General features: G+C 37.1%; 1 protein-coding gene across 1 annotated transcript; it reads right to left on the bottom strand.

Moving 5' to 3' along the window:
• Positions 1–83,297: 83,297 nt before the first annotated feature.
• Positions 83,298–142,425, bottom strand: MTNR1A (melatonin receptor 1A). Its single transcript, XM_051790766.1, has 2 exons — positions 142,044–142,425; positions 83,298–84,174 (listed from the first exon to the last, which is right to left on the bottom strand). Exons 1-2 carry the CDS (start codon positions 142,234–142,236, stop codon positions 83,306–83,308), a joined length of 1,062 nt encoding a protein of 353 aa, XP_051646726.1. The 5' UTR covers positions 142,237–142,425; the 3' UTR covers positions 83,298–83,305.
• Positions 142,426–144,179: the final 1,754 nt, after the last annotated feature.

The following is a 144,179-nucleotide window of genomic DNA, read 5'->3' as shown; positions in this document are numbered from 1 at the left end:
AAAAAGAGGTGCAACTGGTTCCATCTTCCCCATAGGCAACTGCTTTTTTTGAGAAATATTTGCCATTTCAAATGTCTTAGCCATTAGTCTTGAAGTCCAACATGATGAGTTGCAGCACAGCATCATCCCGCAGACTAAGTTGTGTTTCATCTTTGACAGTCCTTTTTCTTGCAGTTCTGGTTCTTTCATTTAACTTGTTTGGTTTTTTGGGGTTTGGGTGGGTTTTTTGGGGGATTTTTTTTTGGTGCTTCTTTTTATTCTTGGAAGTAGCTAAAAAATTTTGGTTGACTCATCGGAATGGGGAAAAAAGTTATCCAGAGGCAGAAGACACATGGCACAAAGAAGGTGGGGCAAATTATTGAAAATTTGGTGAAGTTATTTACAAATTAAAACAGACTCTCACAGGGTGAAATACCAAGAAAATTTGAAACTATTTTTACTTCTTTTAAACAAAATTATCCAAAGACTGTATGTCATTTTTGTCTGCATGGTTATTAGGATGCCTCTAACATTGGGTGTTTTTAAGAATCCAGGAGAAGTAAAATGCATGGACTTTTTCTAAATAAGTACAAACCTCAGCTCCATAAAGACCTTTTATATGTTTTCACACAAAAACCAGAAAATGAAAAGACACAAACAAGAAGAGGGACAACACATAAACAAACAAAAAAAATACAATATTATCTTCACATAATATATGTGTCCTATAGGACACTACTTTATTAAAGACTGTATAAATTCACATGCAGACACATTCCTTTCAGTTCCTCAGTTTTTCTTTGAATACACAGCCATAGTGGAAAACCTTTACAGATCCACTCTACTGTTGTTAAAAGGGAATCTTCCTTCCCTTTTCATCCATTTGCCCGTTACCAGGTCAAGCATTTAAAACATATAAATCAAAGACATGGAGGGATGAACAACCTAGCATTAAAAACAGTCTTTTAAAAGTTCCTATGCAGATCTGAAACTGGTCTTAGAAGAAGACAGATACAACTTTGATTTTTTTAAAAAAATTCAGAATGGCAGATTTTCAGTCTTCCTAAAGTACATTAAAAATCTAAGTTTCAAAGGTTTTCTTTGTGAATGTAGGCAGAGTAGTTCTTCAGGGTTTATTGCTCCCTGCATTCTATTTTAATTGAGCAGTTATTGAATGAGAGAAAATAATTTTTTGAAAGAAAATAGCCTCTTCATTTTGCCTCTTCCTCTCTTTATATGAAAGAAAGTGACAAGAAATTTTTATTTTTAGAGAGGATTTTTTTTTTAAATATAAGGAAGCCAATAGCTATCCCATGTGTTTGGAAATTGAAACTGTTACCTTAGAGAACAGATAGCTTCATTAAACATATGGGGAAAAGATAAAGAACAAGATAACCAAGAAGTGAACACATTTATCGTAATAAGCAGGAGCTACAGCAGCACCTCAATTAGTGAGGCCTTTCCAAACATTTTGTAGTAGACATTAACTTTTGGTAAGGGATTCAAAGAAGAGTAATGCATGGTTATCATAGATTGCCATGCAAAAATGAAGGTATGAGATAAAACCAAAAATTTAAATAGTAGGACATAAAGACTGGCATCACTGGTGCCATAATAATAAGGTGGTGGCTTTATAGCTTCTTAGGTCTAATAGTTCAGAAAAGAGAATTATGCTGGATTTCAGTTATACTCTTTTTAAAGATGACAGAAAGGTAATTATTGCCTGAAGCAATTTTGTTATAAGTCTGTACTATAGCACTTTTAAGTATGACCATACTAAATATAAACATATACATATGACTACAAAATAAAAAATTCTCTTCCTGTGACAATACATTTAATGTAATTCCTTCCATAGATATATAAAACACCATTTTAAAAGGAGTCAGGTAATTCTGGCCCTTCTAGTATTGTAAAACTTTTCAAAACTTCATTGTTCTAGTGCTTATGAATCATTCTCCAAATTCCCAGATGCATTCACAGTCCTGTTTCTTCTTGCATTAATATTCTATCATAATTTAGATAACTCTTTTTCTTCCATGGCATTTTTAGAAACCAGAGTCAAAATCCACGCTACTTTAATTTTGCTGAACCAAATCAACAGATTCTAGATGACTCTACCTATGCTTATAGTTACTCTTCTTTACGACTGTGTCTATTTGGAGTCACATTTCTCTGGGCAAGGTGGCCAACACTGTAGGAAACCAAAACTGTCTCAGTGGTGCCTGCTAATGCTATTTGTTTCCATTGGAATTGAACTGAGATATTTCTCTGCAATTCATTTAGCCCCTCTGACACTGTAGGCTGCTGTAGAGGTGACCTTCCAACTGGTATTTATAACCTACTTGGGACTCCTTGGCTTCCTAACCTTGAAGTTAGTTGAGGTTACTGATAGTGACAACTGCTCCTTCACTTTCTGCTTCTGAGTATATATTTTTTTCATGTAGTGTGTAGGTTTAAAGGACATGATTTAGTAAATGATGACATTCAACTAAAGCTTCTGCTTATAAAGAAGATATTTAAAGTATTTTACAGGCTACACATCTAAAACAACCACTTCTTGACATATCTGTCCTTGAGCAATGGTCCAACCTGGTGAACGTGTCCTGTCATCCTAACAGATGGCTGTTGTTCTAGACATCTGAGGGACATGAATTCATATCTGAGTGATGTGAATTCATTCATCTGGCTGTTAAGTGAATGATACTCAGCCAAAAAAACCCAAACAGTTGTATTATTTGAGGCTTTGTGCTCTTACTTAAGGAACTGAGAAGTTTTAATCTGTTTGTATCATTAGCAAATCATCCGTATTTATGCATTTGTTGATCTAGTCTTCTAGATGTGCTCATGAGCTGGAATATGTAATGAAGAGTAGATTCATTAATGATTATTCTTTAACATCATAGCACATTAATTAAATCTCTTGGAATTAGGTGTTCTATGACTGTGGTAAAATTGACAAAATGGAATATAATATGAAATGTTTCTGTTGAACTCAATCCAACACCAAACAAATAAGTAGTTGCGTAGGATTTAGGATTTCAGTGTACATTAAGTCTATCTATGCTCTGCACTGACTGTGGCAGAAAAACGCATGGGATTTGCAACCTCAGTTACATACTAACCGTCTCCAGCCATAATTATGGCCTTAGGTTCAAGAACATCTGTTCTACGTGCTATATAATGTGCATGAAGTGAAAAATATCAGAGCATTTTCCCTATTTAGGGGTCTGTTGTAATATTTCTCTTAAGAAAGTCAGAGTTTTTCTTTTGTAGAAGTGTATGACTGCATATTTGTTTACTCCACTGAAAGGAAATCCACTGATTTCAAAACCATAGCATGGTTTGGGTCCAGAAAGTTGAGGCATGACAAGTTCTTTGTGTTTCAATCCACAAAAGGATCTCTGTGTCATCCCTTTTGGTAGCTACACAACACTACACAAGTGAAGTATTTATGTCAGTATGCCTACATGAAGTTAAATAAATAAAAATTATAGAACTTTATGGAAAGTTATACAAACATCTGGTTTTCCTCTGTTCTCCATAAAAAAGATCTAAGCAAGGTCTCAAAAGGTGAGGAATCATTTCATAACTGTTCCATACATTCATCTCTACTTTTCATTGTTAAACAAAGAAACACTTCCTACTTCACTGGGATAAATCATTACCGATGTTTTCAGTATATATACTGTCTACTTTTGAACACCACAGCTTTTCTAAATGTCTAGTTTTTTTGTTTTGTTTTGTTTAGAGATTTGTATTTCAGTGTATCTTAGCTAGTATTTTATGTTTCAGTGTTTTTTCTTGTCTCTAATGTTTGACTTGAAGTTTCTCTGAAGTTTCTCTGTATATGCCAAATTATTTTTGTGATGGATCAAATAATAACAGCCTTGTGAAAGATAAGGGTCTGTTTGCTACATCCAACTGATTACCTCAAAACTAAGAATAACTATAAGCTATCAGGGTCAGAAAACAAAGTTTCTAAAATATTTATAATGTGACATGTTCATTCTGGCCTAGACAAAAGAAATGCATAGGCTAAAGAGGAGTCTGGTCTTCACTATTGGCCAAGTCAAGGATGAACTGCTGAAAATGAACTTCAGAGTGCCAGTGTAGTGTGGGCACTTGACTTCAGACAGGTCTTTTAAGAAAAGAATCAAAGAACTTAAAGCTTTAGAGACAAGTTTAGGATGAGAGGTTTTACTGATCCTAAAATTTGAAAAACTTTAGACCTTTATGGAAATAATTTTGTAAACCAATAGCAAAATCAGCTTTTTTATATCTCTCTCTGTATACTCCTCAGCACATCTTTAGATTTTTTTCTGCAGTATGAATTCTAGCTTTAAAGGTAGGTTAATTACATGGGGAAAAAAAGGAAGCAGGTTAGAATTTCACTTCCAAGCATCATATGTTAATAAGTTCACCACCATAACCAAAAGAGTCAGAAGAGTCCAAAGACTGAAGAGTCAGAAAACTCAAGACCAGAATATCTGGAAAAAAATTACTCTGCCACACTTGAGATGTCTGCAACAATTTCCTGTTCTTTAATAAAACAAGATAATATTATTGAAGTCCTTCACTGCTGTCAGTTTTAATTCCTTTATTGCCTCTAGGAATAGACTCCATAACATGTATGTGATCCCCAAGGATTAAAGAATAAAAGAAAATGGTCCTGAACTGAGAGTTCACAGCTGGAAGAGCAAGCCATTATCCCAGATTTAATTATTCAGAAAGTATAGTTCGAGGGCATAGTCAAAAGAGTTCACAGAAAGACAGTGACCTAAGAATTCTTTTGCCTACCTGGAGGTAAACGTACCTGAATGACAGTACGCAAAATATCTTTTTTCTAGTTACTGTATAGTTGACCAGTGACAACTGCATCTGCATGACATACTTCTCTGTGATTCCCCAGAAGACTGTAAATCACAGCAATAATAAGGATAAAGTACATTCAATCCATCTACAAAATAAATGCAAAAAGAAAATAAATAGAAAAGATAGAACCTATAGGGTAGGTTTTCAAAGATCTGCAGATTGCAAGAGATTCATTTAAAGTCCCATGAATCATTTATTCTTGCGTTAGAAAAGTTGGTTGGCAGATGGCACACCCATGGTAAACACAGAGCAATAATTGCTTGCAGAATAAGTAGTGGCACTTGGTAAATAAGTTTCTGATCCATAGATCTGATTATTTCTCAATGGCTGATCTTGGGCTATGGAACAAGTCTGCTACTCTTCTCCTATGTATTTTAAGATGTCTTCCAATCTCTGTGGAGAGTCACTACTTCAATCCTTATAAGCAAAAGAACAAAGATGTTGAGTGTCTTCTGAAATAAGAAATGAAACAACTAACAAAAGCACAGAATCATAGAATTATGAAATATCCTGAGTTGCAAGGAACCTACAAGGATCATCAAAGTCCAACTCCTGGCCCTGCAAGGGACAGCCCCAAGAATCACACCATGGGCCTGAGAGTACTGTCCAAATGCTTGTTGAACTCTGGTAGGCTTGGTGCCATGACTGCTTCCCTTGGAAACTGCCTATGCACTAGATAAATAATTTTAAACAGAGGAAGTATTTGTGAATGTAGAGTAGATGGTACTAGGTTCACTGAGCTTGACCTCAAGGCACACGAGTAGACACATGCAATTGCATGTGTGGGATGAAAGCACATTAAATTAAGAAGTGAAAGGGAGAATTAACATATAGAAAGATGAACATTCATGTAAGATGTTGAAATCCCTACCTATTTGAGAAAATCTTGCCAAACACAACAGTGACTTCCTCCAACCCAAATAAAATAAAAATATTTGTTCAAAATTTTCATCAACATTCTAGAGATATAGCCAATGCTAAAATAAACCATCAGTTTTGAGGTGGTTGGTAGAGGTACAAATTGCAACACCAGAGTACTCTCTGAACAGCAAGGTCAGAAACCAGAAAAATCTGTGTCTGTGTGAGGGAGTAAGTTCTTAGAAAGTAGAAGATTTCCTAGCAAAGAACTCAAAGCAACTAAAAGTGTTCACAGGGCTGTGAGTTGTTCATCAGTCATTTTAGAGAGAAAATAAGATGAACCAGGACTCTAAAATGGCAGTTTATCCATATTTCCTACACCCAGGAAGAAGGGAGAAGAAGTTGGAGTAGGCATTCTATCTTTTCCTCTAAAAGTTATCTGCTCTTTTTTTTTTTTTTTTACCACATAACCTAAAAATGACTATATTAAAAAGTTCCAATCAGCAGTTCAATAGTTCTCAGAAAGTTTCTTCATTCATCATGGCTTTTGGAGAGGAGGGAAACCCTTTAATTAGCATTATATTCAAATAGCATTTACTAACTACAAAATGCTCTCTTCTCACATGACTCAACTATTTGATGTTGTTGGTTAAGTGCTTGGGAAGAATACTCAGCCACACGCCCTGGAAAGCAGACTGTGGTCACATGGTAATTAAATGACATATAAATTGCATTACATGACATTTTGTGTCATTACTTTTTTTTTAATCAGCTCTCAGGCAATCCGAATAGGCTGTGTGACAGGTTCTCATGTGCTTCTACAAAAATCTGATGGGGTGGACACAAACATTTAAGCTGTAAGAATTACACCTCAGAGTTCAAGTTGATGGGGTTAATTTTGCAGTGGAGTGACCCCTCATGCAATTTTTTGCTGACTTTGTTGAAAAAAATAATAATAAAAATTTGGGGTAGACCTCGTATCAATTCTTGTCTTACTGGTGAAAATGCTGTTACTCTATGCTACATGCAACAGTCATCACAGCTGTCTAGGCCCTAAGGTGAGCACCCTTGATGAGAAGATGAATCAAATTCTTCTGTTTCAGTGCTGTCAGAGAACACAGTGAAATCTGTGACTAAAAAAGATCTCTGGAGTAAATATTTCATTTCTTTTACCAAATTTACATATGTTAAATAAATTATTTGATAAAATATTGACAGCTTTGGATATCTACATTGACATCTAACAATATTACATTAGATTAACTGTAGTTTAATATAATATGATTTCAATTAATGTAACCAAAATGAGCCAATTTTCTAAGTCTCTTCTATTAAGCCAACATTTACTGAAATGTTAAGGTATAATGTTTTTGCATCAGTAAGTGAAGATGAATAATTTATTATGTCCAAGACAAACAAGATCAAATACAAGTTCTCCATTGAAACGTTGCATCTAGAACCATACCTGATAAGGCAACTCTTGAACTAACAAATTATGGTAATTTTCTGCAAATTAAAAGTTCAGCTAATTAAAGTGTGAGCTGACCCTCTTGATTGTGCTCTGGAAAAGTCAGTACTGGGCACTGTAGACTAGATTTGGACAACATGCCTTTGTAACTCAATATACCTTTAATTTCCTATTGACTGTCTCTGTTGCTCTCAATCTCCTGTGTCAGTCAAAAAGTAATTGCAAAAACACAGACTTCAGTGGTAGTTAAATTGATTAAATTTGTGTTTGAAAGCTTAGCAAGAACTGAAATTCCTTTGTCATGGATCTACAATTTATATTAGTTACTTGACAATTCTGCCAGGGATTGAATCCACAGAGATTGAATTCATTTGTCTCAAGACTGCACAGATTATTTAAATTTTGATCTTAAGCAATTTATCTTTCTGCTTAAATTTGTGTTCATGAAGCAAGTATTCTATATCTGACATGAATGATTCTGATCTTGAAAATCTTTACCGATCACACAAGATCTCCAGCTATTTGGTTTGTGGAGGTGTACCAGTTGTTCACGTAGAAGACAACACCACTCCTCCCCGACTTTACTTCTCTCTTGATTCCTTTATATTTTTAATCCATGACTATAACATGATATGCTAGGACTCTGGGAAAAAAAAGTAATCCCACTAAAAAGAATGAAAGGTTTAGTGGAATAAGAGACCTCCTCTATGAAGATATTAAATAAATATAACAACTAGGACATTTTTATAACCCAGCTAGGACTGTTTTTGAGCTCCTGAACCATTATATTCACTTTTATTTCACATGATTTAAGCTTCCTCAGTTATCTCAGTAGATGTCCCTTTGGCCTGAAATTCAGATCTACAAAATTCTTTCACTTGTTGTGTAATCATTTTTTTCTTTCAATCATTTCTAATTTACTTCTATTGAATTTCCTTTCCAAGCTAGACTGAAATTTCCAAAGTGGTATTACACTTTGTTTTGTGATTTCATATTAATAATAAATTTCCTTGCATAATCACTATGCTGTTTGAGTATTTTCTCCATGTCCTTTTCTGTTAAAAAAAAATAGAATAGTATCTTATAATTTATTAAATGCATGTTGGAATTTTATAATACCTATTTTTTCATTTTACAAAAACTGGCAACAGTTCTTGTGAACCCACATTAGTCAGTATAGATGCTAATAGATCATTTTAATTTGTAAAGGCTTCTCAGGCTGTAATAATATCAACGAGTAGTGTTTTGGGCCGAAAGTTATGAAACAGGTTTCTTGAAGAAACAAGAAAGCTTTTTTAAAAATAAAACTACTAAACAACTTGAAAAGTACTGTGCAAGTGATAAAGGGCAAAAATGCAGTCCTTATGTTATTTTTCTTTGTTATGTTTCAATATTTTTGATACATAGAATGACTTTGATATTTTTGAACAAATGGTGTTGCTCACGTCTTTTGCTGCTGAGTGGTCTTACAGGGGCTATGTTTAGGGGAAAAACATTTGCAGTTCTAAAATTGTCATAGGATTTTTTGGTTCTTGGGTGAAGCCAATAGGATAAACAGAAATAAAGAACAGGCATGAATAAACTCTACTTGCTACATACAGTTTATAATATTTCACAGCAGTAGTATCATATGACAGTGACTCTACCAAAGTGTGAAATAGATGTACATGTAAAGAGAGTATTCCAAATCTACAGTGGAACTTCATGAGTAATTTATGTAAGAGCTAAATTGGTTGATGTAATTTAGGCAAGTGAGTCTCATCCATTCATAGACAATAATCACTGTTGACAAAAATGTCATGTGGCTTTTTAGTGCAGAGAAGTTTAGAACATTTAAGTTTGTAGATTAAATGTTCCATAAGTTTTGGTATCATAACAGCTTGTTTTGAAGGAAAAAAATTGGTATCTGTGGTAGCCCCCTCGGCGCTGGGACCCAGCAGTGGGCTCCGTGGGGGCTGCAGCCAGGTGATATCTGAAGCTGGGCAGACAGTTTCCAAGGCCCCTGTGGACTCCTGTCCTACTGCAGGTTGCCTTCCCATTGGGTTTTATGCCCAACAGTATGTCAGTCATCATTAGCTTAAGCCTCACACCATGTTGCCAAACTGCAAACTGTTTGTTCAGTAACCCTGAGATAGCTCAGTTGGTTACAGCATGGTGCTAATAACACCAAGGTTGTGGGTTTAGATTCCTGTCTGGGCTATTCACTTAAGAGCTGGAATTGATGATCATTGTGAGTTCCTTCCAACTCAGAATATCCTGATAAAATGCATGATGTCTTGATGGGGAAGGGAAGTTTTTTTTTGTGGCATGATGTTGAACAACCGAAAATCATAACTTCAGACAAGTCTGCTGATATATTCCAGCTAAGATAGTTATTGCATTTTCTAGACAAAATGAAGAAGCTCTTCATTTTCAAAGACTGAAGAAGTTCAATCTTTTTCTTGTTTATTTGTTAATGCAGTCTTGAATGTCTTGCTAATTGCCCTTAATACCTGAGAAATAAATAAAACACCACAATTGTTATTAAAGCATGAGGTTTATTTTAAAATTATATTTGGTTTCATGTCTGGTTTCAGTCAACCTAAGCTTCTCCTACTGCCAGAAGCACAGTCCAGTCTTACTACCTCTGTGGATATTCTTGCCACCTGCTTGTCCTGGCATTCCTGCTCTTGTGGTTGCACTGCCAGCTGCAGTTTTGCACAGAAAAACCATCAGTAAAACAAAATTGTTTTTAGGCAGCTGTGCTTCTAATCCTGACGACTAAGTTCCCACAAAGTACTAACAAAGAAAGCATCAAGAATCTTTGATGAAAAGGGTGACAAGTGAGAATCTACCTCTTTGGCAATCACTTCAATTAAAATTGGTTTCTTTAATTTTAAAATCATATTTGTGGATTACTTTTTGGGGTTTTCTCCTCCCCAAGGGCTATCTTGAAAGGCAAAGGTGCAGTGCAGACAAGGCTTAAATTAATAAACTAATACAATTTACAATGAAGATTACATGTCAGGCCCTAAATTTTGTAATGCATTTGCATAGGTCTTTAAGTCCACCTATACTCTATAGAATAGACATGTGGTTTGCATTTGGTGTTTACATCTCCTTATCAGAGTAGGTATCAAAAGAGCTTATGGGGGTTTCTGAACTGGGACACCTTCTGGAACGATATTTAGATGACTCTTCTGTGTGTGCTCTTGCTCCTGCTTGTAATATGATTACTTTTAGAATAGCAAGTTGCAATTGTCCCCTGTAGAGGGCTCCCAGAGAACCATTGGTATAATACTAACTCCTCAGTTGGCTTTAGACAGGTCTGTTTCAGTCAACGTTTTCCAAACCATTACTAAAATCTTAAACGGACATAAATTTTTTTTCCTCCTAGGCTTTTCCTTGTTCTTGTATTAGTTTTTCAAGCTATTCCCTGGTGGAATATCTAATTTCATGTCTCTAGTAGTCAACTGTCACTTATGAAAACACTGCCTTGAGTCAAATCCTGCAATTTCATTCAGAAAATGCTTCCCGAACAACAAAATGGGCATAGTTTTGATGGAAGAGATAGTACAAGACGCGGCATCTTGGTTTATAATCTTCAATCTAATTATGTTTTTTCCCTAGACATCAGCCTAGATTTTTATCATTATTTGTGATTAACAGTATTTGGTTGAAAATGGGTTATATTTACAACTCAGAAGCACTAAATCCTTAGTAGTACAGTCCTATTTTTAACAATTGAGATCATTACAAAAGACTGACTGTAGCAGTACTTCCATTTGGGTATGTTTACTTTTCTTTCTTTCTTTCTTTCTTTCTTTCTTTGAAGTGTTGAAATTAAGTTTTTCTACCTCATTAATAAAAAAACAACACTTCCTTAATTTGCTCTAGGCAAACTGAGCTATATGAAATAGTAATAACATGACTTAAGAATGGTAGTCTAATAGGATGTCTTCAGTTAAGTCTCAAGTATGCCTCAAGTAAAGCAAGAATGTAAAGTCAGTAATCAGCACACCTCAATAGGAACTTGATTTCTATTAAAGCTTCTCTATGTTCAACCTTTATTCACCGCTGAAGCAGATTTAATTATTTTTTACCATTTTTGCACAGTTTACAGCTGCTGCTCTAGCTATTACACAAAGCAATTAACTGCTTTCTTTGCTATTTAGGAACTTTAAAAATGATGGGTAAAATGGGTATCAAGCATCCTGTTACTTGGTTTCATAGGAAAAAACTTGCTGCCATATGGGTCAATCTGACTTTGCAACTGCAACACACCATCATGCAGAGGATTTAAATTAAGATCTTAATTTTCAACTGGTAGGTACAGAAGAAAACACAGATTAAAAAAAAGAGAAGCAAATTCAAGGAAGGAATGTCTAATGTTCAGTGATATTTGAAACCAAACAAAAAAACCCACTAAATCACTAATCTGAGTTTGACTGACAAGTTATGGAGTAAAAGATGAAGGTAAGTAGAAATCCAAATATTATAAAAATTGGAGAACTATTTTCTATACTCCTTCACTTTAAACTGAGAAGAAACAACATACTGGGCAATAGGTTCCTGACATACTTTTGGAGCAGACACAACATTGTGTCATTGTTTATATTGTCTTTAGAAAGGCTGTATGCACAAACTCATTGTAATAAAATATTAATTGGTGTTTCCCAATGCTATTTTTAAGGCAACTTTCATCTCTTATTAGAGGCAGAAGTAGACTGCATAAGGGCAGAAACAAAAATTTTTCACAGCAGAGCAGATGTTTACACATTGTTTGCTGCTGAGGCAAGTTAATACATGTGAGATCACCAAAGCTGTACTCCTAAAATTTAAATCTGTTCTGATTGCTAACCTGAGACACAGTTTTTCAGTTCTGCTTGAAGAAATATAATAAATACAGATTGAAGTAGATAGTAATTAGCATCAATAGACTGAGTTTGTTCTCTGAGCGAAGTACTAAGTGCTCTGCTGATACTTCATTGTAAGTACTAAAGAAGTTATTTCCATCTGAAGTTATTTCCAAAGGAAACTACAAAATACTTATTTAAAGAGTTGGTTGCTATGAAAACTTCAGTGTTTGGAACCTTAACTCTTTCTCTTTTTATTTTTCTGCAACTATTCTAATATTCAACAAGCTCACAGCTACAGAGCTTCTCTAGGAATAGGAATGGGATTCCCCTAGGAATGTAGGAAGATGGGGTAGTTTTTACACGAGTCAGGTTGATAAGGGGTGATCAAAATATAAAGTGGTGATAAAAGATTGTAGCCTTAGCTGTTTGCTAGAGTTAACTTTTAGATGGAATACTGTTAAATTAGAATAGGGCCTTGCTCACCTATGCTAACTTACAGACAAGATATGGTTAACTTTATAATGAGGATTCTAGCAGAAATGGAGGCCTTGGAGTTGTGATAAAGAGCTCTGAGAGAGACCTTGAAGATTGATAAAGGGGAGCTCTGAGAGAAGGAGACAAGAGCTAGTTTTGAGCTCAGCATTCCTTGCAAAGTTGAAAAGGTCAGAGCCGAGGAAGATGTCTTACTTCATCCAAAAGACCCTCAGTGAAGACCCCGAAAGGATGTTCCGAGGCAGAGTTATAGGTGTGGTGTATGTTAATGATTTCCCCTCCCAGTTTTCAGGGAGCTAATGCATATGTAACACAACTAATGTATATGTAACACAACTAATGTATATGTAACACAACTAATGAAGATGTAACATTGTATCACATAAAAAAGGCTGAACAAAGGCAATAGGTGTACATGTTTGGTGAGATTACTCCCATGCACCTGGTGCTGTAAATAAACATATCTGCTTCATTACTCTTTGTGAGTTTTGGGGTTTGTTCCCACAAGTCAGGCACTACACTTGCTTCCCATCATATAGAAGATTCTATTTCCTAAGTGGAACCATATTATTAGACTTTGTAAATTCATACAGCAAGACCACAAAATATAGGGATAGAGTAAGGAATAGGATGCACTACACAGAAATACATGAACACACTTTCACACACTATGAAGTAGCTTTGAAGAAGTCAAAGGCCATAGTGCTACGCAGACACTGAGATCGTCTGATTTTCCATTGGTGGTGGGTATGCAGGAAAGAGGTTTAATAAAGGGAAGAGGGAAAGACAAGAAAAATTAAAGTCCCCTTCCATCTTTCCATAAAGCTGCAGTTGAGGTTATCTCTCCTAGAAGAATAAATGGGAAAAGAGGTGGGCTTATGTATTGTCCTATTTTATGTAGAACAGGCTTTAGAAAGTTACATATGTCCTATGACACAAAGTATCCTTTATAGAAGATAGTATTCTCACTCAAATAACATACAATTTCAAAACTTTATGAAAGGTTAACCTTTGTATGTACACAGTTCAGCTAGTTGAGACTAAAGGTCAGAAGACAGCAGAACCTCTTCTAACTATTGAAACAATATGCTCAGAGATAATGATTTCTGGATTTCTGCTTGCATGCCATGCCCTTCAGAAATGCACTCTAAGAAGCTGCTCATGGAGTCACCAGCTCAATAAACACCTAAAGAACCTCCTTTAGCTGAATTGAATACTAATAAGTATTCTAAGGAAATGGCAGATCACAGAGACACTCAGTTATGATTGATACCATAGAACAACCCAGGTTCTCAGGGACCTCAAAAGGTCATCTGGTCAAATCTTAATGGAAAAGGGAGCCTAGACAAGTTTGTTTAACACCTTGTCCAGTCATGTCTTCATCTGAGGTGATGGGGACTCCAGAACATCGCTGGGGAGCCTGTTCCACTGATCAGTTCTTCTCACTGTGAAAAATTCCTTTTTTATATTTAGATGAAAACTCTCACAATGCAAGCTTCACCTGTTGTCCCTTGTTCTCTCCATGTAGCTCCTTTTAAAGAAAGAGCCTCTCTTTGTAGTCGCCCTTTAAGTACTGAAAAACTGTGATGAGGTGGCTCTCGCTGAGCCTTCTCATCTCCAGGGTGAAAAGACCTAATTCCTTCAGTCTTTCCTCTCAGCGCAGGTTCTCCAGTCCTTTGATCATCTTCATGGTTCTCCTTCGGATCCTCTAAAGTCTGTCCAATCTTTAAAACATCTCTTTGTTGTGACAACTTGTTACATAAAAAGTGTATTGCAAGTAGGCAAATGCAAGCTTATTTTTGACTTCCTCAAAGAAAGTGTTCTTTATCTCTATGGGTTAAATTTCATTTACAATAGGAACAAGATTATTTTACAAACTTTGTCTTTTAACTCTTACATCCAAAGTGAAAGTGTCCCATCTGTTAGGAGTCAAGGTAAGTCTAGCTGGAGACTAGTGTTGATAGCCATTACAAAGCTTTAAGTCAACTAAGAAAGTCTCTCTGCACAAGAAGGGGATAACAGTGCCAGGAGAATGGTACAACAGGTGTTGTGCTGCCAAAAGAGAAGAAGGGAGGGAAATTTAGTAAGTACATTATATCTAATGGAAGAACTTATTGTGGAAATGAAATTTGAACACCCTGATGAGGACACCTGGAAATTAATACACATTAACTTTAAATACTGTAGAGAAAAAGAGTCTGAAACCATATAGCTTTTGTGCTGTCCTAGGGAATATGGTGCCATGTCATAACAGCAAAATGACTTAATGATCCATCAAAGGGAGTTTGTTAGAGTTTTTCAGGCTACAAACCTGAGTGAGACTGTCACTGAGCTTGTGCTCATTTTTCATGAGACAAAATTAGCACTGGTGTTTCCAGATTGCAGCTGCTCTGACACAGATATATTCAGGGTTACAACTCTAAAAAACATTTCACTATCAGACAGTGGATATAACTGCAGGAAATAGACAACAGGCAATTTTTTAAAGAGCACTTGTCTTGTAGTAAAATTTCTAAATTCAGGAAAAAAATGTAAAAGATCTGGTTGAATGCCTCTTACCTACTTTGACTTTTCAAAATGTTATCTGCAGTAACTCCTATACAAATGGAAAGGTTCAGTATGTAAAAAATGTTTCTGTCATTGAAGCATTTTTTTTAAGTCAACATACACTTTTTACTGGAGAAGAGGAAGATTAGCTGTTGAAAATCTTGAAACTTTGACTTTTTATCCCAATTGAGAATAATGTTCTTCTAAATATCAATAGTTTTTCAATGGTGAAAAATTATTTGTACATAGTTTAAATATGAAAAAGAATAATGAGGTTGACAGATTTTTCTAAACAAGTCTTTCAGTAGCAGTAACCACTAAAGTTGGTCATCTCTGAATTAGATTCATTGAGACTCATTCCACCATTATCAAATAAAGAATTAGATTATCTTTATGCCCAAAAAGTTGCAGACAATGAGGTTATGAATTTTTTATGGAAACTCATCAAAGGTTAATAGTAAAATGAAAATATCAATGTGCTTACATTCTTAATTCTTTCAGTGATCAAAGTAATAAACTCTTTACAGTACCAAGAAAAGAGATGAAAACAGTCCAGTAGAATGTTTGAGTCATTTTGATTAGTCAAGTGCAAAAAAGCTTCTGAGAAACTTTGAAGGGACCCCTTGAGGAAGGAGAATAGGCATGAAGACAGAATATATTGATAAACACATACTGAAGAAATAGTGAATGGATGTATTCTTTCACTTTATAGTGTTATAATCTTATGGTATTAATTTAGTAAAGGACTTGGGTATGACTGCAGGCAGCTCAGTGAAAACTACAGCCCAGTGAGCAGTTTGAGTGAAAGTAATAATCAAGTTACATGACTGCAGGATGTAGAATGTTATTATGTCTTTAGAACATTGGAGACGACGGGGGTCTGCTCTCCTTCCCTCACAGGAGAACTTGAATTTGGATTAGAGATTCAGAGAGGGCCAGTGAGAAAGAACAAGGGCACAGAGTAATTTCCCATTAAGAGAGGCTAGTTTTTATAACAGAAATTGTTTATATTCTCAGTAGCAGAATTATTCTCTATGATAAGTTTCCTTCGAGAACATTATTGTATTATATTATATTATATCAATTACACTATTATATATTATTATATTGTGTCATATCATTAATATTTTTAAAGTATTTACTTTGAAAGTGTACAAGAGTTGCATGCGAAGAGAGAATTAATGACTTTTCTAATTATATTACAGCTATAATCTCTTATCTAATAATTGTAGACATTGTTATATTAAATTAATTAATATATTAATTAATAAATTAATTAATATATAATACATTAACAGTATATTAATTAATAAGTTAATTAATATATATTAATTAATATTAATTTGATGTATTCATATCAAATAGATATAGTTTATATAATTAATTATCTAAATATTATATTATCTTTCTTATAATATATAATTTGTGTGTATTTATACATATATTAATTTTATATTTTTATATATACATATATATGTATAATATATCATATTTTTTCTATATTACATATGCATATTTCTATTTACATCAAAGTCTACCAATATGGTCACTATATGAATATTAAAATCCTAAATTTAAACTTATCTTACACCCTACCACTGTGGTAGATACAATTTGGTTTTGAATGAGACCAACAAATGATGTCATGTTTTACAAATAGTTTATAAAAATGCTACTTGCTAAAATAAATGAAAAGGTGAAAGTCTTTTTGTCACAATATGTCATTTGATTTTTACAGCAGTAATACAAAGGGGAATCATCTTTAATGTCTTGCAGAAGAGTTAACTTTTAAAAACTGGTAGCTTCTTACTGCATTAGCATATGAAATATGTTTTCCTTACAGTTATACTATTTCCACCCCCACAATATCTCAATTATGGATGAGAAATTATTCACAGACTAGATAATGGCTTGTATGTCTCACTCCACACTGAGTCTATTTGCTGATTGTACTCTGAATAAACAATGATGATAGTGTCAAGCCACATTCCATAATTTCTACTGTTGCATCTGACTACTTATTAAGGACTGAGTTTAGATTAATTCTATTTTAGGCACAGTCTGTCATTAGAATAAAGCTGGAAAGGGAAATGCCAGTGGTACATGCAAGGTGCAATTTTCTCCTATATATGGTCATCTTTTTTAGACATAAATTTGCCAACAATCAAATTACATTTCTGCCTCTAACTCCACAGATCTTTTCAACAGACTGAATCTGTATGTTTCAATTTAAAAAGGTATGAGAACTTATTTCTTACCCTGATCAAAGATGATCTTAACTTGCTTCCTCTCACAAGCATTATTCCAGAAAGGCACTATATTTTTTTCATGTAGCATAAAAGTGATAGTAGATAAGACACTAACTCTAAGACTGTATGTAGTAAAACAAAAAATTGAATAGAGCAACTTGATATCAGCTATGGAATCCGAGAGTTCTCCTCAAAATAAATATCACAGTCTGTAATACATGAGAATACTTACCAACAAAAATATGAACTGTTTGGTTTTTATCCACAAGTAAGTCACAACATCAGTTCGGTTGTTTTGTCATAACCTTCCCTTGAAAAACCCTGAGGAAAGACTACGGACTAGTGTGTGTGTTTCCAATTTCCACTTAGACTCCTAAATAAGGAAAGCAGTATCTGAAGAATCCTTCCTTAGTCAGTGAGGGAGTTTCAGAGCTATAACTTATCTAAATGTGTAACTGAGCTGGGATCTGTATCCGAAGGAACTTAATCACTTATTACATGTGAGGTGGCTGCCTACAGTCTATGTAGTATGTAAGAAACAGTGATAAGGGAAAGGGATAGATGTCATCACCTTGACTATATGACAAATAGATCATGTTTCCAGAGGCAAAACTGTATCCATTTTAATAGCACAACAATTAGTGACTACCACTTCTGAGTCTATTTGTTGGTACCAACTTACTTTTGAGAATGAGAGTCTTCTTTCTCCTATATTTCTGTCTTATGTTTCTTTCATTGAATGATACTAAGCTTCCTAGAGCTGTCTCATCCTATCACATTTTGCTGAGAATGTATTAAGACCCCACTCTTTCGTCTTTTACCCTTTCACCATTATTATTTCTTCATTCCCTCCTGTAGTAAAAAAATTCCCCATTGCCATTTCCAGTTAAACTCAGGACCCTTACGTGCTCATTCTTTGTTCTTAGTGACATGTCTCCTTCTACTACCAAATGGTCTTACCATTTCTTGGACTTAGCCTGTCACAGGATTACTCCTGTGTCTTCCACTCAAATTAGGTCTTCTCCAGATTAAAGCAAAGTAAAAGTTTATATTGAAGAAAATCTTCTCAAAATATAGTTAGAAATGTAGGGAATGATAGTTGACAGTCTTCTGTACATTGCCCAAAATCTGTTGCTAGCATATGACCTATAAATATTCAGATACCTAAGTTTTATGTCGGTGGAACCTACATATCATTGAAAGTAGACTGCCATGATCTGTGAAAAAGCACACATAAATAAAAATAGCAGAGGAAGGAATAATACATCTCTAGTTCAGCAACACAGGGTGGAGCTCTGTGGTGGTGGGTTAACAGCATGTCATTTGAATACGTAGTGTCTGTACCACAGACTAGATTTTCCAAGGAAAAACCACAGAATTCATGCACAGTATGTCATGAAGCTGGTATTTTGAAACAAGCACAGAATATTGAAAGAGTGACATGGACTTCAGCATTTTAAATAATTGAAAATTAACACAAAGAATATGTACCAAACTAGTATTTCTGTGACTTTCTGAGAAACTTGAAAGACATATTCTGCCTGAAAGGAACAGAAAAAAGGCAAAAGTTAATACAACAGAAGCTTTTTAGGTGTTTCCTGTTGCTAGTCACACCAGTGAAGCAGTACTTTCAGCATTAATGTATATAACTGCCCAGGGAATAAAGAACAGAAAAAGCTATTTCCATAATTTTTATGCAAATATATATAATGTTAAGCATAAATGAGATCTGTAAAATATTCCCCTATTACTAAATCAGCAGTATGCCTGTTTCTATTATCTCTGTTATGGTCATGTACAAATGCTTTAATCAAGGATAAATGTCTAATTCCCTCAAGCACTATAAATCCACCAGAAGTAAAAAATGAGCTGTTTAACTGATTAAATACCTGTAGGCATATCTACTGTCAAAGTTAAAGCAAATTAATATGTGATATTTTAATCACAATTAAAATCAATTTTGTGAAAGCACGCACAAATCATGTATATTTTTTACATAAAGAAACTCAAATTTCAGGCACTACTTGATGCGAGATACACAAGTTAATGAGTCTGTACTGATATATCCAATATCTTTAGATGAATCTATATATCTGTCTGTGTATGCCTGTAGAAAATAATAATATAATTGAGGAGACATGGCTGATGCCCTGTCAAACAGGCAAATCTGCAAAGACACTAATAGATCAATGAATGAACACTTGCATAACAAAGAAAGAGTAGACAGAGGAAATTGTTAGGTAGGGTGTAAAAAATGTACAACAGACAGAATAGTGATTATGTTTAGCCTGGAGGGTCAAAATACAATGGAGGGGGGGAAGACTGGAAAACAAGTCTGGTAAAGAAAAGATATTGAATATAGATAGGGTAGAGGAAGTAAAACTGTTTCCAGAGAAATGACCATAGATCGATAAAACTTCTGAAAAAATTATAAAACCTAATAACAGCTTTGAAAGCAACTGAAAAATGTTAAAATAGATATTAAATCATAGTATTGTTAAGGTTGGAAAAGATCTTTAAGATCATCAAGTCCAACTGTTAACCCAGCACCATCATGTTTACCACTAAACCATCTCTCCAAGTGTGACATCCACATGCCTTTTGAACACTTCCAGGGATGGTGATTCCACCACTTCCCTGGACAGCCTATTCTGATGTCTGATCATGCTTTCAGTGAAGATTTTTTCCTTAATATCTAATCTAAACCTCTGATATAACCTGAGGCTGTTTTCTGTAATACTGTCACTTTTTACCTGAGAGAAGAGACTGGCAACTGGAAGGTATTGGAGGTTCCATTCCTTTGGTGTTCTCACCATCTTCCTGATGAATTAATAAAATTCAGCTCATTTAGGAGTTTTGCGTGTGGTTTAGATAGAGATCATATTACATAATTTTAAACTACTTATTTGCCATCTCTTCATTTATTTAGGGAGTGGAAACAATGCAATGTTAGATGACATATTTGATTCAGTAAATAGAAAATAGATAATGAGAAAAGTCTTCAAGAAAAACAGATATATTATGATCTATTAATTACCTTATATTTACACTTATTGTACTATTAATTAGATTTTGGAGACAACAATTGAAAAAGATGGGATTTGTCCACTAACAGAGAGTTAAATACTAAATATCAGACCCTATGCATAACTTAATTTCATTGACCTGTTTGATGACTGAAAAACCAAACAAATAAATTGAGTGATGAAATACTACATCACTACAATGAAATGTGTCCCTAGACTTGTAGACACAGTACCTATGCTAACATAAACATAGATAAACATTAACCTTGTTTAATTGATCTGAAAGTAGAAAGTAAAAACAAAGTTTAGCAAAGTGCTAAAATTGGCACTGAACATTGTACATTGCAGTATGAGGTAGGTCGGGGAAGTCTAAGGAGAAACAGAAAAGCTGCATCGTCAATTCAGAAATGCTTTTAAAGCTTCTTTGGTGGTAGAAAAAGAGCCAGATCTACAGCTTTAATAAAATTTGACTTTGTGCCATATTAATTTTGTGTATGACAAATACTCAAACTCTTCCGAAAGCAGTGTGATATTGTAGAAGGACAAGACAATGACACAAGTCATGTAGAAAAACACGAACCATAATTTTTAGGAGACTTGTGCATGAAAGTAAAGGACCTCAGTAATTATGTGCAAATGATACTATGGTTTCCTGACTTCAAAGATTCAAGGAAGAAATTCATCCAGGTTACTTTGCAATTATGTCACAAAATACAATATAATTCTTAATCAGATTTAATTTTAATTTTTTATCTGAACCTGTTTTGCAAAATTCCTGATGTTCATAATTTTCAGTGAAATTAACCTTTGAAAATATTTTTTAAAAACTGAAATGTGGGATTTGCAATTTTTATTTTCCTTCAAATAGCAGTATATATTCTACAATGAGACAGAACTTTTTAATTGCTAATATGTTTCCTAACCTTTGAAAAATTTAAATAATAAACCTCTGAATTAACTTAAATAAAAGCCCTGTGAAAGCTACTAAAACCATTCTGATGTTTTGAATTGGAAAAAGAAAAATAAATTTTCAAATTTTCCCAATAAAGATATAAACACATTTTGATTCAGAGGTCTTGAAATGTTTAATTCTGTATAATTTCATGTTATTTTCAAATAATTAAGATATGGCCTATTACATATCATCAACTTGTCAAAATGATAGTTATAACAAAATGAAAATTATTTAACTAATCCAACCAGAAATCATAATGATTATTAATTGAAATTATATGTTTTAACTGTATTTAGAATATTTAATTTTAAGTGTGCTAGGTTATGTCACTAAAAGCTAGTCAGAGGAAACACAGCTGCCCAGCAAGGATCATGGGAATAGCACAAGTAGAGGAGCACAAATGACCTGATAGGTAAAATGACATTGTAGAACCAGCTTCTTCAAAGGTCATCAGAGAAAACTAACTAGACAATTGACCCAAATGGAAACCCCACCAGGATTAGCCAGTCAGTCTCCCTCTCTTCATAATGCTGTCTAGCCTATTGGAGTGATTGCCTGAGTGGGTATGAGACTTGCTATTGATGCAGGAGGAAGAGTATTTTGGGATTGTGTAAAGCTTCTGATACGGCTTAAAGGGGCTATGGAAATAAGCAAGATTCATCATGGGATGCTGAACTGCGGCTGGCTGGTCTGTGGTTAGTTTCCTCCATAGCAACCCATATGATGCTATGTTTTGGATTTGTGTCTAAAAGTGCATCGCTAACACGCTGAAGTTTTGGCTGCTGCTGAGCAGTGCTTGCACAGCTTTAAGGTTTTCTCTTTTTCTTATCTACCAGCAGCCTTCAATACTGAGCAGCCAGAGGAACTGGGTCAAATTGTCCTTGATGCTCAAGTTTGTGTGAGTGTGGTGTCTGGCAGTGTGGGTGCCCTCAAAGGCACTGTTTTCTCTCTGTGTTGATCCATGCAGCAAGCTGTGTCGTGGTTTGAATCTTGTTTTCCCCCAGAGGCTAAATTAAGTGGTAGACCCCAAGGGGTGGAAACCCCTGGAAGTTTTGAAGTTCTGCCCAATGGGCGCTCCTGCAGAAATGTAAACATATCACAAGCTCACCGGAAGAGAAGAGTTGTAGGTTTGGTTGTTGTAGGAGAGGTGGCCATGTTGTAGAGCCACGAGGAAGGGGCTCTGAGCCCCTTGGGCCCTCTGGGCCCTCCCAGCCCCTGGCTGGGGGGCTGCAGGGACCTGGAACAGCATAAAGCTGGGCTAGGTGCCTGTAGTTATGCCGGGAGATGTTTTCTCCATGGGCACAGAGCAGCAGCCGGCGCTGACCAGAGAAACCGTGGCAGAGAGCCAGAGCAGATAACACCTGAACTGAAGGAGCAGCAGAAGCAACATGCAGCACCAGAGAAAGGACTCCTGGAAGGAGAGCCGAGGAAAAGAGAGCCAGCAGCTGAGAGACAGAGTTCTGGGGGTAAGACTGTACCAGCCCCCCAAAACTCCTCTGAGATCCCTCTGAGAAAAGAGGGAGATGGACTCCTATTAAGGAGAAGAGTTTTAGACATGCAGCACCGGAGAGAGAGAGAGAAGCTGAGAAGCTCAAAGGACGTCCCGGAGCTAGACCGGGACGGTCAGAGGAATGCGGGGGGAGTTGACCTTGGCTCCCCCCCCTTGCACTGCTGCCACGGTGGCAGCCTGAGAGACAGGGCACAGAGGCCCTGCAAGGAGCTGAGTCTCCTGGAGATACCAGACCGTCACGAAGACCCCCCTGTGTCTTCGTGATATGACGTGGTGATACGACCTTGTCTGGGGTTACGAAGCCCACGGAAGACCCCTCGGTTGGAGGCGATGGGGCCGAGAGAGGCTTGGATACCTCCCTCGTGGATGCTGGCAGAAAGCCAGCTATCAGCTGCTGCATGTGGAGAAGACAGACAGACTGCTGCCTCAGAAGATGCTGCTGCTTAAGGACTAGAAGGGATCTGTCCTTCTTTCCCTCCTGGACTTTTATTTGGAGGGGAGAAGAGATCTGATCCACTGTAAATACATATGTCATGGTAGAGATAGTTTGTGATCATGTGTATAAGGTGATATGGTATTTATTTGTACAGTCATTGTAATATATTCCCTTTCCCCCACTTTGAGTCTGTGTGTGTTTTGTCTGGAAAAACCCATCTCACATTAGGTTGAGATGTGGGAGGGGGAATAGAGCTAGGGAATTGGATTTTGGGGCTATCTCAAACCATGACAGTGCACTATCAGGAACACATGTTCAGCCTTGACACTGGCTGCACCTGGGGACATGGAGCCACAGCAGTGTCACGTCCATGGGGTTGGGACCCAAGAGGGCCACCTGAAGTCCATCAGATGTGGCATCCTTTAACTACATAAGGTCCATTCTCTTGAGACACCCATAACAGGGGACACTACTGAATTTCTGAAAACCTACCTGTACAACTGCTTACCTTGATGCCCTCAGTGCTCTCGTGTATTCTAGAAGTGGAACACCATCCTTTCACAGTCCTCTCTCCTGAAGTTTATTTTATTTCCTTATTTAGGTAACTCTTGTAGATAAGTCTCCTCTCTGACCTATATAGCAAGTTCCTTTCAGTATCAGCTTATGTGGCAACTAAAGACTTCCTCTCAGCTAGGAAAAAAAATGCTTTATTCCTTCCTTGAATTAACTTCTGCTTTTAAAGGTTTTCAGCAGTCTGTTTCTCCTTTGTCTCAAATATTTTCCCTTTCTAGTCTCCGAAGCCTCTGAAGAGAAGTACTTTATTTCAGGTGGAAGGTTTTGTCATTTGTTCATGGATGTTTATCATCCTACCTGACAATTGTTAGAGATGGCAGTCCCACTAGTGTTAACATCCTTACTGTCACTGCTAGAAGTCCAGTGTAGGGATCCAAGACATTACCGTGATGGAAATTTGAATAGAACTCTTAATCTCAACATTTAAAATAAATGGGGAATTTTTCAGCCTATAGAATAGGATCCTGAATTTTATCCTGATCTGCATCTACTCATATTGTACCGATAACTGGAAAGATTTGCAAGCAAAAAATACAATCCAAAAAGTACATGTATAATATAAGTGATATGGGACCTTTTAGATGAATTAAATTCTTATGCCAGGAATGATATCAACTATATAAACAAGATTGTAACTTCACAGTAAAATTTTGTATTTGCTCAGTTAAGTTAATGATTTGCTATCCATTTATTCTTTAAGAAAGGAAAACAGAAAGGAATATATTTAGAAGGCAGAAATAAATACCAGTGGAAGCTGAAAGTGTAATTTATGGTAAATTATGGGAAAATTTTCTCTTTTAAAAGGAAAACTACTGAAATATATTCAAACATTTTTAATTTTTCTAAATTCTGTCCAGATTATATACAGGTATTCCATGTTTAGAAGGTTTACTTTTTGTCCTTGAAGATGTCAGTTATATATATATTTTCCTGAACACCAAATTAGGATGAAAACATTGACTTTTTCCTTATTTTGTTCCAATTTATTCTAATTTATTGAAGCCCAGAGGTTCAATAACTGCTTTTACACTGAGTTTAGTGGTTGACTACCCGTAAAATAAATTCAGAGGAATTATACAGGACATCAATAAAGAGTAGCTGATCCCTCTGGGGTCCTTTTTAAAAGATCTGCTGCAATCTGTGGGTGCATTACTTTTCTAAAGGTGAAAATTGACTGTGCTGTACAGTAAGTGAACTTCATGAGGTCATGCTATTCCTATGCTGAGTCTGATTCTCATCTGAGGCTATTTTTGATGGATTTTTTATGTCAGGAACAAACAAAGCCAGCTAGTTCAGTAGTGGAGCTGAAAGATACGCACATTTTTATTCATACTTTGGGACAGCTGACTGGTAAAGGTTGCTTTTCTATGCTACACCAAAGTCCTATTGAAAAGTATAAGGAAGGTTATATGCTGTGTTCAAAAGGATTGTTGAAGTACTTTTGCTATATCTTTTATTCCATATATCAAGAAAAAATTTTGAACTATTTTTAAAAGACACCATTTGGGATATTTATTAAGGTCACCAAGTTGCATTTAGGCTGTATGACCATTGGTCATACCTTTTACAGATTTTTCTTTTTCTCACGTTCAGAAAAAGCGTGCAAAACAATTCTCTGAAAGAAAACAAGCCCAAAGTATCTATTGACTTCAACAAGTTGAATCAGAATGAATATAGAAGAGAAAAAAGGAAATTGCAGAGAGGGAGACATTCACTAACGTATTAATAATCTTTCAGGCAACAAAAAACACGATATGATAAACAATAAAATAAAAGAAAGATGTTGCAAAACTTTCTAAAAGAGAAACTAATATGAATGTTCATGTATTTGCTCCTCTGCAGCCAAATAGGCTTGAAGTCATTCAGGTATCTACCAGAAGGCATTTACCTGCCTTTGCTATTCCAGAGCACCACTGCAGCCACAGTGTGGCAAAAAAAAATCCCCACTAAATGGTAGTGGAACCACTAATTGGTGGTCATTCATCTTAAACCTGGGTGTTTTTTTCAAATATGTCGATGCTTGTACCTTCAAGACTATAATTAAAACATATTATTTTTAACCCAGTTATAAGCCTACAAAAGTTACTTATAAATTTAACACATACTCAAATGTCCATCCTGTTGGCAACCATTTTACTATCACTTGTTCTAAATGGTCCAAAATTAAATACGGAAATATTTGCATGACTGAAATGAACTGAGAAATTCAGAAATGAACAACAATAAATGAATATATGCCAAAAAAAAAGGTCAAAATCTTTCACTTTGGATCAATTCAGGATTAAACTACAGTTTTCTATACTGCCCTAAGAATCATCATTTATGGAATGGATCTTCTGTTCTCTGATATCTTCAGTCCTTGGTTGAATTATACTTTTCAAGACTCACTATGCTTCTTTATAAGAAAAAAAACCAACACATGCACAGTAATTTAGAAGAAAATGACATCCCAAAAAGCTCATGAGAAAATTGGTTCAAGTTACAATTTTCAAGAGACTTTTTGCCATAAAAGAGAGTACTATTTATTACTAAATGGTTTAAAACTGAACATTTATAATCAGTTTAATAAATGGAAATACTTCGTACTCATCTATTTTAGACACAAGGAAGTGGTTTAGAGAAAAATTATTGAAATTTTTTTGTCCAGAAAAAATATTTCCTATTAGGAAATCATTAAGGCAACATTCCCAGATTGCTCTGGGGAATATCAGTTGTATGTTATGTACTTTGGTTTATCTTAACGTTTCCCTGCCATTACCAGGGAATGTGGTGCATTATTATTATGTGTGTGCATTAGCTATCTTGCTTTGCCATGTTTTTAGAAGGGTCTCTGAGACTCTCTGGCCTCCAGCACAATTTTTCAAATTGCCTTTTTTTTTTCTATTTCTTAAGTACTCTTATTCATAACCTGTTTTTTTAAAAAAAATTCATATTAATCTGTAAATTCATGAAATCATATTAGTCTGCTTAATTTAGAGAAGCTTTCAGAAACTCGGGGTTACTGTTTCTAGATTATTTGGTGCTTGAGAAACTAAAGACAGAGGAGGCCAAGAGTAGTAACAACAAACTAGGAGATAATAACACGGAGGAAACAAAATCAAATTAAATATGTTGGATCCATGCCTTGGGCACAATCTGAAGATCCTAAGTCAAGTAAAACTCCAGTCACATGTAAATCTACTTCCCAGATGCATCTACAAATTAAGAATGGCTTGTTCTATAAATTACACTAATTGTTTCCTCAGGGAGGATATTGTTGCATATGCAAGATGATGTGTCTGTGGGCAGACATTTTCTTTAATGGGAGAGACTTCAAGGAAACCACTCTCCTTTCCTGGCTACAGCTATTTAAAATCACCAAAGTATAGTTCTAGTAATCTATCCTACCAAGTTTTGTTTTAAGTAATACAGGTTTCAGCTTGATTTATGCATTTTTCCAGGGTACAACACAGGTAGTAAAACCATGCACGTACTGAATTCTCCACTAAACATCTAAGACAATTTCACAGGGCTTTTGCTCTAGGAAAGAATCCAAAGCATGGCCAGGACAAGATGAAGTGCCTTTAGATTTCAGCTGAAACATCTATAGTCTGTAATCTGCAAAACAAGTTGGTTTCCCTGAAACACTGAGAAATGTGGATAGTTCCCTGCAACCATGAACGCACTCTGTTTTCTCTTTCTTAGAAAATGCTATACTAGCATTAACAGTGTATGAATGTATGTTTTCATGTAAAAATGAAAACATTTTTATTTTTTCTGATTTCTTCTGTTTTTCTGTGACTGATGTGGTCAGAGGATAACATCTGGTGGACTTCAGGACGCTTCCAGTTCCAGCCTCATGCGAGGCTGTGATGGCTCCGGGTCCAGCCAGTGGCAAGGCTGAACATGTATTCCTGATAGCACACACAAACTGCTAACACAACTTGCCACACAGACCAGAGGAGAGAAAACTGGATATTTGCTCAATGGTGTATGTTCTGTCTCAATGCCTCACAGATTTTAGGACAGTTAGTGAAAATACAAGGCCTGCTATATCATCAAAGACAGCCTTGGACTTAGGCTGATATTTAAATTCTGCATTGTGGTTCTTAATTCTCTGCTTACCTCCTGACAAATCCTTGAGGTCCATAAACTCAAATAATGCCTCAGTTTCCCTTGGCACCTGTGTTTCATTGGTGTAAATGATCCTAATATTTCAGGTCTGATTCTATGGGGGCAGCTCATCACCTACATGGTGCCTAAATCTAATGCACAACTACAAACTGAATGGGCTAATGCTTATCTACCAAAGGAGAGTAGAACTAGTAGCTGTAGTAGGTGTAGGATGGAAAGTTCCCATGAAATTTAAAGAATTTATTTTAAGCTACTGGCATCTCAATGACTACAGCTCTCACTCAGGACCACAAAACCAAGGCTGAGTTTTCCTCTTTCCCTGGCGATGTGAATTCAAATCACCTGTCTCCACAATTTGGAAGTAAGCTCCTCCTGTTGAGGCCATGTAATTGTGAAAAAAAGTCAGTTGGACCAGAGGGAGAACTGTTATGCTTTTTTTGGTACCTATGGCAGTCTCTTGGACTGTGATAAACCAAACTAGGGAGCTCAAACCACACCAGCTCTAGCATGAGTTACAAGTTTTTCTATGGCTCTTTTCCTTCTCTCACTCATGTCCTGAAAGCAAATAACAGCACATTGTATTTTTCAAAGAAAACTTATAGACCTTTGTCTTACAGAGAAGTTTTTGCAGACATTCCTGCAAGGAAGTATTCACAAAGGTGAATGCACCCAAGTTCTAAAGACAAGAGGTATATGAGTTTATTTCAGCTTTTCTGTCTCTAGGCACTCAATACCTGGCTTGTCCAGTATTTAACTGTCTTCAGACATCATGCTAAGGGTCTCTGTCCTCAACATGCTAGTCTGGATTCTACCTGAAGAAGCAGGAACTTCAAAATTACATGTTTGAAGTCTCAGCATGGTGGTACACATATTTTTTTTTAGACTAGAGCCCTTCGATCTTTTATTATGTAGAGAATGTTCTAGCCTGAGACATTAGTCAATTCATTTTTTTATAAAGAGGACTGTACAAAGAAAAGTGTAAATTATATGTCATAGTTTGGAATTTCTCAAATTCCAGCTGCAGGTTTTAGAAGCTGTAATTGCAGTATTAGCTAAAACATCTAGCACTATAGCAAGACAGTGGGAAAAAAGCTCCCAACACTTTTTCCAAGGGTTATTAAAGCCATATATATAGTGAAGGTTCTTAATTAACTATGACAAGACAATTTAGTGTATAAGTTATATGTTAGTCTAAGTTTCTACAAATAACTGAAAATCCTGATGCCATGCATAAAGACATACATATTAGGAACTTATTCTAAATATCTTGTAACCCAGGAAAATTAACAGGGGAATATGAAAGCTTCATGTAGCAATTTATGCATTGCAGCATATCATATGCTGAAGAGGCACAGAGAGTCAATTTTGTGTTAGTTTGGTTGAGGGCGAGTTGGGGGCGGTTTGGTTTCATTTTGAGTTGGCTTTTTTTTTTTAAAGGAGCTCTTCTTTCATGCACGAGCAGGTTTAGGGGTGATGTGCTCTGGAAGAGAAGATTTTGACAGTGAATATTGTCTATTTTTTATATTTTGATATTTCCAATGAAAACATAATTACAAATTTGAAATCTTTAGGATTTAATATTATCCTGGTTTAAGATTAGATAAAATACTTCATACATAAACCCCTCAGGATAGGAAAGTGAATCCCTCACACCCTTCTCACACATATTTTAATGTTTATACTAATCACTGACGTTAGGGCAGGTGCCCACACTTTTTCAGATGGCTGTCATTTCAAGGTAAAACAAAAATATAGATCTTAGAAGCTACCGACACCTTCCATAATAATTCTTTTGAAAATCCTCTGTAAGGACATTGTAATCACTTAAAAAATAGCAACAAGGATTCTGAGTGACCTCGAGGACACAATATACTTCTGAGTTGTGATGACTTACACAAATAATTCTTACTGACTCTTTTTTTGTCATAGAACAATCTATGCTCTTCTCCTGTCATATCATAGAGTATTGGAGTTCTGGAAAAATAATGTGTAATGAAGATCTGACTGTACTTTGTGGGTTTGTACTCCTTTTTGCTTTGTTTCTAGAATTGTATATGGAAAAATATTTTCATGTTAAAAGTACTTCTAGCCTCATGAATGAGGGAAAAAATGGAAAATTAATCCATTACTGGGAAAAGTAGGTGGGAAACGTTATCCAAAATAAAAAAAAATAAAAGAAAACCACTGGCAATTTATTATTTCACAATAGTTCATTACATTGCAGCAAATTTCCTTCATTTTGAAAAGTTGCTTCATGATTTCTGAGCACTTTGAAGTGGAAATGCTAAAGACCTATGAGATACAGTGTATCAACTGAAAGAATTTAAAATACTTGGTTGTTTTCAAATGAAAAATGCAAAATAAAAGTAAGATCTCTGAAAATCTAAGAGAATCTAATTAATTTTTCATTTCAGCTTATGCTTATTCAACTGCGAGGATTTTCCATTAACTCTTTACACTGTGAGTAATTAAAAACAGCTGTGAAAGAAAGATGATCCACATTTTTTCCCTCCTTTACTGTTATCAAGCCTTGACAAAAGACTATCATCATCAAATATGATCGAATACCTCAATACAGAATCACATGTGTGGTTAAGAGAGCGTCAAGTTCTGTCATTGGTAATTATGTGGATATAAAGTCAAGAAGGGATGTTTTGCATCTCAGATTTGCAGATGCAATCTGAAAATTATTGCACCATGGGAAACCTCTGTGTTTTATAGAGGGCTGTTGGTGACTGATTCTTTTAAAACTTGAAGTCTCACAAAATACTGAGGAAGGTCTTTCAAATACGGGGGTTTTTTTAATCTAATATAGGAAGCATAACTTGAAGAAGGGAAACAGAGAAAGACATAGATAAAACACTTTGTTTTCATTTCTGTTCTGTGAAATGCACATGCATTAACATGAAAATGACCATGAGATTATATAAACAGATTTGAACAGAACAGAACTCAGACTTCCTTTTTTCAGGAAAAAAAATCTCTAAAAAAAGAACAAGACAGGCTAAGAATTAGCAAGAAAGTTTACTCATAGTCTTTTTTCCCCTGGTAATACCTAGGGGTCTTTAAATCTATTTTTGGAAACATTTGGTACTAATTAATTTTTAGAAACAGTATACTAGGGTGGGTATTAACAGTTGATGGGGTTGATGACTTTAGCATTTAGGAACCATCATAATGGACTGAAAATTCAGGTCCTGTTTGTTTGGCCAATTATTATTTTCTCCTAAAAATATTCTTTGCAGTTATCTGATGTTTGTTTCCTGTTTGAGATCTGAAACTAACTTATGAGAATGTATAAATAAGATTATTTAGATTTTTACAGTCAGAGAAACTCGGGCACTGTGTGGGTAAATGTCCTGCTTAGCTTATAGCAGAGTTGAGAAACAAACCAGCATTTTTCAACTGCTAGTTTCAGAGGAAAATGTTATCTTCAATATTTGTTATATCTTTGGGAATTTTGGAAGTTGTGATTTTTTGACTCTTTTAATGTTAATTCAGTTTTTGTTATAGTAATTAAGTAGGTATGATAGCTAGGGTCCGGTTTGCAGTCAGATGTAAATTATTAGCCCAGTCGCCATTTATCCATTTTTTAATGTGTAAATAGTTAGTCCATGGATATCTCATCTACAGAAGAAATAAGCAGACCTGAGAGCAGAACTGATTAGCAGTTACATACTGTATTATTTGAGTGCTCACACATTCTTGAGCATAAGATGCTTTTGGAAAAGCCTTTGATTTTCATCTTTCTTGGTTAAGGAGTTACCTTGTTTTAAATCATGGCATATGTAATCCTGTCCATAAGACAAATAAAACCACATAAATCTGCAAATACTTTTGGAAATTCAGATTGTGATAAAGTTTAGAGGTTTTCCAGTTTATATGCTTAAAGCCTACTTGCTAAAGAAAGAGAATAATACATAATTCTTTCAAATACTTTTAAAAACCCTAAGTTAAAGGATGCAATTGATACTAAACCCAAAAATGTTTAAGTCCTATAATGTTTCACAGTTCTAGAAGACTATAAAGCTTTTCTCTAACCAAGATGTTAAAATACATATTATCAAAGCAGTTAGATAATTGTGAAACCTTAGAACAGAAGAACCATGCACCCAAGTGTGGAATTCAGGAGAAATGCAGAGGGTAAACAGAAAAAGAGGGAGTGTGGAGACTTGATATGTCAGTGCACCTGAGCAATCAAGTAGATGAAACAAAAAAAATACTGAAGCATCAGTCAGCTTCACTTTAGACAGAAAAAGACATGAGCTTATATATTATTACTGTAGGATACAGTACTTGGGCAGTTTGCTCTTTTCCACCCTAAATGTAGCAGCCACATTTAAATGACTCTATCACTTTGCTCTACCTGGGGGATCAGCCTTCCACTGAAGTGTTTTCTCATTTACTTTCTCTGACTCCAAAGACTACCTTTTTCTCAGATGGAAGCTGAGATGCTTTGTCACTCCCTTGAAGTCCTCATTTTTTGTCCAGGTCGGCCAGTGCCTTAGGAGAAGTTAAAAGCAGTATCAAAAATTTTCTATGTACTGGGCTACATCAACATAAACATGAGCAGCAGGGCAATAGAGGTGAAACCCCACCTGAAGTACTGCATCCAGCTCTGGTGACCTCAGCATAGGTGTGGACCTGTTGGGGAGTGTCCAGAGGAGGGCCATGAAGATTACCACAGAATCACAGAATTGTTTGGGTTGGAAGGGACCTTGAAGATCATCTACTGCCAATCCCCCTGACATGGGCAGGGACATCTTCCACTGAACCAAATTGCTCAGAACTCCATTCAATGTGGCCTTAAACATTTCCAGGGATGGGGCATCCACAACTTCCCTGGGCAATCTGTTCCAGAGCCTCACCAACCTTACAGTCATGAAGTTCTTCCTATTATCCAGTCTAAATCTACTCTCAGCTTAAAGCCATTACCCCTTGTCTTATCACTACATGCCATTGTAAAAAGTCCCTCTCCATCCTTCTTGTAGGCTCCCTTCAGGTAATGAAAGGTAATGTTCATGCTGTTAGTGTCATTGAAATTATTTTGTGTCATCCTAGAGCGTTCTTTTCTCTAGGTTGAACAATCCTAACTCTCAGCTTTTCCTCATAGGAGAGCTGCTCCATCTTGGTGACCCTCCTCTGGACTTGCTCCAACAGGTCTATGTCCTTTCAGTGCTGGGGGCCACAGAGTTGGATGCAGTACTTCAAGTGGAATGCCGCCAGCATGGAGTAGAGGGACAGAATCACCTCCCTCAACCTCCTGGCTGCACTGCTTTTGATGCAGCCCAGGACACAGTTGGCTTTCTGGGCTCTGAGCACACACTGCTGGCTCATGACCAGCCTCTCATCCATCAGTACTTTCAAGTCCTTCTCCCCAGCCTCCTCTCCATCTCTTCATCCCTCAGCCTGTGTTGATATCAGGGTAGCACCTTGCACTTGGCTTTCTTAAACCTCATGAGGTTCCCATTCAGAGGAATGAAGCACCTTTCCTATGAGAACTGTCATGGGTTTAACCTGTGGCTGGGTTTTAGTAGCAGGGGGGGCTATAGGGTCGCTTCTGCTAGAAGCTACTAGAAGCTTTCACTGTCCTACGAAAAGCCAATAATAAACAGCTCCAGGAGAGATTTCCTGCTGCTGGCCAAGGCTGAGCCAATGACATGAGCTTCTGTGATAACATATTTAAGAACAGGGGAAGAGAAGGTTGTTTCGCAGAAGAAATTCCAGTCCGGGAGAACGAGCAGTCACCAAGGTTGGTGCAGCCAGAGTGGGGGAGAGGGGGAAACGGAAAGGAAGAAAAAAACTACTCTGTGGCTGCTAAGGAAAATTATCTATATTTATACAAAGATAGATAAACACTATAAGCAATATGCATACAAAGAAGAACTTAAAATAGAGATACTTCCCACACAACCAACGTTTCTTCTTCTCCCCAAAGGAACTGACCCGAAACTGCCTCGCTCAGTGCCAAGAAGAGAAGAAAGAGCTCTCTTCCTTCCATCTGTTTATATATCTGGGCTGACGTAACATAGCATAGAATATTCTGTTCCTCCTGGGAAAGGGAAGTATTATTTAACTATACAAACCTACTACAGGACAAAACCGAGAGTTGGGGTTGTTCAACCTGGAAAAGAGAAGGCTTAGGGGAGACCTTATAGCAACTTTTCAGTACTTAAAGGGAGTTTATAAGAAAGGTGGGGACAGACTTTTCAGAAGGGCCTGTTGCAATAGGACAAAGGGTAATGGTTTTAAACTGAAAGGGGGTTGATTTAGATTCGATATAAGTAAGAATTTTTTTACAGTAAGTGCTGTAAAAATCTGGAACAGGTTGCCCAGGGAGGTGGTAGATGTCCCATTTCTGGAACTGTTCAAGGCCAGGTTGGATGAGGCTTTGAGCAACCTGGTCTAGTGGAAGGTGTCCCTTTCCATTGTAGGGGGGATGGAACTATGTGATCTTTAAGGTCCCTTCCAAACCAAACCATTCTATGATTCCCTGACTGATTCTATGATCCTATGGTTATTACCCTTTTACATTTAATTGTTCATGCTGTTAGTGTCATCAGAATTATTTTGTGCCTCATGGAATGTAGTTTGGTTGAATTCTTGCCTTTTGGATGTGTAAATTTGGATCATTATGTGGAGGTCCTATTAATAACTTACAGATATGAAACACATATTTCCTGAGTTGATTATGGTTCCTTACAAGACAGATTCATAATATGATTTTCACAGATCACATTTCATAAAAACTAACTGGAATTTGGTGATTTGGTTGTAAAAAGTAATACCTTTGGGCAGGTGTCTTTCTGCTTGGTCTGCAAATGACAGCTCAGGCTTATGATGTACAAATTACGATATTACAAAAATTTCAGTATTCTGTCTTGTTTAATTCTTTTGCAATTATTTTGGAACACGTAAACATAAAACACAAATTAGCAAAATGGAAAACATAAGTACAATGAAAGATTCAAGAATTATATAAAAAATAGGGAGGCAAGGGCTGTGGTTGGTATTTTTAAATCAGACCATATTCTCATTTTAGTCATGTCTCAGTAGCAATTTAGGACACATTAAAAGATTTTGATTTTTTGGGAAGTAGATTAGTGTATTTTCAATGTTGCACATAATTGGTCAATGTAAAATCTATAATTGCTTCTGTAAATTAAGGCTTCTGTACTGAAAATTTAAACAAAGACGTTAGAAATCTTCAAAATATTGTCTGGCCATGCAAGAGATGCATAGCACTAGACAGGTTTTAGTCTTTAAGATTTGGCTGCAACATGCTGTGGGTCTCTTGGAGTCAGCATTGAGTTCTTTTCTTGCCAGGGAAAAGAATGTATGCGTGGGGGCTTTTGTGCATCTGATCTCTTTCTGATATGGAATTAAAATATGCCTGGATCACTTACATGGGCATAGGTACTTAGATGTTCTTATGGACTGCGTACTCTAAATATAGCTCATCTGTCCTAAAAGGAGCCGTTTCACCAATCTGCACTTCCATCTGTTTGATGATGCCTCATTCCACATTTTAATTCAGAAGAAATTTTCTGGGGACTTTCTCTCTCCCCATTGAGTCTGATAAAATGTTGGCAGACATTACTTTCTTCATCTGTCTATGCAAGGTTAGAGTTTAAGTGTGTAACAAGTTGATAAGAGATCCATGGTGACTAAGAAAAAAGATCCGTTGACCTCTTTAAGAACACTGCTTCCTTGCCTATATTACTTATTTAATGAAAAGAACATTAAATTTCCTCTAATATACTGATAGAGTGTCAGTTAAAGAATCTTAAGTGTCCTTAAATGCTAATTGATGAAGCTGCTTGGAAGTGAGTTTGGTTGTTTTAACTTCATCATGTCTCTTCCAAACTCATTTCTCTGAGCGTGGAATACAGATTTCTAAGCTGATCTGCACTTTGTGGTGTGTTTGTCTTTAAAATATAATGTTGTACCTGTATTCTATCTACTCATATATTCGTATGGGTTCTTTATTTAACAACATCCCTGACATTAGTGGAGGAAATTATCCTTTTTAGAGAGAGAAAGAATGATACAGACAGAATGCTCTAAGTATGTGCCTTAAAAAAATTATATGGATAGGAATACTCTACTAATTAGAAAGCCCTTGGGAACATTCAGCCAATGAAATCCAGTGATTGACTACATGTTGCTACCCTACTAGATTTAAATAGATGTTGACTCATCGCAACAGTGGTCATAGTAACAGATCATTCCATTTGGAGGGGAGAGGGATATAGAGCAATACTGCGCTTGAAATAGGTTTATACTTAAACAGACACAGACACACAGAGAGATATAGATATAAGCATTTCAAACATGCTTTTCAAGAGCCTTATACTCATTTTACAACCTGTTAGGAGCTTTGCCCTCAGCAGTACTTGGAGTCTACTCACTCAAAGATATAAAATGAGAATTGAACCACTCAGTTTCGCTGCAGCATCTCATATCCTGACTTTGTTCTGGTCAACAAACAATCTTGATTTATCAATTGCAGATTAATTATCAAAGAAAGTGCATTAAAAATATACGAGAGTAGGTTAATACAGTTTATATTGATCTTAAATATATGATTTTTTAAAAAGTGAAATCTGAACTTGTAAACAGAAAATTACTTCTGATTTACATTTTCTTTATGTTTTGTTTAATCGGAAGGTCTTGTAAGAGTTGTAAAAAGTTGCATACCAACATACCACCCACACAGTGATGTTTTATACACTCACCACCACAGCAATGCAATACTCTCATCACTGATGAGTTCCTGAGGATAAACTGGCTCCAGAAGCTTCACTTATAACAGAACTGATTTTTTTGAAGATGACACAGTAGTGGAATCACACTCACGTTGTTGGAATAATGCTACAGGAAGCTCTTATAGTTCATCTAGTTCAGATACTTAGTACCTTTTAGCATCTGAAAAAATTAGCATCTTTATTATTCTTCTGATAATAATATTAGTGAAAATTTTAATAATTTATAATAGCCCATTTTACATGTAGTGGTGTAAGAATATGGAAAAAAGAATTGACTGAAGACAAAGTCAGCATTTTCTCTGTAATAGTTATGCACTTGAAAAGTTGGATTATTTTTTTGTCTCAAGTGCTGTGGGAAAACACGGGTGCAAAATTTTTTAAGAGCATAGTACCTTTTCCCACTCAGTAAACAGTTTTTGTTTCAGCTGGACTGATCATGGCAATGTTTAAAATTATTGCCCAGAATCCTTAGTTATTTTTATGGAAGAAGTACATTACTAAAATTAAGAAAAAAGATGTGTCAAATACATGCTCAGAATGTTTATCTTTTCAGACAGAAAATACATGATATTATGGGCCAAACTTTGATCCTATGAGAGCAAATTGATCACTGATTTAAACTGATTTCAAAGCAAACATATAAGTCCATTGATCTTTGACAGATTATGAAAAAGGTGGATCTAGTTTTGTGTGTTAAAAAAAAAAAACAACAAAACCAAAATGGACCAGAGAAGATGTGTTAAAAACTCTACCAACCATTTCTTGTGATTTAGAAATACACTAGTTTCTGTAGAAGTTATTTGTTAATTTATTACATACAATGGTTCACAAGCTTGGCAGACTGGGAGAGAGGACATGCATGCCTTTTGGTTTCTACCCTTTCAAGTAGATAGGGCTGTCATGACAGCATCATAGGAGGAGGAAAAAAAAATTAGCTATCAATCTTTCTACTCTCTATAGATTTTCCTTATCAGTTATTCAGTATGGATAAGGACAGCAGGGGTCATGTCACTGACATAAGGAAACAACTTCTGTGGTGTTTTTTTCTTATTAAGAGCCTGAGAGAGATACTTCGCCTCAAACTGAGTGAATTTGTCTATCACAGAATTCACTTACTCAGAATAAAAAGGTGTCTACTGAATAAAAAGGTGTCATTTCTCACAATAGTTGCCTTAGTGATTCTAATAAAATTTGAGACTGTATAGCTTAGTCACATATCGAGCTTAAATATATATATATGACTACAATATACAGTGACAATATATAATATCTAGAATGCTAATTTATTATGCACATATAAAAAAGTCTGACTTAAGATTATTAATGACTAATGCTATTCATCTCTGAAAGATTCGTTTTTTCTTATGCATTTTTTAGTACACATTCCTATATGTTTTTACATCTGAGATTACCTTATCACAATTTTTAAACTCTTTAGCAAATCCTGATTATAAGATTGGGAAGCTTTTGGAAACAGGTGCTGACAAGTATGAAAACCGCTTTAAGTCATTAGTTATCAATATGAAGATGTGTGGCAAATTTTTATAATCTCATGCTATGGGGTAGAAACAAGCACAACAGAAAGCAACTGCTCTAATCTCATGATAGAAGATGTTACATGATTACAGTGTGCAAACTTACACTAGAGGAGCTGGTAAACAGTAAGAGCATTAACAACAAAAATCTCTATAAAGTTCCCTTGACATTCAGACCAACGGCTTCCAGGGTTGTCTCAAAGGGAACTTGGAAACAGGACTCACATGAGGGAGTTCAAAGAATCTCTTTCTGTCCCTACATAGATCCTGTTCTTAATAGGCAAGTTTCAAACCCAATATCCAGGAAAAGTGTACACTTCTACTTTTAATTGTTTAACCTTCTTTCCAATGCCACCAGTGTTAAAAACTAAAATGCTACCAAGCATATTGAGAATAGTCTACACACACACACAGTGCCACACACACACAGTGCCACAGATTATTATTAACCAATAATGTTTAATCCTTTTCTGAATTATTTCTTTTAATATCTACATTAAAAAGTAATTTTCCTGTATTTGTTAAGAACTTAATGTTATTCCACAGAATTATCTACTAAAGTTATGTCCTTTATGTAGGATAGCTCTACCCATTTTCACTGTTTCTAGTCAGTGAAAACACATACAAAAAATACATAAACACATATAGAAACCCCTTAAAAATCTAAATCACCATTTTCCCAAAAATCATGGGGCAAAGGAAGTTTACTTCATGATCTTGGAATAGATGTACTAACTGATTATCATTTGGTTTGCTACACTGTTGATGTAATCATCCATAAACATAAGTAGTTTTTAAGAGCTTGTCTTATGAATACCTCTTTGGAAAATAATACTAAGAAGGTTGCAAGCATTTTTTCTTCTTTCTTCTAAGGACCAAATAATTAGTTTCAAAGGCTGATGGGTTCCTATTCTTATGTTGCTATGTAGTCTATTGATAAGTGTGCATATCAGAGTTGGAAAAAAACAAATCTCTCACACATCTTTCAACTCTTATGAAGGTGTTTCTCTTACTAACATCGTAGGTATTGAGATGGAAAAAAAGTCATAGAAAAATTCTAATTATCTCAGGACAGAAAGCCTGAACTAGTTCCTCAGATGGTTCTAAATATTAGGATGTGGATTGATTAGGAAATGATCAGGAGATTGATCAACAGAAAGAAAAAAAAGCATTCTGGTAACTTTTTGGTAACTTGTTTTTTTATTAAGAAAACAGATCGTGGCATTTTGTGTCAGCAGGTTGCATAGTTAGATAAATTACAATTGAAGTAAAGATTTGGAGGTTATAAAGGTATGTCTGAGTTAAGATAATATTTCCTGACTGGTCACTCAAGGAAGCACATAGGTTAGTTTAAAGTTATCCAAGGAAATTCAGTAAGTCTAAAGAGATTTCAATGCCAAAACCTGAAGATACAAAACCAATCACATATTTATCATTCCTGCAAAAAATATGGTATTTTTTTAAAAGATCTATCACTTCTGAAAGTAGGTCTTTAAATACTGATTAACTGAGACATAGAATAAGTGGTGTAAGAGAAATCTTAAGTCAGATAAAGCATGCAACCAGAGGCGTTATAGCATCAAATGGTGAAGTGATAAAATGAAGCAGGAAAATAAACTCTAGAGCTCTGGACACAGTGACAAGTAAAGATAGGGTTGGTAGAATATGAGTGGTATTTTTCAACATGTATAGTAATTTAGAAGAAATTGTGTTAAAGTGAATGGAATAGAAATGAAATGAAGATTTTATGAAATCAGAATTTGGTTGAATCCATGAAATGAAAATAGAAGAAAAATCTCATATTTTTCTTTCAAAGATAGAGCAAAATACAGAACTAAGATAGTATGCATGGGACAGCAGGACCAAGAGCAATGGTGTTTTTATGAGCATGTGAATAAATTATACAGTACTATAAAAAAGTTGTTTTCTTTTTCAAGCAATCACTCAAGAAACATAAAACATATAAGAAACTCAGGAGAGTCAAGAAAAGCCTGTCACTTAAATATTCCAGAGTGCTATTTGATAGTAGTTTTGTTAGTAGATTTATTTCAAAAGATATAAGGAATAGGATGCAAAGTGGCCTTTCACAGGACAGTAGCCCAAAGACTGTTTCATAAGAATATTTGTAAAAATTAAAAGACATCTATTGCTGAGTAACTGGTCTTCATTTAAGGCAGAACAATGGATAGATGTTGGTGGCCAGACTGTCTAGCTCATTATTAAATTACAAGGTATAAATGTAATTCAAAAAGTATACTGCATGGTGATAAGAATAGGGATGTATATGAATTGAGCATACCACAAAAGCTGACGAGCAGAAAACCAAGTCTAACATAAAAACACACACAGACTTTGAAAGAAGAGGTATTTTTCTGTTAATCTGTTGCGTGTGTACCTGCACTTGAGAAACTTACTGTACGACTTCTGTTAAATTTTTCTCTTAATACATAGGTTTCCTGTCACTTATTACAGAATAGAATCATGGAATCTTAAAATCAGCTGGGCTGGAAAAGACTGCTGTCATGGTTTGAGAACCCCAAAATCCAATTCTCTAGTCCAAGCCCCCCTCCCACATCTCAACTCAGTGTGAGATGGTTTTTCCAGACACTACACGAGACTCAGAATGGGGGAAAGGGAATATATTACAATGACTGTACAAAATAAATACTGCAATACATTATATACAATCTTAATTATCTCTACCATGACATAAGTATTTACAATGGATCAAATCTCTTCTCCCCTCCAAATAAAAGTCCAGGAGGGAAGAAGGAAAGATTCTTTCCACTTTCAGAGCAGCATTCTCTTCAGAGTAGCAGTCTATCTCTTTCTCTTCCAAGCAGTAGCTGTAGCTGGATCTCTGCCAGTACACACGAGGGGGTATCCAAGCCCTCTTGGCTACTCATCTTCAAGCGAGGGTCTTATCTTTCGTAGGTTGTGTTCACTGGGACAAGGGTCACTTCACTACGTCATACCACGAAGTACAGAGGTCTTCGTGATGGTCCCTATCTTCAGGGGATTCAAATTCCCCTACAGAGCTCTTGGGCTCTGATCTCAGGTTGCTAGCTTAGCTTAGCAGCGGCAGCGAGGTGGGTCAAGGTCACCCCCTCCGCATTCTGTCTCTGAGCTTTTCAGCTCCTTTCTGCAGTGCTGTAGCACTCTAAGACTCTTTCAAGTAAGAGTCCATCATCCTTCTCTCTCTGGGAGGAGTCTCCAAGGAGTTTGGGGGTTTCTGATTCAGTTTCTTACCCCAACTATGTCTCTGTCTGAGCTTAGTTCTGCTCTCTCTCCTGCTGGCTCTCTTTTTCTCGGACAACTCTGTGTCTCTCTTGCTTGGCTGTAATGCCTCTGCTGCTTCTCCCTGATCTCTTGGCTCTCTGCCCTCCGTACACTGCTCCTGCTGCTGCTCCTGCTGCTCACTCAAGGTGGAGAAAACTCCTTCAGCTTTCTAGCTACAGGCACTTAGCCCAGTCTTACGCTGTTCCAAGTCCATGTAGCCCCCCTGCCGGGGGCTGGCGGGGGGCCTCAGCCCCCCGTGGGGCTGGGACCCCCTTCTCCTCATGGCCTCAGAACATGGCCACCTCCCCTACAGCTACTACCAACTACCTTCTCTTCCGGTTTACTTGTGATATGTTTATATTTTGCAGAAGCGCTATGGGGTTTTACCATTTTATAACTTCAGGGGGAAAACTGTTTCCCCCCACCACAACTGTTGAGATCATCAAGTCCAACCCTTGATCCAACACCACCATAGTTACTAGACCATGGCACTAAGTGCCACATCCAGTCTCATCTTAAAAACCTCCAGGGATGGTGAATTCACCACCTCCCTGAGCAGCCCATTCCAATGTCTGATTACTCTCTCCATAAAAAATTTCTTTGTAGTATCCAACCTAAACCTCTCCTGGCACAGCTTGAGACCATTCCTTCTTGTCCTACTGCTGGTTGCCTGGGAGAAGAGACCAATACCCACCTGGCTACAACCTCCTTTCAGGGAGTTGTAGAGAGTGATGAGGTCTCCCCTGAGCCTCCTCTTCTCCAGGCTAAACAACCCCAGCTCCCTCAGCCTCTCTTCATAGGGTTTGTGCTTAAGTTCTTTCACCAGACTCATTGCTCTTCTCTGGACCTGCTCCAGCACCTCAATATCCTTCCTGAACTGAGGGGCCCAGAACTGGACACAGTACTCCAGATGTGACCTTATCAGGGCTGAGTACAGGGGAAGAATCTCTTCCTTGGTCCTGCTGGCCACCCTGTTCCTGTCAGGATGGCCAGGATGCCATTGGCCCTCTTGGCCACCTGGGCACACTGCTGGCTCATGTTCAGCTTCCCGTCAATCCAAATCCCAGGTCCCTTTCTGCCTGGCTGGTCTCCAGCCACTCTGTCCCCAGCCTGTAGCACTGCAGGGGGTTGTTGTGGCCAAAGTGCAGGACGCGGCACTCGACCTTGTTGAACCTCATCCCGTTGGAATCAGTCCAACTCTCCAGCCTGTCCAGGTCCCTCTGCAGAGCCCTCCTGCCTTCCAGCAGATGAACACTTCACCCCGACTTGGTGTCATCTGCAAATTTGCTAATGTAAGACTCAATCCTCTCATCCAGATTATCATTAAAGATATTAAACAGAACTGGGCCCAACATTGATCCGTGGGGGACACCACTAGTGACTGACCGCCAACTGGATGCAGCACCGTTCACCACCATTCTTTGGCCCAGCTCTCCAGCCAGTTCTTAACCCAGCACAGAGTGCCCCTGTGCAAGCTGTGAGCTGCCAGCTTTTTCAGGTGTATACTGTGGGAGACGGTGTCAAAGGCTTTGTTGAAGTTCAGATAGGCAATATCCATAGCCTTCCCCTCATCCACCAGGGCTTATACTTCATCCCCTCATCCACCCTCATACTTCAGAGCTTGTTTAGATCCATTGATCTAGAGGTTAATTTAAGTTTTGATTTTTTCTTTTTTCCCTTTTTTTTTTTTTTTTACTTTAGATTAATTGATTTTTTTCCCTACCTGTACTTGTCCCCCTTTTCTAAACCTACTTAACCTCACTGGTCTGTTGCTCTCCACTACTGTGCTTTGCTAATTTCCTTATTTTGTGTCACAGACTTCCTGTGGCTCTCTCTTGTGAATTACACCAAATAACAGTCATCAAAGCAATAAACTCTCTCTTTTTGTTCAAAGAAGCACCTCAGACAAGAGTAAAAAGAGGAATAAAGACATAAATTAGTTACAAAACCTCATATGAAAGTCAGAATAATTATTCAAAATATCAGTTGATATTTTGAGACCTCATTCAGCAAGAATCATATTGAACAAATTGCAATGATTTGAAACAAGAAGCTGGGCTATTGGTACTTGTATATTTTCTTCATTGAGGGAGTGATTGTGTATGTTTGAACACCAAATACCCCAACAGAGAAGTCCAAAGAGCTCTGTAGTCTCTATTTCTCACCAATGAGATCCTATGGTAGAGCTTTGGATTGTTTTTCAGAAGTGTCTTTCTCTTCCGTTGATTCTCAGATAACAAGATCGCACCAATCTTTCCAGTCAATTGCTTTAATAAAACAATTGTGACAAAATCTCATTGTTCGATCATTTTATCCAAGAAATTATTGTAGAAGTTCTGGTGACATAAGACTACATTTCCCAAAAATATTGCTCTTTCATGGTAGATATCTGGCCAAATTTTCAGGGAAGCAATTGAAATATACAGTCACAAAGGACAATATGTGATGCAGTACTAGGACATGGTCTCGGTAACAGGTTGAAGCACTTATGCCATTTGAAATTCTCAGGCATTCCTACACAATGATGATGTATTAGTGTCATGAAACATATGTCATTACATTACAAACAAAGTAAGGCATATGCATACATCATAATCTAAACCCCTGTAATCTGTAGAGGTAGGATGACTCACATGGTTTGAGAGTAAAGTCATATAAAACTTTATGTAAAAAGATCTGAATCCATAGTCCATCTAAGCACTTGCTTGTTGTAGATGCAAACATAATCTAGACACAGCCAGTGAACATAATTATCTTCCTAACTGGAATGCTATAAAAACTGCAGTAGATTTTCAAATAAGACCAACCTTACTTTGTTAAAAACCCCTAAATCTTCTCGGTTTTTATCTCTAGATTTTAAATATTATTTTTTCATTTTTAGAAAAATTGCAACTTATTCAGAATTCAGAGATAAGTATTTGATTAAGCATTAGCAAATTAGAATATAGATTAGACCTACATGAATGTAAATACCGATGCCCTTTTATGCATTCCTTCAAGAGACAGATTTAGAAATAACACTTAATGTACTTAAAATAACTAACCAGGATAAATCAAAATGTATGGAAATGTTTATGTCAGAAGCTGCCAGAAGACAGCTAATCTCTTAGTAGAGAGAGGGAATTCCCCTTTCTCATCTTTAGAATAAGACACATGTCATAATCTAGATATTCCCAGGGCTCAGACTACAACAGGTCAAGCAACAGTTGCTGACCACGGCACAATGAAAACCAAGTCACAATCAGCTCAGGCCAAGGCAACCAAAGGAAAGTACCGAGATTTTGCACTGCCAGGTCAGTGTAAAGCCGGATACCTTCCTTGGTCATGGTGTTTACTGGACTATACATGGAGATGTTAGATGTTAGTAGTGAGTCAGAGAGCCACAGAACATTGAGTTGGAAGGGACCCATAAGAATCGTCAAGTCCAACTCTTAAGTGAATGGCTCATATGGGGATCAAACACACAACCTTGTTATTAGGACCATGCCTTGACCAACTGACCTAATAGCAATTAAGGTGATTTCAGAGAAATCCTATGACAACAACTAAAGAGCAAATTCATACAGTTAATGGTTTTTTTCACTGTGGCTTTCACAAAAGGGAATATACCACTTTTTGATTTACCTCTGGTTCAGTCTTTCATAATTTTTCTTTGAAAACCCTTTCTTAGAGGTGTTTGAATAAAAGCCCTAAACTTGAGAGACTAAGGTAGAACTATTCTGCAAATTCAAAAAAACCAACCAAGTAGCAATTTATAGATTTCCCTGACCCTCCATCTAATTGTATTATGTATGGAGCTATGTGACATATGCAAGCTTGGCAGACGTCACATTGTCTAGTCACTTTTCAGCAATGAAATTATAAACACAAAGCATCACTTATTATTCAAGTGTTTCATAATGTACCAGTGCTTAAAGCTGATGAAATAATCACGTTAGCAAAGTCAGCTACCAAAAAATCATGGTACTCTCTCCTTCAGTAGTAGGTTGAGGTGAAGGCAACTAATTGATACATGGACCAATCTAAGTCACTGCTTTTATTCGTTTTTCCAGAACAGCTGTAATCTGAAAATCCCTTTTAAAAAATGCAAATATAGCAAAGTCTCTGTGAATTAATTTTTTGTAAGTTGCCATTTTAGGTTTTTTTATACAGTGTATACTGCAGTCTCTGGCCTCTCTCCAGATTCTTAGGTGTCTTAGAAATTTAGAAATAACAAGACATTTCTTGACTTTTCAGTAGAATACCTTAATTAAATATTTTTTCAAGTGCAAAAGAAGTAAAAGCAAATCTAAATTAATTTGTTCTGTCAAAGAAGAGTTATATAAACTGTTCTTCAGTCCCTAGTTTATACAACATAGAAAACCCCTAGTCTCTTTTGCAGTTTAAAGAAAACAAATCCAAAAATCTTTATATTCTATTCAGGAGGACAATAAAACCTCCAGGCTCTTTTTGATTCACAGAACCATTGAAAGTCCTTAACCCTGGAAATTATCTTACTAGTAATCCCTTAACATCTGATTTTAATGATTACAACTAGACATAATATCATAGACGTTTTAGGTCTTTTTAACGTAAACCAAATACCTTAAACTCTTGCCAGAAACTCTGTTTATATCAGGTAACCATATGCTATCACTGTTAGTTACTTTCCTTAAATCACTAACATTATTCCATTGTCATCTGCTTTAAACCACATGCAACTATATGGGTCAAAAGAGACTATAACACAGTGGATTGGTGAATCTTAATAAACAGTATAATCAATGGTAACATAAAATAATTTTTAATATAACATTCATTATTTACCACCATTAAACTTTATAACAGCCTGCAATTTTACAAGTCAGAGATCACTTGCATTCTCAAAAAAGAAAATTTTCTTTTGTTTACATGGTTTTATTGACCTTAATATACTGAATAATGACTTCCATTTTCCATGTTCAGTATTGAGGTTAAGTATGAGAAACTGAAGATCACAAAAGTTTTAACTTTTAGATACTGCAAAGTCAATTAAAGATACTTAAAATATTCTAGATCTAGGTTTATCAAAATATCAAGATTTAAACAGGTCGTTAGGAGATTCTGACTACAGAATATTTTTCTTGTGTTCTCCAGTTTGGGATTTTTTTATATAAAAAGGGATCTAATTAATGAACATGCTTAAGATACAATGAACAAATGTCTCAAAGATCCCTATAGTTTTCAATCTCTCTTCAATCATTTAATTTGTGTGTTGAGAAAAAGAAGTGAAAAGCAGCTTCAAGGCAAGGCTAACCAACATAAACAGCCCCCACACAATAAGCAAAGTGTAACCTCAGAGATTTGTTAACTACTTACCTAGAATTGAAAAGAAATCTAAAACATACATTGAATAAAAATAAATAAAGGGAATAAAGAGGTGAAAAAATGCAAGAAAACGAAAACAGCCTTGTTGGTGATGAATCAGAAAAGGCTAAGAGAGGACAGAAAGTTCTATTACAGATATACTGTCCTGGTGAGTAGAAAAGAATTATTAGGTTGGAATTTAAACTATAGCTTCTGCAACTCAGTGCTTATAAAGCACAGAATGTTTCAGAACTGGCTTCTAAAAAAATTAAATCACACCTAGAAAAATTTCAAAATGAGAATAAGCACTATGCTTTGAAAAGGTAAAATAGCATGATCTATACTCAAAAGCAGAACCCCTTTCAGTGCCTCAGATTTCCTATCTGTAACATAAAAAATGTTTATCATAATGGGTTTATCTGTATACCACTTAAAAATCTGTATAAAAATGCCCAGATATTTCTAGTAAGAGCTTAGTAAACATCTTCCAAAAAATAAAACCTGAATGTTTAAAAGTCTTTGCAGAGAAAGACTTATACTTGTGAACCCCGGAATAAATACAATTTTTTTCCAGTAGATATAAACCATGATGAATTAAGGAAAATCCCTTCTTATAGACCATCACAATCTTTCTTTGAAGAGAGACTCATGTTTGGTGGGTTCAAGTAACTTTAAAAAATTAACCAAGACAGTGGAATGCACATCCAAAGAGAGTAACAGAAGCTGAGGCTATCAACAAGTTGTTCTCTGTAAGTGAAACTATAACTCAATACATTAAGAAGGGATTTTTAAAATTGTTATCCATAAAGGGTAACTCCTTGGATTATTGCTAGTAATAATTCTTTTGTCTCGACTCTCAGATTAATACTTCTCTACTAATGGATCAAAGATGAAGCAGATAGGTGCTAAGTAACTTTCAAGGAGCTATCGGCATGTTTTTAGAGAAATCATCAACAAAGCTAGAGTATGTGGAGGGCACAGGACAGGAAGAGAGAAAGGGCAGTGGACCTAGTGCTGAGGGTAAACAGGGTGAGACAACTGCATCCAGGAAACAGGAAGCACAAGAATTTGCCTGCTGAGTTTAACTGGTCTAATACCTCTTTTACATATCACCTAATGAGTGTGTCATATCCAGCAAATTGTTAGGGACAATTTTTTATGCAGGTTGGACAAGACAATCTGGAAGGTTCTTTGCTACTTAGAATCAAGGATGAACTTGCCAGATGAATAATAGTTGATGAAAGCCTTTGTTGAAGGGACCATGAGACAGTAGAGATTTAATATCCTTGGGAAAGTGAAACAAGAGACTAAAGGATAGCAGACTTTGGCATTATCAGGGAACTGATAGGCAGGAAGCCATGGGATGCTAATGGGCAGGAGGAAGGGGTCCAGAAACAGCCAGTTGATTTCTAGGACAACCTTCACAAAGCACTCTCTAACAGTCTATTGCAATGTGCAAGAAGCTGAATAGGCATGGCAGGTGGCCAAACTGGTTAAATAAGGAATTGCTGACTGAACTAAAAATAAAAATATCCTATATGGAAGGTAGAAAAGGGGACAGGCTACCAATGTGAAATGCAGAAGTGTCACCTCCATTTGCAGCACTGGACATGAAAGGCAGATGAAATTTTTTTATATATCCAATAAATTTGTATAATCTTCAAATGTACCCCTCAAATCTTTGCTCTAAATGTCACGAAGCATTGCTAAAATTTGGACTAAGACTAATTTTCATCATATGAAGAACATTTGGGGAGCTGACAGTGCAGAAAGAACCAAAGTTGGATCAGCGTAATCAAAGGCTAATGTCTGTAACTCCAAGTTAATTGTGTTGGTTACATATTTTGAAATTATAATGGGGGAAAAAGGTACTATGTACTGTGATCAAATTAAGTTTGATCACAAGTTACTGAATCACATCATAGGATTTGGAAAGATCAAGTGATTTTTTTTATACAACAAAGCATGCATATTTTTGATACAGACAAGAATCAGACAGCAATTTAGATAAATCTAAGTCTGGGAAAACTGCAGCTGAATCCATAAGAGAGAAAGGAAAATTGATAACTTGACAATCTGTGATAGGTTTATCTTTTGAAAATGTTTTAATACAGTACTGTCCTAACCTATCTGAACCTATCTCTCTGCCAAAGGTTGTCCTGTAGAGACAGCAGAGAACAGACTGAATGTTCTTACAGTTGCTTTGGTTCACAGTCTGACTGTGAGACATAAGCTCCTAATAAAAGGAACTATCATTAATATATCAAAGTGCAGCAGCTGACAAGCAACCAATTCTGCTTAGCTACTGAGATGGTGGTGATCTCTGGCAAAAGGGCAAGGAAGGTGCTTCAGCTGAATCCATGGTGGTGCATCCGACAGAATTTTAAATTAGTATTTCCCATTTCAAACTGGAAAAAAATTGAATTTTTCTCTCTTCCAACTGAGCTCTTGACTGTCATTTTCATATTTGGCAGCAGTAAAATTTTAAAGGAAAAGTGAAACTTAATTGAGGGAATAATTTTTAACTACTACCAGCATTAAATACATTTTCAATCTAATTGTTTGTGCCTGTCTTTTTAAACTTGCATAATATTAAACTTGCTGTCTTTTTAATGTTTCATCTCTGAAGTTGTTGCTACAGGCTTTGAAATAGTAGTTAACTACATTTTGGAATTTAGATGAGCTGCGACCTATTTCATTTTTTTCCCTCGGTGCCAAAACCACTGTCTTTCAAAACAAGCTGTATCAAATCAAAGATTTGATGCAATTTATTCGGGCAAAGTGTTCACTTCTAATCTGTTAGTAGAAGCACAGTACTGTAGTACATGATAATGAATAAAAAAAAATCACGTGAGGCTGACTTGTGAATTTGCTGAGTGTTTTTCCCATGTACATGATTAACTTTATGATACATTAGATTATCACTCCCATGTTCCTGTTAGAAGACTTCCTAACTATTGTGGAGAAGTGCTATTTTTGTCCAACAAATGTAGACTTCGTGGGTACAATTCAGTAATAAAAATGGTATTTTTGTTTATTCATTTAAAACAACAAAAATCCATAGGTGATACTTTCATTTGTAAGAAATCACTCCTAATTGGGCACTGCCTTTCAAGCATAAAAATCTGGTAAAAGGGATCAATTTACATACTCATGCATATCAGCAGATATTAGTGCATATTTTGAAACAGTTCTATACTGCATTGGTTCACTGACTGAATTAATGTACCAGTTGAAAAGAAAGTAGGTAAGCACAACGGTATCCAGGAGATCAAGTTTTCCTTCAGGATTCCTAATGGCAGTTTCTTGTAGCAATTTTCTCTGCGTCACTTTGGTAACTACAAATATGAGATAATAAGTGTTCTTTTATTCTCCCATCCTGTCTCCTCTGTTCAAACTGTAAGCTCTTCAGGGGAGCAATGTGTTCATACTGCTCTGTGCTCACTGTGAGATTATCTATCGATCTATCTATCATCTATCTATCCATCCATATATACATATATTATATATATATTATATATATATTGAGAGAGAGAGAGAGAGAGAGAGAGAGATACACACTGTGTCCAAGAGGTGTGTTTATTTCAGAGTAGGGGCTTTACCTACACTCGAACTTCAAGATAAAGGGAAAGAAACAAATTAATTTAAATTCTGGAAAGGTATAAGGATTTGACGTATTAAGTGCAAATGTAATATATTAATAAATTTGAAATAGATTTTATAAGCACCTCCCATATGAATTCCTGATTTTCAACTAGAATTTCTAGTAAGAGAACATACTTTTGGTGAATATTTTTCCCCAAAATAGTTATTAACAATAACAGAAAACAGAATAAACAAAAAAACCAAATAAGATAATAAAATGGTACCTTAATTAATAAAGTAAAACCACTCAAGAAAAAAACCAGAGTTTTGCAGAGACAAGACATTCCTGCTTTCAAAAGCATTTTAAATGTTTTATGTAAACTTTGAATTGAGTTTTGTATAAAAGACTGTTAGAAAGAAAAGAGGCAGGCATTTAGGTAGCCCAGGAATGGCTCTTCACAGGAAATAGTGAAACCCTTATACACAGATTACGGTCAAAATAAGAAAAGTGCTTAAAACAGACATTCATAAAACTTTTTGCAATAAGCAAGGGAAACATTAGTTCTGTCATTTCAAAACACATGAGCTCCACCCTTGGAACTACAGCTTTTTTGACAAGTAATTTTGTTATTATTATATCTGTATTAATCAGAAAAATGCATGACTTAAAGTGTTATATTTATAATAAGAACATATTTGTAAAAACATAAGACAATTACTTTCATTTTTGTGCTTTTTATGAATCTTTCTTTAATATACCAAAGGCAAATCTCCCTGTTATGTTTTTGTGAAAGAACTCAGATCTTTAGGTAAAGTTTTAAATATAACACTAGATAAAAGATATATTATATAATTCAGTATACACTTTCTTAATACAATTTTTTTTAATGGAAACTGTGTAATGAACTGCTGAGGAAATTTAGCTTTAATCTGTGGAATATAGCTTCTTAATATCTGCACCAACTATTTCTGTTAAGAACTTAAATAATATGTATACCTCTAATGAATCTTGATGTCAGAGTTAAGTCAAGAGATTTGCATGAGCATTTGGCTATCAGCCTACTTTTCAATATCTCAAGAAAACTTAGGGGATCAGATAAACTCTAGGGGAAAAAATGAAAAATATCACTTCTTCAGACGTTTTTGTAGTAATATCTTCTGAACCTGCTAACTAAAATAAGTTTTTCTTGTTTTTTACTCCTACTGAAATTTAGAGTCAACTTAATTACAAAAGCAGTAACTGAAGAGAGAATTTAACAACAGTTCAGGTGCTCTGGATTATGAGTCTTGGAGACAGATACTGACCTGTTGGACCTTCAGTGGCAACATAAATGAAGGAAAAGGAAAGCTCACAGTTAACTGCAAAATTTCAAACTGAGATTGCAAAAATGACACACACAAAAAAAGAGGAAAAAATCTCCAGATATTTTAAAAAATATTTCCTTACTTGTTTAAAGTGCAAAGTACAGGAACAAATCTGTGAGACTTTAGAAACTTAAGATCTTATGATTTATTTTGAAACAGCACCTCTATTAATGTAATTGATCTTTAAGGATTCGTTCCTATTGCTACTGAAAAAAATTAGTATGGAGTAAGACTTAAGGCAATAACATCAGAATATGGAGCCTGAAGGAGGGAAATGGGTAGGTTTCTTTCATATCAGAATCACTGTTACCAAGTCAGAAAGCCAATATATATTATTTACTAATTTATTAGTAGTGCAATAATGTTATAATCAGTTATGCTTCAAAAGTCATATTAATAGGCCTGTCATTTGCCTCTGCATTCTTAGGAGGTAATCTGACCCACAAAAAGCAATATTACACACTAATAAAAATTAAAATGCAAAATCTTCTGTTAGTACAAGAAAAAGAATACCAGACTGCTGAACACTCAGAGTAGACCTTCCATCTTGTTTTTTCAAGTGAAGCAAGATATTGCTGCACAATGGATCCTAGCACTTTGTGACACATTTGAGTAATGATTGCAGCTGAATGTAAATGCAAACCATGAGAAAGAAACACACAAATTAGCAGCTGTCAGACACATGATAATATATTGCAGTATTCTTTTGTTTGATTTTCAGCTGCATTGATCTCAGATAGATTGATTTACCTTCAGTAATGAACTGCAAGAAAAACCCTTCAGAGAAAAGATGTCTGTAATAAATATGGATCCTCTTGCTAGAAAACACTACCGCTCATTTATGTTAAAAAGAAAAACACAAAGCCTTTCTCTTTACTTCTAGCAATCAGTACTTTACTAAAATAAATGGGTTACCCCATTTGTTACATCTCTAGATTTTCATAAATTCCAGTATATGTGAGATGAACTCTACAATTTTTATATTGTTTAGGAGAAAGCAGTAATCCTAGCCAAAGTGCAGTTAGCTAGAACTGATGGAGAGCTGGAATTCCCTGGCCCTTAGTTATATATTTTATCATCTTCCATTTGCAGTGTATTGTAACAGTCCAATTACAATCCATTGATATACTTTTACCAGACTTGCTTGCAGCCACAAATTATGTTTTGTACTCAGTATTCAGACAATTTACATTCTACTACGACGTGTTGCACCCGAATTACCTCTTCTCATTAAAAAGCCATCCTATGAGAACAACTACCTGTTTCCATAAAAAAACATTGTAATGTAACACACATAAGACCGAATAAACATTACAGCTTCTGCAGTCATTTTAGCATAATATTTAACATCAGTGTTTCATGGTAAAAATACAGTTATGATCACCCAACAATGAAAAACATTCATCAAAACACTTTAATTGTTAATTCAGAGAATAATAATAAACAGTCATGTCTGTCTCCAGTCCATGTGTATTTAATAACATCTGCAACAACAATAAAAAGAAATGAAAAATATCCACTCAAAATATTTTTCATAAAGATCATGCCTTTTAGCAGTTACTGCTAAAGACCTATGTATCTCAGAACAGGCCCTCAAACATGAGACTTTTAAAAAGAGAAATTTAAATAATATTTTATTTAACATTAAATCTTATTTCTGTCCGTATACTATCCTACTTCTGAAACCTTTCCCAGCCTTCCATACTAAATTTTTATCTGTTTACTGGACATATTAACTCCAGATAAATCTTGCAATATGAGACTTGAACATATTGTGCATGAGTTTGCTTTGCACGTTAAGCCATGACTGTTCTATTTATCTAAATTTTCAGAAGTTTGAACTAAAATATATCTTGTGTTTCTTTCCTATAAAGAAATTTAATATCTTACTGGTTTCAAAAATTCAATTTTATGACCCTAATAATTTTCACATCTTTCAAACATTCACAGTTCCTTTTCTACTTTTATCCTTCCCTTCTTCTCCATTCAAAAAAAATGGGAAGAAAAAGAAAAGAAAGAAGAAGAAAAGAAAGTTGCTTTGATCACAATTACTTCCCTAAGAAAGGCTGACCACCTGATTTTGATCATTACAGTTTCTGCCCTTTTAAATATTGTTTGCTTGGAATGGATAGAAAAGTGTTCAGAGGCAGGCCGCACAGATGACCTGAGTGCCTGTGTGTCAGTCATATTCTTTGGGGACAGTTAGAGAGGAGATGTGACATGGGGGAAACTGGCTGGGTTCAAAGCACGGAAGGTGACTAAGCATGGCACACTCATCAGACATATGGGCATGGTAAAAGAATCTGTGTGTGAAGAGCATCATGACAAGCTCTGTTTATATCTGCTTTCAGTACAGGGGATCTTATGTATGGTCAAAATCTGTTTAATTCATTCCTTTAACTGACATTTCCATCTTAGTACTATTCATTCTCTTAGCTTCAAAGGTCTAATTGCAGGCCTGTTACCCAGACAGGAACCTGTCCCTTTCTGATTGAGGCTGATCCCTGTAAAAAGTGATCAGATAAATTCCAGAGGTCCCTTTCAATCTCATTCATTCAGTGATTCTCTGATACGGACTAGATTTTGCAGTGCTTATTAAGAATATTCCGAATGAAAATTTTAAAGCATGACAACACAGAGAAATAAGATATTTTGCATTATATTAGGGTATTTAGCAAACACAGTGTATTAATTTCCCCCTGGTGTCTGTCAAAGCCATGCTGATACAAAAGTGCTTTTACCATTTTAGGTTATGTTATGCAGGGTAGTGTTGCTATGACAGCTGAAAAGGTTCTCCTGTCAGCCTATGCTGCGTCTCTAGCAGGAGCTATGCCAGCGTGGCTGTGCTAGCATTAGCCTTGTAATGTAGATGTGTTCTGAAATATCAATGGAGCATGATGCCTGGAAACAGAAAACCTCTGGAAGCTGGTACCATTGTTAGCAGAAAGGGATGTTTTGTGTTGTAAATAAAATTAATTCTTTCTCAGAAAATGTGGAGCTATGAAAATGTGATTGCAGGATATGCTGAAGCAAGTCCTTTGACAAACCCTGGGCTTTGTATAATTCCATTCAGATACCATGCCTTGCTGCAGGACAAGTTCATTTTAGAGGATATGTATGGAGAGATATATGCATTTAGGTGTCTACTGTTTTGATCTTCAAGTCAGCGGTATTTGCACCAGATGGTCTTCTTCCAAAGTCCACAAGACTGTAATTTTCAATTTTTTTGTTGCTGTCAAATGTAACTTGACATTTCCCTCTATTTTACATTACCAGATCTCTTCAGAAACTGGAGTGGAATCTCAAAATATAATTTCAAGTTGTGATGAGAAAAAAAACAGAGTGAAGAAGGAACTGCAGTTCATGGTATTGCACCATAATCATGGGGAAATCATGTCTGAAATGCTGGTCACTAAAAGGTTCAAAAGCACATTAGTAAATCCCCCAAGCACTAATGTTGAAAATACTGATATAAATCAAACAAAAATTAGGTATCATTACAATGACATTAGCAAATGACATAAAACCTTTACAACTGCAATATAAAACATGTATGATAGAAAAATATATTTGAAATTACAGTGCTTGTAAAGTTGCATACTCAGTCCTATGACAGGAAGTCCTAAAGTTAAGCAGATGTGTAGGTAGCATTGCAAAGTCTTTGATTCTTTTAAAAAAGTGGGAATCTGAAATTTAACCTGAATCTTAAATTACAACAAATAAACCTTAAAATTTCTGAGACAAAATGGGTGTTGTAAAGAAGGCATTCAGTAACTCTGCATCTCTGTTTCCAGGGTCCCCTCTTGATTTAATAATGAGCCCATATTATCCTTAGTTTTCCTTTTGTTACTGATGTATTCAAAGAAGTCCTTCTTGTTGTCCTTGACATCCTTGGTCAGATTTATTTCCAGATGGATGTTGGCCTTCCTCATCTCGTCTCTACTTACTCTGTCAACCTGTCTATATTCTTTCCAAGTGGCTTGACCCTGCTTCCACCCCCTGCGCATTTTCTGCTTACACTTGAGTAATGACAGGAGTTCCTTGTTCATCCATGCATCCATCTTGTCCCCTTTGTGTGATTATTTGCTTATTGGGATGCATTGTTCTTGAGCCTGAGGGAAGTGATCTTTGAATAACAACAAGCTCTCTTGGATCACTCTCCTTGCAGGGCCCATTCCAACATGATTCTTCCAAGAAGATCTGTGAAGAGGCTAAAGTTAGCTCTCCTGAAGTCCATGGTTACAATCTTACTTGCTGACCTGCTTCCTCCTCATTCAGTACTCAACTCCATAATCTCATGTTCACTATAGTCAAGGCTGCCATCAACCTCCACATCTTATCACATTTTAGGAAGAAGTTCTGCACAGAAAGAGTGATTGGGTGTTGGAATGGGCTCCCCAAGGAGGTGCTGGCATCACCGTCCCTGGAGGTGTTTAAGAAAAGACTGATATGGCACTTAGTGCCATGGGCTAGTTGACAAGGTGGTGTTCGGTCATAGGTTGGACTCGATGACCTCAGACATGTTTTCCAACCTGGTTGATTCTGTGATTCTGTGACCTCCAACAAGGCCTTCATTGTGTGTTAGTATGAAGAGCACACAATTCCTTGTGGGATCCTCCCCTACCTGTGTCGGGAAGTTGTCCTCAACATTTTCCAGGAACCTCTGGACTGTTTGCAGTTTGCTGTGTTGCTTCACCAATGGATTTCAGGGTAGTTAAAATCCTCCACAAGAACCAGGGTTTGTGACTGTGAGGTTGCTTCTAATTGCCTGTGAAAATTCTCATCCACTTCCTCCTTCTGATCAGGTGGTCTGTAGCAAACACCCACAACAGGGTCACACTCACTACTCTACTCTTTTATCCTAACCTTTAAGCTCTCAGCACACTCATCATTCACTCCAAGACAGAGCTCAATACAGTCCAAGTGTTGCCTCACACAGAGAGCAACTCCACCACCTTGCCTTCCTTGTCTGTCTTAAACAGTGTGTGGCCCTTCATGACAGCATTCTGCTCATGTGAGCCATCTCACTGTGTTTTTGTAATCAAAATGAGGTCAAAGCCCTGTGACTGCACACAAATCTCTAGTGCCTCCTGTTTGTTTCCCATATTCCATGTATTGACATACAGGCACTTAATAGATGTATTTGATTGTGTCAATATCCCAGTAAGAGTGCAAAGGAATGCCCCATAGTCCTGTCTTGTAGTTATATCTTCGACTGCTTGTACTTGCCAGAGGCATCTTGTCTTAAGCCTCCTTTTGCTACTTGTGTAGTCACTATAGGTCTCGCCCACCTTTCCTAATTTAGAGCTTGCTTTACCAGGTTGGCCATTCCATTGGCAAAAACATGTGTGCTCCACTTCATGAGGCGGATGCCATCTTTCCCAAGCAACTGTCAATATCAGCAAACAGGGTCCTGTGGTTATAGAAATCAAACCCCTGTTGCCAACACCAGTGATGTACCCAGTCACTTACTTGATAAGTACATTCAATTCTTCTCTCGTCATTTACCCTAACTGGCAGTATCAAGGAGAAAATTCCCTGGGCACCCACACCCTTGATCAAGGTCCCCAGAGCTCTGAAATCAGTTTGATTGTTTCCAATTTACCTTTGATATCATTAGTGCTCATGAGAAAGACCAGCAGTGGGTAATAGTCAGATGTGTTGGTAAGCCTTAGCAGTGTTTCCATGACATCTCTGATTCAAGCCCCTGGCAGGCAACGAACTTCTCTGCGTAAGTTCTGAGATAGGCAGATGGGTGCCTCTATCCCCTGCGTGTCTCAGGGTCTGGTGACTCAGTCACTTCACTTGAAGACTTAACCATCTCATCCTTGGCTTGGAGGGTAATAAATCTGTTTGCTAATGTCAATTCTTCAGGAGGAACAGGAGTATTCCTTCTTGCATAGAAAGAGACCAATTTCCAGCCTTCCTCTGTTATTGACACCTGACTTTTTTTGAGATGAAGAGCAGAGGTTACCTGCATCTCCTGTGTAGAGGGTCGAGACTCCTGTGTCTGTAATGTCTCTGTGAATATCTGATCTATTTCTTTCTCCTACTCACAAATGCTATGCAACCCTCTTACTCCCTTGTGTAACTCCTTGACCTGGTGACATAGTTCCTTGACATAGACACACCTTCTGCAAAGGACATAACCGCCCCAGCTTCCTGGACAGGCACCAGGCACTCTTTACAACCAGAGGCCTGCACAGATGCATCTACTACCAGAAGGTGGAAGCCTCTGACATCATTGGTGCAGAAACTTCAACACCCACTGGATAATGATCTCTACGGTGCATAATAACCATAATATTGGAAGCTCAGACTAAAACTGGAGAGGTCTGCTCTTTTCCCTCGGTGTTAACTTCTGTTCCTCTCTGGTGTTCTCTGCTTCTGCTACTCTGTTGGTCCTCTGATGGAGAGGAGCCCTTTCTCCACTCTCCCTGTGCACCCTTCCTTGCAAACTGCTGTGCAAACTGCTGTGATTGTTCTAGTACTCATCACCCCAGAGTTTACCATAGCCACCACTGCTGTCTCTGCTGTCACTGTTTGTCTCACTGGCTGACAGAGACTTTCAGTCTCAGTACATTTAAATCTGCCGTGGTTACCCCTCACAATACCTATCGCTGGATCAGTCCTGCTGGCAAGGGCTGCCAGGTCCTGGAAGGTTCCTTCTCAACTGTTGTTTGGGCTTTCCTGCCTCTGGGAAACCCCTACAGCACTCCTTCCTGTGCTCAGCCCTGCAGAACTTATTGTAGCCACCCATTTCATTGTATCATATACAAAAATGATTCAATATAGGAAACTACCCTGAGTCATAACAAAGGTGTTGCAACCTACATGCCTTGCCTTGTAAATAATATACAGACTGGAAGAACAACATTCTTTCTTAAGCTTGTGCTTTAATTGGCTCTATTCTCTCTTCCATTGAGTTTCTGCCTACTTTTGCTATTTAAATTGCACATTCCTAAAGTACATATGGTGCAATTTGATGAGGTTGGAGGTGAGGGTGGAAGGCAGGTGACATAATATCAGAGTGGGGACAATCAAGAGTATCAGGATTTAAGGAGTCCATAGACAAAGCAACTGAACCAGAAATGCCATTGAGTTCCCTGCCTGGTAAAATACCCTTTTCTTCCAATGAATCACACAACACATTTAAATGAAAGAAAGAAAGAAACTTAATTTAAAAAAAAATTAAAAATTGTTGCTTATTCAACTTAAAGATATGAAATAAAAATAAATTATTTCACTCATTTCTCCATGACCATCTAACACACCACATTTCTAGTGGGTATATGAAACTTGTATCCCACAAATTGTTGCTAAGATCATTTTACTGGCACCTGCTGCTATAGCTATAGAAGCCCAAGAGGAGGACCACACCATATAGTTGTATAGAGATGATAAGCTTTTCTAAAACTATTTGCATTATTCTAGCAGGTAAATTTTTTGTTGAATGTATGCCTAATATTTAGCACTTTATAGCAGTGCTAAATACACATACACAGTCTAAAACAGAAGACTTTTTTGCAAGACATTTCTCTTCACTGTGCCAACTCATTTATCATTGGTTTTTTGAGTCTGCCTGTAATGCAGCTGCCAGTATTCACGGTTTATGATGCTACAGGAAAGGAAGAAACTGAAAGCATGACTGATACCATATTCAGCACTGTATATGCAGAAGGTTGAGAAGTTTTTCTTTTCATTAATATAATATGATGGCTAATTATAAAGAAATGAAATGGCATAACTGTCCTTATACCACAGCAAATCTTTGCTTTTCTATGATCCAGTGAAGCAGCAATTTAGTTTTGGTAGTCGCTGCCAAAACTCCTGAAATCCTGTATATTTTAGATGGTGGTCTTTAAGCTGGCCTCATCCTGTGGGCATTACTACCTGTCCATGGTCTGCTGTTATTAGGTAATGATTTCTTATGTTAATCAGACTGCATAATAATTTGAAAAAAGTTATCAGATCAGTTAAAAAAAAAAGCTCAAAGATAGGTGAAAACTACATGAAATATATCACACGAAGGCACTGGTGATGCCAATGTGCTCTATGAGTTGATAGAACATTTAATGCAAAATCTACTTAAATGAAGCATTGAAGTTTTCCATACAAAGAGATAACTACAGGAACCCAGGGGAATGAGAGAAAACCACTAATAATACAATTATTTTCTGACATGTGAGACAAGTTGGAGAAACTATAAAGAAATCTTTATTTTTTATTTTCTTTTAGGAGAAAGACCTATGATCAAGGCAACAGAATGCTTCGTTTCTCCTAAAAAGGGCTTTTATGCAGAGAGATACAGAAGTCATGTAATTTAAAACAATAAAGCTCCATTTTACATGTAAGGATTATTAATTAGGCTAAGCCTTTGGTAAAAAAAGAAAAATCTCAGAATAAATTCTCTAGGTGACCTTTTATTGCACTGAAGAGGATGACGACGAATAAGTGCCGATGTTTCCACAGAGATGACAATGTCATTCTAGTTGCTTAGTTTTTGTTACTATTTCCCTGTTGGGTCCATTAAAGTGAATACTGTGAAGAATGAAAAAATACCATCCTAATGAAACCAGATGCTACTCATGTAGTACCAACAATATGCCTAGTTTTTGCTGTTTAGTTCTTGTGTTTGAGTTCTTTTTTTTTTTTTCCAAATGCTGAAAAAACATTTAATTATAATTAAAGATGTAATGCTAAAATTTCCAGATCTATTTGGCTTTTCTGGTTTCTTATGGAGCTGTTTAATTTTCCTCTTCCTCTAAATTTATGAAGGAACTGTATTTAGAAAGAGTAATTTAGTTGGAGGAATTGAATGTGAGGAATTAGTTTACCTATGTTCCATGTCTGGTTATGCATCTGAGTATTTGTTATGATGAACTGTTCTGGATGACATTTTTTGTAATATAAAGGTTATATAATATTTTGCTATTAGCAGCAGCTTTGGGGACTCCTTACTTTCTAAAATCTGACACTATGACTAACTAGTACTTGTTCATTTGAGCTGTATTTTACATTTATAAAGTAAAAGAGAAGATATTGTATTACTACAAAATACTTCTGTAGGGTTTATTCACTGCACTTAAACTGTTTCCATCTGCACTACATTGCAAGCTTTTCCATCTCCCAGTATGAATAATGACAGGTAAAGATGAAAGCTGACAAACAAAATTAAATCATGCCAGTTTGCAGGCTGTTGCTCTTACTGGTTTTGAAGGAAACTGGACTCTTAGGGATAGGATGGAGACTTGGGATGATGTGGCAAGGAAATACTGGACAGCAGTAAGTCACTTTAAGTATCATGATTCCAGCACAACATCTGTAAGGTTTCAGAACATCTTATACTCTCTTTGAGTGTGGAACTTAATTAAGTCACACAGACAGCATACCTGGTAGTTCTCCATCAGAAGATGGATACACACACTCAGTCCCCCTGTCAGTGTCAACAGAGCCAAAGCTTACAAAAACAGAGGGACTGTATCGGCAGCTCTGAGATCCTCAGCCACAAAGGCAAGTTTTTTAACTGCTCGTGACAGATACACATCTTAACTCAGACAATCTACCTGTTGCTTTATTCCAGGGTCATACTGTAAGGTATGAACTAATACAGTGGGGGCCTTTTGATTTCTTCACAGTGGCCAACAGTATAAGAAGGTTTAATGTAAAATCCAACTTCTCTGGAAGTAGCAAATATTGGAATTTTCCTTTAAAAAATTTCATTATATATACCACTGATATGCATGAACTTTACGCTATCAACTACTTTTTATTAGTTTACACTCAAATACTTAAACACATCTAAGATAATCCCATTGTGGAATTCCTATACAAGCCCATCTTTAGGATTCTAGTTCAACCTCCATCTCAACAACACATAGGCAAGTTTGAGGAAAACATTTTCATTCTGAATGTATGGATATAAATAAATAAAAATAATGGCCAACTTTACACACTCTTGAAAACAGAGTCTAGAATGAAAGGGTGTTAACTCTAGAAAGCAAATCTAGAAAACAGGTTATAAGGAAAAGCATTTCTGACAGTGGTGATGTCTGGGAAGTATGCTAGCTGTTTCAAGTGAATACCAGCAGCCAAATTCTAAACACGAATCATCTTATACAATAACAATTCCTGGGTATATTTACTTTTAGTTTAAATATACATGCACTATTTTCCAGGTGTTTTCTAGCTGGTAACATTTGAAACTAAGCCAATAGAGTGATATGCGGGCACACTCATCAAGGCACTTTAACCCAGTGGAACTGGCCAGATAGTCATAACAAACACTGAATCTTTAATTTCTGGTAAGTCTTTAAAGATCCAGCCATATGAGTTAGGATTTTTAAATTATTTTTTAAATCATTCTTCTTAGTAAATCATGTGTCTAAAAAATCAGTGACAGCTTAACAGACTGAACACTAACTCATATTGTTTCTATTGGACAACTAATTCATTCATTGTTTTAATTATTCTCTATGGTAGATGTTTTCAGCATAAGAAAAAAACCACAAAAAAAGCGAAAAGAAAAAACCCTTGGTGAAATGCAAATGGGATCTGTTTACACACATGCGCTGTCTTTAGGGACCAGATCTACCAGTATCAGCATCTCTCGAGTAGAGCCAAATTTTTATGTATAAGTTATTTATGTATATAAGTATACAAGCCATTTGTTCGCTTTTTCCAAGTCTCTCCTTACCTTGGTTGCTGGGAGGTCAGAAATCCATTGCTTGCTGCCTGAAAATTACAGGACAGTGAAATATTACTAAAAGAACTAACTTGTCTCTGAAAATGGGATTGTCAATGCCTATGCAGATTTGTTGGCACATGGTGATATATTCCAAACTTGGAGTGCACTTTAATTGAGGCTAAAATCGGTAGTACAGAGGAGATCTTCCAAAACTTCCCAAAGCCTGGCCAGCATGGGGTGTTCACATGGCATCCCTACCACTGCTCACTTTTAACAGGTTCTTAAGATTTGGTGCTAAAAGCGAATGGCAGAGTACACAGAGTCCTGCCAAATTTCTACTGTTCTTACAGTACACCCTACACCACAGCACACCCTTTGGGAATCGCTGGCACATGGACCGCAAACCTGTGGAGATTTTGCACTTGCTACTGCAAAGCCACAGCTTTAAGCAGGGGCATTGAAAGCTACCAGATTTTAAATATAAAACAATAATAGATTACAGACTAAATCTAGGTATACACATCAGCAAGCTTCTCACAAATGGAAACTGACATGATTTAATATCCACAAATCAAAAAGGAAACAATGGCATATCTGAATCAAATTGCAATATTGATTTTTCTGAACACAGACACAGATCTATTTTCTTAGTATTACATCAGCTAAAGACACTGCACTTGTATTTAAAGTAAATAGAACACATCTTACAGAAGACATTTCAGAAAAAAATACTGTGTGGTCCTCAATATCATAATATTTTCCAGTGGTCTTTGTTGGTTTTTTTCCCTAAACATAAAGTGTTCAGATTAAAAAGATGACTTAGCAGCCCTTTCTTCCAGGGATGGTGGTTATATATAACTTTTTTTTCTATTTTAGCAAAGGTTACACTTTTGAAATTATAGATAAGGTGATTAACAGGAGCCTTGGAAAACTGGTAATCTGTTCATGTGCATAAACTCAAAATGAGAAGGGTCTAGTCATTTGATCTGTCACAATCAAGACCTAGTTATCGCCCCGACTCCCACTTTTATTTGGACATTTAGTGACTTAGTGCAAACAAACCAGGAACTCATGAAGCAAGATGGCTCTGTTGAACCAGACTTGTCAGCAGAGAAGTCAGGTGGAACAAACTTTAGGTCAGCACATAATGGCAGCATTTGTAAAATGGGAGAACTGATAAAACTGATATCTCAGATGAAGAAGTCCCCTTGGTGTCAGGTGGCAGCTTTTCAAGACTGGGAAGAAATACAGTGTATCTGTTGGCACAAACCTTGAACTGGGCAGACCTGTCCTGATGGCAGCTAAAGAGAAGCAGATTTGGTGGCAGAAGCAGTCTAACTAAATTCATAAGAGAATCCTCTGTGAGTGAACACGGTATGTGAAGTAACAGAGCCAGAACAAACTGCACAGGCTGTCATCTACTTTTTTTATCCTTGTTGATTTCTTTTTATGAGAACAGTTATTTACCTCCCACTCTTCAATGTGATGTTCATCTTCCCAGGAACTACTAACCAGATTGAAAGTGAGAGGAAAACATTTGATCTTTGGATTTATAGTTGAAGTTCCGAGTACCTGAGTGTTTCAGGATTAAACCTCAAATATTTTGTTTAGTTTGATAAAAAAAAAAAAAGGAACTGCTAGACACAGTATTTGAACTGGTTCTTGGTTTTGTAAATGACACATAACAAAGAAAGGGTATACATTATGGTTTGCTTGATTTCTTTTGACAGGAGTGTTGTGATTTAAGCCAAGTCAGCAACTAAGCGCCACATAGGCATTCGTTCATTCCCCCAAATTGGGATTGAGGATAGAACCTAAAGGGTAAAAGTGAAAATACTCATGGGTTGAGGTAAACACAGTTTAACAGGAAAAGCAAAACCTGCACACACAAGCAAAGCAAAACAAGGAATTCATTCACCACTTCCCATGAACAGGCAAGTGTTCGGCCATCCCCAGGAGAGCAGGACTTCATCACATGTAATAGTGACTTGGGAAGTCAAATGTCATCACTGTGAATGTTCCCCCTTTCCTACTTCTTCTTCCAGCTTTGTATGCTGAGAGTGATGTCATATGGTCAGTTGGGGTCAGCTGATTCTTCTGTGTTCCCTCTCAATTCCCCGTGTACCCCTAGCCTCCTCACTGGTGAAGAGCAGAAAAAGTCTTGACTTTGTGTAAGCACTGCTCATTTACAACAAAAACATCCCTGTGTTATCTACACTGTTTCCAGCATAAATTCAAAAACATTGCTCATACCAGCTACTATGAAGAAAATTAATCCTGGACAAAACCCCCACAAGGAGGCTGCCAAACTCACTTCCCACGTCTCTAGGAAACAGTTTCACTGGTGAGATTCTGGCAATCTGTTTTGGAAAGTATCAGTCCCTCCAGCTTAATTGAAACTGACAGAAGTTGTTTAGATAGGGTTTCGAGATCATTATTCTGATATGGAAAACTGACATTTTGCAAATCACTTTTCCATATATCTGTTAATTCACTTGAATATAGAATCTTGCCTCATGTATATTTTCATACATTTTACATTTTTATGCATCTAAAATGTACTGTATATTTCAGAGAAAGATATATAGACAGAGAGAGCACAGTTTTTTTATACTTTCTTCAGTCTTACTTAGGAAAGACCGAAGAAAGTATTACTAGGGAAAAAAAAGTTCTTGTTCTGGAGTCATATGTTCTAGTGGAGGTTATATCATTCTACGACTTTAATGTAGTGATACACAGAGATGGTGCCTTCTCTCCATCATAATTTTTCCATCTCTTATTCTCCATATCTTTCATAAATGTCATGCTGGTGTATAGATCCTGAAGTATGATCACTTTGTGGTTAAACTGAGACTTTGAATTCCAGTGAAGATTTACCTGTTATTCTTAAGTACCACTGGTACTTAAGTATGCCACTCAGCAAACCAAAGAGTATTTGCTCAAAATGGAAGCAACGTGGCTGCCTTCAGATCTACCTGATGAGGGAACAGTTTTTTTCTTTCTCCCAGAGAGTGTTGTTGAAGTAGTCATCTGACTTACGGAAACTGAACCTTAGCTGACTTTGTCGAGGTAAAATGCAGAACCCACACAAGCATAAGTTGCCATTATTTTGTAACATTTGGGAAGGCTTTCGGGAATTAGACCAGGAAAACAGCAGCCAGATGTGTCGGTTCTTATTATACTGCAGTTGTAGAGAAGATTCAGATCTAAGGGTGATGAAGAGGAAAGATGAGGCAAGGTGAAAATAACCTTTTAAGAGTCTGAGAGGGAAGCTAGATAACACTTTTGAAGAGGGGAAGAACACGAAAATAAAATCCTGCTTTAGAGTTTGCAAGGGAAATGGACTATCACTTAACATTATCCAATTTATATTTGGTTTCTGCTGTCTGACTTATAAATCATGTTTGCAGTGTGATTCTCCTCCTTTTGGTGGAGAAACCAAAGCCTCTTTCATAACTCTAAGAGAGAAACACAGTGTTTCTCTTAAGCTAGACTCACCGATGGAAGCTGTCTAAAGAACCTGTCATAATACTCTGTAACAAAGACATGACTGAATCACTAAACATAATAAAGAGCAAGAGAAAACATTCCTGGAAACAAATGATTTGTTTTCTATTAATTCTGTTTTTTATTAACTCTCAGCATATTAATAGATAAACAACCTTTGCTTTTCCTTTAAGACAAAAAAGGCTTCTATAAGTAGCTTCTTATTTCTCAGCTATGGCAGACAGAAAAGATCCTACTGGGTATTGATTTTATTGGATGGCAGGACTAAAACCTACTTTCAGATGGAAGTAAGGAATGTGAGCTTCCAGTCACATGCAGGGGCCGTTTGACAGAATGACGCGATGGATACGTCCCTCGGTTGCTATGGTGATCACTCATCTGCTTATATGTCCAAGAAATAGGGCTTTTCATTATTTCCTCTAAGAAGAAAAACTGCTAACTCATAATAACAAAGTGATTTGTTTTTGCACTAAAGCACAGCTAATGCAAATACCATTACTCAGTTTTAATTTGGGCATGAAATTAATATCCTAAAGCAAATAACATGAACAAATAGCTTTTCTATCCTTTACCTACTTACTCCTGTAGCATTTTTTACCACAGCAACTGTTTACCTCTTCCATGAACCTCAAATATATCTGCAACAAATTGGATTTCTGGAATAACTGACACGAGATTCCAGAATACTATGGTAACTTTAATAAATTTATTTCAAAGCAGGATTTAATTTTATTTTTTTTATCCAAGTCATCCAGATGTTAGAGTGGACAGATTTTACCAGCATTTTCTATCAACGGTTTCCTGAATATTTAAGTGAATTCTGTTCAGCTGTGGCCATATTCTATTTGTGTTTATTTTCTTCAGGTACCTACCTTCTGACCAGTCTCTATTAGTGGGAATGTTTACAAGAAGCTCATACAAAAATGCATGGCTTAAGCTTCTGAAAATAACATATTTTTTTTTTTATTATACACAGGGAATATTTTTGTTAGGATTGCCTGCATTCACAATCCAGGATGTGACTAATCAGATTAATTTCATGCGTCAACCAGAAGTGACTATTTGATAACACCTTCTATTTCAATTATTTGATTTGGGATGCAACACTATGTTTCCTTAAGCAGTAGAAAAATCAGTAGAATATTAAACAAACAAACCAAACCAAAACAAAAGGAAATCACGTTCTCTCTGTGAGAGTTCCAAAAGAAAAATTAAATTCTCAGTTAAGCTTATTTGCCGATACATCAGTCATGCCTTATTTAAATGCAGCTGTGGCTTCACTGTAGTAATACTCAGGCTATTTCAGAAATCCAAATAAAATAAATATCAAGAGCAACATGATATGGAAAGTGTTACAGAAATTACAGATATATCTGTGAGGTATTGAAGACATCCTCTCATTCAACTCGTTCAAATCAAAATGCATGACCATGTAATTTTATCAAATGCAGTAAGGGACTCTATGGCCTCCAAAAAGTATTTTTGTAGATTAGAGTATCAGTAATTGCACTGTGGCAGTTAGTTCCAGATGTCCCCTTGATAAGTGTGCCAGGTAGAAAAACTAAAAAATCTAAAACTATATTTTATTTGACAGGTAGCCTGTTGTGGAAGCAACTAAGGATATTCTATCAGAGCCATTCCCACTGCAAAGCATTTGTTCAAATTCTGTGACATGGTACGCTCTCCTAGGTGTTAGCTAGCATCTCAATCTCTCTTCCCAGTTTATAAATTATATTTAAAATATGTAGTCTGTTTATAAATTTGGGGGTTGTTTTTATCAAATTTCTTCGCCACAGATTTCTGAGTGTTGGAATAAGGCTAATAATATAAATATACAGAGTGCATGCTTTTTCTGTAGAAATAATGCAGGTTAATGACAGGTAAACTGACCATCTGCTTTATGTTTGAGCAACTATTTCCCACACTGAAGTTCCTATAAATTCACCCATTTTTCTTTCATGCTAACCAATGGCTACATTAAAGGGAACAAATTTAAAGGCTTAAAGGTCCCTTGCCATCTAAACTATCTGTCTCACACAGGTTGGGGACCCTGCCAACACAGTTCTCCAGTCCGTGTTCAGTTACCTTTTGCATGTCATCACTCTCTGGCTAAATTTCAGCTGTTAATCTGGAAGCAGAGCTTTTGATCCGGGAAGGAAGCTGTCCTAGCTACACAAAATACTGACACCCCGTCTTGGTCCTGACGTTAGCAGACATACACGAAGGATATGCTCTGTGGTATCACTTCCCAGTGCTGAGAGATCTGTGCCTGGTTCCCAGTGGTGACATTTCTGCTTCTAATCAGCCTCAACTCCTGCTTTAGCTGAGGTGACATCAGTCACAGTTGGCTCATCAAAGTGCCTCTGCGCTGCAGCAGCCGGTGCTCTGCTTGGCCTGCCATGTTTTGCCTGAAAGGATTTGCTGAATTTTAATCGAAAATTGCCTTCTTGTATGTTTTCCCATAACAGACTGACCTTACCCGTTTTTCCGTGATCTACATTCTTGTTAAGCACTGTCATACACCCAGCACCCCACAGAAAATATCTATAATTAAGCCGTTGCCTGGCCTTCAGCAAGTGCATGTTGATGGACACCATACTTTGCTTTTTGGTAGTATGCACCTGTCTCAGCACCCTGCAAAACAACCTTGGCCTTTGATTTTAACATTCTGATAGTCTTCTGCTGCATGAAAGCGGCAGATGTACCAGGTACCACATAGGAATATTTTGCAGCCATCTTGATCAAGGAAAAAGGCAAGGTCCTGGCACAGTATCACAACATTACTAGCTGAAGCCCAAGTGTTTGGGTGGATTGGAAAACCAGGAACCCGGATATGCAGTGGTGAGGTGCTGTTAAAGGAGATCTACCTGGCATCTGGGTGCCAAGGAAGCCTTGGGCCCAAGTCCCCTGAGGAGAGACATTTTGTTCTCCTGATTGCCACTGTGACAGGGGATCTTCATGGGTGTGAGGTCTCACCTGGCAGCAGTCGTGAGCCTCCACATCCAGCTCAGGTTGATCTGTTGGTCCTCAATACTCTCAAGCTTTCAAGGGCTCCCCAGCTGATCCGAGAGAGTGCAAATAGAGCTGAGTGTAGCTGCTCACAGGGCCAGCACTAACCAGATGCTCTTGGTTTGGGTTGTGTGGGAATTGGAGCTACACAGCCAAGGCACCAACTGCTGTCTGGACACATGATGACAGGCTTCTAGAAGGGGAGGTCTGCAGTCTAGGGGTGCCTAGGATCAGCAGATCTGCTGGGCCAGCCACTCCCTGGGCATTCGCAGGAGCTCCAGCACAGCCTTTCAGATCCTAAATACACTTGTGAACTCCCATGCACTTCAATTGCATTGTATACTTGCTTATATTGGTAGGGTCTATATATAGCGGTGTATGTAATTATATTTATCTCTTCATTCACTGTGAAAAAGAGAGTCTCAGCCAGCGGTAGGAAAGCTTAATTAGATAATCACCAAAATTTATTCTCTGTTGGGGTAGAAAGTGCTGTTATCACCTACACAGAGAGTGTATTTGGCCCTTGGGTCTGATTAGTCATTCTGCTACCTCAGCATCGCTTTGATGTAAAAGCAGGGGACGTTACAAGATATGACAACTGCAGAGCATTCCTTTCTACTGTGTTTTATTACGGTGCTTCCTGAAGTTTCTACATGTGTTTCACATTATGACTAAAGTACAACTATAAATAAGGTTCCAAGAGAATAATCCACGTTTAGTTCCCTCAGAGAGGCAAGTTCATCAAATCTTACTGTTGGCATGCATATCTCAAATCTAGAAGCAAATGCATGTGGTTACAGGCAGACTGGAAGCGGCAACATTTTCTGTGGCCTCTTTAACGATTTAGAGGGTTGGGATCTTTTCAGTGCTCTTTTGAAATCTGCTGGCTGGAATTAAAAAATAATTATATAATTGTTATCCATTAGAAAAAACTGCATTCTGGAATCAAAATAACTCATTCTGCATGGACTGTAATATAGAGGTGTGTTATTAATTCTGAGGAGCGCTTTTCATTTTTACAGTACCTATATGTGGGTTTCTTCCAACTCAGAATATTCTATGATTCTATAATTTGTAGAAAACAAAAACTGACATACTGACACTTTTTAAAGAATTTTATTTTTTGTTCAATATATATTTAAGGAAAAAAGTCATTCATATGTTCATTATTTGAATGCAGCTAGTTTTCTTAGGGACCATAAGCCAGCAAATTTTTAATGTTGTGCTTAAAATTTATCAAGAAATTTATCTCAAGGCTTTTCTACTGTAACTTAAATAATCTTATATGACAGCGTTTCATTTGGTGCATTAAAAAAAATAATTAAATACCAATGCAAACTGCATACACATGGTATTATCCACTGCATTCTAGTCTGTATGTCATCCTGTGCTGGAAATATGGGCTACAAGTTTTATAATTGCACGCTGGCCAAACACATTGGAATTTGAATTTGAACACAAATGAAAATTAACAAAAATCACTTGAATTAAAAGTAGGAAGAGAATGCAATTTACATGACAATTTTATTAAAATTGAGTCTTAAATGTGTATTTACAAAAATTTTCTCAGCTCCAGTAAGTAAAATTTTTCTCAGAGAGATGTCTCCACCCTTTTCTACATTTGGAATACTTACACAGGCTCTATAAAAGCGAAGATGTTTTTAAAAAATTATGTGCTTTCATGTACCACAGTGGTGTTTCAGTAAGCCAAAATTTTCAATAACATTACTCAAACACTTGACAAAGCTATACCTCAGTCTTCATATAAATTAACTTAAAATCCTGAATAATATTAAAGTTTCTAAAGAATTCAGAAAATAAATAAAAATTATAGCTGATTTTATGACCTGTTACACTGGGACATGAAGAGAGATTGTTAATAATATGCAAGGAAAACCTGAGATTGCAAACATTAGAATTTTAGGGTAATAATAAAGAAGTTTTAAATTTTTGTTACTTTTGTAAAGGTTTGAGCTCATGTTGAACAGCTAATATGATAACATCTTTTGGTAACTACAGTTAAATGGACATTTTCAGATTGATGTTTTAGTTAAAAAAGAGTAGAATGATGTGTAAGCATCTTTGTTTAAGTATGCTGCAGAATTCATGGGTATGGTAGCCAAAAATGAAAACAAAAGAATAAACCTATCGTTTAATACTAATAGGTCTAAAAACCATTTCTAGTTGTTGGGTTGGTTTAGAAAAATTTAAACTGCAAAATAAGCACCAGATTAATTATTCTTTGTAACCTAGTTGTCTCTTGCCTTGATTAAGTTAATTTTCAGTGCAAGAATCTTACTGAGTTCAATGCATTTTGTGAGTAGATACGCATTTGCCAGGTGAAAGAACGACTGCACATGAGTCACATAAGAATTTCATGTGCAGTTCCATACTGGAGAGGCTGCAAATGTAGGCCATATGCCAGAACAATTTACTGAGCACATGGTTTACTCCCTTGTTATTTCTGGAAAAGTCCTATGCAAGAGCTTGGAGGCTTCTCATCTACAAGATGAAGAGGACACAATTATCCATGGGAATTTGAGGAGATAAAAGTAGTGGGTAGTGCTTCCCATAGAGGAAAAAAAGAATGGCTAAGGAAATTATCTGAGAGTTTGCTTAAGGTTAGAAAAAAATCATACTGTTTCATGAATACAAGTAGCTGCATCTTAGTTCTCAAGAATTAACCAAAAATTGCATATCTTAAACATTAGACTGCCCCCATAGCAGAATTAAGTTTTGCCAAAAACAGACTGAGTAAAATAATATTTTTTTTTTAATTCATGAAGACATCTGGACTTTGTTTTATTTTGTTTTGAATTCTCACTTCAATTCTAATGCGCTCCTATATTTTTTAAGTTATTTCCCTAAAGTGTGTATTTTTAGGATGATTTTTATGAATATTTGAAATTACTATACATTATTAGGTTAGTTTGGTTTTAATTTTCAAAGCAATAATTTGGAGACAATTTAAAGGCAGTGATAAGTCCAAATCAAGTACTGAAACTTTTAGAAATCCTAATCCTGGAATGTTTATGTAAAGAGAGTACAGATAAAATTTGTCAAGAGCTGTATGCTGCTGTAAAATCCTAAATGATGTTATTTAACTAAAACCACAAGATTCTCTTATTATACTGGCACATATGTCTTCTCTGGTGGTTACCACTAAGGGCTGTCCCCATATGGAGTCCTGAAGTACCCTCACACTTCCACAGTCAGATCTCTAGGTTTGACTTACAATAAATACTTCCTGAAAGAGAATTTAAGTACTTGACACTAACTTCGGCTCTAGATTTGTACAAAAGGTTGCACACACCAGTACAAAAGGAGAGTTTTATCAGTATTTTGCTCATGAGGATATGCATATGTACGAGAAGTGATGCATAACCTAGCTTAACTGAAGCCTTTCCTCCAGGTCTTCTAATTGCCATGCACTGACTATGCCCTGCAGGCCTTGTATGATCTATAGGATCAGTAATCAAAATGAGTGAATTTTTGCTGTACAGTTGTCTCCATTTTAGTATTAAAAACATTTAGAATGGAAAAAATAGGATTCGAAAATTATCTAATGAAAAGAAGCCCTAAATATTTGGAATAATTAGCATCTGTGTTTATTTTTTAGGAGAAAATATTTTTGTAACATGTGTAATGTACTTGATTCCTAGGTGACCATTTCAGTAGTAGTAATTTTATTTTATTTTAGTGTATTTTAATATTAAATTTTCCTCAGTACAGAATAGCAATAAAATTCTTAGTAAGGATGTTATACATGCAGTTCATTTACTCTGGTTTCTTCACACTGCCTGATCCTACCTAATATTATTTCCAAAGAATAGATGAAAAGACTGACAGAGTGGAGGTGTTAAATAATACTGGGGTGATTTATCCACCCCACTATTCACTAGCTATTTTGCATTTGAATGATAAAGGAATGCTGGAGCTTATTGAGGCTTCTTGTGCCATTGAGCATGGAAGAAGTAGGAGACTGTTTTTCCTGGTTTTCAAATATGTATCTTAGTATACGTCTCCTAACTTCAGAATAATTATGATATTTGGTGGTTTTCACCTACAGTTACAGGAGAATCTCACTCTTCACTGGAAAAGTGTTTTTAAAGACGGATTGAAAATATGAATATGGTTGCATCTTTAAGACCCAAAAATGGAAGGCAAATTAAAGTACTTTATTACTATTTGAAATCATATCTTTGTTTAATGCCATTCTCGGCTTTTTGTGTACTTGGTTCATGGTTTGTGCAGGATTAGGGCTAGCAAGCCCTACTTTCAAAGTGATCTAGGAAACCAACCATAGTCTATTCTAATTCTGAATAAGTCTCACTCTTATTCAAAAAAAAAAAAATGAAATTCATGGTGTGGACTTGAGTAGCGAGAATTTATCCTACATTTTTTGCAAATAAAAGCATATATGTATGTATTTGATGGCTGGTTAAAGGAACAGTTTGTGCTGCCTCTGTCATTTATTACTGAAGTATAGTGTAAATCCTGTTGCCATGGAGTAGCAATGCATATCAATTTCAGACAAATTTTAGTGTATGAAAAGTATACTAGGTCAGCTCTAAAACAGAGGAGGGACCTATAAGCAAGGAGAATATAATAAGTCAGTCTTGAATTTGGACACAATTTACCTATTCTTTCATAGTGTGTCCTTTAAAAAAAGACAAATAGTGGTGTCCTGATGATACATTTCATCTAAATGAGATCACAATGTCCTCCAATCTTCCATAATAAAACTGAACTAGTATTGACTATCATGACTGCATAAAATTCATTGGTAACATTTGAAAAGTTCAAATGTCCTGTTCAAACACCAACCAATTGAAACTGTCTTTATCTGCAAGATTTGCTGACATAAATGACAGAGAGAAAATTTCAGCAAAAGGAATGGTGTTGTTTTAGTATGAATTACGTACATTCTATTTCAACTTATCACCAGAGTTAAAATACTTGTTTTTTAGAAGCAGCAAACTCAGAAAATTCTAAATTTCCCTGTCCAAAAACTAAAAAAAAATTTAAAAAGTCTAGCAATTATATTCACTCTCCACTGCTGCAAATCTTGAAAATAAGAAAATCTTCACAGAATCTACTGTCACCATTCAGTTGAAATCCATTAATACTTTGCTCCCTAGTATTAACTGTTATGTTCTCTCTTGCCTAAGAAGTTAAAATTAAGGACTACTAGGCAGTAAAATGAAACAGGAATGCCTTTTACTAGTGTGGCCCATGCCCATCAGAACTTCATAAACATCAGTGAAACCTTTCAGAGATATTTCCCCCTTGCACTAAGCGTGCATGGTACTTCTACCAGCACCATGTGTACCAGTACACATCAGATCAGGAGGTGTACCCTGGAGTGGGAAGTCTGATGCGCCTGCAGAGTAGCTACTGTGGTGGTCACTTTGTCTTGTCTCAAGCTGGCAGAGACAAGCATGCAGAAAATCAGGCTGAGAGAAAAAGAATACCCACAACAGGGTGATTTATGAGATAGCAGCCATTGAAACACATAGACGCATGTACAAAGCGTACTCCAAAATTTTATGTTGACATCTCCCCCACCTAGAGAAAGCATGACAGTTGAATGAAATGAAAGGTAGGGTAAAAAAGGAAATGCAAATGCAGTGGTTCAGTATAGCTCAGTTTGTTATTTGGTGTTGACAAAACAAATGTAATACATATGATTTTCAAAGACTTTAGTCATTCTCAATGACTGCTACTTACTCTTTGCTGAATGCAAATCTAATTTTCATAGCTCCCTACAATAATGTATATGCAGCTGTATCCAAACATACTTGGAATGCATTTATCAGGATTCTCCTCAAACATTTTTTTCTTCCAAAATAGAAGGAAGAACTGAAACCAAAAATGTCATAACAGATGTTAAACAACTGTTCTCAGTATCATGGAACACTGGTCAAAGGTTGTGATGCTGAAGAATAAAACTAAAAAGTAAAGTAACTGATGAGGCTGAAACTGAATCTATTTTTCGAGGAATGCTTTCCTGTGGCTACAGACACTACTCTGAATTTCCTTATTCGTGTATTTTAAGAGAACGTTTTTCATTCCATCTGCCCATGCTGTCATCATCCTGCTTTTAACTATGATGGTTAGTTTGTAATACTTAATATTCACCTTTAGATGAGACCCAATGACACACTGTTGAGTTATTTATGAGAATGTTCAAGAGTCTCTTGGCTTCCTGAATATACATTGTCATCTGTGAAAAACAGATGAGGGTGAAAAACAACAGGGTTTGTTTTTTTATCAGGGTATTGGTGTTTAGATGTAAGCCATGTCCTACATAAGAGTATAAAAAATTATTTTTTGAAAGTTATACTGGAGATTTGATCATATTTTTTTCAAGTTTAAAAAAATGTTACTCAATTGTTTCTTTAACAACCAGTTGGATTCTTATTTTGAATTCTTCTGCTTGCAGTTATTCATTAGGTAGTGTTATCTGTATTATGAAAACACATCTTAAACATCAAGGAAGTATTTTGAGAAGATGAATTAACTAAAAAAAATAGAAAGAATTGTTGCTTTTCTGTATTTATAAGGAAATGTACTTATTAGATAATTCTTTTGGGATACTGTTCTAATTGTTTCGAAAATATTTAATTCCTAATATCAGTGAAGTAATTATGTAAGATGGATTCTCTACTTTGATTACTGCTTTCCTAGACAGCAGTTTTCTAGTAATATGTGAATCAAATGGAAGGTCTATCTTGAAAGACTAAACCAGAAATGATTTCAGAAAAGGAGAGTCCTATTTAGGACCAGACTAATTGCCTGGCCCAGCTGGCAGCAGACATCTGTGCAATAGACCTTTAAGTCTGTTTGGGATGACAAAACACCTACCCTCTCTCTTCATGTTTTGTGGACCTCCCATGACAAAATAATATCCCAATGAACATAGGATTTTTCACTATGAGTTGTCACGGTTGTGTTTCACATATCCTTTCCTGTATGATGAGGGAATGACTATTTCACTATTTTTATCAGATACGCTGTTAAAAATCAAAAGAGAAGAGTGTTATAAATTTACACAAATAGAAACTGCACCCTTGTTGGTCCCTTCCTTCAGGTTTGGAGGTTTCAGTGGCTTTATAGATTTACAGCTTCCTTATAGCTTCTCCATCTTAACAGATAGGAGCACAACAATAATTCAGGGGTACTGAGAAAGGGCGAGTGTTAAAACATTAAAGAAAGGGTAGATGCTAAGAGGTTTTATGTATAAAACCATACATCACATGTACTCATATATATGACCTGAATCATAGAATAAGCTGAATTGGAAGGGACCCAAAAGGATCATCAAGTCCAACTCTTAGCCCTGCACAGGACCATCCCCCTGAGTCACACCATGTGCCTGGAGTATCATCCAGACACCTCTTCAACTCTGCCAGGTTTGGTGCTGTGACCACTTCCCTGCAGAGTCTGTTCCAGTGCCCAGCTACCCTCTAGGTGAAGAATCTTTTTCTAATATCCAACCTAAATCTCCCTGGACACAACTTCATCGCCTTGGGTCTCGTCACTGGTCATCATAAAGAAGACATCAGTGCCTGTCCCTCCTCTTCCCCTCACAAGGAAGTTGTAGACTGCAGTGAGGTCTCTCCTCAGTCTCCTGTTCTCCAAGCTGAACAGATCAAGTGACCTCAGCCAATCCTCACACAGCTTCCCCTCAGGCCCTTCACCATCTTTGTTCTCCTCCTTTGGATGCTGTCTAAAAGCCTAAAATCTTTCCCATATTGCGGTGCCCAAAACTGCACACAATATTCAAGGTGAGGCCGCCCCAGTGCAGAGTAGAGAGGGACAATCCCCTCTCCAGACTGTCTGGTGATGCTTTGCCTGATGCCCCCCAGGACATGGTTGGCCCTCCTGGCTGCCAGGGCACTGCTGACTCATATTCAACTTGCTGTCAAACAGGATTCCCAGGTCTCTTTCCATGGCACTGCTTTCCAGCATCTCATTCCCCAGTCTGTATGTATATCCAGGGTTGCCCCATATCAGGGGCAGAATCCAGCACTTCTCCTCTTTGGTCTTAATATGGTTGGTGATTGCCCAGTCCTCTGATTTGTCAAGGTCTCTCTGCAGGGTCTCCCTGCCTTCCAAGGAGTCAACAGCTTCTCCCAGTTTTGTATAATCTACAAACTTGCTTAGTATCCCTTCCAGTTCTGCATCCAAATGATTTATGAAGATGTGGAAGAGCACAGGGCCCAAGATGGAGCCCTGTGGAACCCCACTAGGGACAGGTCACCAGTCTGATGTTGCCCCATTCACTGTTACCCTCTGTGCTCCACCCATGAGCCAATTGCTCACCCACTGCATGATGTATTTATCCATTGTCCATTCTGGACATTTTATCCAGAAGAATCCTGTGAGAGACAGTATTGAAAGCTTTCCTGAAATCCAAAAGGATTACATCAACTGGCTTCCCTTGAACAACTAGGTGGGTTACCTTGTCATAAAAGGAAATCCAGTTGGATAAGCAGGAGTCTCCTCTCATGAAGTTGTGCTGGCTGTGATCAATGACTGCATTGTCTTTCAGATGTTTTTCAACGCCTCCCACAATAATCTTTTCCATAACTTCACCAGGCACTGAAGGGAGACTAAAAGGCCTGTAGTTTCCAGGCCTGTTAGTTGATCATGTAATCAACAAATAGAACATAGTGAACAAACTATTGGCATATAAGCCTTTCAGCTAGTCTGAAACAGAAGTTTGGGGATCCAAGGGCTTTATAGTTGGTTTAATGCACCTGTAATAGCTATGTTTCTTTATACTGGATGTAAACAATCTCTTGAATATAGTATTTGGTGGACACATCTTTTTACATGACGAGGTTTGTAAATTATGCATATATAATCCATAGATCTACATAATATTTTTATGTAACTTAAAAATTTATCAAAAAAGGCTTAATGAAGTTTTTCCATGTTATTTTTTAAGCATCTAATATTGTACTTTTAAAAAGGAAACAGAATTTTCTTTCTGTGAATCACTGCAATTGTTTTTTGTGTATCTGTTTAGGGTTTGTGTAGACAGTGCTCTGTGGCAGAAAATTTCACAGCTTAAGTTGTATGTAAAAGTATTTTGGTCTGAGACATACACTTGTATTGCTCTGAATTTTATATACATTATGAAAAGCTGAATATCTATACATATTGAAGAAGAGTGAAAGGTACTTATTTGAGTATAAGCACTTTTAGAATCTGGAAACAAACGTGCAAAGTAAAATTCTTGTGATTAAATCAAAGCCCTGAGTGCACATGCAATATAAGCAGAAAGAATAACAGGAAGTAGACTTCCTGTCTCTAAATCTCTTATGTTGGTACAATTTTCTGCTAAATAGATACTACTTATACAATTAAGAATGAAGACACATAAAAGACTGCTGACTTTACATATTTACTTATAAAAATGACAAATCACAGAGACAGTTCCACTGGATGAAGTTAAATTTGCAGATAGTTAGTAGGCAAATTCACATTCTCCTACAACATGGACAGCTGACAATTGTGGACTTCCTTAGAAATAAAATATATATTTATTGTGTAAATAGCATAAAATAGCTAATTTTTAGATTTATGAAATCTAATATGTCAAAATCCTCAGCTGACATGACACACTGAAACTGTGCTGGTTTATGTGAGATGAAAATGACACTATGTCTCAAATGCTGTTTGGTTATAACTTTTGGAATAACCTGTATATACATTTATGAATAACATGCTTTTCAAAATGGGCATACTTTGGTCAGTGTGTGGTAGTAGGGGTGGTTTGAGTGATGAGTATAATATTAAATTGGGAAAATATTTTCTGTGACCATTATTAATATATGTATTTCTTTGATGAATTTACTTCTGTTTCTATTTAAAATTATAAAAGCTATTGACTTGTACTGTAAGTCTTTTTCCACCCTATTCATATTACAATCTCTCAGACACATCTTTGAGGTAGGAATAAAATTTTTAATAAGTAAATTCATAAAACCACATAATGGAATTCTTAACACAGGCAAAAATTTGAGATACAGTACAGGGGCTATAAGCCAGGCCACTACTTGAATATTTTTTCTTCTAAAAAATTTAGCTTTAGCATGTGTGATTTCCCAAAACTCAGTGACAAGATGACAGACATTTGTAGTTCTTAATTATTCATAAACCTTGTTAATAATACTTAGAAAGTGCAGTTACTAGAAAAGAATTAAAGAATAACAGTCCATCTATATTACTACAGTTTGTGAACAAGTTTTTCAAATAGAGGAAGAGTTTGAAACTGTATTTTAAACTGGATGACCACATATACTTATGTACTTGTGTATTATATTTTAAGGAGACTTTTTTATGACTGGTTTTTTCAGTGCAGTTTAAGGGAAAGGGCAGTTCCCTTCAGTATGTCATAATTAATCAGATCTCACATGATACTATTTCAAAAGTGGTCAAAAAGAAGAAAAATATGTGATCATTATAGAAGGATGCACTATACACTAATACAGATTGACAGTATGTTTATTATGGATGATTCCTATACCTACTTTCTAAAACAAATAATAAGCAAAAGAAAAACAGTAAAATCATTGCTATATATTATGCCTATTGAAATAACATATGTTTGCTTCATATCTCTGCACTTGCACTAGCCCAGTGGTAGAAGAAAATGTGCAAAGCACTCTTAAGCAAGCTATTCCAAATGAAACTACATTGTTGCATACAGTTACAGTTCAACTACAATAAATACCCTGTTTGATATTAATATATTCATTAAGATTCTCTTTGCTGGTAAATATGTAATACTGCCAAGCTTCTTTGTTAACATGAAGTTTGCAATGCAGATGACCACCTGTCTGTAGGAGTACAAGATGTTTTGATATAAGATCATATTCAGATTGTCAGTGTAATCAAGACTGGAATATAAGAAAGAAATTCTTGTAGGATAAGGTAGAGGTCAATTATGCTATAAGTCTTCGGTGCGTTGCCTACAGAGGCGTGCACTGCTCCTTCACAGAGGTTCTTTGGCTTCACGGGAGCTCAGACCAGAAATGGATAGGAAATACAAAAGGGACGGGCCTGTGCAGATGTGGTAGACACCTAAGACTCTCAGTTTAGAAATTAATCTGTCCAGGGCTGATGATTGCTGTAGGACAAGTACACTATCTAAACCATCCAGACAGAACTCTAAATAATGCAGTTTTTCTATTCTAGCCTTTAGTATAGGGGAAAATTTAATATTTTGGAATGTAAAAAAACACATCAAGGCTCATCTACTTTCACAGAAGCAACTAATTTTGGATAGGTTTCTATCCATCTCCTTAGAATGGACAGAAATCATTATCATTTTCATCAATCTTTATGTTGACCATAAAGAGTCAGACGTTGTGAGGTGCTGACTTACGTTGTCATGCCCATTGTCAATGAGCAGCTGACAAGGCTGCTGATTGTCTTAGATAAATCACTTAAACTCCTTTGAAGCAATAGACTTGGATTAAAAGTAACCATTACTGCAAAGTACTTCAGAATGGCAGTAAATGCAAAAGTAATCTCATGAGAGCAGCAGATGTTGCTCAAATTTTTCATCCATAGTAATTTTAAACTAAATTCTAAAGACTTGCCCCCCAAAGAAGAATCAGGGATTAGTTTATTAAAATTATTGCTATATTTAGCAGCTTAAAAATTTGCACCAACATGCAAATTCTGTGATTTAGATTTAATACAAATATTTCAAAATACAGCTCTGAAAAATGTTCTCCATTTTTATTACAGGCCTATTCAACAAAATATATACCTTTGGTATAATTTGTTCTGTTGTATATAGCAAAGCATTTTCATTGTCACCAAAAATATATTTTAGCACTTGCGAATTACAGGGGACTTTAATTCCTCAGATAACCCACAATATTGGATACAGTGTCTTCAACCGGCTCATAAATATGTAGACATGATACACATGTACATTTTCTGTTGGAAATGGCAAGTGACAGATCTTTGAGAATCCTAAACTTACTAATGATTAAGCTACTTAAGCTGTCTTTATGCTACTTTAATAAATATATCATAAGACATCATTTTCATTGAAAATATGCTTTAAATAAGGCAACTTTTGTAAGAATTCAAATATTGTTTTCTCTTGCATGAAAAACTCATTTTCTTGTAAGGTAATCATGCCTCCCTTGCTATTCTAAAATCACTACGCACAAAGCAATAAAATTACAGAGCTAAGCATCCTCCAAGGATGAAATCACAGTGAAGAAAGCTGTGATATACTTTATGTTGTTAATCACGTTGTATCATATCGCATCACATGATGATACCACAATAGAAGAGAGTTGGTTATTTACACAGTGGTTCTGACTGAAAAATGTAAACAAAGATGAGTCAAGCACCTTGGCAATGCATTGACTTTCTAGTTCATAACCAGGGTTTTACAATGTTGTTCATTAGTTCTGTTGTTAACATGACATGAGGCACCTGTTTTTAAGGTAAGAAACTGGTCAGATGATGAAGTGTCAGTACTGCTATCAAGTAAATATGAATATGTTTCCTTTTAGTTCATTATTAAGTCAAGGATATGCTAATCTATGATCCAAGAAAGACGAAATGCTGTCAGATTCATATGCAGTTTAAGGAGTTCTATGACATAGAGTAACTGTTGTTTTCTAAGACATATAAGCTCAAGAAAATCTCCATTACAGTAAATAATATTTTAAAAAAATTCTTTAGGTAAAATTCACATTTTAACATAGATTAACAGAAGTCTGATGGCTATTCAGAAACTCTTAGTCCCATTGACATTGTTGGAATCGGCTTGGAAAAGCTCAAGTGTACTCGAACATCTCTGTAGGTATAAATGCTTGAGCATTAAAAACTATGACAGTTGGAGCTTCTTTCCAGAACTAAATGCTCCTTCTTTTTAAGGTCAATTTGAAGGTGAATCCTATTGTGAATTGCTTTTCTCCGCCAGAGGACTTCATTATAAACAGACATTCTTTGTTGCAGGAGACAGCCTAGCTATTCTTCCTCACTTCACAGTGTGCTTCCCCTCACTGAAGAGGTGCCTGCTATCTGTGGAAAGTCCACATAACACGTCCTGTCCTGAGAGTCACATATTCCTCTTTGTGCCACTGTCATAAGTAGTATCTTCTCTGTTCTATTATTTAAAGGTGTCTAATTGTTCTAGGTTATTCTACTATGTTCATAATTGTGTTAAACACCTAATTATTAATTTGAAAAGCTCATCTGTGTCAGATTACAAAATAACCTCTAGTCTCAGGCTATTCTCAGGAGAACAATTTCCAAAAGATGTTAAATGGTCATTCTGTATCTTATTTCCCAGGGTTGCATGGGGTTAAGATTCCACCGACTAGACAAAACTTGCCACTCATATTAAATGCATTAATCTTCTTCTCACAGAGGTTTAGAACTTCTATCCTTTACACAGGTGAGATATAACAGTCTTCCTCACCTATGTTTCTAGAAGGTGTTTCCTCAGAAGCTCCTCTGGGGCATTTCCCCATTTCATGAGTTACCATCTCTTCAGAAATAATGGTAATTTAAATTTCTCTTCCCAACCCTCCTACACATTTTTTTCATGCTGGAATGGCTTGACCTGATGAATCACAGCTCTTTTCTTTTCTTGCTGTTTATCCTCCTGCCCTTGGAGCTTTGAAGATAATCAGTCAGGCATGTTTCTCCCCTTAAAAGCTATTTTAAAATTGAGAAGTCAATTGAGAATGTCATTCTTAGGAGGGTTGCTGAGGTTTAATACCCAAAGAAAATTATAACTGTGTCCATGTTAGTAGCAAAGCAATATAGATAGAGGTACTTATCAAAAATCCTGATGAATTTTCAATTACCTTGATTTTTCACTTCACATCTCCTAATATATTTCATAAAGGCCTGATTCCTTCTTTTAAAAGAAGTTTCCAGAGGTTTTAGAATCAAGACCACAACCTGGCCAGAAAAAGCAGGTGGAAAGTGGCAGGAAGAGTTTTATGATTTGTTTTACTGCACTAGGCAGTGTGGATACTTCTGTTTCAATCTCTTTCTAGGTGTTTGTCTTCATCTAAGGGAAAAAAACAAGTATCCATGCATAACTTGTTATTCACTCAAGGATATCATTATGTCATTATACAAGAGATATACCATTGTATAATAGGACCTGTATACCATGGCTCTATATCAAGCTCCCAAATACTATGAAAGAAATTTGATCAAAGTGTTCTCAGTGTAGAAGATATATTTCACTATAATATCTAACAGTAGAACTAATAAAACAGAGACTTTATTTGGATGCTGTTGAATGACAGTAAGATTCCCATTTTCAGACAGAGTCTACCTTTACTTGATTGTTGTTTGTAATCAACGGAGAAGGTTTACTTCTCATTCTGTCTCCTGCATCATTAGAACTATCCTGGAAAAAAACATTTGCTGTACAAAAAGTGACAATAATTCTCTTGTATTCTCTTCTGAAGTTCTGGTTCAGGAGTCCATATACTATAGCATTAAGGCAGCTGTTGAAATATGCCATATAATAACTAGATACAAACAACCACTCTGGAATCCTAGGGATTACAGTTTTTGGGTTGACAGCCACAGCAAGGCCTATAAAGTTCAAAGGGGCCCAGCAGACTGCAAACAGTACAAATACTACAAACATGGTTACAAAGTTTCTGAAGTCGTGTGGCTTCAGCCTAGGGTTGTTATCTGGTTTAACCCTTCGCCTTACCTGAATAACTAGGATCCATATTCTCAAGTAACAGAAAGTAACTACGGCTATGGGAAGCAGGAAATGGAAAAACACAATTGCTATTGTATATGCTGAACTCACAGATTGTGCAAATGTACACGAGTAAATCCTGGGGTCATACTGTAGCGATCCCACAAACAGGTTGGGCACAATAGCAACAAATGTTAGGACCCATATAAGAACAACATAGCACAATGAATTCTTGTTGCTGTATAGCTTGTCATATTTGAGACTGTGGCAGATATAGCAGTACCGATTGATAGCGATGCCTGTAATATTGAAGATTGATCCAATGACACTTAGGCCCATCAAGAAGCCACTAATCTGGCAGTGTAGGTATCCCAGTTTCCATCCGTTGTGAAACACAGATGTGAGGACCAGTGGATATGGGTAGATAGCTACAATCAAGTCTGCAACTGCCAGGCTTACAACAAACACATTTCCTGTAAAATAAATATAAAAAGGCAAGTATTAGTTTTTCTTTTGATCTTTTTCTGTCATTTCTACTCTCATTATATTTATGAGAAGCCTTAAGCGGAACACTTAAAATGTAATTAGTTTCTACTTTCTAGATCAAAATTCATTATATCAGAAATAAGACACTCATTTAGAGTCTAAAAAGGTAGCTTAAATTAAAGATGCACCTTTTAAAAGAAAACTGTCTTTAAGCTTAATTACCATGACCTAGTATATTTATCATGTCATTTATTTGGATTCTTCCAATCACACAGACTTAGAATTAATATCAAATTAAGATATCCATAACTTTAAGTCTTGCCTTGGTTTTAAATAGTATCTCTTGAAAAATCAGCAGAAATAATATTACTAATAAATTTCAAAACTCACATTTACCTTCCTTATTTAATTTAATTCCCTTTCAGGCACATTACCCCTTAACTTTTCCAGTCCTGAAATGAAAATCTCTTTTCCCCCATTTATATTTCAAGTTTCCACGACTTTTACGTGACTTTTATAGTAACTGTCTTTGAATCTGCTGGCTAGGACTTCTCTAAACTTAACTTCTAAGAGTCTAGCTGAACACAGACTTAGTTGTCTTTTCTAAACTGAGAGACATGGTCTTCAGTAAAAAAGTGATGCTGGGCAGTGACCTAGACAGTTCCTAGATACTCTTCTCTGCCACCAAACAGAAAAATTAAGCAATGAAATATTCTCTTGGTTCATTTTTTAACAAAGACAGATGCTAGAACCCCTCTCTGCTTCAGAAACAATGGAATCCATCAAGTTTTGAATTAATCTTTTGAGTATAGATTATATTTTCTTTTTTTAGTTGCTTAAACTGAATACCTCCCAACCATTCTAGTTTCTAAGAAGAAGCTCATGAGATACATTGAAGTCACTTTTATTCATTTTTTAAAAGTAACTATTACATGTATTGGTCTAGTTGTTCATGTCCATTTCTACAGAAAGTTGTAAATGTGTGTATACACATGCATGTATGTAGGTATATAAATGCATATTCTAAATAGGCATTTGTGTGTTTGAGATTCTATTTTGCAATTCTGAGATTATTCAAGGAAGATGAAATATGAGCTTCTGTTGCAACCTGTAATAAAATACATTGTTAGCTTTAGATGATGTAGATTTCATTATTAGTCCAAAGTGGGGTTGGTGAACTGTTTTGCACTTGGGCAGACAAAACACAAACAAATAAAAAGAGTTTATAAGAAAGGATAAAAGTATCTATGGAACAATAGGGCATTCTATCTCAAACAACTTAAAATGCATCTTCTCTCACCAATCTTAGCCTTTAAATGGCCAGCTAGAAATATTAACGTCTACAAACACTGACAGAGAAAACCAGAAAATATCTGTCTCAGGATGCTACTTACACTGTCCTGTTTAAATTTTGATACGTGCAAAAGTACCACATTTGATATTTATACTAATGGCCTTAAATTAAAGACTGCTACACTAGCTGTCATCAATTTTGTTTGTGGATTTATAAACAACTTTCTCATGATAGCGTCTATAGTTGTTTCTTCTTTGTCTGGGAATTCAATGCCAGACTGCAATATGCTTATCCTGAAGCCTTTGACAGAATTCCAAATCATTTCAGCAAAAACATCAGAGTTTCTATCAGCAGAAGATGATATGGGGAAAAAAAACATTGCTTTCAGAATTTACCCTTGATGTAGTGGCAAGTGATACAAGGATAAGACACTACATGGAACTTAGAGTTCTGGTTTTTCTTATGAATCAAGGATTGGAAAGTAAATGAAAATTTGCTGTTAGTGGGTTTTTTCCCACTAACAAGAATACTGCAAAATTGAGAAAATGATGACATATAAAATCACAATACTTATTTAAATCACAGAATATGCTGAGTTGGAAGGGATTCATTAGGATCATCAAGTCCAAGTCTTAGCCCTGCACAGGACCATCCCCATGAGTCACATTATGTGCCTGAGAGTATCATCCAGACACCTCTTCAACTCTGCCAGGTTTGGTGCTGTGACCACTTCCCTGCAGAGTCTGTTCCAGTGCCCAGCTACCCTCTAGGTGAAGAATCTTTTTCTAATATCCAACCTAAATCTCCCTGGACACAACTTCATCGCCTTGGGTCTCGTCACTGGTCATCATAAAGAAGACATCAGTGCCTGTCCCTCCTCTTCCCCTCACAAGGAAGTTGTAGACTGCAGTGAGGTCTCTCCTCAGTCTCCTGTTCTCCAAGCTGAACAGATTAAGTGACCTCAGCCAATCCTCACACAGCTTCCCCTCAAGGCTCTTCACCATCTTTGGACACTCTCTAAGAGCTTAATATCTGTCCTATATTGCGGTGCCCAAAACTGCACACAATATTCAAGGTGAGGCCGCCCCAGTGCAGAGTAGAGAGAGACAATCCCCTCTCCAGACTGTCTGGTGATGCTTTGCCTGATGCCCCCCAGGACATGGTTGGCCCTCCTGGCTGCCAGGGCACTGCTGACTCATATTCAACTTGCTGTCAAACAGGATTCCCAGGTCTCTTTCCATGGCACTGCTTTCCAGCATCTCATTCCCCAGTCTGTATGTATATCCAGGGTTGCCCCATATCAGGGGCAGAATCCAGCACTTCTCCTCTTTGGTCTTAATATGGTTGGTGATTGCCCAGTCCTCTGATTTGTCAAGGTCTCTCTGCAGGGTCTCCCTGCCTTCCAAGGAGTCAACAGCTTCTCCCAGTTTTGTATAATCTACAAACTTGCTTAGTATCCCTTCCAAATGATTTATGAAGATGTGGAAGAGCACAGGGCCCAAGACGAAGCCCTGTGGAACCCCACTAGGGACAGGTCACCAGTCTGATGTTCCCCATTCAGTGTTACCCTCTGTGCTCCACCCATGAGCCAATTGTTCACCCACTGCATGATGTGTTTATCCATTGCCCACTCTGGACATTTATCCAGAAGGATCCTGTGAGAGGTAGTATCGAAAGCTTTCCTGAAATCCAAAAGGATTACATCAACTGGCTTCCCTTGAACAACTAGGTGGGTTACCTTGTCATAAAAAGAAATCCAGTTATATAAGCAGGAGTCTCCTCTCATGAAGTTGTGCTGGCTGTGATCAATGACTGCGTTGTCTTTCAGATGTTTTTCAATGCCTCCCACAATAATCTTTTCCATAACTTTATAAGGCACTGAAGTGAGACTGATGAATATGTAGATTCTGGGTCCTCCATCCTGTCCTTCTTGAAAACTGGGACAACGTTCACCAGCTTCCAGTCAGCTGGGGCCTCTCTGGATTCCCAAGACCACTCTAAAACCACCAAGAGAGGTTGTTTGATGACATCAGTCAGCTCTTTGAGGATTCTGGGATGAAACCCATCAGGCCCCACAGATTTGTAGGGATCCAGCTGGAGCAGAAGATCCTGCACAGTTTCAAGGTTGACTGGGAGTTGATCATTCTCACAGTCATGGTCCTGGAGCTCAGGGCACTGAGACCCCCTTGGTCCATCATCCAAGTTGAAGACAGAGGCAAAGAATGCATTAAACACCCCTGCCTTGCCTCTGTCCCTGTTTGTGAGGTGATCATCTCCATCCTATAACAGGCTGATGATATTTCTACACTGCCTATTGCCATTAATGTACTTGAAAAACCTCTTTTTATTGTTCCCCACAGTTCTGGCAGCTTCAACTCCAGCTGGGCTTTGGTGGCACAAATTTTTTCCCTACAGCAGCAAGTAGAATCTCTGAATTCTTCCCATGTCACTTGACCTTGTTTCCACTGGGCATGCACCTTCCATTTTTGCCATATTTCCAAGAGAAGATCCCTGTTCAGCCGAGCCGGCCTTCTGCCTTGCCTGCTTCACTTCCAGCATTTCGGAACTGACGATTCCTGTGCCCTTAGGAGGTGATGTTTGAAAAGTTATCATCACTGATGGACCTCAGCGTCTGCAAAAACACTTTCCCAGGGGACCTTACTTACTAATTCTCTGAGCAGCCTGAAGTCTGCTCTCCTCACATCAAGAGTTATGGTTTTGCTTGAAAGAATTTTATATATATATATATATATATATTTGCTGTTAAATTTCTGTTTAGCTGGAGACTGCCCATCCCAAGCTTCCTTCTTTGCCATCCACTGAAACTTCTGTTGGTGCTCACTATTAATATTGTTAATATTCTCATTTTTTACCCACTGGAGTCAAATGATAAGGAAAAAGTTAAAAGTGGGAGATTTTTCCCCTTTGTTGAAAGGCAATACATGGTATACTTTTCTCTGAATAGTTTAACTTTGGAAACTGAGTCCAGGAGGAGTAGACATTCTGTCTTTGAATCAGCCAGACCTCAAGGTTCTATAAACTCATGCACCATAGTTGTTCCAGGTTTTCTCAGTTGGCTGCTGTAGAGTGACAAACTGAGTCTTGGAAACACAAGCTGTGTCATATAAAAATTGGAGGCTAGCAGGATATCTTGGGAGTCTGTCTTTTAAAAAAAAAAAATATCACAAGTTTAGAAACCAAGTCCCAAGCTGCCAGTTCATGGTTAGTATGTCAGCTGAATGAACAAAGCATGGGCCTGAAAACTGCTTGGAAACCAGATACCTGCTTACAGAGTGGACTTTTATCTTCAACTTGAGTTCAGATACATTTTCGTTGTATGTTTTTTGTTTGTTTTGAGGTTCATTGTTTCAGACTCCGAGGTTGGATCTGAAATGATGTTGAGCTTTCATATGTTATATAATATGCTATTTAAAAATATGATCCTAGTTTTACGTACCCAAAATCAGTGGAAAATATTGATAATTTATTCAATTCCTATATTTTAATGGCATATTGTGAAATTAAACCCTTATGTTTGGAGACTACTTGGTATTGTAGAATCATAGAATCATAGAATCATAGAATCAGCTGGGTTGGAAAAGATCTTCGAGATCATCAAGTCCAACCCTTGATCCAACACCGCCATAGTTACTAGACCATTGCACTAAGTGCCACATCCAGTCTCATCTTAAAAACCTCCAGGGATGGTGAATCCACCACCTCCCTGAGCAGCCCATTCCAATGCCTCATTACTCTCTCTGTAAAGAATTTATTCCTAATATCCAACTTAAACCTCCCCTGGCACAGCTTGAGATCATTCCTTCTTGTCCTACTGCTGGTTGCCTGGGAGAAGAGACCAATACCCACCTGGCTACAACCTCCTTTCAGGGAGTTGTAGAGAGTGATGAGGTCTCCCCTGATCCTCCTCTTCTCCAGGCTGAACAGCCCCAGCTCCCTCAGCCTCTCCTCATAGGACTTGTGCTTGAGTCCCTTCACCAGCCTCGTTGCTCTTCTCTGGACCTGCTCCAGCACCTCAATATCCTTCCTGAACTGAGGGGCCCAGAGCTGGACACAGTACTCCAGGTGTGGCCTCTGAGTGTGGCACTGAGTACAAGGGAAGAATCACTTCCCTGGAGCTGTTGGTCACACTGTTTCTGATCCAGGTCAGGATGCCGTTGGCCCTCTTGGCCACCTGGGCACACTGCTGGCTCATGTTCAGCTTCCCGCCAATCCAAACTCCCAGGTCCCTTTCTGCCTGGCTGCTCTCCAGCCACTCTGTCCCCAGCCTGTAGCGCTGCAGGGGGTTGTTGTGGCCAAAGTGCAGGACCCGGCACTTGGCCTTGTTGAACCTCATCCCGTTGGAATCAGTCCAACTCTCCAGCCTGTCCAGGTCCCTCTGCAGAGCCCTCCTGCCTTCCAGCTGATCAACACTCCCCCCCAACTTGGTGTCATATGCAAATTTGTTAATTGTGCACTCAATCCCCTCATCCAGATCATCAATAAAGATATTAAACAGAACTGGGCACAACACTGATCCCTGGGGGACACCACTAGTGACCGCCAACTGGATGCAGCACCGTTCACCACCACTCTCTGGGCCCGGCCCTCCAGCCAGTTCCTAACCCAGCACAGAGTGGCCCTGTCCAAGCCGTGGGCTGCCAGCTTTTCCAGGAGAATGCTGTGGGAGACGGTGTCAAAGGCCTTGCTGAAGTCCAGATAGACAATATCCATAGCCTTCCCCTCATTCACCAGGCGGGTCACCTGATCATAAAAGGAGATCGGGTTGGTGAGACAGGACCTGCCCCTCCTAAACCCGTGCTGGCTGGGTCTGATCTCTTGTCCATCCTGTAGGTGCTGTGTGATTGCACTTAGTTCACTTATGTGATCTGCTCCATAACCTTGCCAGGCACTGACGTCAGGCTGACAGGCCTGTAGTTTCCTGGGTCCTCCTTGCAGCTCTTTTTGTGGATCAGTGTGACATTGGCCAACTTCCAATCATCTGGGGCCTCCCCAGTGAGCCGGGATTGTTGGCAGAGGATGGAGAGGTGCTTGGTGAGCTCTTCCGCCAGATCCCTCATCACCCTAGGATGGACCCCATCTGGTCCCATAGGCTTGTGAGGATCCAAGTGGCTCAGTAGATCACTGTTTCCTCCTGGATTACAGGGGGGATATTCAGCTTCCTGTCTCTGTCTACCAGTTCTGGAAGCCAGTTGTCTTGAGGACAACCTGTCTTACTGTTGAAAACTGAGGCAAAGAAGGTGTTAAGTATCTCAGCCTTTTCCTCATCTTTGGTGACTATGTCCCCCCACCATGTCCAACAAGGAATGGAGGTTTTCCTTGCTCCTACTTTTCTACTGATGTATTTGTAGAAGCATTTCTGGTTATCCCTAACAGAAGTGGCTAGATGGAGTTCAAATTGTGCCTCTGTCTCTCTAATTTTCTTTCTACATGACCTAACTATATTCCTAAACTCTGTATGAGTAGCCACCCCTTTTTTCCATAGTCAGTAAGCTCTCTTTTTTCCCCTAATTTCCTTTAAAATCTCCCTGTTCAGCCAGGCTGGCCGTCTTCCCCACCGGCTTGCCTTTCGGCAGACTGGGACAGCCTGCTCCTCTGCTTTCAAGACTTCCTTCTTGAAGCATGTCCATCCCTCCCAGACCCTTTTGTTTTCAAGGATTATTTCCCAGGGTACACTCTGAACCAGTCTTCTGAGTAGGCTGAAATCTGCTCTGTGGAAGTCCAGGGTAGAAGTTTTATTGATGGCCCTCTTTGCATCCCTGAGTATTGAAAACTCTATTATTTCATGGTCACTGTGTCCCAGATGGCCTCCAACCACCACATCTCCCACCAGCCCCTCTCTGTGAATAGCAAGTCTAGTGGATCCCCATCCCTGGCAGGCTCATTTACCAGCTGGAGCAGGAAATTATCCTCTATACACTCTGGGAATCTCCTAGACTGCCTCTTCTCTGCTGCGTTGAGTTTCCAGTAGACATCTGGCAGGTTAAAGTTGCCCACACGAACAATAGCTGGCAATTTTGAGACATCTGCCGGCTGCTTGTAGAATAATTCATCACCCCCTTCATCCTGGTTGGGTGGCCTGTAACAGACTCCTACCAGGATGTCAGCCTTGTTGGCCTTCCCCTTCATTCTGATCCACAGGCACTCAACCTTTTTGTTACTGACTTCAAGTTCTACAGAGTCAAGAGACTCTGTAACATATAGAGGTGAGTACCACAAAAATATACATATAGGAAAAAATTAATTTTCATCTTCAGATTTAGGTTTGTACAGAATGCTATAAATGAAGCCTGAAGCTCAATATTAAAACCTTTTAAAAGGTTACATAATGAAAATCTTGAATAACTCTTCCTTGAAGAAAAAGTATTCATTCTCTTTAGAGAGATCACATTACTGTGAAAAAATGTGATTTGTGTAACTAAAGAATATATTATTATGCAGTAATGCTAGTCAGCTGAACTGAGAAGGCAGAGGTTGAATTTCTTGACTTCAACACAGGCCAAATAAGCTTTAATAAATTTAAGCAAATGTTGTGCTATGGATGTATGTGGGAAGAAAGATAATCTACCGGTAACCAGGTTTAGCAAGTCATGCTTTTAGATGCTATCTAAAGCAATGTTCCATTAAATATTTTACTGAAAAAGATGCGCTTCTGCTCAGCAAACACATAGCAACATCAGACCTACTTGCTGAATATAAAGTTGCACTAAAGTAACAGAAAACAAAAAGCGTTTTCCCAGATAATTTGACTTTTCCAAGAGCAAAATACAACATAAACTGAGTGTAAAAACTGTGACCCTGACAGATTATAAGAAAAAATGCTTATGGAATTGTCAAGATGTCAGAATAAATATAAGAGCCTCAAATAAGAACTACACGATATAGTAGTATCAGTAGCAACTTGTATTTGCAGAACATACAAATTAATATGTGGGTTGTTTTTCCCTAGATTTAGTGCTAAGTGTGCCCTTAATGGGAATTAGAGAGTTTCCAGAAATTTCTCATAACTTAAATAAGCGCAGAATAGTAATGGAAAAAATAGTCTAGGTGGTACTGAGTGACTCCCATAGGCTTAAACTGGAGGGTTGAACAGTTTGCCAGCAGATCAAAAATGACTAATTCTTTTGGCAATTTTAGGAAAACTGAGGGAGATGTGGTCTATGGAACATTTTCCTCAAGTGTTGAGACTGTGAAGTACTTTAATTCTTCCAAAACTTTTAGCCTGGGGAAAAAAAATATTGTAAAAAGGGAAACAACTTATCAATGGAATAAAATAGCAATGTTTTAAAGCACTAGAGATTCCAGTTAGAATTTTTTTGTACTCAGGAAATCTGAGTGAATTTTAGAGAAGAACTCATATTGCTGGAAATATTGGTAAGGCTACTATTTCTCCTCTTTTTTCCCCCAGATATTTCCATACCTTTTAATATTGGTTGCTATGTCACTACTTCTGTTCACCTATTTCAAATTCTTTCCTGTATAAATAATGCATTGCCTTCTTAAAACAAATGCTTTCCATGAACCATCATGTTTTTATCATTTTGCTACATTTTGAAGAACATACCATCACGTTTCCTGTTTATGCAGTAGTGCTTCAGGTTGCAGCAATTTTAGGTAAGATGGGTTTACAGTCTTTATGCTAACTGAAGTTGCTTTAGCTTTTAGGTAAGACTAAACAGTACATGTAGCAGTCATTGAAGTCACATACAAGGATTTTGTTTGAGTGGCCATTGACTAAGACATGTAATGTTTACTTGTGTAGTATATCTTCAAGTAAAGAGGATAATGTAAAAAGTAGCAGTGTTGGACCAATAACAAGATCAAACTTAATTTCCAGCTACTAGGTCCGTGTCATTCTTACCTACTCTCTTTTCATCATTTATAAGATATTTCCAGATATGCTAACAGTCACTTTCAATTGCTTCATAACAAACCTTAATTACAGGATACTTCCTTATAAATTTAGATCATATTTTCTAGACATTGTGTTGTATTTAAATATCATACTTGCCAAGGTTATTATATCCACAGTTTTTACATATTTAATGGCACAAAAATGTTCATTTACATTTTCAAGCACTGGCTTCTGATCACTCTAATACTTCTATTTATTTGCTTCAAGGATAGCTTACAGATTTTATTGGCATTATGAAATCTTTCTCACTAATCCAGCCCTTGCTCAGAATGTTAATCTGAGAGTTTATGCTGCTAGTTGAAAACAAGACTATGATTAGATGCTCACCACTGACAGCCTGTAGCATTAGAAACTTTAAATGCGGTACCTCACAATTATAACTGAGTACAGCATCATACTGACACACTTCCATACAGCAAAAGTGGCAGCATAGCTGACAAAACACCTGGTTTAGTAAACTAGTACCTTCCCTTCACAACTGAATGGTAGGAGTGAAATGAGTCTTTGATTCTAGAATATAAGACATCACATGAAATAAGGCAATGGGCTAGTTAATGAAGACAGCAAAATGAGAAGCCTAAGCATAATATTCAATACAATATATTTCATTTTCCCACTAAGAACTTCTTCCCTAGAAAGGCATTTTGTTGGGCCTCTGCTTGTCTCATTATTGTTTCCATGCATAAAATAGTATCTTAATTACAAATATTAAAGCTAGATTTGCTTCATATACCACGAACATTTTTGTCCTGAATGTTGTTCCATTAGCACCAATATTTCATTTGTAAAACATCATAAACAACTACAAAATCAAAGAGTGAAGGCTGTTTTTGTGAGTATCTAATACATATTCAATAAAATCTCCTTGTTCATATATCCAGAGACAGAGTTTAACACTACTCAGTGTTCCTTCTCCCTGGGACATTATCCAGTCATGATGTTTCAAGGAAAAGAAGACCACTCCATAATTTTTCTAGCATTAAATTAATATTGGAAAGTTGCTGTACCCGGCAGCACAGTTTGGGATTCCACAGAGATCATGTTCAACAAAAACTGTTAAATTAAAACACCTGTAAGTGGGGTCATCGACCACTGTTTCTTAGGTAAAATTCCAAAGTCAAGTAAGGTTACTTAGACAAACAAGTGTGCAGACAGTCCCAGCTTCACTGGAGAAAGATTTGAAATGTCTAAGAAGCTAACAGTCCTTGCAGCTCAGTATCAAGATGGCACAAAACAGCTGAGCAAAAATATGGGAATAAATATTACATAAGCTCCAGTTACTCCTGGGAGCTTCATTCACTTTACAGATAATAATATCAACTCCCCTAGATCTGAAAAAGTCTATTTTTAAACTAAAGGCACTATTTATAAACCTGTCCTGAATCAAGAAGTCCACGTGTGCATTAAATTTGAATAGCGTGATGGGCCTGTGGGTTTTGCTTCTCATTAGCAAGTTTAACCTTATGTTGCAGATGGTGATGCAAAGAAATGAGAAGGGATTAAAGCCCACATTCAACCTTTTAGCTTTAAGCATATGTAGGAAAACCTCTCTCTTTCCTTTTAAACCGATAAAAGACCTTGTATTACTTTGTTGTTTTCATAAAACCTCATTCAAGTGTACACTTCTGTCATATTATAGAAGGATTTTTCAGACCTTCTATCACCTCGTTTGGTCACTAATGAAACCAGCAGTGTAATTACAGATATGCCAACTGCCTACAGCTTTAATGATGTCAGGCAGACAACTTGTTAGCACTGAGGAGAGTATTAAATATTTGTGGTTTAAACTCATTTACAATCTTACTAAGGCAGAAATTCTTAATGTCATAGACAAGTTAAGGTACTGAAATGAACCTAAGTAACCTCAACTTTTAATTGCAGTTAATAGAAATTCAGGGAGATGGATCTTATAAGGCTGGACAAATATACTGCATAACAGTATATTTGAGAGATATTGAAGAATAGATTTGTTAAAGGGCATAATATCAGAATAATCCATATTGTAACACTTTATTTCACTGTGCTGAAAGTTGAAGAAAATTTTACATAATCAGCATGGCATAAATGAAAGATTACTGATGCACTCAGAAAACAAAATATTATACTGTATTTAGAATAATTATCACACAGAATCTTCCAGTGAAGCTGCAGCAACAATTAAACTTGAAATGCCTATGCCACCTTCTGGCCAAGAAAATCAGATGCATGAATGAGTAATTGGCAGAAAATGGCAGTGACAAATTATATAGTATTCAGAATAAAGGAATGGTTGGGTGTCAGGTCTGAGTTGACTGTAACCAAACTGTATGCAGATGTGATGAAGTAGTTTTGCAGGTATGCCAAACAACATACAGTTTTCTGTATGTATCACCCACCATTTTTTCCTGCAGTCCCATGACACACGTGAGTGAGACAGCTATTGCTCTCCTTCTTACAATCTAAAAATAGTTTTCAGTGCTATTCTTGGTGGTTCAGTCATGAGAGGAAAGTGATGCAAGTTTACTGTCAGGCAGAGAAGGGAATTGAATCCATACGCTGCATGAGTGCTACAGACTTGGGGATGTACCTTGCCTGTGGCAGTTTTGTATGACATGCCAGGGCTGCTTTGAAAATGTCTCTTATATTGGACCTCTCACTTGATAGGAGTACTTAGTTTGTACTAGGTAGTGGATTTAGTGGGTGCATGGGATATTGAATATCTCAATACTGGCAAGACTGAGGTGTTCCTCGGTACGCCAATAAGGATAGCGCTATCTGCTGGATGAATTTATGTGACATGAAATACAAAGCACCTGAGGCTTGTAGAGGTGAAAAGGCCTGGTGTACCATTGCCCACTTAGGCACCTAACGTAGGAGCAGACTGGAGTTGACTGAAGAACTTTTGTGAACCTGAACTTAAAAAATCTAGAGGCTGTCAAGGTCTGGGTCTTTTTTAATGACTTCTAAAAAAATGTCATTTTAAAAAGTACTTTAAATAGATCTCAGAGCTACAGTGCATCTCAGGATACACTCATCTTTCTGTTACATTATGCAGTGGCAGGAAATATTTTGCTAGGAGATTCTACATAGTAGGTTCATGTCCAAGATATTTTGCTTTAGAATCGGCAGCAAACTGAACAAAACTTTTGTTCTTTAACAGAAATGTCTAAAATTTTATCACGGTAATATCTAGCTAATACATACTTACCTTGGAAGCAAGATTGTATTAAACTGGCACTGTCATACAGTTTTAAGGTTTAAAAACATAGAAATAAAAGATGAAAGTGACTCTTGTCAGCCAGCCAAGAGTGAACTAAGACACAACATAAAATATCATGAAGGCTTATAATGACATTGAAGTGAATCAACAAACCCTGCTGTCTTGCAGGTGAAAGTTTGAAACCAGGGCAAGCAGACGTAGTGGTGGATGTCTCAAGTTCTGTGACCCTGTTTTTGGCTCTGGTATCTTCCTGGACTGTTCTTTCTACAGTTCACTGGGCAGGTGTGTTTTCAAAGTCAGGACATCTATCCCCTTTGAACATCAGCCTCTTCTGCCATAATGACAATATTTCAGAGATCAAATAGATTTGCCTGAATAACTTATCCACTTTTACAGAAGGGAATTATATTACCACTTCTGATTTGATCTTTTCTATCTCTAATTTTTATGATTCATTTGGGAGGAAAAAAAAAAGTCTGTGAACAACCTGTTCTCTAACAAGGTATTGCCTAGATGTTACAGAACACTGAGGTTCAGCAAGCTGTATGAAACCGATTAGAATAACAATACTGCTGATGTCAGAGGATCATGCTACTAAACTGCATCACAGCAGAATCAGTGCAAGAGTACTTTCCCCCCTTCAACTGTATTTGCATTAGAGACTGGAAATAAATGGAAAGACAAAAATGATACTATCACAGTAATATAAGAGCTCAGATAAATAAAACTAATAATACAGTTGAGAGACTAAAACAAATGAAAGGGAAAAAGCATAAAAAGGCAGAGAAGGATGCTTGTGAAATATAATTATGTTTTATATCTGTACAAAATCTCACAGATCTGTCAGGACTGGTGCCAGAAAATGTGAGGATACAGTATATTGCCTTTCAAGTTCTAATATATATTTTGAGAAAACAAGTAGGAGAAAACAGGAGAGTGGAGGTACAACCACATAACTGACAGGAGATTTCTATACTGTATAAAACATTGCAAACACAAAATTGCTTTCCTGAATGTCTTTGAAATTCACACTTTTATGTAACAGGATTTTGTGCCTGATTTGTCCATAGAATTATTCATGGGATGAAAAAGAAGTTAAAAAAATTCTCAAGAGGACAAAATAATCCATTTTCTTTCTGTTATGACTAATAACAGTATAGGTGGTCATTCAGCCAATGTATTTAACTACAGAGTCCACAGTAGACAGCGAAGATAATGACATGAGTTCATAAAACAGTTTGCCCAGTTCTTTCTCCTAAAATCAGCAATGGTAGGATATCTGCCAAAACAATGGAAAATAGCACTACAAAAAATATCACTTAAATATAGTTAAATGTGTTTACTCTCCCCTCCTCTATCCATTCTCTATTTTTCTATTCCTTTTCTTCCTTTTTTGTTTATTCCATCATCACATCTTTTCTCTCCGTAGTGCTTTACAACACAAAATCTTTTACGTTTCTGAGAGAAGCCTTTTTTCTCCCTGCTTTCCCCTCCTTTCCTCTCTTCTTTTTTGCCCCAAGTTCCTTAAAAAAGGTGAGAAGACACAGATGAATATCATACTACACTCCCATCTTATCAGTTTGATGATTTTTAGAGTGTATTCCACTGCATCATTATCAAAGACCCAGGTGCCTACAGTTCTTCCCCCCTCCCTTTCAGATCTTCATTTTCTTTATTGTGCTACAGCAAAAATCAAGTTGAATGTTCCCAGACCAGAGGGGAGAAAGAAATGGGATTAAGTATCATGGAATTCACTAGAATACATGCTATTTTAATTCCAATGTTAGGAGGTTTGTTTATAAAAGTAACTGATGGTATGGAGAATTCTTGCTCTTCTATAGCATCAGAAATGTATTTTGCACTGGAAATTAAAAGCAGGGCAAATAGGTGGAACTTCTATATGCATGGTAGCAGGGTGAAGGACCTTAATACCCACCTTCTCTACTATCTGTCTTTTCCTCGTTATGAGGAACAGAGAATTGAATTCAGGAAACAGGATATGGGAAAAACATCTGGATTAAAAGAGAGTGAAGATCCTTTCCTGATATGTAGATCCTTTCCTCCATAAAAAGGTTTAAAAACCTTGTGAAGTTTGCTATTGGACCAAAATAAACTGTTCCAGTCCAACAGCAGAACACCTACACTATCTGCCTGTGTCTGTGTATATCCACAGCCTGCCAGGAGAATCCCTTTCTTAGCATATACTTTTGTAATTTGATGGGCACCCACATCATCTGCAGGATTCTACACCTTCCACGCTGAGGTAAAAATATGATAAGAAATACAAATTAAACCTAAACTGGTTACACTGAGTGTCAAGCAAATTCAAAATATGACAAAATAACAATTAATGTTTCAGATAATTTTCTTAAAGCAGATTATCTGGATTGTTGCAGTAAGCAATTAAGATTATATAGCCCTGAAAATTTAAGTGTATCAAAAGCTTAGAGGCATTAGTATATTTTCTCCCCTTATATTATTGAAAACAAAACTGATTTAGATATAGGATACTTTTATAAGAAATTAAGGAAGTAGGTAGTTTATTCTTTATTGCCCCGATTCATACAGGTAATAAACTATAATTTTTTAGCACCTGTATAGTATAATTGACTCAGAAACAATGTTTGTTTATATTAGATGTGTATTTTAAAATAGGTTGTTGATAAAACCTGCAATTGAAATGTTATATTAGACGAGAAAGAACGAAGACATTGCTCTACCTTAAGTAAAATCTGTATTTTAATTTGTATCAAAAAAGTTGCAGGAAATATGTACTTTATCTGCACCTAAACTCTTTTTTTCCCCCTAAAGATCCTGAAATGGATGTTGACAAATAAAATTCTCAGTTTTCTAATGTTATCCTCATTGTTAGTAGCAATAGTTTATAGAGAACTTAAGACAAAATTTAACATTTGTGGCATTTGAATGACCACAAAAATATTTTCATTTATTTTAAGGCTTCCTAGGATTTTTATATTTGTACAATTTAGTTTCTTCATTACAAAAGCAACTGTCAATATAAATAAAACAACAAGGACAAACTGCCTATAAAGAATTCATAGAACTTTAAAAAATATTCTTAACTCATTATCCCTTTAATTCTTCAGACAAATAAAGACATGACTTTTTTTTTTCCCAATATTTCTTCTGAACAGCCTAAAATAAACACTGTGACTTCACTGCAGGCAAAAAATTAAGGTATCCTAAATTTTTGCCAATACCTTTAGAGTATACAATGATATGAGAAGTACTGATGCACATGTATATCATCTAGTTAATCCACAACAGGATATACTATTATACTTGTAGATAATTAACATATCTCCACTAAAATTTTAACTGAATTATCTGTTTTTTTGCCATCTGAATGATAAAACTTGCACAGATGTTGGCTCTGGTTTGACCAGGCTCTAGAAGTTATAATGAGAAGGAGAATTCATTTATTGCTTGTTGTTTCTTTCTTTTTTTTCCCCTGCATAATGGGATTTTTCATAGAGCACAGAATAAAATTTTCCAGCAGTAATTATTTCAGAGGAACTAGAAAAAGAAATAGTCAGGTATGACTGCCCTTTGACATCACAGAAGATTTCAGGTATTTCCACACTGTACCTCACACAAGTGGGGTCAACCTCTTGAAGGATTTTTCTTCTCTTTAGCAACTACTGACATACAGCTCCAAATTTTTTCAATATCCTCTTGATTAGTTAATTAGAAAATTCATTACTTTTAAATTTAATGGTTATTAGAAATAAAATGGGGTTTGGATTTGTGCCTTTTATCTTAGCAGTATTAAATGAAGATTTTACTAAGAGTTACCTTACATGGAGATGTAATTTAGCATACACATGAATTTGCCATGCAATTTTATCCTTAGAAGTGGGCTTTTGACTAGAAAAAGTTGGCTAAAATAATGACTTAGCTAACTCCACTGACAAGTTGAAGTAGTGTAAGTAAGCAAATAAGTGGCTCTGCATATAGAATATAACTCATAATTATATTTTTGAATTGTTACTCATCCCCATCTTGTTTTAGTTACTTGCCTGTTCTCGGGGTTTTACTTTCATAAAGAGTGGTGTGGAATTTTTCAGAAAGCATTTATTTTCTATTGCTTAAGACTGAACTGTTTGTTTATTACTAAGTGTAATTACTCAGTAATAAACAATTTATTACTCTCAAAGGACATGAGACTATGGCACTAGCTAATAGGAAAGAAATATATATATATAAATGATGTTGATTTCAGTACCTACATAGGTCTTCAGATCTTATCACTCAATGTTCTTACCTAACCTGTAGCACTAGACTGTCCAGTACAACGAAAGAAACTGCTGAAACCTACACTTGCTGTCAAAAGTATTGGATTTTGTATTATAGTAATTTCAGTGTGGTAGCATTTAAAAAATCTGTTATGATATCTCATCTGAAGGATTTGTACCCATTGATTTTTGTTATGACTCAGAAATATTGTAACTGCTTACTTTGAGAAACCAAACACAATTTGTAAAATTAAGTTCAATACCTCCAGAGTAAAAATTATGAACCCTGTAACTGTGTGAAAACCAAACAGATTTGCAAAACTATATCATTATAATCTGAGTCTCACAATGTTATGTATATAATACCTTGGCTGTTGGAGCTCCTTTGCTTTTTTAGTGCCAATTTTTTCCTCTTATACTCCTTTCTATCTTTGTTTTAATGCTAGGGAAAATCTTACCAAAAAAAAAAAAAAAGCTTTTAAGAAAGCTGAAAAGTTATATATAGATAGCTAAAGATAGTATCCTTTTAAATATTTAGTAAAAACTTTTCCAGTTCTCCCTCTGAACCTTCCTGCTCGGTTCTTCATCTTTTTTTAGGAACAGGGTTTTAGTGTGCCAACATACTTCATTATTTAACAAAACTTAACAAACCAGAAGTCAACACTACTACTTATGAAACTAAAAATAAAGAAGGCACCCAAAGAAAGATGGTATAATTATCTCAATGAATATTAAAAAAAATGTATTTCTATGTTGAAAGGATGCCAAAAAGAAGAGGTTCTGTACAATCAGTGTATGTCAAAGATGTTGTGTATTTATATTGTGTTACAAAACCTGACTTGAAGCTTATTGTGAAGAGGAATGAGCGGGAAGGAAGCCTTAGCTTCAGACTGAACAGTAATTTTGCATTTCTTTACTTTGTTCTATCAGGGAATAATCCTCTCATTTTTTAAACAATATCTTGTAAAATATTCTACAGGTAATTGAATGCTGAAAAAAAGTGTAGGGAGTGCGAGAAAAGTGTCTTTCACATCTCAGCTAAAACCTCCTAGATTTTCTTACTTTAGTTTCATAAAGATCTGTATTTAGCTTTGTATGTGAAAAGATTTCTTCAACATTTTTGAAAGACAGCTTGAGTTCCTCAGAGAGCCACTTTAGTTCTTTCCACGTATGAGCACAAAAACGTCCACTTTAGCACATTAGTGTATTTTTTAAAGTAACAGCAGAAGAGCTTCCCCTAAGATCTGAAAATTCTTCACTCAAGACTAACAGCCTTCATTTGTGTGGAGTAAAACTGGTCAGTTCACAATGCAGAAGTTAACTATTTTGGTAATACATAAAACACCTCCTTCTAACTCTTTTATTGAAGTTGTGTGTGTCAGTTGCAATCATCGATGGGCAGTAGAAGAATTTGTTGGCATTATAGTAATTTCCTGATAGACTTGAATTCATATTTTAGGGAAGTCCACGGGGATTTTTTGTTTATAAATTCCAATATCTGGAATAGTACAGTGCCAGTTCTTTACAGGATTTCTAGGTATATTTTATTAACAAGCTTGCTTCCTGTAAATTTTGTGTGGAAGATGTTGACCTGGTCAGAGCTTTAAAATAGATCAGTCAACCTTCTTATAGTGAGCTCAATCAATGAAGAAAATCATGTAAGACAGAGAACAATAAAAATAAACCAGTTTCTCCCTGCTTTGTACTTCAAGGCATATCCTTTCTTCCAGGATTGTTTTCAGTCAGTTCAAGGACTATGATGGTCTCCTGTGGTCCTCTTCTCATTTCTTAGGCCTAATCTGTTTTCCGTTCTTCTTGGCCATCTCAGCTCCCGCTGTAGTTGCAAGTTTCCTTCTTCTTGATGCCTTCCTCTGCCTTGTCTTCCAGTTGGCTGGTACTTGCTTTTATTGACCCTGGGAGAGAGTCATTTCCCCTTTCTTCTGGGAGATAAATCTCACCCACATATGCCTTTACTAACAAAGTGTGGCATGCAGAGTGAGGAGAAAGGTAACAAATACCTTTAGTCAGACTTAAAGGAGAAAAGAATAGTACTTAAACTTTTCATCTTCAAGACAGCTCCTGAAAATCTTTCTTTTAAGTCTTCAAGGAATTAAAACCTATGCCAAACTACTAAGTACAACAAATGAACAAACACATCCAGCCTTTTTCTTCTAGAATAAGAAATTACTTAGTTATACTTACTTAGACAGTACTTAGAGATTCTCAGTAGAGGTATAAAGTCAGAAGAGGTACAAAGCAGAAGCAGTATCAAAGGATCAAAACAAGTATTGTTTAGCTTTTCCATCAGTGATTTGTACAAAGGGTACCTCCTCAGCCCTCGTGAGGCTGCATCTGGAGTGCTGTGTCCAGTTCTGGGCTCTTAAATACAAGCGAGACATGGAGCTCCTGGAGCAGGTCCAGTAAAGGGCAACAAAGTTGATTAAGGGACTGGACATCTCACTTATGAGGAAAGGCTGAGGGACCTCGGCTTGTTCAGCCTTGAGAAGAGACAACTCAGAGGGGACCTCATCAATGTCTGTAAGTATCTGAAGACAGGGTTTCAAGAGGATGGATCCAGGCTCTTCTTGGTGGTGCCAAGCAATAGGACAAGAGGCAATGGGCAGAAACTAAGCCCCAGGAAGTTCCATCTGAATTGGAGGAAGAACTTCTTTACTGTGCAGGTGATTGAGCACTGGAACAGGTTGTCCAGAGAGGTCGTGGAGTCTCCCTCACTGGAGATATTCAAGAACCATCTGGACCCAATCTGTGCCATGTGCCCTAGGATGATCCTTATTGAGCAGGGAGGTTGGAGCAGATGACCCCACAGTGGTCCCTTCCAACTTTTCAGAATCTGTGATTCTGTGAAAATATCTACCTCAGCTTGGTCACAAAAGGATTTCTCTGATGATGAATCACCTGAACATCAGGACAACCTAGTCAATATGACTGACAAGCAAGCACTGCTCAGAATAGGAACTTGCTAATCACCCAGGAAGGATAAAATTCTGTCATCCTTAACAGACATAAAAATTATATTTCTCTGTTTATGGAAAAAATCAGGATTGCAATACTATTTAGTTGCATGAACATTCGTTCAACAGCTGGTTCACTGTTGAGAAATGCTACAATCCAAGCATTAGAAGCTGCATTTCACAGTGAACCTGGCTGCTCTCATGTTTCAACTGTGGAGGGACTTTTGAAAATGAAGTTTCCTGGGGCAGAAGGGAAGTGGAGCAGGTTGCTCCCCATCCTCCTACTACAAATGGATCCAGGAGACAAAGCTCAGCATGGTTTAAAGTGTTTAACATGTTAAAATGATTGTTTTCTGTGAACCTGCACACATGGATTTAGATCTATATGTCTAGCTTGTATCAGTGGGCTTCCTAATGAATTGACAAACAATAATTGATATAGCTGAACAGTTATATTCATATGTAGACATGTAATGAACAAATGTACTGAACAAATATGGGCCATATAAGGCTAGAAATAATGTTAACTATAGGTGGGAAAAAAGTAGGGACTGACATGCATTTGTGTCCCTATAAATAGGGAAGATTATTTGAAATCCCTGCTGCCTCTAGTTCATAATGAAAATTTAAATGTTGATGTAAATTTGATTACAGTCCATACAAGATTTAAGATTTAAAAATCATGCTATACATGAGTTCAAATTACAAACCAACCTCACATCTACTTCAGTTTATTGTATAAATATAGAGTATTGGGACTATGGTTTGTAGTATTAAATGACTGCATTAGTATTTTTTAATTTATAAGCCTATTGTTCATACATAAAACAATTCAGTGAAACGAGTTGTTATTATTATGGTGATTTTTTTAGTGTTCCCAACAGAACCTTGCTTATTAAGATTATTAATCTTCACAGAAACAAGGAGTCCCAATCCCCAAAAGAGCCAATGACAGAAGCCTAGTGAAATTCTCAAACCATCATGAATACATCCTGTATTTTACATTTCTCACTCATTATTATTGCACACAATCAAGCCCTTCAAGGAACGCACCTGGAAATTTACATTAGCAGTAATTACTGCATTTTATATAAGCAAATATGTAGATGATACAAAACTGGGAGAAGCTGTTGACTCCTTCGAGGGCAGGGAGACCCTGCAGAGAGACCTCGACAAATTAGAGGGCTGGGCAATCACCAACCATATGAAGTTCAAAAAGAGGAAGTGCCGGATTCCGCCCCTGGGATGGGGCAACCCTGGATGTATGTACAGACTGGGGAATGAGATGCTGGAAAGAAGTGCTGTGGAAAGGAACCTTGTTGATGGCAAGCTGAATAGGAGTCAGCAGTGTCTCGGCAGCCGGGAGGCCCAACCTTGTCCTGGGGGGCATCAGGCAAAGCATCACCAGCCGGTCCAGGGAGGGGATTGTCCTGCTCTGCTCTGCACTGGGGTGGCCTCACCTTGAATATTGTGTGCAGTTTTGGGCACCACAATATAGGAAAGATATTAAGCTATTAGAGAGTGTCCAAAGGAGAGCAACAAAGATGGTGGAGGGCTTTGAGGGGAAGTTGTGTGAGGATTGGCTGAGGTCGCTTGGTCTGTTCACCCTGGAAAAGAGGAGACTTGCAGTCTACAACTTCCTCATGAGGGGAAGAAACAGGACAGGCATTGATCTCTTCTCTGTGGTGAGCAGTGACAGGACCCAAGGCAATGGCCTGAAGTTGTGTCCAGGAAGATTTAGGTTGAATATTAGAAAAAGATTCTTCCCCCAGAGCGTGGTTGGGCTCCACAGGGAAGTGGTTACAACACCAAGACTGGCAGAGTTCAAGAGGTATCTGGATGATACTCTCAGGTACATGGTGTGACTCATGGGGATGGTCCTGTGCAGAGCTAAGAGTTGGACTCGATGATCCTTGTGGGCCCCTTCCACCTCAGCATATCCTGTGATTTTATTATTTTAGTCACTTCACCCCAAGAAAACACAACTAGAGTGTAGTGATTCCAAAGCAACGCTTTTCTAGAAGGAAATTCTGAGAAGCAATAGAATTAAAATAGCTGCTGTTGGATATTTAAAATGTCATTATAGTCAACAGCTTCAGAATTATTTTTTTTAAATCAAATTCAGAAAAAGTATTGACTTGAATAGCTCCTTTTTTTCTATTTCAACTTAGTATCTTTTTACATTTCAATATATTAATTCATTATGATGCAGTTTCCAAAACAAAAAGATCAGGCATATCTTATTTCCTTGTAAAGTTAAATATTCTGAAAATTGAATTAATTTATTTGCATTCAAGTGTGTTTAAGAATAAATAAAAGTGCCCAAATTGATTCACCCATGTAACCTTCTGAACAAACTTTTAAAGTAATTCAAGGGTAAAAACCGGGTACCTCAAAGTTTTGTTTTTCATGACAAAGATAAAAGAAAAGAAAATAACAATTTTTACAGAAAGCAGAAATATTTCCCTTTCTGAGCTGAGCTTTGTGTGCAGAAATACATTGAAATTCTGTGTAGAAAACACCTGTAAAGAACACCAGAGACATTAATGATGGAGACCTGTTCCTCACTCTGGAAGAGATGTTTCATAAAAAAAATTGTTAATTAAGTGCTTATTTTAAGCGTACTTTAGACACTATATACTGTTTGCTGATGGATGATGCTTTGTCTTGCTATACTGTACGATCAATGCTTGCTGTAGAACTTCACCTAGTTGTCACAGTTCATTTTCTGGGGAAAGGGATTATTTTTTTAAAAAAATCTCATTATTATGAGGCTGGATCAAAAGTTTAATTTAAAAAAACCTTAACATTTAGCACAGCCAACTCTGTGTATTACGGATTTTGCTAAAAGATCAGAAAAGCAAAACTTCTATTTTAAAAAGCATGGCTGCATTCATTAGGAAAAGGCCGTAACAACTTCTGGGCTTACAGTAATTTTAAGAGCTTCAGTGTGGTCATGTCTAGCCTGACCTGAGCCAGCAGAAGATATTGAAGATACGTCACTTCTACAGACAATAAATTGATGGATTGCATCCAAAATGATACTGGCTTTTTTTATTATTATTCTGTTTCATTCTCTGTTCTTTGATTTTTTTTCCTCCCCTTCTTCAGGTAGTTTAAGGCCCAAGTAGTGAAGGATATGCTAGCACTAAATAATAAGCTCTGCTTCCAGAGCATGGATGCTCCAAAACCAAAAGGAATGAGGCATTTGGAGATACTTTAATCACATTAGGACCTACCCTTTTGCTTCTTTTCTTATTAATAAAGATAAACTGATGTTGGATGGCATATGAGGAAAGACAGCATCTGAAGAAAAATAGTAGATACATGTCAGGATAGCCTAGTACATACATGAAAGGATATCCCGGTGTCCATCACTAAGAAATGGACAGCTTTTTGTCCTGAAGTTTTCATGCCATGAAGTTAATAAAAAATTGGTGCCTTTGCCAATGGCATGTGTCAAACTGAAGTGAATTTGAATGTATTTCTCATATAGCTGCTGGAAATCTTCAGAAACTATAATATAAACACCCTATCCTGGTGACATTGACATTATAAACACATGGCAATGTCTCAAGGTTATACTAGAATTTCTATAAAAATTCTTTATACTTATTATAATAATTAACTATTTGAAAGAGTGAAAAAAAATCCATGTGTCCTCTAGCAAAACTTTACTATTAAACCTACTTGTAATCTTTTGGGGATTTTTTATTCTAACTGGCAAATACTTTTTATGTCATTAAATGTTGGTGCAGTCACTGAAGTTAACAAATCTGTCAAGTCTGACATTTTCACTTGCAAAGTTAACTGTTCTGGGAATATAATTGTTTTATTTTCCCTCAGTTGTGTTTAAGAATGAATACAAGTTACACAGGAGATTTAGTAGCCTGAGTGAATCTTCCAGTTATAGCCTTGTATTCCTTTGGCACAGGGCAGCTATAAAACAACAAGTGAAATAGCCAGTGCTTGTGCTAATAGGCATTCATCTGACCATTTCTAAAAAGGGCTCCATGTTAAAGAGGAATTGTAACTGTGATGATCATTGCAGGAAAAGTACTGCTATTGGATATGTATTCACCTTCTGTACATGGAAGACAAAGAGAAATGACTGTTACAAGCCATTTCTGTGTATTTTCTTGCAATTGTATTGGAGGAAAACTTTCAGGTCCAAATATGTTTGCTTGAGTTAATCAACATAACTTTGAGGAAACCATACAGGGTTATAGGCATTGAAAGTAGATGTGCTACCATTTTATTATATTGAAATCTATCCAATTATTTCAGCATAATGCCTTGGTAAAAATAAAAACTCTTACTAAAAATGATGTTCATATTCTTGACAAGTTTATGTTTTTTTATTTAATGAACAAAATGAGCTTTAATATCAAACAGCAGGAATATTTTTAGATCTGTGCATGTCAGATATTAAGAAAGTGAAGAGAATATAAATAATCCACTGGTTCTATGTCCTGTTTCTCATCCGTATTGTTCTTTGTATGTGCATACACTGGGTGAGAATGTTCTTTAAATCACCTCATGCATCATGATACAAGATGTCCACATTTCTGGCATCTTGGCCATTAAGGAACAATATGGACAAACAAAAAAAGAACTAAAAAATGAAGTATGTGTAATTCTCAATTCATAATGACAAGGCTACCTACCGTAATAAGTATAACCTCAGAAGTTACAGTGTTTCACCACAGGAACAACTTTCTATTCTATAACCTGAACAGATGTTCATTTTATGAAACATTGAGTTTTTAGAGGTCTATTTATTTCTGGAACTCACAAATCCCAGGCTATTGGAAGCTACAGTATTCAACATACATGAGATTTCTGGCTGGTTGTTTGAACTACAGGTCTGTGAAATAATAATTTTTAATTATTTCCTACATATATAAAAATACTACAGTATTCCAGAGGATATTGTAATTGTCACCAGTTGGAAACATGTTCATTAGCAACATTTTATTTTGGCTCAGATCTTACTCTGTATATTTAAGTTAAAATAATTTTTCAAAAGACAGAGAGCTTATAATGTAGGAAAAATCTTTTTTTCTTAGCTGTTATTGTTAATCCTCAATACTTTTCTTGGTATATGACTGTGAACTCGAACAGAGTTAAACACTGAAAATAACAGTCCTTGTAGTCAGCTAAGTCAGAAGCATTCAGTGTAAGGAGTTCTGCATGGAAGGAAGAGGTAAGTCGTTTAGAGTCCTCAAAGCATGCCCGATATTTGATATAGACAGGGATAAAGGCTGGAGGAAATTTACTTAAGCTCCTAAACACTTTCCTTCTCCATTAAGATAGAAAGTGTACAGATAAAAGCTTTGATTCAGGTCCAGATTTTATCTATATGCAAAATATGACTCTGGAATTAGTCATATCCAAGGGAGACTAACTCTTCAGGATCCTCAGTTAGTTTTTCTAAGACAAAATTATCAAATCAATCTGAATTTGCATATTTGACAGTAGAATTCTGCCCACTGATTTTTTGAGAGCTACAATCATCCTACTTGTGAGAAACCCTGCAAAGAGCCAGCCAGAGACATCATTAGAAACATTTGTTTAATTCAAGGATGCCATTAATCCAGTGAATAATGTTACCATAGCGAAGATTTCTCTTGTTTCATGAAGTTTAAATTTACATTTGAAATATGTTTTAAAAAATATTTTAGATAGTTTTCAAGTGTGGATTAAAATATAATGGGAAAACATTATTCTAGGCACTTCTTTTTTCATGCAATAACTTACACATAGTATTTACATGTCTGTCAAGCTCCACTAATTTCAAATGAGACTATTAATTATTCAACGTTCAAAGCAAATTCAATTATAAAGTAGTAATGACATGTCTAAAAAAAATTTCTTTTGAAAAACAGATGGGTGCCCAAGTTGAAGTCAAGAACCCTTTCTCAGCCAACAATCTGTAAATTTAGCATTTCATATGCATCCATGAATTAGTCCACAAAAAATACTTTAGTAAAGTATAACTTAATGACTTGAACACAGTGCAGTTCTCTCATAATGCTTGTGTCTTTAGTTTAAATGCATTTCATCTTCAGAAGTTACTAAGTACTAGATGGACGATTATAATTGTTGCTTAGCTTCTGTTAGTTTAAAGTCTGGTGGACACCAAGCTCAATATGAGCAAACAGTTTGCTGCTGCAGTAGAGAAAGCCAACAGGAGGATGGGTCACATCAGCGAGGGATACAGAAATCATTATCCCACTCTACTCAGTGCTTGTCAGGCCACACCTGGGATAGTGAGTTCAGTTTTGTCCCCACTGCGCAAAAAAAGATGTGGACAGGTTGGAGAGGGTCCAGGGAAGTGTCCCGAAGATGACCAAAGCACTGGAAAGCCTGCCATGTGAGGAAAAGCTGAGGATTAGGTTTGTTTAGCCTTCAGAGAAGGTAGCTTAGGAGAGACCTTATCACTATGTTCCAGTATTTAAAGGATGGCTAAGACGAAGATGGAAACTCCCTTTTTACAAGGAATCACATGGAAAAGATAAGGGGTGATGGGTACAAGCTATTCCTGAGGAGATTCCAATTGGGCACAAGAGGAAAATTTTTGACAATGAGAACAATCTGCCACTGGAATAATTGGGATTCACCAACACTGGACAATTTTTAAGATTCAACTGGACAGGGTACTTAGACATCCTGCCTAGTTTCATATGTTCTTGCCGAAAAAGGTTGGTCCAGATGATCCCTGAGGTCCCTTCCAACCTGGTATCTATGATTCTATGGAAAGACTGCAGTTGAGATGACTTGTGAATATGCAGAAGTAAGTAAATGGATGTGTTTGATTTCTTAGAAGAGGAATTATATCCTGGATACCAGTTGATCAAGTAGTCACTAGTCTTCCCTTTCAAAAAAACCCAAAAACTTATGTACACAGTGCTTTTTTTAAAAAAAAATAAAAAATCAATTACTATGGAAAACTCTTTAGTAATATTCCAAAACTGACCAAATAGGTTATACAAATCAGCAACCCAGTGTATGGCAGCACTGAATCTTTATTGTAACTTTTTTAAACTAAGGTATTATGAAAACTGCCTGTAATATTTGATAGAGGTCTGTTCTAAGGAGAAAGCAAATATGCCTCCTACCCTGTGAGCTGCAGTGGAAAGATGGCTGTACACATACAAAAGAAGTACTTCCCAACCTATTTTCTAGTCAGGACACAGACACCACTATGATTCTTACTGCTCTGTGGGGAACCAGCAGACCAGAGTCTGCAGTCAATTTAGTTGCATTTGAAATGGCCCTAACATACAACATAGACTTCAGAAAGGACCATCCAGCTGTGCTAGGAATATGCATAATGTATAGGCTTTAATTTTGTTCATACAGAACCAGTTGTGTAAGCTGGCTACACAGCCAGTGCATGCCATTTGCAGAGTGGGTTTAATAATGATTTCACAGCACAGACAACAGGAATAAGAAGTTGCAGTAGATTCAGTCATAGCCTTTTTTAATACCTTTAGTTCAGGTGAAAGCTGCATATAATGTTTTGATTCACATTGTTTGTCAATTTTAACTGGAATTAGTACATTGGCCATGTAGCAGTTTGAAGTGGCTTTACAAATATTACCCACCAATTACTATTTTAATTTGCCAGCGGCTTGTGTCAAAATGTTCCAGTTGTTATATTAGACACTATCCTGTATTTGCTGGGTTAGAACTAAAATGACAGTACACGAAAGAATAGAGGACAAAATATTTTCCCATTTGCATGAAGAATGGAAAATAGAACATTTCTGGATTTTTTCCCTATTTTATACCTACCAATAATCTTTTGCCACATATACTGTGATGAAAAAACAAGATGAGGTAAAATTCATTGACAAATACATCTCCCAGCAGAAGGATCAATCTTGGGTTCAAGAAAAATGCTTTAAAGTCACTTCTAACTGGGTGTACCCTTTTCCAGTGTTTGAAACTTTTCAATCAAATTTGAAAGAGGTTCTCTAGGACACTGCTGCAAATTTTCTACAAGTTGTGTCAAAAATTGTAGCTGGTTAAAGGAATGGGGTAGGCAAGCCAAGGGTCCGAGGTGATCGGAACAGAAGGGACACAGAAACCAACAAAGCAACAGAGTTAAGGGTAAACATTTTTATTATAGCCTGGTGAGGGAAGGTCTCAAGCATGTACTGGGAAATTAGCACACTTGGGTGCCTCTCTGAAATGCCTCTGTGCTGATGCACATAGCATGAAGAACAAACAGGGGGAGTGACCTTGTTGAGCTATTGTGACATGACAGGATCACATGGTTGGAGTGCTGCAGTGGAGGCACATAGACTCTTTACGAAAGGCAGGCTTGGAAGGCAAGGTGAGGAAGTTGACCTTTACGTGACAGCAAGCAGCTGGAATGCACAGAGCTCTGCCTTGAGATGAGTCAGGTGTCAGTTGAGAGCTTATGGTTAAGACTAGTGGGCAGACCAACGTGGTCTGCTGTTGTAGTCAGTAAGCCACAGACCTACCTGTCAGGAAGGAGTAGGTGAGGTTTTGTTCAAATTAGGTGAGGTCTTCAGAGAACTGGAAGAAGTCTCACATTCACAGGACTTAGTTCTCATGAAAATCTTCAACCACTCTGATATCCAGCAGATGGACAATATGGAAAGGCTTGAACAACGTAGGTTTCTTGAGAGTAACTTCCTGGCACAAGCAGTTGAGGAGCCAACAAGAAAGATGCTATACTGGACCTGGTACTTAGGAACAAGGAAGAACTTGAAAGTCAGAGGCAGCCTTGGCTGCAGTGAACTGACATGGTGGAGTTCAGGTTTCTAAGAGAAGTAGTTAAGCAAAAAGCAGGATCACAGCCCTACATTTCAACCTTTTAAGAGGATATGGCCCTTGAGAGCAGAGTGGCCCAGGAGAGTTGACTGACATTTGAGGACCATGTCTTCCAAGCTCAAGAAAGTTATGTCCTGAGAATTAGGAAATCAAACAATGGTGACAGAGACCTGCACAGATAAGCAATGAACAACTATCTCAACCCAGAAATAAAAAAGAAGTAAACAAGATGTGGGAAAAGGGGCAGGTCATCCCGAATGACTATAAAGTTGCTGTCTGGTCATGCAGGGATAGGATTAGAAAAGCCAACTGAAGTTGAATCTGGATGTGAATGGTAACTAGGAATGTGAAAGGCAACTACAAAGTATCCTAGAAGTATATAAACAGTAAAAGGAAGGCCAGAAAAAACATGGGCCTGCTGGTATACTTCAGGTAGCACCGAGGTTTAAGTACCTTATTTGTGTCTTAAGAAAGTAAGATGAACATCCAAAAAAAAGATAAGGAGAAGAAAAATTAATAATATATAGAAGGGAAAGAAATGTTTCTTTGTTATGTTCTCAATTGTCAAAAAATTACTGTCATTCCTTGTCTGAGACGGTTTAAAGAATTATTTCTAAAAAATACTGGAAAACCAAGCAAGAACTTCTAGGATCTTGGTAACCAAGTAGATTTGTGCCATGTCTACTCAAAGGTGAAACTTTCTTGGAAAAATGAGATGGACTAGGCTCAAAATAAACTTTCCCAAAATATCAAGAAACTGAAAAATTGACAGAGAAGAAATTGACATTTCTATATGTTACATTGTTGCATCAGAAAATAAAAGAACTCTGTAGAGGAAACCTGAAGAAACTAAGACTATGCCAGATCTTTCATTTCTGCTTTTGTACTAATTCTCAGATACTGTGCTCCTAATTTACTCTGTAACATTTTGTCCCATTAAGGACAAAATCTGTATCTGTAGTACTATGAAACAGGAGACTTAATACTGAGTACAGCAGGCTAATTCAGTTTGAATTGCACTTAATGTTTATTAGTAGATTAGCAAAATATATTTTCCTGTTTCTTCTAGATTACACACAATTGTTTGTAGAGATTAGGAACTGACACAGTTTAGAGCTCAATAACAACAGCTTTATTGGTTATGATTTCAATACTGGAAAAATACTGCATTTTCAATTGCCAGAATCTCTAGGAAATAGGTGGAGACAAAAAAATAAAAATCATAACGCAAAATGAAGTTTTTTTCTGAATATATACAGTCTTTTTCCGTAGGCACCTCTCTTTGTTCCCTTCTAGGCTAATGATTCTACAACTTCTATGTATAGTTATGCAATTGCAGGAGAAAAATCTAGTCTGTAATTATATACATACACAAAATTATGTTTATATACACATATATTGTATTATATACAGGTACATGATGCCAAATTGTCTCTAGTATAAATATAGAACAAGAGATAAAATGCAGGTAGCTGTGATAGATATGTCTGGGAATATCAGAGAAGTTTAATTTCATATCAAGTTTATGGCAGAAGCCTGACTCTATTACAAATGAACTCTGTTAATTTTTTAGGTGCATTTATTTGATCACAACTCATAGTATAACCAAAGTTGTTGAATAATAATATTAGAAAACAATTTGATAGAATAGTACAAAATTAAACTATTTAACGTAATCAGAAATTTCAGTAACAAGTCTCATTCATTAGGGATATATTTTCCCCTTGTTGAACATACATCAGTTTAATTAATATTAGAAGGAGTAATTTAAACTTTTTTAAAACTGAAGATGACATTAATAACTGCATCACCAATTGCATGGATGTGTGTTCAGATAATCCAACTACTAATTTTTGGAAATCATTGTCTGGAAATTTTTTCAGCCTTGCTAAGAAATCACATTTGCTACACATTACATATGAAGCTGTACAAAACATATGAAGTGCTCCCTTCTGTACATCAGTCCATTATAGATGTATTACTTTTACATATGTGTTGCTTTGGTTTATCAAATTAATTGCACATTTTGATTAATAATCAAGCCCTTTGAAAGAGGCACTGAAATTCTATTGCTAAGAGTACTTTCATAAAAATCTCTATAAAGTTATATTTGTAAAAGGATAAATAAAAGTATTAAATCTTCCCAGTTATTTAAATTAACTGTAGAGAATCCTGTCTAAACTCTGTGTTTGGTTGTCTCTATATAGAAAGATCTACTTCCAGATGACTAAACCAACTGATCTGTTTGTAGAGCTCTTTTCCATCATGTTTGGATATATTTAAACTTTAGAATATAACCTCATAAAAAATTTGGGGACTTCTAAAAAACAAAAAACAAATAAAATACTTTTGGAGAAAGGTGTCAGTCTTTCATTTGTTATGATCATCTTCTTCTACCTCCTTGGCCCCTAAATGTACTTGTAGCCTTGTCTTCTCACCTACCAAATGAGTATCAAATAGAAGTTCATATTATTCTTTACTTGTCAATTCATCTTTTATCACCTAGTAGAACTAGCACAGCATCATTTCTCACTGTACTGTAGCACTCAGACAAGGGGTAAGCAATTACGTTGAGCAATTCTCCTGGCCGACATTTCTATTTATCTTTCCTCCCTTTTACTCTGTTTCCAGCATCTATCAATATGAAAACAGATTACCATGCATCTCTGCCCTAGATAGAGTATTCCTACACCTTCTCCTGAAACTAACCCACTGGGATTCAGCAAACTAAGCAAAGAAATAAGGTCAGAGATGTCTTCATTGGAGAACACTCAGCTGAGGTTCTAAAATGAGCCTCAGGAACTTGGATGCCCAGACCTCACTCAAATTCAGTGGGAATCAGAAATCTAGGTTTTTTTGGGCTTCTCTGAGAATCTCAATTACATTTGTCAGCAGTACAAACAGCAGGTTGTATTAAAGAGTTGTAACACAAACAACCTTAGAAAAAGAAAGCAGATAAACAACCCTCTGCTTTTAACACTGTCCTATAATGCCACATGCCTTGTAGTATTACAGACATTCCAATATCTAGGTTAGAATGTTTTTTGGCTTAGATTGAGGAGTGCATGCAGCTGCTGTGCTACCTATTACCCATCCCTGTTACACACTTCTGCTTTGTGTGCCTCTCTGGGAGAAAACACCACCGAATTTTCTAAAATCTGCCAATAATTTCTAGTAAAATGAATTTTCATATGTATTTAGATATTCATTCTCAAAGTATTTGGATTTTGAAAAGGTCTAAGTATGTCGAATTTCCATTTCTTTTTCTTTTTTTGGTGTGTGGAAAAGTAGACCATAGAGAGTATGGAGTTCAAGAAAAAAGCTGTTGGATTTGCTTTCAGAAAGACAATTACAAATATAAAAGAATTTATTGTGTTTGTGAAAATTAGGATATATTTCATAGCAAAGAAAACTGCATTTTCTGTGAACAAACATGCACCTATAAAATGCCCATGAGAACTTATCTGTAGATAGGAATTAAATGAACCAGATACCATCACCTGGACAAAGCCGTTTTTAATAGATTTTCAGATTCTGTAAGGATTAAATAATCAGACTGTATCATATCTTGACACCAGCTGGCTGTTTAGTAAAGAGTACTGTTGTGAATTCCATGTTCTCTCAGACCTGAGTTCTAATTCAATGAATCAATAGCAATATGAATACAGTATAATTAATCACTTCTTGCTATAACTAGAAAATCTATAACATATGTATTATAAGATAGTGTGTTCATATTCTGAGAAGTGATGCATAAAATAGAATACAGTACAGTTTGGTTTGCATCTTAACGGTCTAAAGACATAGAACATTTTTCCCCTCTAGTGTCTGGTAGTCAAAATGACAGTAAGTTGAAGGCAATTTTTTTAATAATTACAATATTTTATTTAATTTATATATTTTTTCTTTCTTTTTTTTAAAAAAAATATGAACATGTTAAAGTCTAAGTTAGTCATAATGGGTTATTTTGAAATTATTTTCTAATGAAGAATTAGTATCAGACCCAACTCATAATAAAATCAAAGGAAGTTTTCCTGTTGATGTCAATGAGCTTTAAATTCCTTATTGAAATGAGAAAGTGGGGAAAAGATACATCATCAGAAATTTCAGATCAGTTAAAGTCACATCCTAGTACTCAGTTAAAAGCAATTATAGCAAACATAGATTGAACTTTACTGATAATGTGGATCTTTAACTTTTGGAAAAGCTCTTCATCTTCAGATGTATCAATATAATCTTCGCTACAAAGTAAAGGTTTCTGGGAATAGCAAACATCTGTTAACTTGCAATCAGAGCCTGATCTAACCCACCCAAGTTTGCCTCTATAGGCTTTATATATTTAATATTGTGGGACCAAAGAATGATCCTGGCACTTACTAGAGCAGCTAAATTCAAGGGATCAGAAGAGCAATTCAAGGTGACTGCTACCTGTACCATCATATGTTAGTCCTATAGAGTCAATAGAGAAAAGCAGGCATGTAGTCTAGGAATTTATAGTAGATGTTTTGCATGTGGCCTTTTCCTGTCTGTGTGGGGTGCTTTGGAGAACAGACAGTCAGAACTATTAATTGTTGCTTTGAATGTCACTATAGTGACCAGATTTTCTCATAGCCCTGAGTCTGTTCTCTGAACACATCCAGTAAGTGGTAAATATTAAATCAGACTAAATGATGGAATGTTTCTTATCTTCTGCATGGAGCACACATTCCTAGAGTTTACAATCTATTGTATAGTTATATTAAAATGAAAGCCTTTGAGTGTAAATGGAACTTAGCTGGAATTTGCTGCTTTTTGTCAGCTTTCACTAGAGGAGTCTACAATTGGAAGTTTGTCTGTTTTCTCCAGACATTATTTTAGTGAAATTTATTATCTCTTTGCACAAATTTGAACTCAGATAACTAAATTTCTGTAACTTCTCCAAATTGTTTTTGATGGCATATTTTAAATATTGTTTCTTTTATTGAGTTTTTTGGAGTTTGGTTTGGGGTTTTTTGGTTGGTTGGTTGGTTTCAATTTTTTTCTTAAAGACTTGCTGACTGTCAGAGAGAGCAAGCTCACTTTTGCATACCCAGACTACTCTTCAACTGACCTTTCTCAAGAAAGCAAAAGAAGAAACTTTAATGTTCATTTGTTCACAGAACCTGAGTACATACACCCCATTTCTTCCCTCTTCCTATTCTCAGGCTGGCAAAGAGCATCTTTTTTGTCTGTGCAGTAGTGAGCTAAAATGATGTGCAGGAGTTTGCACTCTTCCTTGATGAACTTCTGAGGCTCTGCCAATCTGCTTCTCTAGCTAGATTATCAAGAAACATGATTTTCTCTTATTGCTTCTCTCATTTTACTCTTCTGTTTTTAAGCAGAGGAAAAAAATTACTATAAAATATAACTGATCATCAGTAAGGAGCAAAAAAAAAAATGTAATCATATAATTTAAGAAGTAGTAATATTTATTTCATATTATTTGAGAGGAACCTTGCCAGAACCAAAGTTTTATTTAAAAATATATATTCTGCAGTCAGAAATGTTTCTTTATAATGAAAACGCTTTGAAAATTCTTTATCCTGGACTCTAAAGTTTGCACCCAAAATTCCAGGCATGAAAAATAAGAATGACAGCTTCAATTATTTTATTTTTTAATCAATTAAAGGAAAAAAAAAAGAGGTCAAGAGAAAAAAAAAGTTTTGTCTTTCTCTCCATTGTCCCTCTGTACGTCTGCTTCAATTTGTACAGATGTACATTCATTGTTAGACACACATTTGTTGTCTTGGCTTCTGGTATCTTCATAATGATGTTCCATATTGCCATATATTTATTGAGAAAAATGAAACTTCATACCTTTCAATGAAACCTCTCACCTTGCTCCTTCTCTGTTACAATTAATAGACCTTTGTCTTCCTCTCAGTGATTTAGGCATGCTGCATGTTTGTAATGAGTAGTAATCCCAGTAACAAAACTGAAAATCGGAAATAGTTACTAGGGGAATGGAGCAAATAGCAGCCAGATGTTCATTTAATGAGAAAATTATGGCTCTCAGAAAGTCATAATAGTGGTCATTCTTATCAGCCATCTGTATGGCACTCTTATGAACCTTTGAAACTGTGCAAAAACATGATGGGGCATTCTGTCTCAGCTGACCAGCTTTCTTGAGGCGTTTCCTGTGATTTTATAGATGCCTCTCATACTGTACTCCTAATTGAGGTACTTAGGTTGGTATTTTACAGCAGAAGACTTGAATGACACTCAAAAAAAGAGAGTAACTATGATTTAAAACATAAATATGAGAATATAAGAATGCCTAATACTACCTCATTTTTTTAAGAAGCAGAGATATGACTTTTAAATTAATAATAAGCAAACAAACAAACAAAACCAGTAAATAGAGTCTAAGATAAGATTTCTACACTGCTGTTTAATCTCCCAAACTTATTTTTCAAATTTCAAAAGTTTACAGCTGACGCAAATCTGTAGACTTTTTGGTGTCTAGTCCTTTGATACAACACTGTATTTTCCCTGTTCAGGCAATTGCCGAAGTATTTTTGGCCTAGAAAATATTCGTTGAGGTAGATATTCTCAGGAGAAAGAACTCCCGCATATGACAAATTGCTTTATTATGACACTACTATGAAGGCAACAAGAAAAGGCGAACAAATTTTAAAGGAATTTTATTCATAAACTTAAACACAATACTGAGGTCCATTATCTTCTAAAGTGTTTAGCATTCAAGTATAAGAATGAAATCAAATAGCTCATTTTCAGTTAAGGAAGATGCTGGTAATCTTCATGGAGACATTCTTACAAAAGTACATTAGGCTTAACAAAAATGAAGAAACTATATTCCAAGAGAAAAAAGTTTCAATGCTCTGTAGCAATCTCAGAAAAATACTCTTTATGTGCATCAGGTAATTAATGTCCCTTATGGAACTTGCAAACTGAAAGATGCTGCAGCTTATTACTTTTAGCGTACTTCAATGAAGATAATCTCCCATCAGGGAAAAAAAAATCTAAAAACTTGATGCAATAACACGCAAGATTTTTATTGTAGTATCTACACACTGCCAAAATCATTGCTAAGAAATTATTTTACTAGAAAAATCTCAAGAAGAAAAAGGTCTTACCAAGCTTGGGTGAGCTGTAAAAATCCAACATTTGTTGAACCTTTGGCTAAATAGTGCCAAAGGAAGTATAAATCAAATACTTTGCCTAAAATGGCTCTTTAACAAAATTCTTCAGAGTTTTCTGTAGATGAATTAACATGCCATTGGTTGCAGAGGGAGTTCTCTGTAGATGACAAGCTAATGAATTCTGACAGGTTGAATGGTGCAAAGATAATGGGCTGAGCTGTCCACTGACTGTAAAGCAGAAGCTGATTAAGGTTAAGACTTCAGGAAAACACCCCTAAAAAACTGGATCAAAAGGAGCAATTTATTTGATTTAGGGGTTGAACTGCAGAGGTTCAGTTTCTTTACTAACGATTGATGTGTTAGTCCAATTCAAACATCTGAAGTTTTACACTGGTATCATGACTTGCTGCATAATTCATGATTTTTCTTATGATGTCATTCCCTTTCTTTTCCAGATATGAAGGGTCAACCAACATTTACTCCATCATCTTAATATTGCCTTTGAAATAAATTCATATTCAATTAGACATAAAGAGTTATTATTTTATAATTTGTTGGAAAACTTTTTCAAAACAGAATACTTGCAGTCAGATTTCAGAATACGAAAACAAGATTAAAGAATAGTAAGAGATATCTACTAAAGAACTGTTAAACAGTTTTTCTTCCAGAAGAACTGTCATTAAAATCATGACTGATAAGAAAGGTGACAAGACATATGTGAAAAATTAGATGACTTTTGTCAAGTCTAGAATCAGAAAAGAAATATGTAGGACTTGTTAGGTAAAAAAGAAAGTTTTGCTTCTAGAGATATTAATTTGTTTAACTTGGGCGTAAAACAGATTAATTAAATCTCTGAGAAATCAGCAACAGAAGAAACAACATTTTCTCTTTGTATCATCAGCAGAATGAAAAACAATTAAAGTATTTTCTTTCCCTTTTTTTCTGTTATTTTTTCAGATGTTGTCTGCAAAAAGTACACTGAACTGTTCTAAACAGTGACTTGTGTAATCATCCAAGGCTGGATCCTCTTATCATTACTCAAGTATCAACAGACAAAGGTACTTTTCTTGGACATTGTTACATAGACTAAAAAAAATTCTACAAACCTAAACCAGGAAAAAGGAAACAGAATCTGAATCTGAAAGTGAATTTGGCAAGATATCAAACTTACTGAGCTTTCATAATTAGGCTATGAAAATTCTGATAGAGTAATGGATCATTAATATCAGTAGGGTGCTGGAAACAACTTTCAAGAGACAAACCCCTCAAAACTTCAGCAAGACTTTTTTCAATGGACAAGTATGGAAATTCCAGGTTAAGCCATATTTTGCTGCTCTCAGACTGCAGAAAAGAAAACATAATTTTTTTTAAAAAAAAAAAGATGCAATAATATTAAAGTATTTTTTCTTTTTTTTTTTTTTGGCAAAATGTTAATCTATTTTGAAGCACAAAAATATAAAATGAAATTAAACATTTTGCCTTTAAAATCTGTAACATTCCAATATATGTAGGCATTTTTTGTCATAAAACTCAATAAGATGATTCACAGAACCCAAAGTAGCTTTCTAATTGGTCAAACACTTTTGAGAATTTTCTTTGTAAAGTCTTTGGTAAATGATAAAGGGCAAGTGATTATTTCTCATATTATGTTATTGGAAAAAGGATTATGTATTTTTAATTTTTCTACGTGACACAGACGTGACAAAGATGGGCTCCTCAGAGATGGATGCTGATACTTTTGAGCTTTCTTCATCAATTCCACATGTCATTAGAAGCAGGAAGAGGAACAAAAAGAGAATGAGAAAGTAGTTACTATATGCATAGGTGTAAAGTCAGTTTTCCCTCCATAATCTTACTGTACAGAAATAAGATGGAAGATTCTGAAATCCAGTAATGAATTAGCCTAGGAGATGCTTTTTCCGGGTCATGTTGGTAGAGCTGATCCTGTGCTAGGCAGGATGAGGCACACTGGATGACTCCTTGAAATTTTTACAACAGCTATTTGCTCTCATCCCTATGGAATTTGACATATCCAGTATTTTCAGAGATACTAATGCTTCATTCTGAGTTCCCCAAAGACTTAAGTGCTTGAAGGGAGATAGAGTGGAACAGATCAAAATTTCCAACTACAAAAAGAAGTGTTGATATATATATTGTAAGTACCCCACCACCTTAAATTATCTTTTTAAGGTCATGTTTATGCATTCCATTCAGTATTCAAGAGCCATTATAATGTCATGGATCATTTTTCAGCCAGTGCTATCTGCCAGGCAGAAATCAGACAGCAATCACTGCGGCTAAGTAGTTTCCAAACTGTTGGAAATACTGCTGTGAGACATTTTTCCATTCTGGATAACTACAATATAGATGGAGTCTAAAGAGACTTTCTGCTTTGTGCAGGTGTTAATGATATTGTTCACAAAGCATATACATCAGGCAGATTTGGCTTGACATTCCATGAGGTAGTAACCTCATCTCATTTCTGAAGAGAAATGATGTTCCCTTATAACAGTCACGCTCTTAGAAATTTTGGGAGAAAAAAGTCTGCAAAAACTGTCATTTAGCTTAAAAGATATAATTAGGGAAAGGAATCACTGACACAAAACAGTCAAGTCATTTGTTTGCTGGAAATGGTCAAATTTGTCATTTACAAACCATCCATTTGCCTTCAGAAACCAGAAAAACCCCTGGCTGCTTAACAACACTCATAAGAGCTCTCATGAAAAACATTGAAAGATGGAGTAAAACAGGTACTAAAGATGTGGAATAAAACCACTTGGAAATCAACTTTAAAACACCAGACAAATAAACCCCATAAAATTTAGCTGAGAGCTGAAAGTTCCTTCTGAACTTGGGATTGCGATTCATGTGCAGAGCTTTGGCCTGTCAGTACTCAAAAAACAGCACCAGAAAATTTATTTTGATGAAAAGCAGCTGCCTTTATTAATATGAGTTTTGTGACAATTCAAGCAGCTACGGATAAGCCAAAGGGGACTGCAGTGTGTTGGAACTGATTTTGATTTTAGATAAATCCATGTATTTGAGTGACTGGAACACTGGCATACTAGGCACGTAGACACAGTGACATAAGACATCTTCCAGTCACTATTGCTAAAAAACATGTCTTGGGAACTTCATTTTGAATACTTTGTTTACCAGAAGAAGAGTCAAGTCATTTGAGCAGAAAATGCCTTGAGTATCTGGATAGAAAATAAAATACATTTGCCTCTTTCTCTCAAGTATAACTGACATTGAACCTATTTTTCCCCCCCCAAGATGTTTAGTACATCAGTCATGCTCTGCTTTTGTGGACGTTTTGCAGTAAGATGAAGAACTATCTCACGTAACCATTCTTGGGACTTGTTACAAATTTAGTGGCAGCACTCTGTGTATTTACATTTCAATCCTAAATTCAGTTTAGACATGAAAAATAGAAAGGAAGACAAAAACATGTTTATAATGGCTTTGACTTCCAGACATTCCAATAGTGGGCCCCAGATCTGCAAAGCATTTCAACATTAGTCAGCTTCAGGGATAAGCAGTGTTTGACTGGGGCATTCATATCCTTAAAATGTTTGTGTTGAAATGCAACTGCACTGAAAAAGAACACTGTCTGAAAAAAAAAAACAAAAACAAACAAAAAAACCCATCAGTGACCACCTTCCCCTTTTTTCACTTTACAAAAACAGTCATGTAAAAAAGAATAAGGAACTTCATCTGAGTCCTTTGTGAGGTGACTGTATTTGAAAGACAGTGGGAACTGAATTTTTAAAAAGGGTCCTTAGCAAAATGTAAAGCCTCGCCTACCCATCCAGGTTTTCCCAAAGTGGACAGAACAGGTTGCTCCCCAGCCAGTAATTCCCAAAATACAACAAACCCCTCCATCTCAAGGAGAGAAAAAGAAGACACTAATAATTACAGATCTTCAGAATTCTATGCATGCCCATAACAGTACAGGAGATAACACTGTTCACTCTTCAGCTGGGAAGCTTATCTCAAGAATGTTCTTGTGTGCCCAACTTTTCTCCTGTTCTCTCTAGTCCACAGTTGAGGTAGAGAAGCTGGTACTCACTTTCCACCTCTCAGTTCTTCTGAACTGCAGAGTCTTGGTTTGTCAAGAACTTTGACCTGGGGAGAAGCACTTGGGGGTGTTGGCTGATAACAAGCTCAACATCAGTCAGCAATGTGCGCTCACAGCCCAGAAAGCCAATTGCAGCTTGGGCTGCATCAAATGAATCACAGCCAGCAGGCCTAGGGAGGTGATTCTGCCCCTCTGCTCTGGTGAGACCCCACCTACAGTGCTGCACCCAGCTCTGAGGTCCCCAACATAAGAAAAATGAGGACCTGTTGGAACAGGTCCAAAGCAGGGCCACAAAGCTGGTCAGGGGTCTAGAGTCCCTCTCCTATGCAGACAGGCTGAGAGAGTTGTGGTTGTTCAGCATGGAGAATGCTCTGGGGAGACCTTATAGCAGCGTTCCAGTGCCCAAAGGGCGCCAACAAGAATGCTGGAGAGAGATCTTTTACAAGGGCATGTAGCGATGGGACAAGGCGGAATGGCTTTAAACTGAAAGAGAGTAGGTTTAGATTACATATTAGGAAGCAATTCTTTACTGAGAGAGTGGCGAAACAATGGAACAAGCTACCCAGGGAAGCTATGGATGCCCCATCCCTGGACATGTTCAAGGGCAGGTTGGATGGGGCTTTGAGCAACCTGGTCTAGTAGAAGACATCCCTGCCCACAGCAGAGGTGTTGGAATTAGATGATCTTTAAGATCCCTTTCAACACAAATTATTCTTTGATGAAATGATTCTTGACTTGAAATTGAATTTAATTGGGCAAAAATCATTACAGGAGGTGTGTAATATCAGCTGCACTGACTGCCACAGATGTAGAAGTTAAGAACATTAACAGCAGTTAAGGATGTGTTTGCTGGATTTAAAGCAGATTAAGGGGAAAACTACCAAACTCTGTAGTGGTACAGAGACCCCACTTTCATACAACAAAATGTGGACAATACCACTGTTGTTAAAATCCACTGTGAAAATCTCAATTCAAGGTAAAAAATCTACATAACTGAATTCAACGGGGCAGATGGCTTGATTTTCATTCAATAGATGAAATATGACACCAACATGAAAAGAACAGTTTGAGATAGTTCGTTTGAAATCAGGTTTGAAGTCAAATCTATCGGTAATGTATTCTCACATACTGAGAGGGCAGAAAATCTGCAGTCAAAGGTATGCAGGTGTTATTTAAAAATTAAATTATTACTGTAAGGGGTGCTGCCCTGGGCAATAAAAGAGATGTCATGTACAAGGGATTATATTTCCCATAATATATATGCATAGCAAATAAACACCAAACAGTCTTTCAGTCTGTCGTGTCTTGCCCAGTTGTAATAAAAGTTATAGCTCCGGCACACATCTGGAATGAACGATCAGCAGAGAACTCCAGCATACTGATTTAATCAGACTTTAAACAACAATTGCACAAACCCAATTCCCAATTACTTGATTGCCATCCCTTTAATAAGGACCTCTTTTTTGGTGTGTTTGCAATTTTTACTACATAGAAGCTCAACCCATGGTAGGCAATATAGAAAAGCATGAAATTGGTAATATTATTCCTATTGATATGTAATTTAATTTCTGTTTTCATAAACATAAGTCTCTTTCATATTTTTCCTATGGTTTAAAAAAATACTTTTTCAAAATTGTAGATAAGGCTTGTGGAAATGAAAACAAGACTGTTTCCAAATTTGTGCTTTCCCCTTTCACTGGTCATGATAGTTTCAATATTTAATCACTGCATTATCAACAGAGGAACCACTCCAGTGCTTTTCAGAAAATCTCTGTTTACAATTTACAGCTGTGTTAACAAATCTCTGAGTTATGCTAGCAGCTTGATTTGTGGTTTACTCTGTGACCTCAGCTTTGCTATTTATTTTCTTCAGGGACATGATTTTTCAGGAGTATTTCTGATTTACTGTAGCTTTTATGAGAGAGAGTATTTGGCTGCTAGTCCCAGACTAATGTTTTAATGGAAAAAGCTTGTTAATTGTATTACGATAATACTTCTAAGTAAAGTCACTCATTATCTCTTAAGATTAACATTAATGTGATAAACATCAGTGTCAGCAAAAAAGAAACTTTCTAGAAAGTTCTGATGTCCACAGTTTAAGTAGCAAAGACCATAGCTGTAGTAGTAAAGATATTACCTGTTCTTGTAGTGATTTTAAAGCTATGCCATGCCTGTATTTCTGACTACTCTGTGTCTGTCTGTAGAACTTTCACACATGCATAGTACTGTTGACTGTTATTTCAACTTGTTTACAAGGACATAAACAATTTTATTAGAAGTTTAAAAATTCACAAGCTAAAGGAGACCTGTAAAAATTACTGTAAATCTGTTCACAGATAACCTGCACTCTTCTCAACATGGTCACTAGACATGCTGGTCTAAGGAGAAAACAGGTAAAGCTGCCTGTAAATAACCAGCACTATAAGCTTTCCCAGCAAACACTATAAAACAATGTTAGCAATCTAACAAGGAGAAAAATGCAACTCAAGGCCATCTCCCACTTTCAGCAGAGTCCAGTATCTTCTGCGAAGTTTCTGATTTCAACAGTATGGAAAGTTATAGAAGTGTGGTGGAAGAGATGACAACACTTCACCATTTTACTTCATCTGGTAAAATGAAGATTTTAGGTCCAGCTCTGTGAAAAACATCACAGAATTTAGGTACTGATGCAAAAACTGAGAAAAATGCATTCTAGGACATATTAGACCTTATTTGAACTGTCATTTGAGTGAAAGCATCCAAAAGCTCTATTTTCACTGAGACTAGGCAATATGAAGCAGAAAAGTCAATTAAACAGCATGACTAAAGGGGCTGATAGAAAGCTAAAAGAATTCACACAAGCTTTTGAACTTTGTATCACGAGGGAATTATCTTCATGATGTACCTAGATCAAAAGAGAGGTAAATTTAGATAAGAGTTTTAAACAGCATTATAGGAAGACGCAGGAAATAAAGACTTTTTAAAGGGAGGCCACTCAATCTACCCCATAGTATCCAATAGCTGTAATCCAGTAACAAATGTTTAGTTAACAGTTGTACTGAAAATACCATCCTGTAGTTGAACCAAGCCAATCAGCTGAATCACAGTCTCATGAAATCCACTAGCTTTGCCATCCAACTGATGCCTTTCAAAATGGTAAGTTTTGGAATATTCCCAGAGAAAAATAATGCAAACATCCTCTAATGTTTATCTTCATTGTGTCACCTCATCATAAAACAGCTGTGCAACTTGAGTAGGAAATTGCGTCAGTACAAGAACATCTAATTACACAGTTCATTTCAAGGTAATTTCTTGAAGGTGTATTGGACATATCCTTTGGGTAAAACACTTTTGTGAACAAAAGGAATTTATAATAAAGGATATTTGGAGAAAAGTGTTTTAAAGTGATTCATGCATCATGCAAGGCACATTTTCAGATTTTACATGCTGCATAGAAATGGTTTTAAAAATGTTTGGCAAGATCAAGACTGACAGACTCATAGACTACTCACAAAAGACCAGGGAGAGTACAACACGTGAAAGTGAAAAATTAATATAAGTTTGTCATATTCAAAATACTTACCCAAAATATAAATTCAAAAATTTCTGCCTCAGCTCTGAAATACTACAGAATAAATAACATATAAAGCTTGGAATTCAGATAAATTTAGTATGCATTGTATTTAGAGAATCTCTCAAGCTTTTTAGAGGGACTGAAGTCAACATATTGCATTATTATAGATACCCTCTCTATAGAGATAATAGGCCTCACTCAGACAAGGTAGTCCAACATCATGCTTTAAGATGTGAAAGGATCCAAAAAGCCCAAGATGAAGTGACTGTACTGGTAGCAACAGTTCAGAATAAGGGTATTTCTTAATACTTTCTCTTGGAAACTTTCAGTGCCATTGAAGCTGAAAAGCTTTCTTTTTACTAAGCCTAAATATGCCAAAGTAGGTATCGTCTGAACAAATGCATCCATCACTGAAATAAATCTAATTGTGCAGCATCTGAAATTCTTTGAGGGGCTACAGGCATTCCTGAGCATTGTACATTTGTCACAATTCATGTAAATCCTTTAAAATCCTTTAAAATGACAGTGCTAAGGCACCCTCCCAACTACAATTTGTAGTGATCTGAGTTCAGATTTTTCTAATACTGGAATTTTGAAAAATGTCATATAGTTGAATTTTTTGTTCTATACTTAGAAAGGCCTTACTCTTATTATTTCATTATGTACTTCTGTCACTGTTTTTTGTGTCAGTTTGCATAACGTATACACTATTACTGCTCAAAGGGCTTTACAGTGTATCAGAGAAAACAGTTAAGACCCAAACAATAGTTGTATCAGTAAAAGTCATTAGTCATTACTGACAGAAAAATCATCCAGCGATTTTTTTTTTTCCCACACAACTAGCAAATAAGAATTTCAAGTTCTTGTGAATATCAGGTTCAAAATTATTCTACCAGTTGCTCCACTTCACTGAAACTAGTACACCATGAAATTTTGAAGGCCTTGATGATTCATTAAAATATGCCATCTGTCTGGACAATTAATAAAGCATTGGGTACTGCTTTAAACAGCTTAATTCCAAGCAGACTGTTTTGTCCAGTGGCCATAATCCAAACAAGGACTTGAACAGCAAGAAGCCAAAAACACTTGTTAGTAACACTTTCTAAGACATTTGCAGAGTAATGCTACATTTTTTTCTCTACTTACTATAAAATTCTTATCTTTTGAAATTGCTTTACCTGAAGTTACGTTCTTGCTGCACTTTCTTCCAGATACTACTAGCAGTAGTTAGTAACTGGAATGCTATCAAGACTACCTATTTATGCAGAAAAGACTTCATAGCTGAATATTCCTGGTATTTCTCAATGATTTGTAAACTGAAGGGATCTGATGTAGAGGCAGAATAAAGTGCTGAAGTGTAATTTTTCAAGTCATTGTTTCCTAAGCATAGTCATAGTTTAAAATGAAGCAGGGTTTCACTTAGAACACGTGTAGAAAAAATTGCCTAGGGACTGCAAAAGCAGTAGATAGATTTAGCTATTGTCTATACTGATAGCCTTAAAGTCATGACATAAAGCAAGATCTATGAGAGGATCAAACGAAATGTAATGAATTATAAGCTTTGTCTGGGAACAAATATGGAAGGAAATTCATGACAGGACAAAAATAGAAAATGACAGTCCTAAAAGCAAAAGTCTCAGGAAGAACAAGAAATAGAGGTCACATTTATGCAAGTGCTCAAAAATTCAGTATTATGTATACGGACACAGATTGACAAAAAAGGTCACATCGGAACTCCGGGTATGGATATGGAGTCAATGAAGTCTACAGAGGGCTGGGAAGATGGTTCTGGAAGACAACAAGGAAAAGGGCAACTGATGCCCTTTCATTAGAACTTCAATAGAAAATTTTTAAGTCTGCTCTTCTGAAGAAGCAAAAATAGCAGCATTGGAGAGATTGCTGCCATTTGTTTTTGAAGAGCTGGAAAAACAACCTAAAGCTGCTTGAAACTCCAGAGAAATAAAGGGCAAGAGAAAGTGACAAAATTAACTATGCCCACTTGCATTTATTATTCAGTACTTTAGAGCATGCTGGATAACACACTCTTTTTAGTTATGAGCAACAAAATGTTTCATTATCCTTGTCAGATAATGAACAGGTACAAGAACTGAATCAAATGCATTCCCTTAATAGAGCAATCTAAAATGATCAGAAACCTGGTGGAAACAAGATGTCCTGAACAAAAGAGAAGGCCCTTCCGGAAAGCCTCTTTGTAACAAGGTTTATGATGTGGTCTAGTACCATGTATATCCATCTCATGGATGGTGCAGAGGTATTCTGGAAGCAGATGTACCATTCTGCATGGCAGCTGAGGAGACTTCCAAGTTAGAGCTAAAAACTAAATCGAATAATTAATTTCAGGGCAAATAAGACAGAGTACTTAGCAAAATCATATACTTATCAAATGACACTAACTGCAAAAAAAACCTCTGCCTGAAATATTCTGGGCTCTGAAGGGTCCAATTTCTTTTCCAGAAGCAAGAGAAATTAAAGGAAGCGTGACAAAGAACAGCACCGTTTTGAGGCTGCTAAATGAATGACACTGAACTAAAATCACCTTGAATGAATGGAAGTTTGCAGCGAAGCCCTTTCTGTCCACCATGAGTACAGTGACTGCTGCAGCTGTAATCACTGGGTGAAGGGTGAAGCTTTTAATCCTGAGAGCGGTCTCTGGTAGGACAGACAGACTCTAATCCTAAGTAGTTATGCAAGTACACATGCAAAGAAAGCAGTAGCTTACTTGTAAGAACTAACTCAATACTCACACCTGTGAGATGAAGGTTGGTTTTAGGATTACAGACCAATTAGTGACCTACTTTAGATGAAATATTAACCTAATTTTTACAGTTATGTTGCATTCCTAATTTGTCAGCTCATCTGACCCTTTTCTCACTTTGGTAGAGGCTGAGATTTTCTTAATATAGAAGACACAACATAATTTTAATTTACAGATGAACATTAGACAATCCTTTATGTCCAGTGTACTAAAAATGTCAATTTTTTGTGTTTCTAGAAAAAGTATTTAGTCACATACATTTTTACTTATCACATGAATACACAGAAGTGTTCCTACAAAATAAAGCCTTAAAATAATGTTAGTAAATATGTCTTCAGAAACATATACTGGAGCTGGCCCATAGTGTTACTACTGGACATTTCATTTACTTCATTAGAATACCTGTATAAGAGTAGACCAAAAAATTACATAAGCAAATTCATGATTTGGAGATTTATTTGCAAGACAAGCAAGTTTCATGTTTTTGAGTAAAATAAGCAAACATTCTGTCTAGTCATCACAAAGAATGGTCAGCAATACCAAAGACAGAAACAGATGAAATCTCTGTGAAAACTGAATCTGATCAAGAAAGTTTTGTGAGTAAATATGGGGACAGGAGATAATACCAATACCTGAACATAAGCAAAAGATCTTAGAAATCAATTTACTGCTTTGGTGCTAGTCTATGAAGTTACATCTGCACTAGAAAGATGTGCTCAGGCAGGTATACTCCAGGAAGAATTCTGGCAGCAAAGCCCTATCACTGCAATAGCTTGAGAAAAGTAAAAAAGAAAACCCATTTGAAAAGCTTGTAATGAAGGAATGCATCACTATTGTGACAAATGGCATACCCCAGTACAAAACAAGCACCAATAACAAGCAGATTGCAAATTCTACGCCCATTAGGTTGCTTAAACTTATCTTGTTTGCTTCATTTTTTTTTTTCCATTTGTGTTTCTGCATGTACATGCTTTTCACATTCAGTCACATCTTTAGGTCACATTGCAGATAATGTTTGCTGCAAGTAGTATTAACAAGGTGTAAGTGCAAGCTTTGCACAATTGTATAATTTCACCTAGATTGTTACCAAGTACACATTAGAAATTCTTACCAGGAATAATTACAAAAGCAGCAATCAATCTCCTTTTAAAATGCTAGTGTTCATAATGGCCCTAAGAACAGTGCAGCATCTCAGCATTAGCGAGCAAATAAAAAAACAGTCTTCACAGAACGTGCAATGGATCCAATAAGGGAGAGACCCAAGTCAATAACAACTCTTAAACAAGAGCCTTTTAGACAAAACCTGACAGATGTAGATGGAACATCTACATTTCCACCCTCAGTGGAAAAATTTAAGGAAAAAACCAAACCAAACCAAACCAAACCAAACCAAAAAATTCAGCAACAAACAATTTAGCAAGGATAGTGTAAAATTACTGTTCAATACAGGAATGATCATCTTCATGCCATCATGCCCAATGGGTATGGATTGTCCAAAGGAAAAGAAAAATTATAGGATGAGCAGAAGCCCAACAAATTCCTAGAAACATCCAAAAAAGTATTTGAAGAAAAGTGGGTATGTTATGTAAATAAGAGTGTCTATGAACAAGACAAGTATTATGCCATAAAAAACATGAAAATCAAGGCAGTTTTCCACCAACCAACAAAACGTTCATAGCTGACAGTATTACCAGGCACTGCAGACATTCCCAGTAGTGGCATGCACCAAATGGACAAGAGAAAAAGGAATCAGAAGAGCTGCAAAAACCAGGAGTAGTATGTAGACAAATTTGTAAGAGAACATGCAAAAGAAATGTCCAATTATTTGCCAAAAAAATTGTTCAAAAACCTTTGCTGCAAGAGCAAGAAAATCTGACTGCATTTTGAGCTCTACATTAGGTATTTAATATATGCTGTGACACAAATGCTGTCTTCTCCATACTTACCAATATATAGAGGACATGAAAAGCTCTTTTACACGGCTTGATGAAGATTACTATGTTATCTCTGTAGTCCTGAACACTTGCATCCTAAATAGTTAGAATGAGTTTGGCCAATGAAAATTATGTTTACATGACATCGATACAAAGATCCCTCTGGCAGCTGTCTCATAAGCACGGGTTACAAAACCACTGAAACTCTTCTAATTTAGCCTAAGAACCAAAGCCACCACCTCTGCGTAGGTGGAGGAAAGGTAGGGAAAGCTTACTGTACTTCCTTCCCATCAGGCATGCTGAATATTGTTCTCCTCCAGATGAGAGATCCTAATTTCAAGAGAATGTGTATATTCACAATCAATATACAAAAGTATGAGTTACAAGTGCCAGTGGATGCTGTATTAGAAGAAAAAAAGTTAAATGAAAAGGTGTAATCCACAAAAATACACAGAGGAAATGTTTCTGGATGTATCTGTATCTGTAAATTCATGAACCCAAACTACATACAAAATGAAACAACTTTTGGCTCGAATAATTTCTGCAACATGGTAAAAACCAGTAGGATTAACACATGCTTTAATATAAACTGTTTCTGTACATATCCAAAACAAGACACAGCCAGTGCTAAGAAAATCCTTAGCGACAGGTCTTGGAATGTGGTACATCATCAGGAATGGAGAATAGATGGATTTATAAGCACTGCAGTGATTCTCAACGGTACAGTTCTTCAGACAAGAAAAAAAGAAAAAACAAACAACAAAAGGAGAGTCGAAAAATTAGAAAAATCCAACAGATAGCTGGATTGATAAGAGAAATTTCCAAAGGAAATTCATACATATATATGATCATGTAATTTGCAATAGAACCACCAGACAATCTGTACAATGAGGCTACAGCAGCAAACCCCCAATTCTGATATTTTTTTTTTGCTTAATGGATATATTAAAGAACTGCGAGTTCCTAGAAAGAAGAAGAGGACAAAATTATCCAAGATATATTTATGTGATCTGACCAAACAACTCTAGTACAAGCAAACTGTCCTTGACCTAAGTAACATAATTTTCATTTGTAACCCTGGAAAGGACAGCATTGCAGTAACAATCATCGATGGTCTCCTGTGTTTTCTTTATTCCCAGGTGTGTTCTTGAAGCAATTTTCAGAAGTAATAGCTTGCATACCTCCTACACATGAAATTCTAAGTGGCTTCTCATGATGCACCCACCTCACGATATACAGGTCAGGCATTTATGATCCGGATCTGTAATCAGTTTTATTGCAAGGATATCAGTGATTCAACAAAAATCCTGTCCTGTCTCCAGAGTTATGGTAGATTTCTCTACTTACCACACTTTGGGTTTAAGGCTGTTAGCAGTAGAGCAGCCTTCTTACTCACTGGCAACTACTGAAGGCAGAAAAAGTGAAGGGAGATAGGCACTGACCTTGGTAAGAGATTTGCTATTGATTTCAGTAAAACCACAATTTTGCTTTTAGGGAAGATGTTTCCAGAGATCAAGCATACTTCTGGACGTGGGTGTTCTTTTGCAAAAGGGGAAAGGTTATTGCGTAAAAAGACTAACAGATTTTGCTATCAACCTTTCTTTGACTAGGAAAATGACAACCAAGAGGTGATGTTTTTATTCTCATGACAAGAACAGAGAGCTGTTAAGTAATGCTATGTAATATTGGTACAACAGCAAAAGCACATAAAACTGACAGAAAATACATTTAGGCAATGAGAACCATAGAATAGTTTGAGTTGGAAGGGACCTTAAAGCTCACCTAGTTCCAACCCCCTCCCATGGGCAGGGACACCTTCCACTACACCAGGTTGTTCAAAGCCCCATCCAACTCAACCTTGAACACTTCCAGAGATGGGCCATCCACAACCTTGCTGAGCAGCCTGTTCCAGTGTCTCAACAATCTTATTCAGTTGGAATAAAGAGAAAGGCAATTCTGAAAGGATTTCTATGACACCTACAACACCTAGATATTCAATTTAATGACTGAAAAGGTCCCTTTCAATCCTGTGTTCTAAGTTAGAATTAATTCAGTGACAGACATTTAGGGAAGGTTCAGAGATGTAATATGGAATAATGGGAATTTGGGGAAGAACCTAAGTTTTGAAAAGTAAGTTAAAATTATGTGAACCTGCATGTTAGTCACAGGCATTACAGCACATTGCAATACTCAAATTACAGAATGTAGACCTCAGCATTACACAGTCAGAGATAATCTGGAGACATATCTTTAATGTAAATAATTACTATAATTAAGACAGAGCATATTAATGTAAAATACACAAACTTTTTTTTTATTTAGAGACCATTAATTCTTCATCCAAAATGAAACAAAAACGCAATTGGAAGTAAATGATTCATTTGCCTTCATGGAAACTGATTCTTCACAATATCCAAATCCCATATTTTCAGCAACATCCAGTCTCAAAATAAGCCTGTGGATGATGTTACCCAAAAAATACCCAAAGAGTGCTGAAGGAGAATAAAAAGGCATTGCAATTCTTAATTTTATAAGTGATTTTGTGATGTTTAATTGAAGCGGTAAGTAGTGGCTGTTAATGAGGAAAATTCATGTAAAATTCCCTTCAGTAACCCTAACACAAAAATGTCACGCCCTAACTGTATTGGCCTAACAATACTCTTTCGCCTACAAAAATGAAAACACTTCTTTTCTCCCAAACACAGACCAGGAGATGAGTGTATCCTTAAAAATCAAGTAAGACTGAGGAGTAGAAAACTGTTTATCACTTAGTCTGAAAAACAGAAACATAAAATAAGCCCTATAGCCACTACTGAGGGAAAAGGACATTCATGATTTTTCTCCAGAACACAGACAAAGATACGTACCTGGTTGTAAGTTCTGAGTGCTGTGACCGGGTACCAATTTTCAAAGTAGATCCCTGTACTTGTGCCCATTCCATCACTTTGGTCCAATGCAATGGAGTTGGCAATCTTGTCTGGTTAAATAACATAGCGTAGTTCTAACAGCTGTACTATAACCGCAGTAGGTTCATACTTGAGTGCAGCTGAAATGGCTGACTAAAAAAGTAGTGTTACTGATTCACCTCAAGCAATACCAAGCATGGAGCTGACCTCTCAGAGTACCTCTGAGAGGTAACCTCTCAAGGTAACCTCTCCATTTTGCTAACCTTGCATCTGCATCCCAAAAAAGTACACATTCTGCTCAGCTTCCACAACAAAGGTACTAAACAGGCAGTTTAAGGTGTGGCCACATAAAATATGATTAATCTGAAACGATTCCAGCTGCTTAGTACATATTTGATTAGAGAATTTCAGTGCTTGATCACACAGAAGGGTTTGAAATCAGCTGCTTGTTTTCTCTTTTATTTTAGAGAATAGGGGTCCTTAGGAGTTAGGGGAGAGAAGTGAAGCATTGAAGGACATTCTTGGAACTCTAGCATTGGAAAAAATGAGGAGTCCTCCACAATCAAGAAAACCCAACCCACCACCCTGCCCAAAAGCCAGGCAACTGAGTTCAAGTCCCAAACTCAAGGACAGACTCTGAGATAACCTAGAGTTGCAGTTTTATGATCATCAGTAATCTGATACCTCTTCTCCAAAAACCATATATAACTATATGACCTGCTACTATACTAGATCATTTGTAAAATGAAAAGAATGAGCTGAGTCTTTTACTTCTGGTGCAAGGAAGGGGTATAAGTTTGCCTCCTCTTTACAGATAAATGTCATTAAAAAAAAGAACTGCAGAATATGAAACTTTTCACACATAGTGGTCAGTTATCACCACAAAGCTATTTAGAAGCTACTATCTAAATGTTGTAAATAGATTTATTGATTATCCTCAGTTTCTGCTCTACTTGAAAAAAGAAGACAATAAGAAGGTTGCAGCATGTTTGTCATCTGAATTTAAGGGCACTGGTAAGGTTTTCTTTGTATGTTTGATCCAATCTTAAAAAGATAAGATAATCAGACCTTTATTCTGTCATTTAGGTATGAACCTTGATTATCCTACTGAACTGTAATATTGTCCATCTGTGTGACTTCAGGAGGGCTAGATTTTGAAAGAACACTTGTTTAGTAGTAGCATCTGTATTACAGTCCCAAGCATTACTTAACTACTAACATGTTAAATACATGTTTATTTGTTCATTGAGTAAGCTTTGTTAAAAAATTGTGTTCTCTTGTCCTGAAGAATTTGAGTTATCCTTGTCCTTCTGAAACAGAGGTTGGTAATTGTTTCTCAGGAGTGGAAAATGTGGGATTTAAGGCAGCATACAGATGTGACTAGAAGAAAAACTGCCAACAGCAAGGGTGACAAGTTATTATTGAGGTTGCAAAACTAAACTGTGATGCATAGCATTGAATTGACACTGCAATGTTTTTATTGCCCTAGGAAAGCAAGCCTCACTGTAGAAAGAGAACAGACATTGTCACATCAGCACTGGATGCCTATTCTTGGTAGTATTTTCCGTCACTAACCTAGACTTGCTGATGTCTTACCCTAGAAAGACATGAAGTATCTATATTATAACATGACAGAAAAGTGCATAGTGTAAAAAGAAATAGAAAAAGGAGGTAAGAGTAGAAGCAGATGAGAAACTGCTAATAAAAAGATTAAAGATGCAAAAAAAACTTAATGAGAAAAGGGAGAGCCCCTCAAAAACATAACCCAAAAGAGAGCAAATAGTAGAACATATCAGTACCACTGCCCACTGGCAGCAGACAACTAGAAAAAGCAATGCCTCTGAATACTTCAAAATGCAGAAAGAATCAATATCTGAGTTTGACAGACACATTAGTTAGAACAAATTATTAATTATTTGAAATACTCATCTCTACATTTGCTCACCAGCACAGCACCATTTAAAAAGTCTTTGAAGTAAACCTTTGATTCGGTAAAGTATTCAATCAAAACCAATCTGTGGAATGACTTTATTGAAACTGTACTTTTATGCTCAGTTCTTTTCAACAATGGGCAAAGTTCAGCATCTCCACTAGACATTTTCCCTTCTCCCAAACAGCTTACCATTTTTAATACTGGAAGTTATTAATTTCTGAAATAATGTTCATTGCCATCAACATCTCAGTTTTTATCAGAACCCTGAATTTGTGCTACCGCTTGATCTTCTACAAGTTCTCCTCCTTGAGTCAAGTATTTGTCGGGCTACCCAGTCTCTCAGGGCACAAAAATGAAGTCCAAGGATCACCTGTGACAAAAAGAATGACTCCATTAGTCTGAATTCACAACAGGAGTTTTATTTATTAGATAAAACAATCTTTACTATAGCATTTAACATTATAATTTTAAAATTAAAAAACAAAACGTCATCAAGAACAATACTTTTCTGAAAAGGCTTATGATATCTCCAATCTGACTATCAAAAGATAGTTCCAATTTACATTCTAGAAAGTGCACTAAGAGAGGAACACTCTTCAACTAGATTCTTACACTGCTCAAACTGAAACCCAGGACCTGTTTGAAAAGCCTCCAAAATGGAATTCTTACTGATAGATTCTCATCCTCAATTCTGCAATGACTGTTTTATTTAGCAAAGACTGAATTAGAAAAAAAAAAATCGTAAGTAGCTGTGTTCCTTAGTTCTTTCAAAAGTAACTTCACTGATTTTGGAGATTACTCTTGAGTTTATTATTCTTGTTTGCACTCACAGAGCTGTCTTCACAGAACTCTTGGACCTAAAAGAGGTGAGCATACAAACATTGGGGTTTTTCCCTTTTTCATTGCCATCTCATTCAGAAAAGTAGTTACCACACATACGTAGGTTTAAGCATGTGTGCAGTCCTAGTGAAGTTAACTGCATCTTGCTGCTCCAGGGGCCTGAGGCCTCAGCAACACAGCAATATTGAGCTTCCTCTCTGCTTTCCTTACTATTAACAAAACAAAGAGCTTTAGCAACAAAACATTTGGGCCAAGGACATGGAAAACTGGGAAAAAGTATAGAACCCCAAATACATCTAGCACAGAACAGAGATGGATGAGAAGGGTGAATGCAACTTTCTGCCCTGATGTGGTAGGTGCTAGTTACCAGCTTGGCACCAGTCCCTGTATTATCCCAACCCCTGTCAGATGTTAGCAGATAGAACAGGCAAAGAAGAGCGAGGGTGAGACTGCTGGGACTCTTCTTGCCTGCTGGAGGCTCCCTTCTCACACAGGGCTCTGTTGGAGGGGAACCTCTGGACCTCAACACATAAAAGTGCCCAGGAAAAAAGTAACCCACCAGGCCAAGATAATAGTTTCAAAAGGAAGAGAAAGAAGAGCAAGAGGTGTGATAGCACTCAAGAAAGCTTTTTTCATTGACCTTAAGAATGGTCCAGTTCTGCAATCATTACCCAAATCCACCATCACCAAAATGACAGGTGCATTCTAACTGACATTTTAATGTCACAACTCATAAACTAATCTCCGTAGTCAAAGACAGAACTGCTCCCTCACCTTGTTCTTGATGCATTGTTTTTCTTGGTGTGGGTAACAAAAAAGGCATAAGGATACCAGCAATCACCAAATTTGTGTGTATCACATAAATCACTTCATATGATCTCTTCGGTTTTCTGAGGTGCTCTAATTAAATGTAGATAGTTTCAAGTAAAAACTACACTTATTGCTAAAAGTACCAGTAGTTCTTTAATCCACTTTCCCTAATGCTAGTTACTGCATCATTTCAGGGTGAAAATGTTGAATGACCTTATTTCTGATGTATGAATATTAGTAATGGAAAACAAGACACCTTAGAATGATTTACACAAAACTTTTTTAAGTGAGCTATTCTCATTCTTTTAAGAAATTAATTATTAAAGAAAGCACATCAGTTTAAAGTTCAAGATGTATGAATGTGCTATCAAGATATAGTCATTAAAATCCTTATGCCTTGAATGTTTCCCTTGAACTTTGTGCCAAAGTTAAAAGATCACAGACATCATAAACCAAATTCAGTCTTTGTGTAGGTCAACATTAAATTGCAGCTGTTCCCATCAGGACTGAATTGGTGTCAGGCACCTCTTAGATTACAAAGCCACCATAAAATTAAAAACAGACCAGAACTATGCAACTTATTACAAGTCAAGTACATTAAATAAAAGAGGATCCTACCAGTTGCATCATCAGCTTCTGTGTCTAGAAGAGCATCTACTGAAGCCATGCTTGTGCCTATGAAGGAGTCTGTAGTATCAGACACTCCTCGCTTGCTGAGACAAACTTCGAGTTACTGACTTCTCTGCTTTGATCAGTGTCTTTTACTAACCTTCTGACTGTCAGGAAGGTTACATCACTTGTTGAGAAGGTTTTTCTAGGCCTTCCTACTATTCCCCAATGCACTTTTAAAATCATAAGTCCACAGGTTCAATTTGCAGTTATCTTCCAAAAAATATTTATATAATAGAGTAGGACAGAGATGAAAGATGTTTTCCCCCACCAAATCCACTTTTTTGGTAAAGTGTTAAAATACTCTTTATTTCTGTTAGTCCTCTCTTGCAAAGAGGGAAGAAAATCTTCAGTGAGATACATGTTCTTCAGGAGGCATCTTCTGTTCCTCCCTGACCTTTTTCCGCTGGAATTTTCATCCTGTGTCCTTTTTCCTCAATAAATATGCCAGCCATACTTATTAATATAAGTTGTTGCAAAACCAGAATTTCCTTTCTTATTACATCTCTCTAGAAAGTCATAACTGTCTTTGACATCACCAAGTTACAAGCTAGTTGTATGTATAAAGCAGATTATTTTCAATATAATCCCTTCCTGAATAATCTGAATTAGTGCAAACAAGATTTAGGAGACTTTAGTCTTCAGATTTACAAATATTAGGCCAGAGTTTTCTAAATACTTATGCCCTGTCTTAAGTTTACTTGCCTGAGTAACCCCTTTTTAACTGAAGGCCAAATTTAATAGTGGTGCTCACATAAGTAAAGTTATGTCCAGGCATAGGACTTTGCAGGATTAATCAAAAACACTTAGCACACCTTTTTGAATCTTATCAATTATGTTATTTCCAAAGTTTCCCTTTATCCATGTACTAAAACGCCCATATTTTAAAGAAAGAAAAACCTACAAAAAACTTAACAATAAAAGCTTGCTATTTTTTTGCTAAAAAGAACTATAAACTATCTACCATATAGTACAAAGTATCTACTTGTTTTTATTAATCCTTAATTTCAGAGGGTAAATCATTATCTAGTTCACGTTCCAGTCTCAAATAGTTTATGTTCAGAAGAATGCTCTATTCCCCTGGCTGTAGGAGATTACTGTTGCCAGTTTGCTGCAGTTCTTAACAGCCACTATGACAGAAAAGGCAAGAACAAGAAATGCAGTAAGAGTGAGCAAGTGAGCACGTGTTGAGTTTCAAGAGGGATTACATGAGATGTACAGCAGAGAGTATGCACACATATAGAGCCCAATGATTCAGTTGTTTCCAAAAAACAGGCACCACGTTTATTTCAGACTTACTACCAGACACGTTTGTATTGCAACTCCCCACAGAAGTGCTGAATAGATAGTAAATCGATTTACTAATTGAGGAGGAGAATATCACCCTTTCCCCTGGTGTAGCCCCAGTAATATGCCTGTCTCAACCCTCTCTTCCCCCCATCTGAAAATATCCCAGGGAACAAGAGTAGTCAAGTGCTGACTTGGACTTCCGGAGTTTGAGTCTCCTCTCAATTACACACTATGGCAGTGTGTAACCCTGCCAGCTCCAGTGAATGAGATTTCTGTGAATGAAAGCAGGAAGCAAATATAGCTTTTAGAATTTACATCAGCGGCAACCACAGGGAGAAAAAAAATAAAATTTGTTACTCTTCGTTTTGATCTTGTGTGTGGCGTTCCACTGTGGCTGAATAAAACTGAAATGTACAATACATTTGAATTACCTGAATTAACCTTAGAAAGTTTAGCATGCCACTGTTTGCCAGAGTCCAATAGCTATAGCTATCTTAGGCTAGCTCACAGCAAAGCCTGGGCTCAAGTTCCACCTCAGATGAATTTTAAACCACTAGGTAATGAACTTAGTGGAGTAATAATAAAGACCCTGAGAGCTGAGTTGGGAAAAAAATAAAAGCAGCTTCCCAGTTGTCAGGGAGTGAAATTCTGCTTTCATTAACAGTGTGGCTCTCCTCCCATGCTCCTGTATTTTTTCAATGAAAGATGCACAGGATTTAGAGTGCACAGATTTGGTACACGTGCGCAGCAGCTGGTCTGACATGATAAAGCAGAATGAATCTGAAGAAGTTCCTGCCTGTCTGACCAATAATCCATGAACTAAGAGGGATTTACTCAATAGGCCAGCACAGATTCTATCCTGTCAAAATTAGAGTTTTACTTTTTTAAAAAACGTGCCTAAAGCTGTTTTCTGTTAGATGTTTCCCATTCCCCAAAGACCTAGACAGCAAGTAGGAGGTGAACAAAGCAGGGTGAGGGAATTGCCTGAATCCTGCAATGTTTATAATTTCGTATTTCCTTGATTTGAAGCTCCAACCATAGCATTTGTTACTGGAGACATTTCTGTAACTCAAAGAAAATCAATCAGAAGAATAGCATCCAGCATGCACAGACACACACTGTATGCCACAGCAGCATCCCCGGTATGGTGACTACATTTCATTCTTAAGTGCGGCTTACTTGCCGCTCTCTTTTGCTAGGTGGGAACTGCCGAGAGCTAAAAATAGCACCACGACTCGGTGGCGGGAGCTAAAAATACCCTTTCCCGCTCGATTACCGACTCGACAAGGAAGACGAAGCCCTTAGCATCTGTCACAGCCTATAACCGCCAGCTGAGGATGCGGGCAGAGCCCAGCCCTGGAGTTGCGCGCCCGGGGAAAGTTTTACGGACAGACGAAGCGGCCACAGCTCCGCGACCCGGGACCGCGGACCTCCCCACCCCAGCCCGGGCGGCGCCCCCGGGCCTTCCCATCGCCCCTTACCCGCGTTTCGCAGCTTCTTGTTGCGGTAGACGGAAAGAACGACCAGGAGGTTGCCCAGCAGGTCTACCACGATGGTGAAGATGAGGATGGCGGCCAAAGTGGAGGTCACCCAGGGCTGGCGGCGCGGGGCACCCTCGGCCGGCGGGTCCCGCGGGAGGACGGAGCTGTTCAGCTCGCTCCCGTTCAGTCTCATCCTGCCGCTGCCCCCCAGGGCAAAGCCGAGTACGGGTGAAGCGGGGTCGCTCGCCGGCGCTGCTTCCCGGTAGGGCAAGTCGAGGCGGGGGGCCCGGCCACAGCCGCCCTCCGCCGCGGGGCTGCCCGCCCTAAGGCGGAGCGGGGCTGGCAGGAGCGCCTCCCATGGCCACCGCCGCCACTCGAGCCGGGAAGTTTCCCCAAAGTGTACATGTGCCGCGGCGGGACACTTTTATAGGCTCCCCTCCCGCCGCCCCGCCCCGCCCGCCGCCACCGCTGCCGCCAGGTGACACCGACCGCCCCCGCGCCGGCACGTGCGCGCCGGGGGCTCCGGCTGCGCCCGCGGCCCCGCAGCGCCCCCGCCCGGCCCCGCCCCGCCACCGCCGCCGCCGCTCCCATTCATGCTCCCGGCCGCTCCATTCAGCGCCGGCCGCTCCATTCAGCGGCGGAGGCGCGAGAGGGACCGACGGGGGTTGCTGTCTGCGGTTGGGTGGTTTGCAGCGCTCGCCGCTATTTTTAGCTCTCCTGGTTAACGCCGGCGCTTAATTAGGCGCTCGCTGGACTCCCTTCCCCTCCTCCCCCTCCTTCGTTTAACATCGCACCCGCACGGTAACGTGAGCGCGGCGAGAAACCTCCCATCGGGGAGCGTGTCGGGGCTGCTATAAAAAGCTCCTCGCGAAGTCGAGCTGGCTGGGCGGACGGGGGGGGGCGTTTGAGGACCCGCGTCCCAGGAGCACCACGTGCTGTTACAGCAAGCGAGGCGGCGGGGGGGACACACACACCCCCACCCCCGCCTTCCTTCCCTGTAGCGCTTCCTCCCCTGTCCCTTCGGGCTTCGGCAGCGGGGACGAGTTGCACCGGGAAGACAGAGAGCAAGGTAGCGGGGATGCCCTTTGCCACCCCTACGAGCCCGGTGAGGTCTGGCTCCGCTGTTCCCCAAAAGCAGCGCGGAGGGAACAGGAAACCATTGCCCAGCCGTGAGGAGTACCCAGTTCAGTGAATGGAGTATCCCTTCATCCCCTCGTGCGGTGGGCGCTCCGGTAAAAAAAAAAAAAAAAAATAAAATTAAGGCATTTGCTTGTGGCCGATTCTTCTCGCTTACGTGGTATAGAGCTATTGAAAATCTCTGAGCAAGCTGGGCGTGGGAATTACTCTCCCATTCAGGATAATGGGCTGCGAGCACGAATGGCAGTGCGCGCTGTCCTCCGCGGAGTGCAGGGCTGGGAGCGGCGCTGGCGGCCAGGGGCGACCCCGCGCACCGCCATCCCGGACAGAGCGCTTATGGGGGGGCTGCGACTGGGAGTACCCTGAACCGCGGAGGGAAAGGAGGGAGTCCGCGGCGAGAGAGGGGGGAGAAAGCACCGGGAAATGGAGGAGTCTGTGGTGGGAGCGCGGGGCTCCTCCTGAGGCGGCGCAGCCTCCACGGGGTGCTGCACAGGCAGTGTCCCTGCGGGATCTGCGCGGGGCAGGAGGGGCTCCTGCGGCCGCAGCCTGCGCTCAGCCGCCCAGCGGTCACGGTGCTGTATCCAGCGGCAGTCCGAGGTTAGGGATAACCAAAGTGTGACCAATAGTTACGTAAGGGCGGCGGGTGTGGCAAGCAGCCGAGGGAGCAGCCGGTCCGCAGCCGCGGAGAGGCGCGGAAAAGGCAGGGCGGCGGCAGCAGCAGAAGCAGCAGCAGCAGCAGCAGAGGCGCTCCCGCCCCGGCAGGCGCCGCAGTCCCGGCCCACACGGCTGGGCTGGGCTGGGCTGCGGAGGTGGTGGGTGGCAGGGAAACCCCGAGCTTCCCATTCATCCAGGGTTTTCTTTCACCACCGTGGGCGGCGGAGCACGGAAACAGCGGCTCAGACTCCCGCTGGCGAACGAGACCAGTTTTGTTCCGTGGAGGAGCGATGATTATTTGATCACTTACTGACTTATTAAGTGCTCAGTATTCCGGTAGAGTTT

Source organism: Manacus candei, unplaced genomic scaffold (assembly GCF_025592945.1).
Source record: "Manacus candei isolate 608988 ecotype Guabito, Panama unplaced genomic scaffold, ASM2559294v1 h1tg000028l, whole genome shotgun sequence".
Taxonomy (NCBI): domain Eukaryota; kingdom Metazoa; phylum Chordata; class Aves; order Passeriformes; family Pipridae; genus Manacus; species Manacus candei.
Note: the sequence above shows the minus strand (reverse complement) of the source record. Positions and strands in the feature narration are given on the sequence as shown.

Excerpts from the sequence above, each read along its gene's own strand:
- MTNR1A (XM_051790766.1), bottom strand. The coding sequence starts at position 142,236 with ATGAGACTGAACGGGAGCGAGCTGAACAGCTCCGTCCTCCCGCGGGAC. Across the intron at positions 84,175-142,043 it reads CAAGAAGCTGCGAAACGCGG|GAAATGTGTTTGTTGTAAGC; the intron begins GTAAGGGGCGAT and ends TTTATTTTACAG.